Source organism: Zootoca vivipara, chromosome 16, assembly GCF_965207765.1.
Source record: "Zootoca vivipara chromosome 16, rZooViv2.hap1.1, whole genome shotgun sequence".
NCBI classification, from domain to species: Eukaryota; Metazoa; Chordata; class Lepidosauria; order Squamata; family Lacertidae; genus Zootoca; species Zootoca vivipara.
Window position 1 is genome coordinate 17,697,985 of NC_142599.1, and position 126,459 is coordinate 17,824,443.

The following is a 126,459-nucleotide window of genomic DNA, read 5'->3' on the forward strand; positions in this document are numbered from 1 at the left end:
CTCAAGCAAATGAGTCAAGCCACAGCTGGGCTGCTGGCCTTCTCCCACTAGACAGGGGGTTAGATATGGACCACACTGGCTTTGAAACTTGAAGCATTCATTGATCAGGAGGTCTCCAGCTGAACGCATCCTCTAACTATGAAGACTTCAAGCCATGCCCTTCTCTTATCAGCCCTCCATCTGCAAAAATGAGGATACTATACTGGCCAACCTTACAAGGCTGTTGTATTTGAATGACACATACTGCGCGCTTGGAAACTGTTGTATCAAATGCAAAATTTGGAAATCCTTTTAAGTTCCTAAATAAATAGGATGAGCCACCGTGGCTGCTTTCTGGGGAAGCGGAGTTTTGCGGGCGGATTTCCCCTGAATGCTTTGAAACTCGCTGCTGGCCTTTAAATGGAGCAAGCTTGACATCTGGTGGTAGAGCTGAGCAACAGCCACTCCTTTTCCTCAAAAGGCCATGGGCAAAATATTGCTCCCCTTCTTTGTGTCGATCTGGATCTGATCCGGCAGCAGGAGTGTGAGCTCTGCAGACCCATAACAGAATAAGGCAGCCTCATCACAGAGAGGAGAACAGAGGCACAGAGTGGCCACCTATTTGCCTGTGCCTACCCAGGTGGCGCTGTGGGTTAAACCACAGAGTCTAGGGCTTGCTGATCAGAAGGTCGGCAGTTCGAATCCCTACAATGGGGTGAGCTCCCGTTGCTCGGTCCCAGCTCCTGCCAACCTAGCAGTTCGAAAGCACATCAAAGTGCAAGAAGATAAATAGGGACTGCTCTGGCGGGAAGGTAAACAGCGTTTCCATGCGCTGCTCTGGTTCGCCAGAAGCAGCTTTGTCATGCTGGCCACATGACCCGGAAGCTGTCTGCGGACAAACGCTGGCTCCCTCGGCCTATAGAGCGAGATGAGCGCTGCAACCCCAGAGTCGGACACGACTGAACCTGATGGTCAGGGGCCCCTTTACCTTTATCTTACCTCTTAGGGCTGTTGTGTTAAATGGACAGAATCCATTTGCACAAACCCTGAGCTGCTTTGACGATAGGTGGGATAAATAAATAAATATTCATATTTTTAATGCAGGCGAGATAGCTATTACAGTGGTACCTTGGTTCTCAAACGCCTTGGTTCCCAAATGCCAAAAACCCGGAAGTAAGCGTTCCAGTTTTTGAACGTTTTTCGGAAGCCAAACATACGATGTGGCCGTTGGCTATTGTTTCAGGGGCGCCTGCACCAATCAGAAGCTGTGCCTTGGTTTCCAAACATTTCAGAAGTCAAACTTTTGTTTTTGCTATTTATTTTGTTTTTGAGGCTTTTTCGGTTAATTTGTTTTTGTGACTTTGTGGAACCCAGCTCAGCTACTGATTGTGTGACTGCGGAAAGGGACAAAAGCCCCCCATCCAAACAATGACTATCATCAGTGCAGGTAAGAAATAATAATAATATTAATTTTTATAATCTACAATACCGTCTTATTTAATTTATAGTAGAGTACATTGATTATTGCTTTCATTTTATGGATCTATGGTCTCGTTAAGATAGTAAAATTCATGTTAAATTGCTGTTATAGGGGTTGTTTTTAAAAGTCTGGAACAGATTGATCCGTTTTGCATTACTTTGTGGTTCTGTTGGTGTCAGCCGCCCTGAGCCCGGTTTTTGACTGGGGAGGGCGGGGTATAAATAAAAATTTATTATTATTATTATTATTATTACTTTCTATGGGAAAGCCCGCCTTGGTTTTGGAATGCTGTGGTTTTGGAACGGACTTCCGGAATGGATTCAGTTTGAGGACCAAGGTACCATTATAGTTTCCCTAGTTCCATACCAAAGGAAGCAGCGGCTGCTGCCGCTGCTTGTATAAAGATACCATTCCTGACAACCAGGGCTGGGCGATATCCGGTTTCCAACATCATGATACGGTATATCGCCAGCTAAATATTGTGATGTACAGTGGTACCTCGGTTTAAGAACAGTCTGGTTTAAGAATGATTTGGTTTACAAACTCCGCAAAAGCGGAAATAGTGTCTTGGTTTGAGAACTTTACCTTGGTCTAAGAATGGAATCCGAACAGTGGAAGGGCACTGGCGGCGGGAGGCCTCATTAGGGAAAGCGTGCCTCGGTTTAAGAACCGTTTTGGTTTAAGAACGGACTTCTGGAACGGATTAAGTTCATAAAGTCATAAACCGAGGTACCACTATACTGATACGGTATATCACAATGTCTGAAATAAGGATGGAGCTACCGTCTGTAGAGATATTGGCTGGCTTCATGGTTTTTCCCGCATTTTGATTTTTGCTGGGCCCTACTCTCGTGATTTGCTGCCCCCTCTGCAGGAGGAAGGGGAGAGCTAAGCCGGCAAGAGTTAACAGGACTGCAGGAATCAAGAGAAGCGTTGGCTGGTGTCAGGGTTGTTAAGACTACTCCTGAGTAACGACCTTCCACATACTTGCCTTTCAAAAGTCTTTATTGGTGCACATTATTTACAGTGTAGTGAGCTGTCGGTTTCATGTCTTCTCATTCCGTATCAGAATCCGGCACTGCCCCTTTTCGCGACTTTGACCAACATAAAAGCCTCAGGACAGTGAATCTCCTCCCCTTTCTCCTCCTCCTCAATACCGGTGTCGGGAGGAAGGGTCTACGGTCTGCCTTCTCCCTGTCCACCCTTCCCGCCTCCCTCTTTTCCTGTCTGTGGAGCAGGGGCTCTCCAATGCTGCCAGAGCCCTGGCACTCCTTCTCCGTCTCCTGACTCACCCCTTTCAGACCCCGCGCTTTCATGACTGCTTGGAGACGGGCTGCTCCTGATGAGAGGGGGGGTTCTCTATAATCCCTCCCCCTTACAGCTGGCTTCATGGTTTTCCCCACAGTGATTTTTGCATAGCACGCACACACAGAGAAGCCAAAAATTATGAAACTGTTAGCGCAACATGGGCTTCAAACTGGTTTTGGGCGATATATTGATATATCTCCCAGCCCTACTGGCAACCTTGTGGTTATTAGCTGTGAAGATATTGTGACAGTTTTATAAATATTTTTAGATGCTCTCAGTGTTACTCGAACGTTTTGCATTTTTTTTTCACTATTGTAATGTTTTGCTGTATTACATACCAACGTACAAATCAACGGAATGAAGAAACTGACAAGGCCAATTTACAAGAAGCACAGCTTCTGGATATTTTGACTTAATTTTATAAAATGTTGCGTGCCATGGAGAAAGTGGCTGGAGGAAATTGTTCCTGCTTCTCTTCTAACATCTGAAATGCACACACCCCCCACACACACCCCTTTTAGAAGTTTTGCATCTGCCTTCATACTAATAGGGGAACCAGATTCTTGCCATCCCGCCAAGCCCTGACCCCACCACCATCCTGTTGCAGTTTAATGTGAAGCTTCTTTCATTGGCAAAAGTAAGAAGAAAAGAAGCTTGCAGATGAGCAGAATACCAATTGGGTGTTTAATACCAACTGGGTCCAGCCACTGGCTCTCATTCCAAAATGGGATGCAGGGGGAGGACCTTAATTTGTGCCTAGTAGAGGGTTAAATGGCAAGCAGATTTGCAGAAGCAAATCTTCTCTTCTCCATGCTTTGTTGTTGTTTAGTCGTTTAGTTGTGTCTAATTCTTTGTGACCCCATGGAGCAGAGCACGCCAGGCACTCCTGTCTTCCACTGCCTCCCACAGCTTGGTCAAACTCATGTTCGTAGCTTCGAGAACACTGTCCAACCATCTGTCCTCTGTCGTCCCCTTCTCCTTGTGCCCTCCATCTTTCCCAACATCAGGGTCTTTTCCAGGGAGTCTTCTCTTCTCATGAGGTGGCCAAAGTATTGGAGCCTCAGCTTCAGGATCTGTCCTTCCAGTGAGCACTCAAGGCTGATTTCCTTCAGAATAGATAGGTTTGATCTTCTTGCAGTCCATGGGACCCTCAAGAGTCTCCTCCAGCACCCTAACTCAAAAGCATCAATTCTTCGGTGATCAGCTTTCTTTATGGTCCAGCTCTCACTTCCATACATCACTACTGGGAAAACCATAGCTTTAACTATACGGACCTTTGTCGGCAAGGTGATGTCTCTGCTTTTTAAGATGCTGTCTAGGTTTGTCATTGCTTTTCTCCCAAAAAGCAGGCATCTTTTAATTTCACCATCTGCAGCGATCATGGAACCCAAGAAAGTAAAATCTCTCACTGCCTCCATTTCTTCCCCTTCTATTCGCCAGGAGGTGATGGGACCAGTGGCCATGATCTTAGTTTTTTTTATGTTGAGCTTTAGACCATATTTTGCGCTCTCCTCTTTCACCCTCATTAAGAGGTTCTTTAATTCCTCCTCACTTTCTGCCATCAAAGTTGTGTCTTCTGCATATCTGAGGTTGTTGTTAATGGAGCCTAAAAATTGCATTTGCCTTTTCTGCAGCTGCCTCACTTTTCTGGCTCACCTTCAGCTCGCAATAGGGTTGCAATCCTTTTCGCACATCCTTCCCCCCCCCCCTAGCCAGGTATCCCGCCTCTTCAACAAAACCAGTCATTTCCCCCTTTTTTATCGTTTAAGAGATTAATCTTCTCAATTTTATTTCTTTTAGAAACATACACATAAAATGGCTTGTGCTGGTTTTCCCGATTCCAGTACACATTTTTAAACCGTTCCCATTAAAGCACCATTTTTTAAAAAAGAGTTATTGCCTGCTGTCTGTCGCTTCCCCCCGCCCAAGAAAAACTAAACGTTAAGAAATGAGAAACAAAATTAATAAACGTAGTGTACCAGATGTGATTGTTAAAGTGACAGGGCCCAGAAGGACCCAGCTGGAAGATGGCACAGCGCATCCCATTCCCATCCCTGCTTTCCTCAAGGTGCAGAAGAGTCTCGGACAGTAGCTCTGCAACGGCAGGCAGCAAATCAGTTCTCTAAGCACAGTCCCTCGTCCTCTGCTGGCTGCCCTGGCAGGCAACTTTATCAAGCATGGAGGGCAGCTTCCTCTTCAACCGGCAAGCTCCTACAGGGTCACTTCTTCACAGAGGCCAGGTAGGCAAACCAGAAGAGGGCCACCAGGTTCCCAAACAGCACCTGGAACTGTGTTCAGGGGAGGAATTTGGTTAGGATTTAAGTTCTGACCTACCACCTTCACCTCCCTGGAGGTGCTTGTCGGGGACTGAACCCGGGACCTTCTGCATGCAAAACAGAGGCTCTACCCAGGGCGAGCCAAAGGCATTCTGGCACCTGAGGCAAATCACAAAATGGAGCCCTTCCCCAGCAGGGAAGAAAGGATGGGTGAAGATCTACATGGGTTAGAGGGTGGTGATGATAACGGCAAGGTTGCAGGTTCGATCCCTGTGGGGGAACAGCTGCCTATTCCTGTACTGCAGGGGGTTGGACTAGGATCAGTGTTTCCCAAACTTGGGTCTCCGGCTGTTGTTGGACTACAACTCCCATCATCCAGTGGTCCTGCTAGTTAGAGACGATGGGTGTTGGAGTCTGACAGCAGCCAGAGACCCAAGTTTGGGAAACACTGGACTAGATGATCCTCAGGGTCCCTACCCAGCTCTAAAAATTCTGTGGCTCCATGATTCTACATCAGGAACAAGGGGAGAAATAAAGGGATTTGCTGTACAGTGGTGCCTCCCAAGACGAATTTAATTCGTTCCACGAGTCAATTCGTTTTGCGAAAAATTCGTCTTGCGAATCGCGGTTTCCCATAGGAATGCGATTCACAGGATGAATTTTTCGCAAAACGAATTCGTCTTGCGAATCACCATCAAATCTCAAGACACATTCGTCTTGCGAAAAATTCGTCTTGCAGGGCATTCGTCTTGCGAGGTACCACTGTACTTGTGGATTCCGCTGCCCGGGGCAGTCTCCTCCCTTTGCCTCATGGCTGGGCCGGCCCTGGCTCTACCCCTGAGCTACAGCCATTCCCTTAAGAAACGGGAAGCTGACTGTCTGCACTGACTGGCAGCGGCTCTCCAGGGTTCTCAGAAAGGGACCTGTTCCAATTCCACCTCACAATGCTAAGGATTGAAGCTGGCGCAAGGAAGTTGCCCTCTCATTGAGCTACGGCCATTGCTACCTTTCATAACACTAGATGCGCTATAAGTTCAGGGCTGCCTTAATACAGGGGTGGGGTTAACCTGTGGCCTTTCAGATGTCGGTGGACTCCAACTCCCATCATTTCCGGCTGCCCTTCATGCTGGCTGGAGCTGATGGGATTTGGAGTCCAACGTCTGGAAGGTCCTAGTTATCCCAGCCCTAAGAGGACTGATAACTTCATGGATGCACCCCAACCACTTGGGAGACATGCATGTAAGGAATGAATGCCCAGGGGCACGTGGAGGGAATCATGTGGGTCTTCCCCTGCCCCCCCCCCCGGGCTCAGCACCCCACAGAGTGGGAATCGCCCCGCCCCCCGCCCCCGACCAAAAAGCGAGTCTTCTCACCTGCATAGGTACGTAGTTCAGATTGATAAACTGGACCGGCGTCCACACCTTCCAGTTCATCTTGAGGGATGTCCAGTAGCTGGATTTCATCCTCTTGACAAAAGCAGAGGTATCCTTCCCCTGAAAGACACGGAGGGATAAACTGAGCCAGAGGAGCCCTCCAGGGAGGGGGGGATGGACCAGGGGGAAGCTCTGCACCTCTTCTGCTGTGGTTCAAGTCCCAGCCAACCAGGTCCCTGTGTTGGTGCTGACCTTTAAAGCCCTAAACAGCCTCAGCCCAGTATACCTGGAGGAGCATCTCCATCCCCATCCTTCAGACCGGACACTGAGGTCCAGCTCCAAGGGCTTTCTAGCGGTTCCCTCACTGCGAGAAGTGAGGTTACAGGGAACCAGGCAGAAGAGGGCCTTCTCGGTAGTGGCACCCGCCCTGTGGAACGCCCTCCAATCAGATGTCAAGGAGATAAACAACTGACTTTTAGAATACAGTGGTGCCTCGCTTAACGAATGCCCTGCTTAACGAAATTTCCGCTTAAGGAAAGGTTTTTTCTAGCGGAGGTTGCCTCACTAGACGAATTCATTTTACAAAAAATTTGTCTAGCAAATCGGGGTTTCCCATAGGAATGCATTGAAATTCAATTAATGCGTTCCTATGGGCAAAAAAAAATTCAATGCATTCCTATGGGATTCGCTAGACGAATTTTTCGTTATAAGAAAAGACCCGTGGAACGAATTAAATTCGTCTAGAGAGGCACCACTGTACATCTGAAGGTAGCCCTGTTTAGGGAAGTTTTTTTAATGTTTGACGTTTTATTGTTTTTTTAAATATCCTATTGGGAGCTGCCCCGAGTGGCTGGGGAAACCCAGCAAGATGGGTGAGATATTATTATTATTATTATTATTATTATTATTATTATTATTATTATTATTACCACCACCATTCTACCCTCACAACAGCCGTGTGAGGCAGCTCCAGCCAAGAGAGAGAAACAACTGGCCAGGGATTCACGCAGGTTACTTTTACATTTTATTTATGTATTTATTTCTTTAAAAAAGAAGTGTATACTGCTATATCATTAAAAGAAAATCAGAGCAGTAATAAATTAAACTAAAACGGACATCATTGCCTGAAGGATGCGTTCTTAATTGCTCACATAATAAGCCTGAAAGAATAGAAAAGTCTGCAGCAGGTGTTTACAAGAAGATGCCTGCTGAATCTCTACAGGCCTGGACCGAAGATACTCAGCTATTGCTGTTGTTTGTTTGTTTGTTTGTTTGTTTGTTGTCAAATGAGCCTTAGCAACTTGAGGAATGACCAACAGTGTTCCTGCAGATGATCTCGGCGATCTAGTTGGGACATAAGGGCTCAGCCGGTCCCTGAGGTCCCCTGGACCTATGTTGTTCAGGGATTCGCATTTTAGAATCATAGAATCGTAGAGTTGGGAGAGACCCCAACGGTCACCTAGTCCAACCCCCTGCAATGCAGGAATCTCAGCTAAAGCACCCATGACAGGTGACTACCCAGGCCCTGCTTAAAAAACCTCCAGTGAATGAGAATCCACAACCTCCACTGTCAAACGTCTCTTGCTGTCAGAAAGTTCTTCCTGGCATTTAATCGGGATCGCCGTTCTTGTACCGTATCTTGAAGCCCTTGGTTCGGGTCCTACCTGTTATGTATTCAGTGGTCTATGTTTGCCTGAGCTTGAGTCTGGACTAAGGATTCTAAGCCGCTGTGTTCTGATTCAATACATGATGTCCAATCACAGAACATTTCAGGATTTGGGCCTCTGCCATTGGCCCATAAGGTCTGAGTCACAATTCGCAGCTTGGAAGTTTAGACAGCCAATCACGTTGGGAGTGGGAGTGGCCCAGGCCTTTGAAAACATATATAAGCAGTTGCTTTGCTCCTGTTGCCCAGTTCTGTTAGTTCAAGAAAGGTTCCTGCTGCTATCCCTGTGTCTTGCCCCATGGGAACCCACCTACACTTCACTACACCTCCTGAGCAAGAGGAGAAAAGCTTGCTCCACATACGGTCACCGTCACCGCCATCCTGATCAACTGATGGGCACAAGCCTTTCCATCACAGGGCAGACCCAGGGATACACAGTATTTTTCGCTCCATAAGACGCACCTGACCATAAGACACACCTAGTTTTTAGAGGAGGAAAGGGGGAAAGCCCCGTTTTGGGGGGGATCAGCTCAAAGTTGTGCAGCTTCTTTTGCAAAGGGGAAAAGCCACGTTTTTTGGGGGGGGGTCAGCTCACAGTTCTGCAGCTTCTTTTGCAAAGGGGAAAAGCTCTATTTTTGAGGATCAGCTCAAAGTTGTTGAGCTTACTTTCCAAAGAGAAAACATCCTGTTTTTATGGGGTTCAACTCACAGTTCTGCAGCTTCTTTAGGAAAGGAAAGGGAGCCGTTTCTGCAGTTTCCAGACAGATAATCTAATCAGGCAGTCACATGTCACTGGGGAAACAAACAGCCTCCGTCTGCAGAACATTAAACAATGGAGGCCTGGGCAGGGGGGCGGGCGGAAAGCATAGCTGCCAAGTATCCTGTTTCCGCCGGGAAAACCCCTTTTTTCTTACCGTTTCCCGGCGGTCTCCCGTTTAGTGAAAAATCCCGGTATTGTCCCTTAAATCGGCTTTTGCCCGGCGGCCATTTTTCTGGTGCCGCTTTGCCCTTCTATGGGCACCAGAAAATGGTTAGGGTTAGGGTTCCGTGCATGACCAGAAGTCGCGTGACGCGACTTCCGGTGGCGATTTGCCCTTCTATGGGCATCAGAAAATGGCGGCGCCGGCGCCGGAAGTCGCTTTTGCGTGTTTCCGGTCATGCGCGGAAGCGACTTCCGGCGCTGGCGCCGCCATTTTCTGGTGCCCATAGAAGGGTGAAGCGCCACCGGAAGTTGCGTCACGCAACTTCCGGTCATGCGCGCGCTGCCGATCCCGGATCTTTACGTTCCGAACTTGGCAGGTATGGCGGAAAGGGAGCCAGCGATCGACCACACATTCGCTCCATAAGACGCACAGACATTCCCCCTTACTTTTTAGGAGCAAAAAAGTGTCTCTTATGGAGCAAAAAATACGGTACCTCCAGCAGGTTCATGACGAAGTAGTAAAGCACTAAGAAGGCTGGGGCAACCACAAGCCGGTCCAGCAGGAGTCTCTTGGCAATGGAAACGGGCACATCCGATGGGAACCATCGCTCCAAGTAGAGGTAGAAATAGTGGCTCAGTGGCCCAGTGAAGAAAAACCTGGAGGGGCAGGAAGTGAGATTGTACATTGTTCATACAGACATCATTCTGCCTCTTCGAAAAATATCAGCTGAACTGTAAAAACTCGGCTCCAGACAGTTTAAACCCCAGCAATAAAACCCATAACCTTCCCCCATTCGCTGAGCTGCTGTGATATCATGCAACCTCCTGGCTGCTAAGAGGAGAAGGGATTGTTCACTATTTCGCAAGATTGTTTTACTACATCACAACCCTGGTAGTCAGAAAACCTCTGAGCCGATGTTAAAAACGTTTTTGGTTTTTTTTTTAAAAAGGAAATTCAAAAGCATTGAACGGGCGATTAAAATTAATAGTAATTAACAAGGAATAAAACACGTGTCACTTCGACATGTCTGGGTCAGCTGGCCTAAGCAAAAAATGTTTTAAGCGCTCACCAGAAAGAGAGCAGCGAGGGGCATTTGGGGGATGCCAACAACGGGCAGGGGGCTCCAAGGGGCAGCCATTGCCAGATAAATATTTGGCTGCATGGCAATGGTTGCAATGTATATGGGGAAAGGGACATCCTTGTTGCCCCCCCCCCCGCCAAAGGCAAATTCCAATTGTGCAGGTTAAGAATGTCAGAGGAGCCTGACTGCTGGATGTGGCCCATGGTCTATCTAGTCCCCAAACTCGGCCCTCCAGATGTTTTGGGACTACAACTCCCAGCATCCCTAGCTAACAGGACCAGAAGCCAGGGATGATGGGAATTGTAGTCCCAAAACATCTGGAGGGCCGCATTTGGGGATGCCTGATCTAGTCCAACATCCTTTTCTCACAGTGATAATCCTGCAAGCAGGACCCAAGAACAACCAAAGCACAAGGGCACTAGAGCCATCTGCAGTTTCCAGGAAATTGCATTCAGAAGCGTTACTGCCTCCACTGGTGGAGACAGGGCATAGTAACTATGGGTACCATTATTCTCGTTTAAAGCCATGCGAGTTGGTGGCCCTCGCTACCTCCTGTGGCAGCGAGTTCCACAGTTTAACTATCTGGCGTGTGAAATCTGGCTGTGGTCCTGCCAACATCCCTATATTTCCATACGGGCACAGCACGCTTTGCAAACCTGCCCAGATCTGCCCTCGGAAGAATGGGGCCCCATTCTGGCCCCTACACTTACCCATAGATGAAGAACCTCAAAGGGCCGGCCAAATCCAGACCTCTTTTCTTCTGGTTCTTCTCAACGATCTGAGCCAGAAAACTCCCGAGAGCCGAGAGGACAGCACTAGAGGAAGGAAAGGAGAGAATGTCTCAGAGGCCAGCCTGGGTCAAGCAACAAAGCCACTCATGAGAAGAGCCTGCTGGATCAGTATCCTGCTCTCACAGTGGCCAAGCAGATGCCCCAAAGGGAAACCTGCAAGTTGGACCAGCGCACAACAGTACTTTCTCCTCCTGTGGTTTCCAGCAACTGGTATTCAGAAGCATTTACTGCCTTCCAATGATGGAGAGGCCATTGTGGCTAGTGGCGATCAATAGTCCTTTCATTCATGAATTGGTCTCATCCTCTTTCGAAGCCTTCTAGCCATCCCTGCCTGCTGTGGCAGCGAGTTCCACAGTTTGACTATGCGCTAAGCGAATAAGTCATTTCTTTTCTCAGTCCTGAATCTTCCAATGCTCAGCTTTGCAGCATGTTCACGAGTTCTAGCATTAAAATCAAGTTAAAATCACCGGGCCAAAGAAGAGGAATTTGGCAAACTGGCCTCGTAAACACAAGAGGCCTGTATCATAACCTGACACATGGAGGCACCTCTAAGTTCCTCCCTGAGCCCCCGCCTTGCTCGGAATCTCAGGGTGAGTCAATTCATGCAATTGTAGGTTACTTGGGAGATTATTAACACACTTCTACAGCTCGTCCAGGATTTAACAGCAGCCTCTCTGGATCAGACCAAAGGTCCATCTCATTTAGCTGTGCCCAACCTGGTGCAATCTAACAGAACACATTTTTGTACGTTAGTTCCTCTGACGTATGTGTTTCTTCCCACACTTTAACCTAGACAATGAATCTCTGAGCACATTACTTGGTCGGGGAACCAGATTGCAAAATTCAGAGAAGCGCGAATTTCAACGGATGTCTAAGTTTCGGTTCATGCATTGTTCCAGAAAGTGTGATTTCGGTGAGGTTTGCCTTTACCTGGATAGCTCAGTTGGCTACAGCAGGCATAGGCAAACTCGGCCCTCCAGATATCATCCCTGACCACTGGTCTGTTAGCTAGGAATCATGGGAGTTGTAGTCCCAAAACATCTGGAGGGCCAAGTTTGCCTATGCCTAGGCTAGAGTGTGGTTCTGATAATGCCAAGGTTGCAGGTTCGATCCCTGCATATTCCTGCACCGCAGAGAGCTGGACTGGATTATTCTCAGGGTCCCTGCCAGCTCTACAATTCTATGATTCTATGAAATGAGAAAGGAATCCAATTTCTGCCCCACCCCTTTCTCCAGGTGAGCACCTGTGCAAAACACAAAAAGATCAACAGAAACGTGGGTTGCTGGGATTTGGAAATACTCCCAACCCCTTCATCTTGAGGTCTGCAAGAGCTCTCAAGAGATGGGTGGGAAGGGGACCCAAATGAGCCCTTGAGAGCTCAAGCACTTTTGCTCAATACTCTGGCAAGGAAAGGTCATCTAGTCTCAGCCAGAGGATGCATTTAGCTTTGGGGAGCATCGCATTTGCTTTTCTGATTATAAGGCAAGAGCTTCTATCCCATTTTCTAACTTTCCTTTCGCACTGCGGTGCTTGTTCAATCATGGAACTGCAGGTTTTTTTTGTTTTTTATTAAGACTTTACAACAAGTTTTAGCATAATCAAAAATTCAAATTACATTTTACATTTTCAGTTAACATTTTACATTTTCAGTTATAACTTCCCTTTCTGGTTTATAGCATATTTATTTCTTCTACATATAATTCTATATGCCTTATGTACTAAAATTAAAGTTGTACCTTGTCAGTCTGTTCTTAACATTTTAACCTCATTTTTAAATATTATATTTGTCCATTTTAAGTGTATTACTCGAATCCTCCAAGTGAGTTCATTTCAGTGCATTGTTTAAACTCTATTCCAGTTAATTACTTTTTAAAGATTACCTTTTATATGATTTTAGCTATTTGTATTTTATCTGTCTAGCTTTAATTTGTGTAAGATGCCTTGAGTCCTGGTCTGGGGGGTAAAGATGGGATGATGATGATGATGATGATGATGATAGGGACGCGGGTGGCGCTGTGGGTTAAACCACAGAGCCTAGGGCTTGCTGATCAGAAGGTTGGCGGTTCGAATCCCCGCGACGGGATAAGCTCCTGTTGCTCGGTCCCAGCTCCTGCCAACCTAGCAGTTCAAAAGCATGTCAAAGTGCAAGTAGATAAGTAGGTACCGCTACAGCGGGAAGGTAAACGGCGTTTCCCTGTGCTTCTCTGGTTCGCCAGAAACAGCTTTGTCATGCTGGCCACATGACCTGGAAGCTGTACACCGGCTCCCTCGGCCAATAACGCGAGATGAGCGCCGCAACCCCAGAGTCGGTCATGACTTGACCTAATGGTCAGGGGTCCCTTTACCTTTACCTTTTACTGTTTATATACTGTTTACCTAATAATAATAATAGTCCCAGGTTAATAATAATAGTCCCAGGTTAAGGGGGCTACCGATGATTTTTTTTTTCCTGGAATCAAGGAACACGGAAATGAGTGTTGAACATGCTATATATCACATTAGTTTTCCAGAAGTGGCTTTTATGCTGTGTGAAAGCTCAAGCACAATCTGGGAATTAGCAGTTAGGCAAACTCTGGGGAAATGGAATTAACAGCTGCATGAATGAAGCCGGACATGACCCAACTCATCAGAAAGCCTGTTTTCAATGCTCAAGTATAGTTCCCCACAGAACTATACTTCGCACCCCAAAGCTTTGACCCCATTTCTTTGCTAAGAGTGTGGAAACTGAAGCAATGCAGGCAGCAATGCCCGAGAGAGCACCCTTACTCCCACAGAGCAATGAGGCAGAGAAGCTTCAGATCATGCAGGGTCTCGTAGCACCTTAGAGGCTAAAACCTTGTATTAAGAACATGAGGAGGGCCTGGTGGGCCAGTGACCTGACCTAGTCCAGCCTCTTGTTCTCACAGTGGCCGCCTACCTGCCTGGGGGGGGGGGGGAGAGAGACCAACAATCAGGACCTGAGCACAAGAGCAACATTCTCCCCACCTGTGGTTCCCAGCAGCTAGTGTTCAGAAGCATTGCTGCCTCCAACTGTGACTATCATGAATTTGTCCAGCCCTCTTTTAAAGCCATATAAGTTGGCGGCCACCACTGCCTCCTGTGGGAGTGAGTTCCACAGTTTAACTAAGCACTGTGCTTCCTTTTATGTGTCCTGCCAAGGCTTAGGGCAGAATAAGCACGCTGACCATTCACGACAGAAATCATTGACAATAAAAATATAATAATAATAATAATAATCATTTATTATTTACACCCCACCCATCCATAGCTGTCAAGTTTTCCCTTTTCTCGCGAGGAAGCCTATTCAGCATAAGGGAATTTCCCTTTAAAAAAGGGAGAACTTGACAGCTATGCGCCCATCTGGCTGGGTTTCCCCAGCCACACTGGGTGGCTCCCAACAGAATTAAAAGCACAATAAAACATCAGACATTTAAAACTTCCCTAAACAGGGTTGCCTTCACAAAACAACCCTTTGCACCCAGCTAGGAACGCTTTGCAGGCTAAGGCTGTTATCCTTACATAAGCATACTTGGGTGCATAAGCCCATTTCAGCTCAGTTAAGAGCCGTTTCTCGGGCTTAGGATCTGGCTTCCTTAACAATGCAATATGGACGAAACAAAAAAAATAATTCATTCCAGTAGCACCTTAGAGACCAACTAAGTTTGTCATTGGTATGAGCTTTTGTGTGCATGCGCCCTTCTTCAGATACCCAATATGGAGTTGGGCAAATCCTGCTCCATTCAGCCTGGTGGATCAGGTTGCTAAACCAGTCCAGCAAGACGCTGTTGAAGTTTCAAGGAAGGTTCTAATCTGAAGGTTGAGATCTTTAAAAAAGTTCAACTACTAGAGATTATTTCCTAATAAACCTGTTGGTCCTGGGATGGAACCTTTTAATGCAAATTAAAGCTGTCTTGCAGACTTTACATGCCCAACCCAAAAAAAACAGCAGAGGTGACATCTCAACATGCAGAACTACAGTTTCCCACGATTCTTTAATCCCCAGGACTATTAAAAGTGGTACAGTTGAGCTTTATACAGCGCAAATGTGGCCTAGGTCTGGGGGTGAGAACCGACTTCAAATCCCCGCCCAGCCGCTGGGTGACCTCAGGCCAATTGCTTGCTCTCAACCTAACCTTCCTTGCAAGGGTGTCGCAAGGAGGTGATGCACGAAATAAACACACTGACTGTTGGCAACAGCAATAGTTCACCACACAGGGGCAAAGGGCAGCATATAAGTGTTAGAAGATAAAATACCGTGTTTCCCCTTTTTTAATACGTAGTCAGAAAGTAAGCCATGGCAGGGTTTTTAACCATTTGAGAGCTATAAGACATACCCCGAAAATAAGCCATACTTCCGCACCAGCTAGCAGGACCCAGCATGCCGGCCGCGACAGGAGGAGGAAGCCTGCCGGGTCGGGTCAGTGCCCGGAAGCGGCGGTGGCTGCTTTAGTGCCAATAAAGCGTGCAGCAGTGCCGCACGGAGCACCAGCCAGCAGGACCCAGCTCCTGCAATGCCGGCCGCGGCAGGAGGAGGAAGCCTGCGGGGTCGGGTGGGTGCCCAGAAGCGGTGGCGGCTGCAGCGCTGACAAAGCGTGAAGCAGCGCCGCACGAAGCACCAAGGGCACGAGCGGCAGGAGGAAAGAGAGAGAGGCTCGTTACTTGCGGCACTTTAAGAGAAGCAGCCAGAACCGATCTCCATATTCCGAGCCTCCCTTTTGCGCGTGCGGGCATGTTAAAGCCCCGATCACTTCACTCCCCACTTCTTCCTCGCCATCCCTCCCTTTCACGCATTGCCTTGACCCCGCAGCCCCCCTCCCTGGCCATCTTCCCCTAAGTGCAGCGCTGCTTCGTGAGCGCTGCAGCCGCACGCTCTCTGTGTGCGCGTGTCTCTTTCTTTCTCTCCCTGTGCGTCCGTCTCTGTGTGTGTGTGTGTGTGTGTGTGTGTGTGCGCGCGTCTCTCTCTCTCCCCCCCCGTGCGTCTCTCTGTGTGTGTGTTTGTGCGCGTCTCTTTCTTTCTCTCCCCGTGCATCCGTCTCTCTCTGTGTGTGTGTTTGTGCGCGTCTCTTTCTTTCTCTCCCCGTGCATCCGTCTCTCTCTGTGTGTGTGTTTGTGCGCGTCTCTTTCTTTCTCTCCCCGTGCATCCGTCTCTCTCTGTGTGTGTGTTTGTGCGCGTCTCTTTCTTTCTCTCCCCCGTGCGTCCGTCTCTCTCTGTGTGTGTGTTTGTGCGCGTCTCTTTCTTTCTCTCCCCGTGCATCCGTCTCTCTCTGTGTGTGTGTTTGTGCGCGTCTCTTTCTTTCTCTCCCCGTGCATCCGTCTCTCTCTGTGTGTGTGTTTGTGCGCGTCTCTTTCTTTCTCTCCCCCGTGCGTCCGTCTCTCTCTGTGTGTGTGTGCGCGCGTCTCTTTCTCTCTCTCCCCCGTGCGTCTGTGTGTGTGTGTGTGTGTGTGTGTGCGCGCGCGCGTCTCTTTCTTTCTCTCCCTGTGCGTGTCTCTCTCTCAGTGTGTGTGTGTGTGTGTGTGTGTGTGTGTTTGCGCGCGCGCGCGTCTCCCCCCCCCCACAGAGAAAAGGTTCCGCTTCGGCTCGTCATTCAGCCGCGCGCGCGCGCCAGGGGCATGGGCCCAAGCCTCGTCCCCCTCGCGCTTCCCTCACAAGCATCTCAGAGCGGGACGGGTCACGGCCTCCCTCCTCATTCCTCGGCCGGCGTGAGAGAGCCCGGGGAGCAGAAGGATCCCAGGTTTAACCCCCAGGTACCCCCAAGTTTGAAATTCTGGAGAGCTGCTGCCAGCCTGGTTGACAGCAAAACCTGGATAGCACAGTAGGCTAGAGTGTGGTGTTTATAATGTGCGCGGAAGAGAGCACCGAGTGTCCTGAGCCAGTGGGACCCAGTTGTACCAGCACTTAAAAAAAAAGACACCCCCTGAAAATAAGCCACCGTGTGTTTTTTTGAGGAAAAAAAGTTATAAGACGGTGTCTTAAAAAAGGGGAAACACGGTAGTTTGACATGGGAGAGTGACAACCACCCCTAAGTTCTAGGAAGGGCAAAGTCAGGAGATTCCTTGCAAGAAAATGATACTGTGCCCCGGCCCATCTCTGTAAACAGAAGAATTAAGCCACCTTCCTCCAAACAGGTGCTGTTGAAATGCTACAACTCCCTTCACCCTCCACCAGCACTGCCGTGCATTTTAGCAAATAACATGTATTTTAAAAAGCAAAGGAAGATTTTTTTTTTAAAAAAAAAAACGGACACACAGAACTAGTTTAAGCCTGCTTTCTTGGAATGAATTTCCAGCGAGTTCAATAGAACTTGCATGCCTAGGACCCCACAATTAGTGATTCACCATGGCTACTCAGAAGTAAGTCCTGCTGAATTCCATGGGGTCCTGCTCCGTATGAGTTAAGACTGCATGATTCTAACACAGGACTACCCGGATTCTGAAATGCTTTCTCTGGAGCAAGCCCCAACTAAGTTCAATGGGACTTGGTTCCTAAGAAATTAAGTTTAAAGGTAGCAGGAGGCTGTTCCTGGGCAGCCACCTGACTGCATGCTTACTCGGGAGTAAGCCCCACAGACTTAAATAGGTATTCCTCCGCAGCAAATGCAGTTTCCGGGGATTGGATCCAATGTCAGCCCAGCCCTACTCAGAGTGACCTATTTTAGTGAATGGGCATCACTAACTTAGTTTCGTTCATTCCAACGGGTCTCCTCCAAGTATAGCTTAGTTGAAACGCAACACAGTTGGTTCCAGAACACGGTTACTCGGGAGTAAATACCATTGAGTTGAGTGGGGTTCCTACTCCATAGCTGTCAAGTTCTCCCTTTTTTAAAGGGAAATTCCCTTGTGCTGAATAGGCTTCCTCGCGAGAAAAGGGAAAACTTGACAGCTATGTCCTACTCCCGAGTAGAAAGCATGCTCAGGTTCGCAGCCCACGCACCTGGAGACAGCTTTCGTGAGCACCGGGTAGAGGCGCAGCAGGAGCAAGTAGCGCGCCAGCAGCTTCTGGGGCAGCGGCCCCGATTCGGGCTTGGAAAGCGCCGGAGACATCGCGCAGAAGAGCCGGACGGAGGAGCAAAGGAAAAAGCGCTCCGGGAGGTCCACTGCGCATGCGCTTCAGCGGCTGCCTCCGAGAAGCTGGGCTAGCCACCCCCACTCGGCGGTATCTACCCCCGAAATGAGCCAATCAGAGGGGAGAGGGCGGACATTACGGCACAATAAGTGGGCGTGGCGTAGAAAGCAGGCGGAACAGTCACACACCAAGAGTCCTAAACTTTTGCGCCTAGGAGCGGGGCGGAGCCGGACGCGAATATGGGCGGGACGGTTAGCGGAGGAGGAAAAAAATACCCAATGAAAAGTGGGATAAGGGGCCGGGTGGTGCGCGTAGGAGTGGGAATTGCTGCGAGGGGCGGAGCTAGCCTTGCTTGTGAGGAGACGGGCCGCTTCTTTCTTTCTTTTCTCCTCAGGGTGGATTCCTGTTCTCCTACTGGCTGCGGGAGGATAGGGGCGGTCCCACTGGCGGAACCACGATTGGCGGCGGCTCCCGAAGGCGGGATGACAGCGGGTCGCGCGCTTGCGAGAACGGGGAATCTCGCGCGGTTTTCTGCGAGCGCGCGAAACTCAGTCTGGCCGGGATGGCGTATTGGAGAGGCGGAGGGCGGCGTCGCCGGTGGGGAACGGAGGCCCCCGTAGAAGGCGGCGAGGGAGAGGCGCCGCCGAGGTGAGGAAAGAGGGGCAGGGTGCCCCTCTGAGCATATACAGAGTGTCATTTGGCAGGGATTGGAGCTTTTATTGGCGGGTGGGGAACTTGAGCATGTGCAGAGTGTCATTTTTCCTCCATCGCCGGATAGAGCCTTGGCAGGGATTGGCGCTTTTTTGGCGGGTGGGGAGCACTTGAGCATATGCAGAGTGCAGGGTTGCACCTGAACTTGTGCAAAGTACATTTCTCCTGAATCCGTTGGGGAAGGGATAGGCCTTTGCCGGTCTTCTGAACATGTGCAGAGTGCATTCACGGTAACAGGAACCAAAATATACTCATAATGTATTTCTTGGGAAAGGGATTGGCATTTGTTTAATAACATGGAAAATAACCGCCCTGAAATCTCCGGATATAGGGCAGTACTGTATATAAATTATTTTTATTTATTTATTCCCCAGCCACTCTAGGCAGTTTCCAACAGAATATTAAAAACACGATAAAACATCAAACGTTAAAAACTTCACTAAACAGGGCTGCTTGCAGATGTCTTTTAAAAGTCATGTGCCAGTACTGTAGTTGTTTATTTCCTTGACATCTGATGGGAGGAAGGAACTATAGGCCAGTAGCGTTTCCATAGTGCCTCACTCCCATCAATCCCAAAGGGGATCAGACACTAGCTTATTTTGTTTCTTTATATTATTATTAAATTTCTACTGCCCTTCATTCAAGGATCCCAGGGTGGTTTACAATATAAAAACACAAAGATGCATAACATAGTAACAAAACAAAGCAATAAACCTCTGCATACAGTTTTAAAGGCCATATATTGCTTAATTAGCCAAAGGCCTGGGAGAAGAGGAATGTTTTTACCTTAAACAATATTCTTAGTGGGCTTTGGGACTAATTAAAGTCTGCAAGGTGGGTGTTATTTTTAAGCCTTCCCCCCCCCCAATTCTGTAGTATGTTACTGTATATGCCTTGGTTAAAAATGAATATTTTAAATGTTTATTTACTTTTTAAAAAATGGGTTTGTGCTGTATATGGCTGCAAACTGCCTTGGAAGACATTTTTGCAAAAAAAAAAAGTGGTTTTAAAAGTATTAACTAAATAAAATAATGTTAGGGGGCACCAGGTGGCGCTGTGGTTAAATCACAGAGCCTAGGGCTTGCTGATCAGAAGGTCGGCGGTTCGAATCCCTGTGACGGGGTGAGCTCCCGTTGCTTGGTCCCAGCTCCTGCCAACCTAGCAGTTCGAAAGCACGTCAAAATGCAAGTAGATAAATAGGAACCGCTACAGCGGGAAGGTAAACGGCGTTTCCGTGTGCTGCTCTGGTTTGCCAGAAGCGACTTTGTCATGCTGGCCACATGACCTGGAAGCTGTACGCCGGCTCCCTCGGCCAGTAATGCGAGATGAGCGCGCAACCCCAGAGTCGGTCACGACTGGACCTAATGGTCAGGGGTCCCATTACCATTACCTTAGGGGGCACCTGCCATTTTTGTTAACAAATGAAGGCATCTTGGAAGCCTGCAAAGGGTTTCTCCTTCTCCCTATAGGACCTAGAGCTGAAGTAGACACCAGCCTTTATTTTAAACGGTTCACACACCAAGGCATTTGAACATGTACAGATTGAATTTCCCTCACCCTTGAAATTGTTCGGCTCTTGGTTCTACAACCTGTTTTTTGTTGCCGTGGGTGATCAGTTTTTATTTTTCAATAAATGTATTTATTTGAAGCATTTTGTGTCTTCATCTGAAAAAGCTCAGAACAGCTTATGAAAATCAGTAATAAGGTAAATTAAGTAAACATGAGTAATTCCCACCCCAATTTTACATTATAAAATATAGTTATTTCCTTCCATTGGAGAATAAAGAATTCTTATCTCCAACCACTAGTAAATCTATTTGCTTCTAGCTTCTTTAGGACTAGAAGCCCATTTTCCCTTTTTTTATTTGAAAGTTGAGTCATGGGGAACACACTTCCCCATGGAACACACTTATGCCCCTGGCTACAACCACTTTGGTAAGCTGTGTAGCAAAAGTTTTTTTTCTTTTCTTTTCGCTGTTCTCAGTGTTTGCTCCAGCTTCTATTCTCTGTGTTGTTGATGTTTCTTCCCTTCTCTTACCACAGGGATGATAGCTCCTCATTTTCTGCCCTCAAGCGTTTGGAGCGCAGCCAGTGGACCGACAAGATCGATGCACAATTCGGGTTTGAGAGCATGAAAGAGCCAGGCGAAAGGACAGGATGGTTGATCAACATGCACCCTGTGGGTACAGGCACATTTTCCTTTAGCATCTCATGTGTAAAGCTCAGACGTGATTGTTTTGCTAAAGAGCCTGTGTGCAGCAGCAGCAGCAGCAACATCAGCTTGAGTATTGCGCTAGGACCTGAGAGACCAGGGTTCAAATCCCCTCTTGGCTTAACCTATCTCACAGGGCTGTTCTGATAATAAAAGGGGACAGGGAGAGCCATATATGCCACCTTGAGTTCCTTGTAAGAAAGGAAATAACAATAGTTTGCTTAAATTAGTTTATTTCTGTGGTTGCCATGGAGGGGGTTATGAGAAATTGAGCTAAGAGCAGGCCATTTTAAGACGGCGTCATTGGAAGGTTCAGTATGGAGAACGAATGTTGTCTGCAGTTGGCTAAGATAGGGACAGAAAATGACCTTTGGTTTTACTGCCCCAGTTGAAAAATCAACTAATAAGGTTCATTGCTTGACTATGCTTAGCCCCACTCACCTGTCCTGTCAGGGTGACATCACAATAATACACTTTATGAGGCAACAAACCCCACATTGCCTTTAATGTTACTCAAGAGTTTCTCAGTGTCACCATAAACTGCCTGGAGCCTTCATTTCACCACACAGGCAGCTTAGTGCTTCACACTTTTTTTATATTAAAACTTATAGGGCTTATCCATGGTTACCTTTCCTCCACTCTTTCCAGGCGTGGTCCGCAATTTAAAGATTCGTGTCTGAGCACCCTTTTTCCCCATGAAAACTCGCTCTTTAAAGCTCAATCGGAAAACCTGAATTGATGTTTGCTCTGATTCAACTTTAAAGAGTGGGTTTTCGCAGGGAAAGCTCAGGACAAACAAAAACACTTAGACATAGAGTGGGGCAAAAAGTAAATGTGGACAAGCTCAAAATGAGTCCTGTAACGATGTACAGGGACAACAACGTGAAATTAAAATGAAAGTTTCTTTTTCAAGAAACTGTGTGATTCCAGGACACTGAGAATCCTTCTGCTCCAAGGTGAAACATTACTGTACTCTTATTGGTAGTAGGACCCAGGTGGCGCTGTGGTTAAACCACTGAGCCTAGGGCTTGCTGATCAGAAGGTCAGCGGTTCGAATCCCTGTGACGGGGTGAGCTCCCGTTGCTTGGTCCCAGCTCCTGCCAACCTAGCAGTTCGAAAGCACGTCAAAATGCAAGTAGATAAATAGGAACCGCTACAGCGGGAAGGTAAACGGCGTTTCCATGTGCTGCTCTGGTTTGCCAGAAGCGGCTTTGTCATGCTGGCCACATGACCTGGAAGCTATACGCCGGCTCCCTCGGCCAATAATGCGAGATGAGCGCGCAACCCCAGAGTCGGTCACAACTGGACCTAATGGTCAGGGGTCCCTTTACCTTTTTATTGGTAGTAGCAGATTAGTACAACTAAGGAGTCGGACAACAATATTGACGTAAAATGAAGAGTCATATGTTGAGGAAATGGCATCGTCTGTCTCTTTGATTGATCTTGCTGCCCTTGTCTGATTTAGACTGAGATCTTAGATGAAGATAAACGTTTGGTCAGCGCTGTGGATTACTATTTCATTCAGGAGGATGGAAGCAGGTTTAAGGTGAGACCAATTAATGGCAGACCACATTAAGAGCCTACTGGAAATTTGAGGAGGGAGCAGGGTGGGGAGGTGGTGGGATATTTTAACATATGCCAAATCAAGCTTCTCGCCTCCCTTTCTATGTGGGAGTCTGCAGAGGAGTGGTTTTCAAACTTATGTCCTCGTGAGCCCAGAACTCGGAGAGTGATCTAATATGGCCTGTTAATTTAACTTCTATTCGCAAACAAAGCTAAACTGTCAACTGTGCCTGATGTACTTATGGTACAACAATTCATTGTCGCTACTGAACTTACAAAATTGAAAATCTTCCACGGAAAAGTTAAGCATTGGAAAACTTTTCAGTACATTTTCCTCCCTGCCTTCGTAATGTATGATTGCGTGGGGCTCACTATTTTTTTATTTTTTCCTAGGTGGCATTGCCCTATAGGCCATACTTCTACATTGCAACCCAAAAGGTTAGTATAGACATCCCAGAGACTTGGTACCTGAAATTGCAATCCTTGAATGAACCCTTCCACCACTGGAAATGCTTTAGCTGTAAGCATGCCATACAAGGAAGGAGGATGGATGAGGCAGGCTAAAAAGCTCTGATTTCATGGCCACTATGCTTGGTTTGTGGTTTAACACTGAAGGGGTTCCTTCAAAATGAAGGGCTCTCAATGAGGTGCTCAGCTGCTAGTGAGCTTCTGGGCCCAATTCACGGTGTTGATAATCCTATATAATAAAGTCCCTGTGTCTCTGCGTCCAGTATTCCCTGTGTCCCTGGGTTTGCGCGTGTGGGTGGAGAAAAGAAGGGAGGGGGAGAGAGGGGGGAATGGGCGGGGGGGAATTGCATGTTCTAGCACCCGTTAATTTAACGGGCTTCAAGATACTAGTAGCATATAAAGACCTAAATGGGTTAGGACCCAAATACCTAAAAATATCCCAATATCAACCATCTTGTTGGGCAGGGGAGGCCTTGTTGCTGGTCCCATCACCTGGGGCTGCCTAGTTGGCGTTAACACATGACAGGGCCTTCTCGGTGGTAGTTCCCCATTTGAGGAATGCCCTTCCTGCTGAAGTGTGTCTGTCTCCCTTGTTGTTGACGTCCAAGAGGAGATTAAAAACATTCATGTCCCGTCCCGTCCCCCCCGACATTTGATGGCTGAAATGCACTGTTCCTGGCAGCCCTAAGATAACTGGTTGAAAGCATGTTTTTAAACTGTTAAAAAATAATAATATGGATGTGTTTGCTCTTTCAGGAGGACTGCTAGGGTATAATGAAATAAGTAATAATATCTCTGAAGCTTGCCTAGCACTACTGCAATATCCAATTGCAGGAGATTGTTGGGCATGTTTTAGTTGCATTCTCAGATCAACAGGGAGGCCCAACAAGGCAATGCTTGATTTGAGTGGACCCTTTCCATTGGCCTAAATTCCTCTACAGTGTACAAGACCTTTGACACCTGGTAGACAGATATAGGATCCCCTCCAGTCTTCTGGCTGTGAATTGTTTTAACTGATTCTGATGCTGTATTTCTGTGTTGCTGTCACCCACTCGGGGACCTTATGGTGAAGGTTGAGTAAAAAAAATCCAGTTTTAACAGTTAGTTAGACAACTGCATGGCAACTGTTCCCTGAGGATAGAGCACGCGAAAATAATTGTGACTGGGTGGGGTTTGGGCCTGTGGCCTCTCTTCTTAGAGTCTCTGATGCCTGGTTGCCTCTTCAGGGTTGTGACCGAGAAGTGTCGTCCTTCCTTTCCAAGAAGTTCCAGGGCAAAATAGCAAAACTGGACACTGTACCCAAAGAGGACCTGGACCTGGTGAGAAATGCCTTTGCTGATATGGCTGTAAATGTTTTAGTTGCCCAAGTTTTGGACTACAATTCCCATCTTCCCCAACCACTGGTCCTGTTAGCTAGGGATCATGGGAGTTGTAGGCCAAAACATCTGGAGGGCCGCAGTTTGGAGGTGCCTGGAGTATGCGGAGATGGTGAAACTGACGGGGAAGATCCGAAACCAGGAAGATCGAAGCATTTTCTAAAGACTGGAGTAAATACGTAATTTATTGAAAAGACCACTGTAAACAGTTAAAATCTTTGGCAGGGATGTATTGACACTTGTAATGTGGAACTATTTATGATAATTATGGTTATATAACAAACTGATAACGGTAAAAGATGCAGCAAACTTAAACATGGAACCCATGGAGGGAGGGAGGTTCAAAAGAACCTTGTACTGTATTTTAATGTTTGAAACGGTTATGTTTAATATGTATAAAATTATTTAAAACTCAATAAAAAATTATTGGGGGGGAGCAAAGGAGGGGTGAAGGGGTTCAAAAAAGCTGTGGTCTACAGGCTGCCCCTTCCAAAGTGTGACTCCAACATTGTACCGACATCGTTCAGCACCAGGCAAATACTTTTTCGTTTCCCCTTTTTTTTCTTTGCAATTTGTACATCACCTTGAGATTTCGTTTTTGTGTGTAAGGCAATTAATTAATGGTAATCACCCCTCTAGTCTCCAGTTGGTATTATTTTGCTTCATCTTTTCTTCCACCACCACCACCCCCCACTAATCCACACACATCTCTTAAATGAATTCTTCTTTAAAGCTTGCCTTCTTTTAATGCTCTCTCTCTCTCTCTTTTCCTTTTAGCCAAATCACCTGGTCGGCCTGAAGCGGAGCTACCTCAAGCTGTCTTTCAACACAGTGGATGACCTGGTAAAGGTGCGCAAGGAGATCACACCTGCTGTGAAGAAAAACAGAGAACGGGACCAAGCGATGGACACTTACACCGCCATGCTGACCAGGTAGCTGCCTTAGGCCCCACAGGCATTTCCATTTGGACTGAGTCAAAAAGACCCATTTGAGCCGTATTGTGGTGATGGAGAACCTCCATACTGTGGGCCAGATTGTGCCCGCCAGGTCTCCCCATTTGGCCTGCTAAACTGCTTTGGCCAAACTGCAGCCATATGCCGTACATCTGAAGTCCTATATGACATCAGTAATGGAGCGGATAAAGACATGCCTGGTCCAAGAGGGGCTTTGCAGGCACAGCTGATCACTGGGGCTTCCAAGTGCTGTGCCTTTGCTGGCATGGTTTGACTTCAAACCCCCTGAGTAAATGCAGGTTGCCTGACATCATTGTGATAACTTGTGGTAGACAGGTGGGAGAGACGAGGATGTGGCCCACCAGACAGATGCAGTTCCCTACATTTTTTTATTTGATTTTAAGTAATATAAACACAATACAAACAACAATTCAAAGTCCAAATATCAAGATTACTCTGAATCTCCTGACTTCCCCCCATCCCTTCCATGTGTCCTAATGATAATACTTACAACTGCGTATCAATATTTATCCAAATTTTTATCCTCCTAAATTACCCATACTTTCTGTTACTTTACAAGTGTGGTTAAAATCCTGCTAATGTTTTAACCTGCTTACAGTGGTCTCGTATGTAAATTATAAACTTTTCCCATTCCTTATTAAATTTCTTTTTGGTGTAGTGGTTAAGAGCGGCAGACTCGTAATCTGGGGAACCGGGTTCGCGTCTCCGCTCCTCCACCTGCAGCTGCTGGGTGACCTTGGGCTAGTCACACTTCTTTGAAGTCTCTCAGCCCCACCCACCTCACAGGGTGTCTGTTGTGGGGGAGGGGGGGAAAGGAGATTGTTAGCCGCTTTGAGACTCCTTCGGGTAGTGATAAAGAGGGATATCAAATCCAAACTCCTCCTCCTCTTCTTCTTCTTCTTCTTCTTCTTCTTCTTCTTCTTCTTCTTCTTCTTCTTCTTCTTCTTGATTTCTAAGCTTCCCAGTTAATTTTGCCATTTCGGCATAGTCCATCATCTTGGTTTGCCATTCTTCTCTAGTCAGGGTTGTTTCTTCCTTCCATCTCTGGGCTACGGACAGATCCAGTTCCCTACCCCTGCTCTATTGCTTCCTCCTTACGGAGTTTCTGGCTTATTAGAAATGAGGTGTGTGTATTTGGACTTGCAAGGGATTATCCTGGTGCAACCCAGAAAGGTGATGATCTGCCCTAGTTACTAGTCCATGAGCTGGGAGTGTCCCCAGCAAGCCTCAAACATTTCTTCCAGGCTCTGCCCAGACTCGTTGCTGCCAGGCCAATAGGGCTGCTTTCCGCTGATGATCTCTCATCCTTCAGCTCTCCCATCAATCAAGCCACAAAGCTTACAGAGCCCAAGCATCTGGAGGCTCCATAAAGAAGATTTCTGCATCCAAGTGGGAGACTGGAAGAACCAGATCATGGACCTTAAATGTGGTTCATGCACATTTCTGAGTGATGGGGAAAGAAGCCCCAAAGAATCAGCTCCTGCACTGCTGGAACTATCAATAGTAGTAACCATGATCATAATTATACCGCTGATATGCCAAAATGGCTTCTAAGCTGTTTACAACTGCAGAACAATACTTGACTTGCCTGTCAAGGTAGTCCTGATCATCTAAACCAGCTCCTTCTCCCTTGCAGCGCCCTTGCTGGGAACAGCCTGTCCAGCAAGGAGGAGGCTCCCTCCAAGAAGACCGCTGACCAAATGGACAACATAGTGGACATGCGGGAGTACGACGTCCCCTACCACATCCGCCTGTCCATTGATCTGAAGATCCACGTGGTGAGCGGCAACTGGCGGAGACCCGCCTTCTTTCCTACTTCGATTCCCAAACAGCTAGATACAAAAGCATTGTGCCAAAAGTTCTAAAAATGCATTTCCAGATTTTTAATTGTGGCAGGTAGGGGTTGAGCTTTTGCTACTGGCCGCAGACCCTTACCTTGGCGTGACTCTCCCGGTCCCTCTCCTCCCATGGCAGGCTCACTGGTACAATGTCCGCTACCGAGGCAGCAGCTTCCCGCCTGAAATCACCCGTCGAGACGACCTGGTTGAACGGCCGGTGAGTATTCCTGTGGGGCAGAGCTCCTGTCTCAGCACCTGTGTGTGTGTGTTTCCTTCGCTTGCCAGGTTTGTTTTGGTTTTTTTATGCTGCATCTGTCACCAATAGCCAAATGTCTTCAGGATTCCTGGGTGCTGTGTGAGACTACAGCATGGGTGGGGGACCTGAGGCCTAGGGGCAGAATGAGGCCCTCCCTAGTTTATCTGTTTTGCCCCTCGGGACTCTCCACGGGCCACACCTCCGCCTGAGCCTCCTCTGTGCCTTCAGGTGCTTTGACCTGACCAGACTGTGCCCTTGAAAAGTGTGATAATGCCTCTTGCCTGCCTGGATGAGTGTAGAAACCTCTGGCTGTTGCATGGCTGGGATGTAACTTCCTTGGTCACTTCTGTTGCTCCACCTACGTTTTGCCTCTGAACCCACCCTCTGTTGCCATTTGGCCCTCAGAAAGTTACCCACTAAGGCATGTGGCCCTCAAACTGAAAAAGGCTGCCAGTCCCAGGCTCTTCTTCTTTGGCGCTCACTCGTAGCCGAGTAATATTGTCTTCCATGAACACGATCTTAACAGTGAGTCCGTAAGTGACTGTGGAGGCCAATTCTGGATCCATACATCTTTCCACAGTGGGGACATAGATTTCCTGGCAGGAGTTGATAATGGTGAGGGTTTGCCAAATGTGCCTTCCTCTTAGCACAGGGGTTCCCAAACTACGGCCCCCGGGCCGGATGCGGCCCAATTGGCCTCCCAATCCGGCCCGCGACGACCCCCGCCGCCCGCTGCCGCCGCCCGCTCTTACAGCACGCGGCGCGGCGGCGATCTTAAAAATCGGCAAAAAATCGCTGAAAATCCTTTGTGCGCATGCGTATGGGCCTCTCCCGACCCAGAAGAGGTCATTTCCGATGCACTTCCGGGTCGGGGGAGGCCCATACGCATGCGCACAAGCGTTTTTTGGCGTTTTTTTTCCGACCGTGCGTGTGTGCGCATGCGCACGGGCACGCACTCCCCCGCCCTCCGGCCCGCTGCGCGCGCACTCCCCTGCCCTCCGGCCCGCTGCGCGGTAAGTCTGGGGACCCCTGTCTTAGCACATTTCTCCCGTTCGTCCTGAGTTCGAGCATCTTCAAAGTCTATGACACCTTTGGTAAAGGCTGTTCTCCAACTGGAGCACTCGCAGGCCAGTGTTTCCCAATTTCCGGTGTTCATACTACATTTTTTTAGATTTGCCTTGAGTCTTTAAACCTCTTTTGTTGACCACCAGCATTACGCTTTCCATTTTAAAGTTTGGAATAGAGTAGTTGCTTTGGAAGACAATATCAGGCATCCGAACAACATGACCAGTCCAACAAAGTTGAGGAATCATTGCTTCAGCACTGGTGACATTTGCTTCTTCCAGTACACTGGCATTAGTTCGCCTGTCTTCCCAAGTTATGTGTAAAAATTTTCAGAGACACCGTTGATGGAATCTTTCGAGGAGTTGGAGATGACGTTGATAAGTGATCCAGGCTCTACAGCATCCCAAAGCCTGTGGGCCCTAATGTCTCTAGTGCCTCTAGCCTGGGCCAGGTGCACTTGCAGGGAGTGGATTGCAGATCAAGGGTGGAGAAGCTGTGGCCTTCCAGCTGCTTATTGGACTACAACTCCCATTATCCCTCTTGGCCATGCTAGCTAAGGATGATGGAAGCTGGAGTCCAACAAGTTCTGGAGGGCCGGAGGTTCCCGCATCCCTGTTGTCGATGAAGAGGTGTTATTGCAGTATTGCCCAGAGTGGAGCTCAGCATCTGGTAGTGACTTGGAAATTCCAATTCTTCCTAGGATCCTGTCGTCCTGGCCTTTGACATCGAGACCACCAAACTCCCTTTAAAGTTTCCTGATGCAGAAACGGACCAGATCATGATGATCTCCTACATGATTGATGGCCAGGTAAATCGGGGCAGCTGCCTCCATGGCTGGTGAGGTTGCAGAACAAGCCAGAATAAATGCCCCCCCCCCTTGAGCCATAGAAATGGAAGAGTATGGAACGGCAGGCTGCCCTGAACTTCTGGCTCCCAATTGAAGCATAGAACAGGAGGTGTATTGGGAAGGTGTTTGTGGTGGGGTGGAGAGAGAGAGTCTACCCCGGGTTTTGTTTTCATAGTCAGGATTTCCTACTCAGTAACATCTTAGTGTGAACTGAGAAGGTAACATTGGTTTTACTCTTTGTTGCTTCAGTTAACCAAATTCCCCTTTCGCTTCTTTCTTCCCAGGGTTACTTGATCACAAACCGAGAGATCGTTTCGGAGGATATTGAAGATTTTGAGTTTACTCCCAAACCGGAGTATGAGGGGCCTTTCTGTGTCTTTAATGAACCAGATGAGGTAGGTAGGCTTCATTTTGAAGGCCAGTTTCCCCTTAAAACCACAATACAGTGAAATCGCGGAATTCCATTGGAGTTGGAGGGTTTTGGTCACACGTTGCGGGTCCCATTTGCTACCTTTAGCGACATGGATGTGGTCTGCATAGCCGTCGTTTTGCTTGTAAGCCTGAAGGCAAGGACTATCTTGTTTTGTGTGTAAACCACTCGGGGAGACCTTTTCTTCTTCTTTTGGCAGAAGAGCAGGGTACACAAATGCTGTAAATAAATATAGAAAAGAGGGGTTCTATGTGTACTGCTCCCTGGTCTCCCCATCCCATTATTATACCCTCTCCGATTACCAGACTACATAATTTGGAAATTTGAACAAACCACCACTCAGATAAATGCACCTTTTCCCAATGGTTGCAGAATGTGAGAGGTGGTGTTTGGTGGACATACATGGTACCTTTGATTACCTGGCAGAAAAGCTGGTCATAAGAAGAACCTAGCAGGAGAGGCGATAATACTAGGTATTTTGTGATTTTTATATTGTAATTTTATGTTGTGAACTGCCTATGAGCTACGGGTGAAGGGAAGTATGCACATCTAATTAACAGCAACAACAAGCATCTGGACCATTGGCAATAAATGACCTTTTAAATTTGTTTCCCCTCCTCTTGTTTTTAAATCAGGCCCACCTCATCCAGAGGTGGTTTGAACATGTTCAGGAGACCAAGCCTACCATCATGGTGACATACAACGGAGACTTCTTTGACTGGTGAGAATTCAGCAAACTCGGTTCTTGAGCCTTGTGGGTGTCCAGCTTTTTAAATGTTTTAAAAAATTATATTGGGTTATTTTCATTTTAATGGGGAAAAGCATGCTTTACCTTCTGGGGAACCGAGTTGGCCAGCAAACTTTCCTGCTAACCTGGCCCTCCCCCTGCAATGACCAGCTGCGGGAAATTTTTGTTGCAATGCCTAAATAGTGAGATCTGTAGAAGGCCCCCTGGCTTATTTTGCTTTATCTGTCTCCAGGCCCTTTGTGGAAACCAGAGCAGCAGCTCACGGGATGAATATGCAGCAGGAGATCGGATTCCAAAAGGACAGCCAAGGGGAATACAAAGCTCCTTCGTGCATCCACATGGATTGCCTCAGGTACATGATGCTCAGCCCCTCTCGCCAATCTCTTTCTCGGGGCTTAGTCTGGTGGAGGTGGGAAAAGGCCCAGCCTTCATGGCACATCCAGAGAAAGCAATTTGTATTTGGCACCTCGCTGCACCATGCTTTTGACTGTCGCCCTAGCCGCACTCTATATTTAAAGTGATGTCCTGCCACTTCGAAGAAGCTTTGCCTTCTTCGAAGAACCTCCCCCAAAGTATCCTGGGGAAAGCAATTTGCTAAGAGGGCCGCTCTTCTCCTTCCGGGGTCATCCATTTGTCACTCAGAAACGTGACAGAGTCAGGAAGGATGGCAACACTGTACATGCCTTTTTTTCCCGCTGTACGGCAGCTAATATCGCATGGCCGTCCCTCATTTGTGATTAACATGCGCACAAAAGCAAAGGATGCTTCATTGCTACACTTGTACACTTTGTCTAGCGCTGATCTGTCCAGAACAGTACGGATCACATTAAACACAATCCTTTCTATTTCGTGAGTTATCTTCTCCTTTCGTTTTCCTTTGGCTGGGGCGCACCAGGGAGAAAACAGGAACCAAACGCTTCAGTTGTACTTTTTAAAAAATAATAAAACTCTTTGAAAAGAAGCCTGTACCATTTCATTTGACACAATCCCAACTAGGCATCATGTTGTGTTAACAGACAGCTTTAAGCAGCCATGGCTTCACAGACAGACACACAGACACAACCCTGGGAACGGTAGTTTGTTAAGGTAAGGAGATCCTATTCCCCTCAGAGCTGCAGTTCCCAGGGTGGTTTAACAACCAATCCCTCTACGCATGGAACTTTTCACATCAGACAGGGTCATGGTAAGGTGTAACGAACTATCGGCACACCCAAGAAGCACCTACAGCAAACAAAAAAGCATGCAAAGGTTCTTCAGCAGACATTTCAGTTGGAGGGAGGGGGATAGAAGGTTCCCTGGTGGTGGCCCTAGCCTTTGACTTGTATTCCAAAGTAAGCTTAGCTTGACCCTGTCTCATAATACTTCTGCCCTGCTCCTTGTAAACTGGGCTGCCTCTCCCAATTCAGCAACCAATGCTGTGGCTTCTGTTGGCAGGTGGGTGAAGAGAGACAGTTACCTCCCAGTGGGAAGCCATAACTTGAAAGCGGCAGCCAAAGCGAAGCTGGGCTATGACCCCGTGGAGCTGGATCCTGAAGAGATGTGCCGGATGGCTACTGAGGAACCTCAGGTACTTCGATTACCCCTGTGTGATTCTGCCGTGTGTCTTCAATTGGGATCAGCCATGGCAGATTCCCCACAATTAACGGCAGAGGGAAATAGAAGGGGTACTGGAAGGAGTTCTCTTGGCCTGACCTGCCCCTAAGAGGCCCTGGCCAGAATTCACCCTCCAACATCCAGTAGGATTGGATAACATGTATAGGAATTGTGCAGCTGTGTGTTGCAAATGTAACATTTGATGCAGTACACTCTGGCATCCCTGCAGAATCTAGAACAATTTGACTTCCACTGTAAAATAAAATGCTAACAGTTTGACAACCAGAGAGAGAGAGAGAGAGAAATTTCTTCTGTAGACTTAGGAATCGGAGAAGCTCTAAGGGAGGTTTCTGATGTTCAAGGCTTGCTCTCAATTCCAGCCCCCTCTACCTCTGTGAATGTGATACTCCAGAGCAATTTACAGAGGGTTTATGTGCTCCACGCAGAGAATCATGACTTTCTAGGTGCAGAATGCTAGATCTGTACATTTAGGGAGCTATTATTCCTTAAGGGCAATCTTCTTTCCGCAATCAGTTTTCGTTCCATGGGAGAATGTCAAGTGCCTCTAAATAATTAAACCACCAGCGGCCAGCATGCATTGCACAGGCCAGCAAGGGACAGTTGGGCATCTGGACAAGAGCCTAGAGACCTGTAGGCCTGGCTTAGGGCATAGCCATGTATCTTGCCTGCCTCTCTTGACATTCTGCTCCCTGGCTTTCTAGGCTAAAGGCAAGTTCACACCAAGAGCTAGAAAAGCTGTCAGCGGAGTGTAGCAGCTTTATCATAATTTGAACTTGGTTTGTGACTCACAGGCCCAAAAGCTTGATCAGCAGTGGATACAGCTTCTTAAAAGGATAATAATAATTGCGCTATCAAATTGGCTTTCAGCGAAGACCATTTTCCATTGTTGCTGGTTTTTTAATTGTTAACTTTTACATGCAGCCAAGGATCCTCCTTTCAGTCAGCACTGCCCATATAAATCGAGCTGCTTAAATGAATATTTGCATGTCGGCAACATGCAGTCCTTTTCATTGGGTGGGGAGGAGGCTGTGTTGAACTTACGGCGCCTGCTGATCTTCTCCCTGTGCTCAGATGCGCAGGAAGGACAGAGCCGCTCTTGCTGGCAATTTGCAAAATGCTTCCATGCCGCTTCCTTCCTCCAGACTCTGGCCACCTACTCAGTGTCCGACGCTGTTGCTACTTACTACATGTACATGAAATACGTCCACCCTTTCATCTTCGCTTTGTGCACCATCATCCCCATGGAGCCCGATGAAGTGAGTAGAATGGAGCCCAAGGCTCATTTACTTCCTTATGTTGTAAAATTTAAACACCAGTTGATTGTTTAAAAAAACAAACAAACCCCAAAGCAGTTTGCAAAGAGAATAAAACAATAAAATTATCGGCAAAACAGCAGAGGGCCTTCTCAGTAGTGGCGCCCGCCCTGTGGAACACCCTCCCATCAGATGTCAAGGAAATAAACAACTATCTGACTTTTCATTTGAGTGTAATAATGATAATAATTTATTATTTATACCCCGCCCATCTGGCTGGGTTTCCCCAGCCACTCTGGGTGGCTCCCAACAGAATTGAAAGCACACTAAAACACCAGAGATTAAAAACTTCCCTAAACAGGGCTGCCTTCAGATGTCTTCTATCTGAAGGCAGCCCTGTTTAGGGAAGTTTTTAATCTCTGATGTTTTAGTGTGCTTTTAATTCTGTTGGGAGCCACCCAGAGTGGCTGGGGAAACCAAATGGGCGGGGTATAAATAATAAATTATTATTATTATTACAGTAAAAAAAATAGCTCTTTAAAACGCTCGCCAGATAAAATCAGCAATAAGCTATAAACAGATTGAAAGATACACCAACATTCTACATGTCCGAGAAAGGTTGTCTGCACAAAAATGTTTTTTAGTAATCACCAAAGGTGAAGGTCTCAGTACTAATATGTGGCCCCTTGGTTGTTCCAAGATTCCACTGTGAGACAGATGTTTTTTAGTCTTTCAGGTCGGCCTGGGCAATATATCAATATATCACCCAGGACCGGTATGAGGAACAGACTGCTCCCGAGTCCCTCTGCTAGCAGTGTCTGCTAGAGTTCCTTCCTTCCAGCAGCGTAGTGCTAGCAGAGGGGACTCGGGAGTGGGGGCAGTTTCACCCGCAATACACTGCTGAGTGAAACTGCCATCACACTCTGCCCCTCATACGATGCAGAGGGAGAAGCAAGCTGTGTCGCCGAGGCACCAATACAGCTTGTTCCTCCCTCTGCATCTTTGGACTGCTCAACTGAGGAGTGTGCAGCTGCCCTTACCTCAGCTGAACAGTTAAAGGAGCCCCCAGACCAGTGCTGGCTCCCGTGAGCTGGCGGCGGGGTGGGAGCTCTGTGAAACTGCTCAGCTGAGGGGAGCGTGGTTGGCACTCCCTGCAGCGAGCCGTTAAAGGAGCTCTGAGGCTCTGCCCACTCGCCCATGAGTGGCAGGAGTGCCGGGGCTGACTCAGCTGCAGAGCAGGAACCTTCCCAATCCCCAGCTGAGCTGCACAAACGAGCTGCGTTGTCCAAGCCTGTGAGGGCCTAGGTCAGGCATCCCCAAACTGCGGCCCTCCAGATGTTTTGGCCTACAACTCCCATGATCCCTAGCTAACAGGATCAGTGGTCAGGGATGATGGGAATTGTAGTCCAAAACATCTGGAGGGCCGAAGTTTGGGGATGCCTGGCCTAGGTGAAACCGCCTCAGTTCCCGAGGTCGGTGCAGCTTGTATTTTCAACGTTGTGGTCTATCGCCAAACCGATATCTTTGGCTGGCGATACACTGCGATGTTTAAAAGCTGCTATTGCCCAGCCCTACTGGCTTGATTTCCCCCCTCCCCTGCGAGGAGAGATCAAATTGGCTCCCCCTCTCTAAGTTCCCTTTTGCCACCAGCCCACCTCTCTCTCTCTCTCTCTCTCTCCCCCTCCCTCCCTCCCTCCCTCCCTCCCTGCAGGTGCTGCGAAAGGGCTCAGGGACTCTGTGCGAGGCGCTGCTCATGGTCCAGGCCTATCACGCCAACATCATCTTCCCCAACAAGCAAGAGCAGGAGTTCAACAAGCTCACTGAGGATGGGCACGTGCTGGACTCGGAGACCTATGTTGGGGGCCATGTGGAGGCCCTGGAGTCGGGGGTCTTTCGCAGTGACATCCCCTGCCGCTTCAAGATGGTACGAGTCCTGCCCTGGAAGTAGACTTCCTGAAAGCTCATGGGGGACGATGGGGTGCCAGAATAAATCCCCCCCCCGTGCTTGCCAGAATTAAGCAGGTCCAAATTGTCCCAGGTCCAAAAAAAGAGAAGTGCCTGACCCCATGAGGCTGGTGATAGAACATGTTCTCACAGTGGCCAACCATTGGGAAGCCCAAAAGAATCTGAGTGCAAAAGTAACTCCTCTCTGCTGGTGATTCTTCCCGGCAACTGATCTTCTAGAGGGAGGGGAGCACACTTCCCTGTAGCTGGTGGCCAACAAAGGCTGCTGGAGGAAGGCCTACAACCTGATCTTGTGGATTACAAAGAGCATAAGGCCTTCCTTTGCAGATTCGTTTCCGCCTGCCCCATGTTCCCCTGGTGATTTGGGCTCACTGGCTTTGCCTGGAGTGAATCCTTGGTGAAAATTTGTCACACTCATGTCCTCACCCCCCACCCCGGTTGTGTCTCTTAGAACCCTGCTGCCTTCGACTTCCTTTTGCAGCGTGTGGAGAAGACTCTGCGCCACGCCATTGAGGAAGAGGAAGGAATACCCCTTGACCAAGTGACCAACTTCCAGGAGGTAACCTTGTGGGCCACACAGCAGTGTCTGCATAGGAGGAGGCAGCAATAGCAATGGAGTTGTTATTGTCCTGACACAGCTCCTTCACTCTAGTTTCTGTTCATTTTAAGCATCTAGCTCCCCAGTCCCCAGGTTATCTTGGCTGTTGCTTCCATCTTTTCCCCTGCTTCAACCCTTTGCTTCCCCACCCCCTCAACCTTGGCCACCAATCTGCTGCTATTTACTGCATTGAACTGTACTGGGGGCCACTTGTGGCCTACGAAAAGCACAGTCCTGGTATATGTGTGGTGTAGGGATACAGATGGCACTGTGGGCTAAACCACTGAGCCTCTTGGGCTTGCCAATCAGAAGGTTGGCGGTTCAAATCCCCACGACGGTGAGTTTCCGTTGCTCTTTCCCAGCTCCTGCCAACCTTAGCAGTACAAAAGCACACCAGTGCAAGTAGATAAATGGGTATCGCTGCGGTGGGAAAGTAAACAGCGTTTCCATGCATTCTGGTTTCCGTTACGGTGTCCCATTGCACCAGAAGTGATTTAGTCATGCTGACTACATGACCCGGAAAGCTGTCTGCGGACAAACACCGGCTCCCTCGGCCTGAAAGCTAAATGAGCGCCGCAACCCCATGGTCGCCTTTGACTGGACTTAACCATCCAGGGGTCCTTTACCTTACCTTATGTGTAGTGTTCTTTTGCCGGGCTCTCTATTGCATTCCGAAGAGCATGGTAAAGCACTGCTCTCCCTGGCAAAAAACAACAACAACCCCACCTTATCCCCTTGCCTGCTTTCCACTGCTTCCTCTGGACCACAGGTTTGTGATGAAATCAAAGTCAAGCTGAACTCCCTGAAGGAAGTCCCCAACAGGATTGAATGTCCTCTGATATACCACCTGGACGTGGGGGCCATGTACCCGAATATCATCCTAACCAACCGGCTTCAGGTGAGTGAAGAGTTTGTGCTCCTGGGCATTGGATACCAAAGTCTAAATCTCTGCTGTGGCCTCTTAGACATAATCTCTAGATGCTCTTGGGCTCCCAAAGCCCCAGCCTGCACTGCCAAGTGGTCAGAGATTTGATTTGATTTGATATTTCTATTCTGCTTTTCCAACGGCAAATGTTGAGTTCAAAGTGGCTAACAATAAGCACAGTAACATTTAAAAAAACCCAGCAACAAACATTGCAATCACTAAAGTATCAGACACAATAACAAGCTGCATGGTTAAGATTTTGGAGTGCTATTTCAGTTTGAGATTTGCAGGGTGGGTGAGGGGATGTTGTCTTTCTGTTTGGGAGTATCGCAGTGTGATTTATAATTCGTACTACGAAAGCTCAACAACATTGCCTTCTTAATAAGAGACAATACGTATGGAACTTTCCCTGGACCTGTAATGGCTCCAGTTTGGGGTAGGCACTCCAGGCAACCTCTCCTTCGCAAAGAGTTGCTGCCTCTTGAGCAACAAGGATAGAGGGACAGAGGGAAAAGGCCAGTGTTGCAATGTTCTCCCTAGTAAGAGACTGCTGAATGAATAGATGGTTGGTGATCACTCTTTTCTTGCTTGGGAGTATGCAGCACAGGAAGGAAGGGCTGGAATAGAGCTCTCCACCCTCTGCTGCCCATAGTAGCTGTTTGAGTTCAAAACACAGGTGCAGTAGGGCTTTGGCACACACTATATATCAGGGAGGCTCACCTGGCACCTTTCTTACATATCTTTAGGCACCAGGCAAAAACATTCCTCTTCTCACAGGCCTTTGGCTACTTAAGCAATCTAGGGCTGTTTAAACTGAGGGTGTAAGTTTTTGTTAGTTATTATGGTAGGTACGTTTGTTTTTATATTTAAACCGCCCTGTGAACTTCAGCTGAACGATGGTATAGAAATTTAACAATTGAGACTTAACAATCTCGCAAAAGCATCCTGGGTCCACCTGCTGCTTTTCTAGAGGCAGGATCCAGCTTTGCTTGGCCTAAAAACTTTTATTTATTTAAATGTACTTGTGCATTTATTCGCTCCCCCTCTGCTTTGCTTCCCTCCCTTCAGCCCTCGGCGATGGTGAACGAGGCCACATGCGCCGCCTGCGACTTTAACAAACCAGGCGCCAACTGTCAGCGGCGGATGACCTGGCAGTGGAGAGGAGAATTCAGTGAGTCTTTTCCCTTCTGCTGACTTGTATGCAACTTGGCGCGGTTCCTCTGCTGTGTATGAAATCTCCTCTCACAGTCTGGGGTGATTATCAGCTGGGTTGTTTCCTTCCCCACCCCCCTTCTCTTCTCCCCTTGCAGTGCCCGCAAGCCGCAGCGAGTACCATCGCATCCAGCAACAGCTGGAGTCGGAGAAGTTCCCCCCTCTCTTCCCAGATGGACCGCCCCGGGTCTTCCACGAGCTGTCCCGGGAGGAGCAAGCAAAATACGAGAAGAAGCGCTTGGCAGGTGAGGGCAAACCTTTTTCTTCTTTTTTGAAGTCATTTTTATTTGATTTTACAGATATAAAATTATAGCAATCCAAATGTATATCCATATATAGAGATTGCTTGAATCTCATGACTTTCCCCCACCCCCTCCATGGTTCCGATTATTAACATTTACAACTGCATATTATTCAATGCTCTATATTTTCTATCAATCCAAATTATCCATGGTATTTGTTGCATTACAAGTGGGATTAAAATCCTGCTAATGTTTCCATCTGCTTGCAGTGGTCTCCTAAATAAATTATAAATTTTCCCCATTCTTTTTTAAGGTTTTTGTCCTCTTGGTTCCTGTCAGTTTTGCCATTTCAGCATAGTTCAACAACTTGGCTTGCCATTCCTTTCTGTTAGGGACTTTGTCTTCCTTCCATCTCTGAGCTAATAAGAGAGCAAACCTTTTTCTGCACCGCAGTAGAGCTTGTACGTGGTTATGGCTTGATTTGTCTTGAAGCTTTGGTTTTCTTGGATTCAGCCCTTACCTTTCCCCTGAGAAGCTCAAGGTGCCACACTTTTTTCTCCTGCTTACCTCCTTTCCCCTGCTATGCCCTTTAGTGCTAGAGGACTTGGGGTCTGGGATCAGCTGCCAGCCCCAAACCAGAGCTTTTTCTAGCAGTGAGCAGAGGTGGTGTTCCTACAGTGGAACCTTGTTTCCCGAAGTTAATCCATTCCGGGAGGCCGTTCGACTCCCAAAACGGTTCAGGAACCAAGGCGCGGCTTCCGATTGGCTGCAGGAGCTTCCGAAGAATGTTAGAAAACTGGAACAATCACTTCCAGTTTTCGATCATTCGGGAGCCAGAACGTTCAGCTCCCAAGACGTTTGGGAACCGAGGTTCCACTGTATTAGTACATAAAGCCCTTAACAGCTTGGGACCAGTTTGTCACCTTACCCCCATTGCCCACTCAACTGCTTTGATCTACAGAACTGGCACTGTTACAGGTGCCATATAATACTCCTGCATTTGTAAGAAATCAGTCTTTCGGTGTGGAAGCAGCAACACTTCGGAACTCCCTGCCTATTGACGTCAGGCTTAGCTACACTCTTTTTAGCACCTGCTGGGCACATTTCTGCTTAGGCACAGCCCATCCAGACATGTAGAATGTCGACATGGGTTTTAATCTGTTTTCAGTTAATTGATTTTCATTCTTTTTAGCTATTTTTTTTTTACTGAAAATTTAATTTTTAAAATTCTTTTTGCAAACTGAGGTGTGTGTTTTTTTAAACTAGCAAGTGGCATATAAACATTTTCAAATTGGGAAGTGTTAAAACGTTCCAGAATAAATTGCGAGTGAACCGCCTCTGCCACACCTCTTGCCCAGATTACTGCCGCAAAGCGTACAAGAAAATCCACGTGACAAAGGTTGAGGAGCGTGTCACCACCATCTGCCAGCGGGAAAACTCCTTCTATGTGGACACCGTGCGGGCCTTTCGTGACCGCCGCTACGAGTTCAAGGGGCTGCATAAGGTGCCTTTTTATTTTTATTTTGCCAGATTTGCGATAGCGCAGCAAAATGGTGAGTTTCTAAAGGTGTTCATGGTGATCTTTACGTTCATAAAGCGATGAGATGCAGGCAGGCATTGATAGCCAGGCTGATCTCTCCTTGCTGGTGGGTGCTGAAAGGGGATGCTGTGGTTCTTGGGGGCCAGAATGCTTGAATAGAAATTATGAATATTGAGTGGTATAGAAATACTTGAAATGAATTTAAAGTAATAAAAAAGCATTGATTTATATCAAGTTTTCAACTTACTCATAGATTTAACAGACAAATTCTTGTATACAGTGGTACCTCGGGTTAAGAACTTAATTCATTCTGGAGGTCCGTTCTTAACCTGAAACTGCTCTTAACCTGAGAGAGCACTTTAACTCATGGGGCCTCCCACTGCCGCCGCGCCATCACAGCGCGATTTCTATTCCCATCATGAAGCAAAGTTCTTAACCCGAGGTACTATTTCTGGGTTAGCAGAGTCTGTAACCTGAAGCGTCTGTAACCCAAGGTACCACTGTATTAGTTGATTGCTAGATACACATAAGGGACGCGGGTGGCGCTGTGGGTTAAACCACTGTGCCGCTTGGGCTTGCTGATCGAAAAGTTGGCGGTTCGAATCCCTGCAACAGGGTGAGCTCCCATTGTTCGGTCCCAGCTGCTGCTAACCTAGCAGTTCGAAAGCACGTCAAAATGCAAGTAGATAAATAGGTACCACTCTGGCAGGAAGGTAAACGGCGTTTCTGTGTGCTGCTCTGGTTTTGCCAGAAGCGGCTTAGTCATGCTGGCCACATGACCTGGAAAAACTGTCTGCGGAAGCGGACAAATACCGACTCCCTCGGCCTTTAAAGCGAGATGAGCACCACAACCCCAGAGTCGTTGGCGACTGGACTTAATTGTCAGGGGTCCCTTTACCTTTTTAAAAATTCACATAAAATGTTTCTATTTGCAGCTAAGCAGAGCCAAAAAGCTCTGGGCATGCAATCCATATGCCTTCTGTAATATACAGAAGCTTTTGCTAACATGGGTTTACAGGGGGTGGAGGAGACAGACATCCAAGGAAAGGGATGTGGAAGGAAAAGATAGAGCATGCATCCCCAAAGTTTGGCCCTCCAGATGTTTTGGACTACAGTTCCCATCTTCCCTAACCACTGGTCCTGTTAGCTAGGGATCATGGGAGTTGTAGGCCAAAACATCTGCCTGAGACAGAGGATGGAGACCAGCTGGAGCAAAGGTAGACAATAGCCCACAGCTTGCTTGAGTCACAGGCCCTTTTTCCTCTGCCTTTCCCAGGTGTGGAAGAAGAAGCTGGCTGCTGCAATGGAGTCGGGTGACGCCTCGGAAGCAAAGCGCTGCAAGAACATGGAGATCTTGTACGACTCCCTGCAGCTGGCACACAAGTGCATTCTCAACTCCTTTTACGGATACGTCATGCGCAAAGGGTGAGGGGGGAACTCAAGAGTCTGGCTGCTGGTGGGTCTCTAAATGGCCCTTTTAAAATCTGCCCCTGCCTTGGCTCCCAGTTGGTGCAGTTGCTGGGCCTTTAAATGTTCAATATTAAGACAAAGAACTAAATCCTAGTACAATTAAATGAAGCATTTCCTCCTATAAACATAAAAATGTAAGGCTGTCGTCATGCAGCCCCCACTGGAGGATTTGTAGTTTTGCATCACCATCTTGGATTTGCATGAAGCCAGGGAGGGGAGAAAAAGAGAGAAGATGTGTTTTAAGCAACAGCAGACGTTTGAATAAAGCAGGGTTGGAGGGACACTGAGGAGCAGTGAGGAAGTGGGGCACTTGGATGAGGTGTGAAGGGAGGGGGTGGGATTGGCAAGCAATGTGAGCAGGGGAAAGCAGCCCCCCTAGCACATAAATACTGCAGCTCCTTGCCCAGGAGGCCTCTCTGCTCATGCCGTTGGCCGCATCTTTAGCAGATCAGGCCTCAAGCCTTGTTTGCAAAGCAGCTGACCCAGAGCTGCTCTTCCTGTTCTCACTACTCCTCTCCCCTACGCAGAGCTCGGTGGTACTCCATGGAAATGGCTGGCATCGTCTGCTTCACTGGCGCCAACATCATCACACAGGCCAGGGAGCTGATAGAGCAAATTGGGTGAGTAGTTGAATGGTGGCTGCCTGTGGCAGCTGGAGGCGAGGAGATTCTGAGCTTGGATGTTGTGTGCCTGTTGCGCGAAGGTGGCTTGCTCCTTCGTGGATGACGGTGCTTTGTTTTTTTTGCTGTGGTGTGTTGTCCAGGGCTCCTTTAAGAGGAAGGCCGTTACTGTATGTGTAAACACAGTATAAAAAAAAACCCAAAATGGTGCAAAGATGAGTTGTCCAGCTCTGAATCTCTTCTGTCTCTAACCACAAGGAATGACTGGTCTGGATCTGGACTCAAAGGCACACCACCCCATAGTCTGCTCCTTACTGCCTTGGCCCAGAAAAAGAAGCAGGTCTCTTAAGCAACTCAGAGAGCAAGGGATGAAGACCCACTGCGTGTCTCTGCAGACTGTTGCTTTTGTAAACTTCATCAGCTTTCATAAGAACATATGAGCTTGCTAGATCAAGCCAATAGCCCATCTAGTCCAGCATCCTGTTCTCACAATGGTTGATAGATGCCTGTGGGAAACCCTCAGGCTGGACCCAACCAAATAATAATAATAAAAATTTATTATTATTATTAAACCCCACCCATCAGGCTGGGTTTCCCCAGCCACTCTGCACGGCTCCCCACATAATAATAACATAGGTGCCAACTTCCAGACTGAAAAATCCGGGATCGGCAGCAGCACGGAACCGGAAGTCGCGCTGCGGCCATTTTGGAACTGGGCAGAGCGACACCGGAAGTCGCTTCTACGCATGCTCTGCCCATTTCCAAAATGGCTGGAAGTCGCACTGCGGCCATTTTGGAACTGGGCAGAGCGACACCGGAAGTCGCTTCTATGCATGCTCTGCCCATTTCCAAAATGGCCGCAGCGCTAGAAATCGCTTCTGTGCATGTCCAGAGACTCCAGACATCCACAGAAGGAGCCTCCCCGGGCCAGTAAGAATCCGGGGGATTTACGGTTTTTTTTAATCCGGGCTGCCAGCGGGAAACGGCTGGAAAAACGGGGGTTTCCCGGGGAATACGAGAGACTGGGCAGCTAATAATAATAATAAAGCAATAAAACATCAAACATTATAAAACTTCCCTAAACAGGTTTGCCTTCAGATGTCTTCTAAATATCAGGTAGTTGTTTCTTTCCTTGACATATGATGGGAGGGCGTTCCGCAAGATGGGCGCCGCTGCTGAGAAGGCCCTCTGCCTGCTTTCCTGTAACCTCACTTCTCACAGTGAGGGAACTGCTAGAAGACCCTCAGAGCTGGACCTCAGTTATGAGGTCTGAGCGATGGGGGTGGAGACACACTTTTCCCGTCCTGCGGTTCCCCGCAACTGGAATCATTTCCTGTCTCTGACCACGGAGGCAGAGCAAATAGCCATCATGACTAGTAGTTATCCATAGTCCTCCATCGATTTGTCCAAACCTCTTTTAAAGCCATCCAAGTTGATGGCCATAGCTTAACTATGCACTGTGTGGAAAACTCTTTTCTTCTGTCTGTCCCGAACCTTCCAACATTAAGCTTCCTCGGATGACCACGAATTCTAATGTTATGGGAGGGATAAAAGCTTTTCTTTATCCACTTTCTCTCCATGCCGTGCATAAGTTTATAAATCGCTACATCTTTCTCGATTTTTCTCTTAAACTAAAAAGCTCTGATTGCTGCAACCATTCCTCATAAGGTGGTTCCTTTTGCAGAGTGCCCTCTGGCCTCCCATATGGAAACGCTTCTCCCATTTTCCCCCTTTCCCAGGAGGCCGCTGGAGCTGGACACAGACGGGATCTGGTGTGTGCTTCCAAACAGCTTCCCCGAAAACTTTGTCATCAAATCGACTCACGCCAAGAAGCCCAAGGTGACAATCTCCTATCCGGGTGCTATGCTGAACATCATGGTGAAGGTGAGCTTCAAGCCTTTATCAGCAGGAGGTGGGGGCAAGTCAGATTGACAGGATTTTGGGGGGGGGGGTCTTCCATAAAGACAATCTGGAAATGGCATGGAAACCATGGGTATGTTTCTGCTTGACATTTAGCTTCCCCCCCTGCAGGGATTGCATCATATATAGCTTCCTTCCAGCCCTCCTGTTAAATTGTTCGGGTGCAGCATGAGCCTGCAAGGCCGAAACGCCCAGCGTGTGTGTCACTTACTTGCAGGAAGGGTTTACAAACGATCAGTACCAGGAGCTGGTGGACCCGGCCTCGCTCACCTACATTTCCCGCTCGGAAAACAGCATCTTTTTTGAAGTGGATGGCCCGTACTTGGCCATGATTCTCCCCGCCTCCAAGGAAGAGGGCAAGAAGCTGAAGAAAAGGTGAGGCAGAATCCAGGTCTGGGGAGGCAGCTCCTCCTTGGCTCAGGGATACCGGCAGGCAGCAAAGCTGAACCTGGAAGATGGCAGGACTTGAAACATCACTGCTAGATCCTTAATAGATGGGCATTTTCAGAGCTCCCTCCTTTCTAGTTTGTAAGAAGCCGTGGAGGCTGGTCCATTAGGGAAAAGGGGGCACTGCCCCCACCTGGGAACTGTGGCCCAAAATACCTGGAGGGCAACAGATAGTGGAGGCACTGGGACAAAGTGGGCACTGACCCTCACTCAGCCCCCACCTGCCTTTTTTACTTACAACCAGCCCCAGGGCATAGCCTGGCTGTGGCAAGCTTCCTCCTCCTCCCTTTCAGTGTTACCACTTGTAGAACCCAGCAGGGAGGAGGATGGGGACAAAACTCGTCTTAGTTGCCTCTGGCTCTCTTTGGCTTGGATGCTTTCCGCCCTATCGGTCCCAACGGAGAAGACACAGGAGAGGGAAGGTGCCAATCCTGCACAGGCTGACTATTTTGCTCCACGCCAGGTACGCCGTGTTCAACGAGGACGGCTCCCTGGCCGAGCTGAAGGGGTTTGAGGTGAAGCGGCGGGGGGAGCTGCAGCTGGTCAAGATCTTCCAGTCATCCGTCTTCGAGGCCTTCCTGAAGGGCACCACTTTAGAGGAGGTTTATGCCTCCGTTGCCAAAGTGGCCGACTACTGGCTGGATGTGCTCTACAGCAAGGTGGGTTGAGGCTCCAAGGTGAGTCTTCCGGCTTTTCTGGGACTGTATGGTTAAATCTATCCACACCGGGCATTTAGGGATGAAGGTAATGGGGAATTGGTGGCCAGTTAAGGGCAGATCCGCCTATTGGAAAGAAGATGAGGTTTCTGTTGCTGCTGGAAATTCCTCTTCTCCCCTTCTGTAGTCCACACACGGGCATCTCCCGGGCTTCCTGCGGCCTTCAGAAGCTTTTAGTGTGACCAACATGGGATGCTGAGCTGCCCTGCCTCCAAAGTGGTCCAGGAGGGGAATGTGGCTGGCACATGCAAGCGTTCCTGTCTCTCTTTTTTTCCAGGCTGCCAATATGCCTGACTCGGAGTTGTTTGAGCTTATCTCGGAGAACCGGTCCATGTCCCGCAAGCTGGAAGATTATGGGGAACAAAAATCCACCTCCATCAGCACCGCCAAGCGCCTGGCTGAGTTCCTGGGGGATCAGATGGTGAAGGATGCTGGTCTGAGCTGCCGGTTTATCATTTCTAAGAAGCCAGAAGGATCCCCGGTCACAGAGAGGTACCAGTATATATCGATCAGAGGGGCACAAGTAATCCACAATGCCGGGTCGTTGATGCGAAAGGCTTAGTTTCTTGTTGCTATGAAATGAGCCTCGCCAACTCAAGGAATGTTGTGATTTTTATTTGTTAAATTTCTATAACACCCTTCATGCGAGGAGCACAGGGCAGTTTATGAAAACACAAAATGTAACATAGTAAAAAGCAAAAACTATAACAACCCCACTTTCGTTCCAACAAAATGTTACATACCGTTGGCCAGATGCCCCCATCAGCACCCTGGCTGCAGCATTCTGCATCAGCTGGTAATTATACTTTACAGAGTTGTGTGAAAGTTTGACCCTCCACCCCCATCATTCAGCCCGGACACTGAGGTCCAGCTCCGAGGGCCTTCTGGCGGTTCTCTCCCTGCAAGAAGTGTGGTTACAGGGAACCAGGTGGAGGGCCTTCTTGATCGTGGTGCCTGTTCTGTGGAACACCCTCCCATCAGATGTCAAGGAGATAAAGAACTATCTGACTTTTAGAAGACATCTGAAGGCAACCCTGTTTAGGGAAGTTTTTAATGTTTGATGTTTTATCGTGTTTTTAATATTCTGTTGGGGCCGCCCAGAGTGGCTGCGGAAACCCAGCTAGATGGGCGAGGTATAAATAATAAATTATTATTCTTATTACAATTTTAAATAGTTCTCTTTTTCCCCCCAGGAAAAACCAAGCAACACTTCTAAAGTTTTTAAATAGCATAAGGGCTTTGACTAGCTGTACTTGTTCTTGTCAAATTGAATGTACAAGAGAGGTAGATAATACTTACATTGCTGAAACATATTTACATGAATTTGTATCTTGAGACTGACTGATGTTTACAGACTGGCTCTGAGGCAGGCGCCAGCATAACACAACACACTTGCTGCTCTCACAGTTAAAACTCACACATAGTTGATAACGGAACTTGGGGGTGGGGTGCCTCATTATGACATCACAGGATTCTATGCTACAGCATTAACCCTTTGCATAGTATTATGGATGCACCATTCCCACACTTCCGAAACAGGACCAAGGACAGCTCCACATAAAGCGCATTGCCATCATCCAGTGTGGTGTAGTGGTTAAGAGCGGTAGACTCGTAATCTGGTGAACCGGGTTCGCGTCCCCGTTCCTCCACATGCAGCTGCTGGGTGACCTTGGGCTAGTCACACTTCTTTGAAGTCTCTCAGCCCCACTCACCTCACAGAGTGTTTGTGTTACCTCTCTCGCCCTGATTTGGCCACAGTGATCCATGTGGTGGTTGCCTCCAGGCTTGATTATTGTAACTCGCTCTTTGCGGGGCTGCCCTTGAAGCTGACCCAGAAACTCCTGCGGGTGCAGAATGCCACGGCGAGGCTCCTTACGTGGTCCCAGCCGCGGGATCACATTGATCCAGTGCTTTACCAGCTGCACTGGCTCCTGGTGGAGTACAGGATCAGGTTTAAGGTGCTGGTTTTGACCTTTAAAGCCCTATGTGGCTTGGGACCCTCGTACCTACGGGACAGCCTCTCCTGGTATGCCCCGCGGAGGACCTTAAGGTCCACAAACAACAATATACTGGAGATCCCGAGCCATAAGGTGGCTAGATTGGCCTCAACTAGGGCCAGGGCCTTTTCAGTATTGGCCCCAACTTGGTGGAACGCTCTTTCACAGGAGACCAGGGCCCTGCGGGATTTGTCATCTTTCCGCAGGGCCTGCAAGACAGAGCTGTTCTGCCTGGCCTTTGGGTTGGATTCAGTCTGACCCACCCCTGTGTTTCCCTCCCTCATGGTTTGGATTTATGGACTACTTAAAATGAGGCTGCATTTTAAATTTTAATATTGTATTTTAATCTGTATTTTAATTAATTGTTTTCTTTTTTTATGTCTTACTGTAATTTTATTGGTGTTGGCCACCCTGAGCCCGGTTTTGACTGGGGAAGGCGGGGTTGTGGGGGAGGAAGGGAAAGGAGAATGTTAGCCGCTTTGAGACTCCTTCAGGTAGTGACAAAACGGGATATCAAATCCAAACTCTTCTTCCAGCCTTAAATGCCCATGGACTGCAGTGGCCAGGCTATCCCTGCCCAGGAACAGCCATAACTGGCAAACCAGACAAAGCTGGTAAAAGTTCATTGTACTCAGAATAGACTGATTTAAAGTACAGTCGTACCTTGGATCCTGAACGCCTTGGTACTCGGACGTTTTTGCTCCCGAACGCCGCAAACCCAGAAGTGAGCTTTCCGGTTTGCGAATGTTCTTTGGAACCTGAATGTCCTCTGCGGCTTCCGATTAGCTGAAGGAGCTCCTGCAGCCAATCAAACACTGCACTTTGGTTTCTGAACGTTCTCGAAGTTGAACGGACTTATGGAATGGATTCCATTCAACTTCCGAGGTATGATTGTAATTGTCGTGACTAACTTCCGTTTGGTCAGCTGAATGGGTTTATTCTGAGGAGAATGAACATCGGATACAAACCATATCGTCTTTAAGATGCAACAGACTGACGAGGCTGCTCCTCTTCTGGAAATAGAAGTGATGCGTTTTGATTTATTTTTCCCAGGGCCATTCCGCTGGCCATTTTCCAGGCTGAGCTCTCGGTCCGCAGGCACTATCTCCGGAAATGGCTCAAGAGCCCCTCCCTGCAGGATTTTGACATCCGGACGGTAAGCTGTGTGGGGCTGTCCTCCAGCCGTTTGTGACTCAAGGCTGACTGTGGCACACCTCTTTATCTAGACAATCCCTCCCCAGCCTTGGACTTGACCAAAATCCTCTTGTCTCTCTGCTTGTAGATCCTGGATTGGGACTATTATATCGAGAGACTGGGCAGCACAATTCAGAAAATCATCACCATCCCAGCAGCCCTACAGCAGGTAACTGTCGGGTTGGTGGCTAAAGGGCTGTGGGCTCCCCCAGGATGTTACAAGGTGCAGGAGGTGGCCGCAGAACTCTCACACTTAGTTGCTCCGGCCCAATAGCTAACTAAAAACTCAAAGCTCCAAAATTGAGCTAGCTCCCTGAGTGTTCCCATTCATTTCAGAAAGGTAGAACCATAATAATAATAATAATAATAATAATAATAATAATAATTTATTATTTATACCCCGCCCATCTGGCCAGGTTCCCCCAGCCACTCTGGGCGGCTTCCAACAAAATATTAAAATACAGAAATCCATCAAACATTAAAAGCTTCCCTAAACAGGGATGCCTTGAGATGCCTTCTAAAGGTCTGGTAATTGTTGTTCTCTTTGACCTCTGGTTGGAGGGCATTCATTCCACAGGGTGGGTGCCACTACCGAGAAGGCCCTCTGCCTGGTTCCCTGTAGCTTTGCTTCTCGCAGTGAGAGAACCGCCAGAAGGCCCTCGGTGCTGGACCTCAGTGTCCTGGCAGAACGACGGGGGAGGAGACGCTCCTTCAGGTATACCTTTCCTGCATAGAACTGACCCCGGTCTTTTCCGAATGCACGAGAGCTCTGTGCGTTCCTGAGAGCACACCTGGGACTGCAGAGCTATTTATTTAAAATATTTCTACTCTGTGATTGGTTGTACAAACGAAAGTTGAGAAGCTGGGGGTTTCTGCGCTATGGGTCTCTGATTTGGATGTCAGCACTGCCAGTGCAAGCGTCTTGTGTTCTAGCATAGCTAGTTTCCTTCTGCTTCTGGTCAAAAACAGTAGTATCCTCGCAGGATCAGGCAGAATGAAACTCAGAGGGAACCTCCCGAATAAATAACAAATGGTGTGTCCCGTCAGGTAAAAAACCCCGTTCCTCGCGTCCGACACCCCGACTGGCTCCACAAGAAGCTCTTGGAAAAGAACGACATGTACAAGCAGAAGAAAATCAGTGAGCTGTTCACAAGTGAGGGCAAGAGACAGGTAAGAGGGGCAGGGCTCTCCCTACATAGGGTGGATTTAGAAAAACGAATCCAGTTTTTTTAATTAAAATGCATTTACACACGCACGCACACACACACAAAATCAGTTGTAGTCAATGTGTGCCTCATCATGTTTACTTGGAAGTAATTCCTACTTTGTTCACTAGGACTTATTTCCCAAATGAATGTGCATAAATTATAGTCCTGGCTTCTAATTGCTTTGTACAGTAGTACCTTGGTTCTGGAACTGAATCTGTTCCGGAAGTCCATTCCAAAACCAAAGCGTTCCAAAACCAAGGCGCGCTTTCCCCTAGAAAGTAATGCAAAATGGATTAGTCCATTCCAGACTTTTAAAAACAACCCCTAGAACAGCAATTTAACATGAATTTTACTATCTAACGAGACCATTGATCCATAAAATGAAAGCGATAAACAATGTACTGCAGTCACACAATTAGTAGCTGAACTGGGTTCCACAAAAACAGAAAGCTGCAGAAACAAAAACGTAAAATAAATAGCAAAAACAGACAAACCTCAGCGTAACACTCAAAACGGAAGTGTGGCACTCAAATAGGAAGCATGGCACTCAAAACGGAGCGTGTTCGGCTTCTAAAAAAAGTTCGCAAACCGGAACACTTCTAGGTTTGCAGTGTTTGGGTTCCAAGTTGTTTGAGTACCGAGGCGTTTGAGAACCAAGGTACTACTGTATATAGGTTTCCAAATGGACAGTTTGATTTTATAATAATAATAATAATAAATTTTTATTTATACCCCGCCCTCCCCAGTCAAAAACCGGGCTCAGGGCGGCTGACACCAACAGAACCACAATAAAACATAAAAACAATTAATTAAAATACAGATTAAAATACAGTATTAAAATTTAAAGTGCAGCCTCATTTCAAGTAGGCCATAAGTGGCTGACACCAACAGAACCACAATAAAACATAAAAACAATTAGTTAAAATACAGATTAAAATACAGTATTAAAATTTAAAGTGCAGCCTCATTTCAAGTAGGCCATAAATCCAAGCCATGAGGGAGAAAAACACAGGGGTCAGGCTGAGTCTAACCCAAAGGCCAGGCGGAACAGTTCTGTCTTGCAGGCCCTGCGGAAAGATGACAAATCCCGCAGGGCCCTGGTCTCCTGGGAAAGAGCGTTCCACCAGGTTGGGGCCAGTACTGAAAAGGCCCTGGCTCTAGTAGAGGCCAATCTAGCCATCTTATGACTCGGGATCTCCAGAATATTATTGTTTGTGGACCTTAAGGTCCTCCGCGGGGCATACCAGGAGAGGCGGTCCCGTAGGTACGAGGGTCCCAAGTCGCATAGGGCTTTAAAGGTCAAAACCAGCACCTTAAACCTGATCCTGTACTCCACCGGGAGCCAGTGCAGCTGGTAAAGCACTGGATGAATGTGATCCCGCGGCCGGGACCCTGTAAGGAGCCTCGCCGCGGCATTCTGCACCCGCTGGAGTTTCTGGGTCAGCTTTAAGGGCAACCCTTTTTACATCTTGTCTGTTCTTTGTTTAAGATGGCAGCCCCTTTAGGTTGCTTTGCATTTTTGTAATAAAAATAAACCAGTGCTTTCTGAGATGGGCATCTGCAGGTAAAACATACTTTTATCCCAGAGCTGAGAAGAAGGTGGAGGCCAAGGGCAGTTTTTGTGGGTCGCTCAGTCAAGGAGGATTCCATCATTGCACTCTCCGCTGTTTCCTCGCAGGTCTCTGCCAACGTAATCCAGGAGGGCACGCCCTCCACACAGGTAGCTGACATGGAAGATTTTGGGGTCGCCAAGGCTCTGCAGCCTGGGGTCCCCGTGTCGAATAAACGTAAACGCGTCCCTACAGCGGAGGAGAGCCAGCAGCAGTCCCAGAATCCGGAACTAACACAATCCTGGAGGGAGATCTTGGGCCCGCCACCTCCCACTGGAACCACCAAGGTAAGGCAACAGAAGGAGAGAACTTCATTGAGGAACAAAGGGACTGGACGATGGGGGAGCAGCAACATCCTACCGTATATGAACCTTTTAAAAAGCCAGCTGGATCAGGCCAGCGGCTCAACTGGTAGAGCATCCTGGTCAACCAGGGGCCAACTAGATGTCTCTGGGATCCACAAGCAGGACCTGAGCACAGCTGACACTCCCCTACTGCGGCTTCCATTAGCTGGTATTCAGAAGCATATTGCCGTCAACACTGGAGGTAGAATGCAGCCGTCGGGGTTAAAACCCATTGATAGCTTTACCTGTCTAAGGCTTAGCCATGTGACTTGATGAGAATTCCATAGTTGCAGCTATGCAATAGGGCTTCCTTTCCTGATTCAGCTTCATTGGATGTGCCCATGTTGTGAGAGAGGGGGGAAAGCTTTTCTCTTATCTGTTCTCTCCACGCCATGTGGAATTTTATTGGCTTCTGTTACGCCACAACGTGCACATCTTTTCTCTAAACAAAAGCCCCGAACGCTGTCACACCATAGATCTGTATTATTATTTTTCGATCACTTGTAGCTGAGTAAGATTGTCTTCCATGAACACGGTCTTAACAGTGAGTCCATAAGTGACTGTGGAGGCCAATTCTGGATCCACATGTCCTTCCACAGTGGGGACATAGATTTCCTGGCAGGAGTTGATCATGGTGAGGGTTTGCCAAACGTGCCTTCCTCTTAGCACTTTCCTCCCTTTCGTTCTGAGTTCGAGCGTCTTCAAAGCCTATGACACCTTTGGTAAAGGCTGTTCTCCAATTGGAGCACTCACAGGCCAGTGTTTCCTAATTTTTGGTGTTTATACTACATTTTTTAAAGATTTGCCTTGAGAGAGTCTTTAAGCCTCTCTTGTGGACCACCACTATTATGCTTTCATTTTTAAGTTCAAAATAGAGTAGTTGCTTTGGAAGACGATAATCAGGCATCCCAACAACATGACCAATCCAACAAAGTTGATGTTGAAGAATCATTGCTTCAACACTGGTGATCTTTGCTTCTTCCTGGCATTAGTTCGCCTGTCTTCCCAAATGATGTGTAAAAAATTTTTGGAGACACCATTGATGGAATCTTTCAAGGAGTTGGAGATGGCGTTTATAAGTGGTCTGTGTTTCACAAGTGTGTATGGTATAGATATGTGTAATGGTATCATGTTGGCGTAACGCTGACTGTGTCAGAAATTACAGATTGCACAACGTTTTCAGGATTCCTGCTGTTCATTCCCACCATTTCTGATTTGAAGAATTTGACTTTCTACCAAAGTCGAAGAAAGTTAGGATTTGGTTTGCCCGGTGGTCATTTCCTGTTTCCTACTCTTTCCCGCAGGAGGAGCGCCTGGTCTGGCTGTGCTACCACAAGAAGAAGTGGGAGGTTCAGGCTCGCCAGCGCCAGGAGCGCCGCAAGAGGCGGCGGCTGGCAGATGGCGAGTCGGTCCTGGGCGGGGGGCTGATCCGGGCAAGGACCTCCATGGGGCTCGGCAGCTACCTGAGCAAAACGGCCCGCAGCATCCTGGACATGCCCTGGCAGATCGTGCAGGTGAGGAGCATCGTGCGGCATGCAAGCCCTTTCCTGGGGGAGATGGGATTTAGGACTGCTATCCGCGGCGCATGCTATAAAGTCAGATGCATGGAGGCATAGGCGGTGGATAACAGAGAGCCAGTGCAGCATAGTGGTTGGAGTGTCAGACTAGGATCTGGGAGGGACTAGGGTTCAAATTCCCCACTTGGCCATGAAGCTCGCTAGGCGATTTGGGGCCAATCGCTGTCTCAGCCTGACCTACCTCACAGGGTTGTTGTTTTTGAATCAGGAGGCATAGAACCAAGTATGCTGCCTTTGAGTCCCCAGAGGAGAAAGATGGGACATAAGTGCAATGAAATAAATAATAAAAATGCTGGGTTGTGTTCAACATAGTGCTATCCGCACAATTGAACCTGCTCACTCTCTCTCTCTCACACACACACACACACACCTCAAAATATGTTTTGGAGGTTTCCCCAACCCTCTCGAGCAAATTAAGGGACTGTGCGGGACACATGCAAGAGAAGGGGACCCCGTTGTGTTAGTGGTAATCATACTCATTTAAGCATCCTTAAAATAATGAATGACTTCCCCCCTTCTCTTTCCATGGTTCATTTTGATATCATAAATCCCTGCATATTTTACATAAACTAAACCATTCAGTATTCCATTATTACACCCATCAAACTTATTTACACCGTTGAATTTATCTTAATGCTGCCGTTTTCAAGTGTACGCAATTTCCCCCATATATTCAATAAACATTTTTCAATCTTCTCTAAATGTATGTTCTTGTTCTCTTATTCTATATGTTAAATCCGCAAGCTGCATATCCCATCAGCTTAAGTTGCCGTTCTTCTTTGGTTGGGACCTTGCTCGTTTTCCATTTGGGGGCTAACGAAACACAGGCTGCAGTAGTAGCATACATAAATAACCTTTTTTGACACCCGGGAATTTCCATCTGGGTTATCGAAAGGACTCTTCCCCATAAAATATTTCAGGGAGCCCCCCCACAATGTTGAGAAGAATCAGGGCAGAAGAGGCCAGTTGTGAAGCCGAGCACAGTGCGGTTTCAGTGGCTGGCAGCTCCTCTTCACAGTGGTGGCAGCGGCAGGAGGAGGAGGAACCAGCCATTGAAGCCGCACTGCTACAGTGTTCGGCTCCACTTCCTGGCGTTGGGCGCATATCACACACACACAAACCTGCTTGAGGTGGCACCTCTGGTGTTAATCCTTGTGCTAGCCCAATTACTTGGTTGAGTGCCTTCCCTATTGTCCAAGGGCTAAGGAGGAGGAGAAAGCCAGTCCCTGGACTGCTTGCAAGAAAGAGGCAGGGAGGAAGTTGCCCCATTTGCCCTAATGAGCTTTTGAAAGGGCAGCAAATGCCACAGCCTCTGTGCCTTTTCCTCACCTCTTTTCAGCTTCCAAGCCTTCCCCCCATGCCAGATAAGATCAAGGGCTGCCCCTGGGTTGTGCTTCCAGGCTCCGCATAGTCCAGGCAGCTTCCTTGCCTCCCTATGCCTTTGCAAGCCCAGCTTGACGTGATCTCTCTTTCCCCAGATCGCGGAGACCAGCCAGCCAGGCCTCTTCAAGCTGTGGGCCGTCATTGGAAGCGACCTGCATTGCCTCAAGCTGAATGTCCCCCGCGTTTTCTACGTCAACCAACGCGTCCCTAAACCTGAAGAGAGCACTGCATATCGTAAGGTGTGTAGAACCAGTCCCTTGGGGGAGCAGTAAATGTATTGCAGTAACCTGTTTTCCGCAAGTGATTTGGTCCAAGAAAAGTAGGGTATTCATGTCAGTTTGCATTGCATTTCTTAATGCATGAAAGTATTGATCTGATGTGTAGAGATCGTTCCTATTCTGCTGAATTCAAGAGGCTTCTGAAAGCTTCTCTGTGTGAAAGAAACAAGCAGAAGGTTCATGATGTTTGGGTTATACCTTCAGAGAAGCTGAGTACCGCTGGTTTAAACTGTACTCTTATCATTTCTGTCCAAGTCATGCTGACTATAAAAATAAGGCCAGAAGGAGCCTGGGTTTCACTTTCTATCTCTTTTCCTTCTGGTGTGGTGTTCTGTACATAGTATGCTTAGTGCTAAGGTTTAGACTTCTTATAAATTATTGTAAGTTTAAGTTAAGTCTGCTGCCACTGGATTTCTTATGGACAGTGCCAATCCGGAATGTATTGGATTTCTGACCATTACGCTCATTTGCCTTCAGTAGCAGTAAAGCTCTGTGGGATGAAATACAATTGTCTCCGGTCTATTTGGGAATCCTGCAACATGTTTCAGTTTTTACTCTGCTATAACTATACAATGGAATCTGCTCTGGATCAATATTCATCTTGTAACTTTTTCCTTTTACACTGAAAACTTCGTTTTTCCAGGTGGGGGGAAATGTGGAACATGAGAAGGCAAGGAGAACTCCTGTGAAATATTTTCCCCTCCCTTTTAGAACGAGCGAAATGCTTCTTAAAACCAGGTTTTACCCACTCAAAATGCTCTGTATGAAGATTTGTATGTCGGACAAAATGAGGGCCTGTATGGTGTCGGGGTTAGAGTGTCAGACTAGTTGCTTGGGAGACCAGGGTTTAATAATAATAATTTTATTATTTGTACCCTGCCCATCTGACTGGGTTCTCCAAAGCCACTCCCTGAAGCTCACTGGGTGACTGTGAGCCAGTCACTGCCTCTCAGGCTAGCCTACCTCACAGGACTGTTTTGCGGATGAAACGGGGAGGGGAAGAATCATGCACGTCACCTTTTGCTCACTGGAGGAAAGGCAATATATAGATGTATTAAATAAACAATGTGGAAGTTATAGTGCCTTTGTATGCTGTAATTGACTGCACATGACTTTTTTGGCAGCTCAGAGCCAGATTAGACCAAAAGCGAAAGGTTTTTCATTTGAAGACAGTGAGAGATGTCTACAATTCTGGGGCAGAGTTGCCAGATGACCCAGAACTACTATGACAAGGAAAGGAGAATGCGGTTGGGCCCACCCATCTGCGCCCCCTTTGGTAAAAACAGGTGCAGATAGATTTGAGGGGGGATCTCACCTGAGTCCTTGTTATCATCTTGGCAGGTAAACAGGATCCTTCCTCGCTCCAACTTGGTTTACAACCTCTATGAGTACTCTGTGCCCGAGGAAATGTACCAGGAGCACATCAACGAAATCAACGCCAGCCTCTCTGCCCCAGATATCGAGGGGGTGTACGAGACCCAGGTAACTAACTCCCTTTGGCTGGTCTGATGCAGGGAAGAGGGGAGATCTAGATCTGGAGATGAAACATACAATTGCACCCCATGCTAGTCCAACTCCGAGTAGATTCAATGGACACAATTAATTGACACGTGAGGTGTATATTTTAAGACCCGCCTAATTGTTTTTAATGATTTTTGTGTTTTAATGTGACCTGCGCTGGGACCTTAGGGTGAAGGGCAGGTAATATAGTAATTTCGGAGGGTATATTCAGAGTAGAATTGGCTAGAACCCCTTTTTCTTTCTTTTGAAACTTGAAGTTGATTTGAAAATACTATCATCCAATTCTTTTATGCTTTCCCTTCACTTGCCTTCCGTAAATGGGTCTTTTCAAGCTTCTCGTTTCAAAATCCTCTACCTGGGCAGAGGCCACAGGTGAAAACCTGCTGCATTCAGCAGCATCCTTGGCTTTCCTTTAGAAACCTCTGAGGCAGCAGCACGGAGCATCTTGCTCTGGGTAGTTCACTATGGCAGGCTCCCTCCTGCCCTGACGTGTCCAGTCTCTTGCTCAAAACACATCAGGCAAAGTTGAAGGTGGAGCCCAGAGCTCTTTTTATGAGCTTCGTTGCTGCAGAACAACTATTCTGCTGTACTTTATTGGAAGGAGAGAGAAAAAATCATTTGCTTAATAACAATTTAAACAATTTAATTAAAACAGCAACATTATAGCATGTGTATCAATGTTCGTTAACTGATGTGGTTAAACAGTTTTTAAAAAAACTTGGACTGAGTTTTAGCACACATGAAAAAATTAAATAAATCCTTTGGACAATAATGTAGCTTAAATAGAAAACTGTCTTTAGAAAGGTTTTTCCTCCAAAAGCATTTCATTTTTAAAATCCAATTTAAATTTAAATAAATCCAATTTAAATTTTTCAAAAATGATTTTCTGGGTTAAAAAAACACACACACATTGATTTTTATCCACCCTGGTTTCCTGTAACTTCAGTTCTCGCCAATGCAGGTTTTTAAAAACCAAAGGGAGCCAGCACTTTTTTCTAGAAGAGGGGGGGGAGGTGCCAGTACTGTATACCCTTGAGTGCCTCCAGAAAAAAAGCTCTGGGGCCAGATACCCTTGCCGGTCGACTTCAGATCATACCCGGAGATCTAGAAGTAGATCCTACTCTGCCAGAAGATCATACCAGTTCTTCCCACCCCTGGTATAACCTCTGGTTCCTCTTCTCCCTGCCCAGATTCCATTACTTCTGCGGGCCCTGATCCACCTGGGCTGTGTGTGCATGGTCAACAGGAACTTGGTGAGGCATCTCACCGGCCGGGAGGCTGAAACCTTCAACCTGGAGCACCTCGAGATGCGCTCCCTGGCCCAGTTCAGCTACCTGGAGCCAGGTAAGGAGACTCTCTCCCGATACTTGGGTGGCTGGCAAGAACTGGGAAGGCAGTTCCTGCTCTCTTCTAACGTGAGGCTCTGTTTCATGTCTGTTTAGGTAGCATCCGGCACATCTACCTGTACCACAACTCCCAAGGCAACAAGGCACTCTTTGGCCTCTTCATCCCATCTCAGCGGAAGGCATCTGTTTTTGTGCTTGACACGGTAAGGTCAGAGACCAGGGGGGTGGGGTGGGGCTTGTTGAAACATTGTCCTTTCATTTATTATATTTCTATGCCGCTTTTTCACTCACGTGAGTCACAAAGCAACTTACGTACAGTAAATATCAGCATAGCAGAACATCACAATTGCAACTTAAGTTATATACAGTGGTGCCTCGCTTAATGAATGCCCTGCTTAATGAAATTTCCACTTAACGAAAGGTTTTTTCTAGTGGAGGTTGCCTCGCTAGACGAATTCGTTTTACGAAAAATTTGTCTAGCGAATCACGGTTTCCCATAGGAATGCATTGAAACTCAATTAATGCGTTCTTATGGGCAAATAAAAAATAAAATAAATTCAATGCATTCCTATGGGATTCGCTAGACGAATTTTTCGTTATAAGAAAAGACCCGTGGAATGAATTAAATTCGTCTAGCGAGGCACCACTGTACAGTGATACCTCAGTCTTCGAACGTCTCTGTTGACGAACGTTTCAGAACCCGGACGCCGAAAACCCGGAAGTAGATGCTTCCGTTTTCGAACGTGCCTCGGAAGTCGAAACGGCTTCCGCTGCGTGTTTTTCAATTTTCTCAATTGAATTTGCAAACAGCCCTTTGCGCCTCAGTTTTCAAATGTTTCGGCGCGCGAATGGTTTTTCGGAATGGAGTACGTTTGAGAACCGAGGTACCACTGTATATAAAAAAAACCAAATCCTCAGTAAAAACGACTCCCTTCTATAAAGCACTATTAAACCACAACCGCAAGAAAAGTCACATTGTAAAATTACAATTACAGCACTCGTAATCCACAAAATGATATGAACGACATTAACAAGCCAACAACCAAAAACAAACTGCTGGATCCACACACTTTCTCACCACCCGCAGGTCTCATAGTCTTCCATTCAGTTCATGAAAAAACCCACATTCACATAATGATCCGTGCTCAGCTCTAATGGGCTGTTCAAGCTGGGTGGAAATCAAGGTTCTGATAATAAATTTAATAAAGAGGGGGGATTTATAAGTTACTTAAAAGGACACTGTAAATCAGGGGTAGGCAACCTAAGGCCCAGGGGCCGGATCCGGCCCAATTGCCTTCTCAATCCGGCCTGCGGACAGTCCGGGAATCAGCATGTTTTTACATGAGTTGAATGTGTCCTTTTTTAAAAAATGCATCTCTGGGTTATTTGTGGGGCCTGCCTGGTGTTTTTACATGAGTAGAATGTGTGCTTTTATTTTAAATGCATCTCTGGGTTATTTGTGGGGCATAGGAATTCATTCGTTGTTGTTTTTTCAAAATATAGTCTGGCCCACCACATGGTCTGAGGGACGGTGGACCGGCCCATGGCTGAAAAAGGTTGCTGACCCCTTCTGTAAATAATTAAAAACATTTGCAGGATTTTAGAAAACCCTTGCAATGTAGCGAGAACTATGGCGAGAATGGAGTACAGTCAAACCTTGTCTCCCGAACGCCGAAAACCCGGAAAATAAATGCTCTGGTTTCCGAACCTTTTTCGGAAGCCAATCGTCCAGCGCAGCTTCCGCTTGAGTACAGCAAGCTCCTGCAGCCAATCAGAAGCCGCTCCTCGGTTGTCGAACATTTCGGAAGCCGAACAGGCTTCCAGAATGGATTACGTTCGACAACCAAGGTTTTGACTGTATTAAGAAAATATAGAAAACATTATAAGATGCAGTTGGAAACGAATAACGATGGAGGGAAGTCCAGGGATTCAGAGAATCCTATGTGTATATGATTTAACTGCGATGATAATTGTTAAAGGCAAAAATGAGTAAAAAAATATTTATTTTTTTAAAAGGGGAAATCAGGGTTCTATGGGTATCGGGTTCTGCGGTTTTAGAAGCCCGGTTGGCAATTGCAGATTCCTTGGCTTCCCTGCCTGAGGGTCCTTTCATCCAGATGGTTTCACGGAGCCAAGTCTTTACCTGCAGCTGCGTCTCTAGCCTCCTTCTCTCCCCTCGGCTCCAGGTGCGGAGCAACCAGATGCCCAACCTCAACAACATGTACTCGGCGGAGCACAGCGCCATGGTGGCGAAGGTGGGCGAGGAGCTCCTTCCGCCCAACAAGCACGCCTTCGAGGTGCGAGCGGAGACAGACCTCAAGACCGTCTGCAGGGCCATCCAGCGCCTCCTGCTGGGCTACAAGGTAACAGCAGGGAAATCCAGCGCTCGCGCCCATTCCTTGGCCAACCCTGAGCCTCCCAGCAGTGGCAGACTTTGGACTCTCTCCAATTGCAGCGGCACTAAAATTCAGTGCCCGCTTCTTGCGCTCCATCCTCCAGCACTGTTGTGGTGCTCCCTGCAGCGTGGCACCCTAAAGCCAGCCCTGCTCGCTGCCAGCCAGGGTGGATTTGATTGAAATCAAATCGATTTAAATCACGATTTAAAACACTAGTCAGTAAGACTTGATTTCAATCATTTTTTTTACACTAAGACTCATTCTTCCTGGTTATAATCTTAATATTTACAACCAGATGAAGGTTGCATTTTGGAAATAATAAATTTTCAGAGTAGCTTTTACAGTTATATAAAAACCACTGATTTGGTTATACTATTAGAAATACATAGACCGATAATTATGAAATTATTGTGAGGTTTTAATAAGTTAACTGTTTATATTTGGACAACTTTTCTGCTGCATTTTATTGGAAAGAGAAAAATAGCCACTTCCTTAATAACAATTTAAACCATTTATTTAACTAAAACGATAACACGATACCATATTTTTCCATGTTTGTTAACTGATATGTTTTAAAACAAAAATCTTAGACTGAGTTTTAGCCCACGTGAAAAACTTAAAACAAATCCTCATTTCCTGATGAATAGCCTTTGGACTATAATGTAACTTAAACAGAAAACTATCTTTAGATTTTTCCTCCAAAAGCATTTTATATTAAAAATCTGATTTAAATTTTTAAAAAATCCAATTTTCTTGATTATAATTTTTTTAAAATCATTGGTTTTTATCCACCCTGCTGCCTGCTCTTGGAGAAGTCCCTGCCCGCATCCCTTGAGGGCACCATCCTACTTTATGCCACCGTCCTTTGCGTTCATCCGCTGTCTCCCTATTATCTCAGGACGAGCGCCGGGGCCCCACCCTCATTGCCGTGCAGTCCAATTGGGACTTGAAGAGGCTGGTCGGAGGGATGCCCGTCTTCGAGGAGTTCCCGCTGGTTCCTGTCCAGGTGACCGACGACGTCAACTACAGCATCCTGGACTGGCAGCGCCATGCTGCGCGGCACATGATCCGGCGCTACCTCAGCTCGGACACCTGCCTTTCTCAGGCCTTTGAGATGAGCAGGTAGGGCAGGCAGTGACACAGACACACAGCTTCTGGGAAACGGCAAGGGTCTTGTTTTTATTTTATATTTTATTTCCAAATTCCAAAAGTTTACAAAATGGTGCAAACCTCCAAATACAGTGGAACCTCGGTTTATGAACACCTCGGTTTATGAATTTTCGGTTTATGAACACCGCGGACCCATCTGGAACGGATTAATTCATTTTCCATTACTTTCAATGGGAAAGTTCACTTCAGTTTATGAAGGCTTCAGTTTATGAACAGACTTCCGGAACCAATTACACCCATGCTTCAGTTTATGAACGCTTCAGTTTAAGTACTGCGCGGACCCATCTGGAACGGATTAATCCACTTTCCATTACTTTCAATGGGAAAGTTCGCTTCAGTTTATGAACGCTTCAGTTTAAGTACCCCGCGGACCGTCTGGAACAGATTAATCCACTTTCCATTACTTTCAATGGGAAAGTGCGCTTCAGTTTATGAACGCTTCAGTTTAAGTACTCCGCGGACCGCCTGGAACAGATTAATCCACTTTCCATTACTTTCAATGGGAAAGTTCGCTTCAGTTTATGAACGCTTCAGTTTATGAACAGACTTCCGGAACCAATTGTGTTCATAAACCGAGGTACCACTGTACACATTTCTCGTTCGACTTCCCCTCCATGGTTCCCCCCGCAATTTCTAAATTTGCTGCATATTGTAGATATTCTGTGCCTTGCCTTTTCCACATTATAGACAACTGCTGTTCTTCATTCAAATCCTACGTGCAAATAATAATAATAATAATAATAATAAATATTCATTTATATATTTCTTTTATATATAAGAAATCAAGATAACAAACTTTTTTTTATAAATGAATAGAAACGGTTTATTGAATATTTACAGATAAATTGCAAACAGATAAAAACATTGGCAGGATTGTTATAATAGCCTGCTGTTTCATAAGAGCTTCTGTTTAAAGTAGATAATTAAATTGGCAAATTAAATGAATTTGGATATGTAGAAGATATTAAAAAAATAAATTTAAGGAAAAGCAGAAAGAGAGGGAAGGGAGTCAAACTTTGAAATGTTAACATGATCGTGAAATTAATGAAATGTATAAATTTGAAAAGTATAAATAAAAACTTTTTAAAAACTGAAAACAAATCCTAGGTACATTCTAACATGTGTACAGTACTGTAGTTCTTTGAATATTCAACAAAAGGTTTCCACTCCTGTATTAAATCTACCTTTTCTTGATCTCTAACTTTCATAGTTAAGTTCAGTGCTTGTTTTCAGGGGGTACTCAAGGGCACACAGTACAGCACCTCTCCTTTATTTTGTTAAAGAAAAGTGTGGCATTTACTGTAACAACTTCATGGTGAGGACTGGCACCTATTTTTCCAGGGGGAAAGCACTGGTTAAGTTAGGAGGGGCACGGCAAATTCTTTTTTAAAAGCCCAGGTTAAGGCACTTAGTCTGTTTCTGTAGTTCCAATCCTGCATCTGGCTGATGTCCTGAAGGTCGTTCCACCCCTCTCTTTTGCCCAGGTACTACCACATCCCCATCGGGAACCTCCCTGACGACATCTCCACCTTCGGCACGGACCTCTTCTTCTCCCGCCACCTCCACCGCCACAACCACCTCCTGTGGCTCTCTCCCACCTCCCGCCCAGACCTGGGGGGCAAGGAGGCAGACGACAGCCGCCTGGTCATGGAGTTCGACGAGAGGGTCTCCGTCGAGATCAATAACCCGGGCTGCTATTCCACAGGTGAGCAATGCAAAATACAAGTCTGCAGTTCTCTGCTCCATGGGTATTCAAATATTCAAACAGAATATTAGAAGATGACCTGACGAGTCTCTGAAGGTTGCTAATACCAGCATTAAGGAAGACGTTACCATAACCACATATATTCAGGGAATCGGCAGGTCCCATTTGTCCTGCAGAGTCATTGTTCATATGTTGAGTACATGGCAACCAGTCCACCATAAAAGTCTCTGCTTTCTTTTTCTTCGACTCTGGTCGCTTGAAGTTTTCGCGTTGGGTTTCTCAGTAAGCGCCGTCTCCCAAATGGATATTATGCCATTTCAGTGCCTTCGAACCCTTAGCTTCCTTTCTAGTTTCTAGTAGTCAGAGGTCTTCATTCATAGCCAGCCTTTCCCCTTGGGATGGTGAGAGAGATGTTCCTTTTGGCCAGGGTTTGTGATACAGCGCTGGGGTTTCCTGCCCTTGAACCCAGGACCCTGTTTCACTCTTTTCACTGCAGTCTGCGTGGAGCTCGACATCCAAAGCCTGGCGGTGAACACCGTCCTGCAGTCGCATCATGTCAACGACATGGAGGGGGCCTCCAGCATGTGTATCAGCTTTGACGTGATCCAGCAGGCATCGCTGGAGGACATGGTCACGGGGAACCAAGCAGCCAGCACCCTGGCCAGCTACGACGAAACGGCCCTCTGCTCCAACACATTCAGGTCTGGCCTGTGACTAGGCTTTGCAGGGGATCCCACCCCACTGGCCCTCCAGACTGCCCATGGGCTTGGAAGATTATAGATTTTTTTTAAAAAAATGGGGGGGGAATCCAGTTCTTCAGCTGTAAAAGCCTCCCAGAACTGCTTACAAATACAGTCGTACCTTGGTTCTCAAACGACTTGGTACTCATATGTTTTGGCTGCTAAACACCGCAAACCTGGGAGTAAGTGTTTCAGTTTGTGAACATTTTTTGGAAGCCGAACACCCAGCACAGCTTCCGCATGTCTTCAGGAAGCCCCTGGAGCCAATTGGAAGCTGCACCTTGGTTTTTGGTTTCAGGAGTCAAATGGACTCCCGGGAACGGATTAAGTTCGAGAACCAAGGTACGACTGTAGCTTAAAAGGAAAGGTTTTGTTTTTTTTAAGGACCCTCAGACTTATAATTTGATAAGATGCAGCACAAAATGGGAAATGGTTTGGGAGGGGGGAGGAAATAACCAACCACCTTTTTGGCTTTGGATACTTCCCATCGGGGGTGGGAAATAGAAGAACGGGCAGACAGTGCAGTGAAAAGCAGCCATGGCGCCAGAAGAGAAATTGCTTGGGTTTGTGGGATTTCTAGTTGCAGCTCTGTAGATCTAGTGGGCCAGCTTCCACCTTTCTGCTCGCTTGCAGGGTCTTGAAGAGCGTGGTGGTCGGCTGGGTGAAGGAGATCACGCAGTACCACAACATCTACGCCGACAACCAGGTGATCCATTTCTACCGCTGGCTGCGCTCCCCGACTTCGCTGCTCTACGATCCTGCCTTGCATCGCATGTTGCACAGCATGATGAAGAAGCTCTTTCTCCAGTGAGTCTGTCTCTCCATCTCTCCCTCCCTCTTTCTTTCTTTCTTGTGTGTGTGTGTGTGTGTGTGTGTGTGTGTTTATAAAAAATATTTATAGACAGCCAACATGCCTATTGTACATTTTGGAGAATGGTTTGTTCCTCTTTTCTCTTCGCATTCAGACGCCTCTTGAGACACCATTGACAAATTTGGGACAAATTTGGAGGAGATGGTTTTTGGGGGCTACGGTTGGACACCCATCAGGTGCCATTTTGGATCAAGGTGGTGGACCCAAACCATTCTGAGTTGCAGTGATTTAGACACCTCTGAAGATATTCGCCACCCAATTTGGTGCAATCTCTTCCTGGGATTGAAGAGAGTTTTGATGTATGGATGAGTTGCTTCAGGTGCCATTCTGAATCAAGATGGCAGACTGAAATGTTCCATTATTTTTGTTGTTGTTGTTGTTCCTAGGAATTCCCAAGCAATGCTGGTTGATTTCTGATGGCGTGAAAAATATCTAGAAACTTACTCACTTCTGTAATCCTAGACTAGTCCACTAGGTGGTGCCTCTCTGCCATGCTCAGCAATCCCTTTTTATCATTACGAACCTTCTTATGTGCAAATTTCTTTTCTTTAAAAACATATTTTATGTATCATACAATTATGTGCAAATTTAACAAAGGAGGGAAGGGAAAATAAAAGGACCAGAAATACATTTTTTAAGAATGGAAAAAGATATAATAATAAGTGAAAACCACCATCAACTCTCATGAAATATATAATAACCATCAGTACATCTTTCGTAAGTTAAACATACAGGTTAATATCAGCATGTTTGGGTGGACCTCAACCTGATGGATTTTTTTATTTAATTTTTTGACAACCTTCCACCCCTTCCAGCTGAGCAAGCCCACAAGAGCCCACTTTCCTATGGAAGGCTGGAACCCTGCATCGGATCCACATTCCTTTTGGGGAGTCGGAGAAGCGCATGTCACATTTTTGTCCCAGGTCACCACTTGTACATAGCATGGATCCAGCCACAACCGCAACGTCAGCTACCCCTTTCCTCTTTTCTTTTCACCTTCCACTCTCTCTTTCCCCCCAGGTTGGTGGCAGAGTTCAAGCGCCTCGGCTCCTCGGTGGTTTACGCCAATTTCAACCGCATCATCCTATGCACCAAGAAGCGGCGCATCGAGGATGCCCTGGCCTATGTGGAGTACATCACCAACAGGTGCTTCTAGAACCCCTTCAAGTGTCCACCTGGCCCCCCTCCCTTTTGACGTTCAAATGTCTGGTGAAGGACCCTGTGTTCAGACGTGCCTTTTGGCTTTGCACCTAGTCTAAATCTCCCCTTTGTCTCCTTTGCCCCATTAAGTTCCTTATTGGTTTCCGCTTGTTGGCCATCATGAAAGGAAACCGACCTTTTATTATTATTATTTCTGTTTCGTGGTATTTTACCCCGCCTTTCCTCCAAGAAGCTCAAGGTGGTATACATCATCAGCATCATAATAATTTTACTCTTTATATCCCGTCCATCTGGCTGGGTTTCCCCAGCCACTCTGGGCAGCTTACAGCACATAAAAAAATGGTAGTAGTTCTGTTCCTCCCCCTACTTTGCCCTCACAACACCCCTTTGAGGTAGGTTAGGCTGAGACAGGTCACACCCAGGGAGCTTCATGGGGATTTGAACCTGGGTCTCCCAGCTCCTAGTCCTACTCTCTAACCCAGGCATGTCCAAAGTCCGTTTTGGGGTCCTAATCCGGCCTGCCGGTCAATTTAATCTGGCCCCCGTGGCAGTATATGACCAAAATCTGATAAAAGCTCAGCAACTTCAATCCTAAAAAAAGCCCAACAACTTTGGTCCGCCCTCACACATGTTCACTTCATCAAATCTGTCCCTCTTTGAAAAAGGTTTGGGCACCCCTGCTCTAACCACTGCACCACGCCAGTTCTCTTTTAATATGGAGAGGCTGAAAGAGGCACCCGGGACTTGCCAGCCCGTGCTCTTTGTAGCCTCGTGTCCCTTCAGGGCCATGGGTGCTACACGACGGACTTGCTTCCAGTCAAGGGAGTTGGCGGCTGGGCTTTTCTCATAATCACATTGTGACTGTTCTCCTGACGGCTCCATCTGGGGCTGCGGAAGGAGCGCTCTCTCTGCCTCCCTGAGAGATTCTGCATGGCTCACCCTCCTTCCTCTTCCAGCATCCATTCGAGAGAAATCTTCCACTCTTTGACCATTTCTTTCTCGCGCTGCTGGGAGTTCTTGCTGTGGATGGACCCAGCTAATTACGGCGGGATCAAGGGCAAAGTGCCGTCCCAGATCCACTACGGGGAGGTAAGAAAACCAGCAAAGAAGGTGCATTTGGGGGGTACAGTGGTACCTCGGTTGCCAAGCGTAATCCATTCCGGAAGACCATCTGACTTCCAAAACGTTCGACAACTGAAGCGCAAAGGGAGAATTTCAATTTCAGTGGTGAAAACCATTCAACTTCCAAGGCACATTCAGAAATGGAAGCAATTCTGGATTTTTGGCATTCGAAAACCAAAACCTTCGGCTTCCGAGACACTCAAAAACTGAGTTACCACTGTATTTGATCCCCTGGGATCTCCTGGCTGCAGGTGGGGGGTGCAGACTTCTCTGTCTGCCTGCAGGGAGAGGAGTTCTTCTCTCTCTCCCTAGGTCCCCCTCCCTAGGTAGGGAACCCCTGGCCCAAGGACCCAATATGGCCCTCCAAGCCTCTCTACCTGGCCCTTGGGGCTCGTCCCCAGCCACACACCCCTCTCCAATTCCCCCCCCCCCCCGGCTGGAATATGTCCTTGAACTCTAACATTGCCGTTCCTTTTCTGGATGGAGGATAGCGAGTTGTATTTGCAGCAAGTAGCCTACTATACAAAGATTTTTTTAAAAAAAATATTGCTCCGCCCACTTATGCCGATGGCCCCACCCACCACTGCCATGTGGCCCCTGGCAGGCCCTCAGCCTGAGAAAGGGTTCCCTGCCCCAGGTCTAGAAACCGAGTGGGAAGGGGGCATTTGCCAGGCTGTCGGCATCTTTGCTTCCGTTGCCTCCTTGCAGGGGGTCAGCGATAAACGGGCAGTCTCCGTCGAAGGCAGTGAAGGGGAGGAGGAGGAGGAGGAAGAAGAAGAAGAGGAGAAGGAAGAAGGGACTGAAGAGGACAATGGCGTGGAAGAACTGCTGGAGAATAATTGGAACATCATGCAGTACCTGCCCCAAGCAGCCTCCTGCCAGAATTACTTCCTCATGATCGTGTCTGGTGAGGAGGAGCTCCTAGTTTTGCCCCTCTGATTGAAGCTGAATCCTTCCTGGGGGGGAGGACAAAGGGTTTCGCTTCTAGCGCTGAGAGCCCCTCTCCTCCCTCAGTTCTGCAACCATCCCAGTGCGCACAGAGTCTGCTCAGGTCCCATTTACTGCCTGTTTTCCCTATGGCTTGCATGCTTGCTTTCTTGCTTATTTATTGAATTATTCTTCACCTTTCCATCCAAAGAACTCAAGGTAACATATATGGTTCTCCCCCACAACAACCCTGTGAGGTCGTGGTGATGCTGAGAGGCAGTAACTGGATCACCCAGTGACCTGGGTTGTTTTTCCCCCAGGTCCTCTTCCGACACTAACCACTATGACAGGGTTTCCCAATCTTGGGTCTCCAGCTGTGGTTTGTTAGTTTCTTTGGACTACAACTCCCATCATCCTTAGCTTGCAGGACCCAGTGGTCAGGGATGATGGGAATTGTAGTCCAAAAACAACTGGAGGCTCATGCCTTGGGTCCCAAGAAGGCCCTGCTTAGGGGAAAGCAGTTGCTTGCGGGCGGGGGGGGGGGGGGTATGCTTGACCCTTCAGGTGCCCGCCATTTTTTTCCACAAACAGAGGTGAAACGGGTGGGGCTGGGAGACGCCAGAGAGGTCCCTACAAGCAGAGTTGTTTGAGGCAAACGCGTCTCTGCTTGTCCTCTCATGACTCCATTGCCATTTCCCCAGCATACATCGTTGCTGTCTACCACAGCATGAAGGAAGAGATGCGCCGGAGCGCTCCTGGGAACACCCCCGTCAAGAGGCGAGCAAGCAGCCAGGTCTCCCAGGAGGCTGTGGGAGAGGCAGGTGTCATGCCTGGTGAGTACCCAGCCACGTCCCTAGGGCCCTGGACTTGCACCCTTGGGTGAGATAGCCCAGTCCTGGGGAGAGTCTCTGGCTCAAATCTTGCCTCCACCGTGAATTAACCGAGATGGCCAGTTCCCATTTCCCTCTGTTGCCCAACCAAACCCTTATAGGTAGGGCTTTGAGCAATGCTCTATAAATGTTGGAAGTATTTTTTAATTGTGACTGCTAGACAAGTCGCTTCTTCCTGTTCCGTGCATGCAGGTAAGTTTGACATTTAAAAAAACCCGCATGCACAATTTAAAACAAAGGGACAATTTCCTGAAGGGGTAGGCAGATCCCTATGGCCAGGTCTCGGGTTTCCCCACCTGTGAAATAGGGATCTTGTTATTTACCATATCTTTCCGTGTATAAGACAGTGCTTTTTGCTTTAAAAAATTAGGCAAAAATTGAGTTGTCTTATACATCAGGGGTGGCCAACTCCCAAGAGACTGTGATCTACTCACAGAGTTAAAAACTGGGAGTGATCTACCCCCTTTTGGGGGGGTTCAGGTCAAAGCTGTTGAGTTTTTTTAAGGAAGGGAAGCCCTGTTTTGGGGGGTTAGGTCAAACTTGTTGAGCTTCTTTTAGGAGGGAGGAAGCCCCATTTTTGTTTAGGACTTTTGTTTTGTCACAGTTGTTCAGCTTTTTTTAGGGGGGAGGAAAATTTTGGGTGAGCTTTTTTTGGGGTGCCAGTGATCTAGCAGTGATCTACCACAGACATCCAGTGATCTACCTGTTGGACGTGCCTATTATACATGGATAGTGAATGCAGATTAATGGCAGCAGCCCAGCCCCCCCCCCCCCGGAAATTGTTTAATTTGGACTGTATAATTGGTTTTGTTGTTTATGTTTTAATGTGGCAAGATTTGATTTGATTTATTATTAACTGGAATGTCTTTAATTGAAAATTAATAAAAAATATTTGCAAGAAGAAAGGATTAATGGAGCAGCAAGCAGGAGATTAATGGCAGCACTGATTGGGCGGGTGATTGGTGGCTGCGGCAAAGCCTGCTGACAATTGGCTGTGGCTGCGGCAACTGGGCAGGCGAAGGGCAGGTGGGCTGTTGGTGGCAGCAAGCGGGTAGCCAATTGGCGGCGATGGCGATGTGTGCCATCGGTAGTGGTGGGCAGGCAGGTGAGCGATTGGCAGAAGTGACCCTCACCCCCCAATAAAAGCTAAACAACTTAATTTCGGGTAAAAAAAAAATAAGAGTCGCCTTATACATGGAAAAATATGGTATTTTCTTTGCTGGCTGAGCCGCATCCCGTTTTCAGGGACATCTTCCTCCCTCCCGCCCCCTCAGGCATGATCACCTTCTCTCAGGAGTACGTCACCAACGAGCTCACCCAGAGCTTCTTCACCATCACCCAGAAGGTGCAGAAGAAGGTGACCGGTTCCCGACGGACCACAGAGCCCTCCGAGATGTTCCCTGCTCTGCCTGGTTCCCACCTGATGCTCAACAATCCAGCGCTGGAGTTTGTGAAGTACGTCTGCAAGGTGAGCTTCTCTGCAGGCAAAGGGGAGAGACAGCTGTGACCATGTCAGCGGCGGGCGAACTGTGATCTCACAATGGGGCCTTGTTCTCTCTCCTGCCCTCTCCCACCTCACTCTGTAAGAGCCCGGTTGGCTCATCTCCTGTTTCTCTTCTGCCCTCCCACCTCCAAAGGTACTGTCTCTGGACACGAACATCGCCAACCAGGTGAGCAAGCTGAAACGGGACCTGCTCCGCCTGATTGAAGTGGGGGAGTTCTCAGAAGAGGCCCAGTTCCAGGACCCCTGTCGCTCTTACGTCCTCCCAGAGATGATCTGCAGGAACTGCAACTTCTGCCGAGACCTGGACCTCTGCAAGGACCCGGCCCTCTCTCAGGTACCAGCTAAGTCGTGGTCGCTGATTGACTCCAAAGCAGTTGTTTTTAGTTTAGAGAACAGGCGATGGAAGAACATGCAGCCTCCCCTCTCTGCTTTTGTTCATGCTGTTTATCCTTGCAGCCCCATACTGTCTACTGTGGGTGGGAGTGGCTATTTGAGGTTGAATCCTGACAAGACAGAAGTACTGTTTTGGGGAAACAGGGGGCGTGCGGGTGGGTGTGGAGGACTCCCTGGTCCTGAATGGGGTAACTGTGCCCCTGAAGGACCAGGTGCACAGCCTGGGAATCACTTTGGACTCACAGCTGCCCATGGAGGCACAGGTCAATTCTGTGTCCAGGGCAGCTGTCTACTAGCTCCATCTGGTACGCAGGATGAGACCCTACCTGCCCGTGGACTATCTTGCCAGAGTGGTGCATGCTCTGGTTATCTCCCGCTTGGACTACTGCAATGCGCTCTATGTGGGGCTACCTTTGAAGGTGACCCAGAAACTACAACTTATCCATAATGCAGCAGCTAGACTGGTGACTGGGACTCGCTGCTGAGACCACATAACACTGGTCCTGAAAGACCTACATTGGCTCTGAGTATGTTTCCGAGCACAATTCAAGGTGTTGGTGTTGACCTTTAAAACCCTAAATGGCCTCGGCCCAGTATACCTGAAGGAGTGTCTCCACCCCCAACGTTCAGCCCAGACACTCAGGTCCAGCTCTGAGGGCCTTCACGGTGGTGGCGCCCGCCCTGTGTAATGCCCTCCCATCAGATGTCAAGAAAATAAAGAACTATCTGGCCTTTAGAAGACATCTGAGGGCAGCCCTGTTTAGGGAAGTTTTTAATGTTTGATGTTTTATTCTGTTTTTAATCTGTTGGGAGCTGCCCAGAGTGGCTGGGGAAACCCAGCCAGATGGGCAGGGTATAAATAATAAATTATTATTATTAAATTATTATATCTCAAACAGCCTTGCGTCCCAGCTGTTACCTGGATTTTGGGGTGGCTGGTTGAACCCAGAACCTTCTTGTAGGAATGTTGAGGATAGTAGGAAAGGGGTATATTGAATAAGTATTATCCTTCCTTCACTCATGCTAGTGAGTGATGTAGCAGAGCAGATCCCCCTCAATACAGCAGGAAGCTAGTTTGCAGATCGTTTGAATCTCTTTGGTTAAGTAATCCAATCTGGCTTGCCCAGACGGATTATTCCTGATGTCCCCTTTTGATCCCTCTTAAAAGAATAAAGACACAAGAGTCTTTCCTTAAAAATAACAATCTGTTTACTCACATTTCAGTTCATCCCTGAAAGGCAGGCTTTACTTAGTAGTTACATAACAAACTGTGAGTTCATCTCATATGGAGATTGAGCTCACGTGCTGCTGGCTGAGAGCCAGCAGACAGAAAAATCACATTAATACAACAAAATGGCTGCAGGAAAGCAGCATGGCAGCAAAAGGGCAACAAGACAAGACAAGTGATCAGAAGTCTAGACGAACTGAGAAATTGGCTGCATGACAGCTCTTTTACGGAGTCAGCCAGAGCCATGCCCATCTCCCAGGTCACATGCAGGGGGGAGGATACTCCAGACCAGTGGAACAGGAAGTTACACTGACTGGATGTCCCCCTGCCTGTGCCCACTCTAGGGAAACAAGGAATGTTGCATTTGACTGCACCAATGGATTACATCCCACACTTCTTGCATGCAGCTTCCTGCTCAGCCTGTCCAACTTGGAGCCCTCTCACCGTCATCACTCTCTCTCTCTCCCCCTTCCCTCCCAGGATGGCTCTGTGCTTCCTACCTGGGCCTGCTCCAACTGCCAGGCCCAGTACGACTCGGATGCCATCGAGATGGCCCTGGTGGAAGCCCTGCAGAAGAAGCTGATGGCCTTCACCCTTCAAGATCTGGTAAGGAGAGACAAGAGGCAATTCCCAGCTTGCCTGTGGAGCCCCACTCGGCTCCTCAACCACAGTGGGAGCTCCTGCAACCTCCCCGTGACCCCCCTTGATTCCTGACCCCGGATAACTGAAGCACAGGCTGGTCCAGGGACGAGACTGGTCTGCTGAAGCTTGATGGATGCTGGAGAACTTTTCTCTGTGCAATTTCCATATTCAGAACTAGCCTATCTTAAAGAATGGAGTGTGTCTACCAGCCTTCCCCAACCTGGCGCTCTCCAAATGCTTTGGTCTACAAATTCCACTGGAGGTTGCCATGGTCCAAAACATGGACATCTGTCAGGAATTCTTTAGCCATGATTCCGGCATTGCAGGGTGTTTATGACCCTTGGGGGGGGGTACCTTCAATCTTGCAATTCTACGATCTAGAGGACACGAAGCTGGGAGAGGCTGACCTAGACAGGCAAGGCATGTACGCACACCTCTCTATTGTACGGGGGAAGCGTTCAGTCATGTAGTTTCACATCTGCAGGTTTGCAATCACTTCCTGTGCGCCCCTTATCTCATCCCGCCCTTTGCAACATCCTGCGCATTTCAGGGAGTTAAACTAGAAGGCCCTGTGGGTCCCTTCCAACTCTGTGATTCCATGTTCTAGACCCACCAAGCCGGGGGGGGGTTGCTGTTTCTGCTTTCTGGCACTCTGTGTGCAGACAAGGGGCCTCCTGGTCCTTTTTGGCTTTGTGTTTCTGCGCTGGAGGAGAGGTTGAGGCTGCTCCCAGCACGGAGGGCTCAAGCACTGCAAGGTGCGGCAGGGGCAGCGTGTGGACCAGGCAGGCAGACGGGGCCTTATCCCAAGCACCCCCTTGTGTTTCAGGTGTGCCTCAAGTGCAAAGGCATCAAAGACACCCACATGCCTGTGTACTGCAGCTGTGCTGGAGATTTCGACCTGCTGCTGCCCACCAAGGTACGTGTTGGTTGACCCTGCCAACCTCCCCTTTCCCACCCTGTTCCTCAAACCATCACAGTCCCCTTCCCAGAAACATAGGAAGCTGTCATATACAGCATCGGTTTATTGGCCCATCTAGCTCAAGATTGTCTGCACTGGCTGGTAGCAGCCCTCCAGGGTTTCAGAAAGAGGGGATATTCCCGGCCCTGCATGGAGATGCTGGGGGTTGAACCAGCGACCTTCTGCATGCAAGGCAGGTGCCCACCCACTAAGCTATGCCCCTTCCTCTACCGTGACGCTGTGGTCTAAACCACTGAGCTTCTTGGGCTTGCCGATCAGAAGGTCGGCGGTTCGAATCCCCGCGACGGGGTGAGCTCCCGTTGCTCGGTCCCAGCTCCTGCCAACCTAGCAGTTCGAAAGCAGAGCAGTGCAAGTAGATAAATAGGTACCGCTGCTGCGGCATGATAAACGGTGTTTCTGTGCGCTCTGGTTTCTGTCACAGTGTTCCGTTGCACCAGAAGCGGTTTAGTCATGCTAGCCACATGACCCAAAAAGCTGTCTGTGGACAAACGCCAGCTCCCTCGGCCTGAAAGCGAGATGAGCACCGCAACCCCATAGTTGCCTTTGACTGAACTTAACCGTCCAGGGTTTACCTTTCACCTTACCTCAAGGCAGATCCATCCTATAGAAACTTCCCCTCATTGCCTCTTGTTCTCTTTACTTTCACAGGCCTTCTTGGAACAGCTGAAGGTCTTTCAAAGCATCGCCCGGCACTACAACATGGGCTACCTGCTGGAGAATATTAAATGGCTGCTGCAGATGAACCCTCAGCTTCTCTTGTAAAATGAGGGTACTACCGCTGTGGACAGGCTGGCGCACACCTGCACCCCAGCATCAGTGCCCCCACACACCTGCCATGGGGTCCTGGGACCTAGACTACTTTTCTGGCCAGGCTGCAGGTTCAGCTTCGCCCTGGAACAAAAATATTCAGAGGCTTGACGTTTGTTGCATGCTGCGGGCAAGTAGGCAACGACTTCTGGTGAGCGAATTGGGGGGGGGGCGCCTTCTGAAACCGAGCCCAGGAGCAAGTGAAGAGGTCTCCACAAATAGGCTAGCTAACTTGCTGCTTCTTTGATCCCCTTTTGCTGGGATTTGGGAGCGCAAGATACGGAAAAAAGCCTTCAATCACGGAGCTCTCTTTTTTTGCCCCAATTTTATTCTGTGTTTGTGTGTGCGTGCGTTTTTAATGCTGTAAATAAACCCTTTTTCCACGTTGTTAATTGCTCATATGCTAGATGCCTAGTCCTACAGACACACACTCTCAACCCTGTGGATGGGAAGGCAGCAGCTGTCCCTATTGTCGTTCTGCAGTGAGTAAAAGTGAAGCTTTGGCATTTAGTTGCAAGCAGACAAAAGAGCACCATGGAGCCGCTACTTGTCAATCAAGGTTATTAAAGGAGTCCTTTAACGAACACAGGATTCTAGGCAGACCTAGTCGTCCAGTGGGCATTGAAGCACCTAAGGAGAGCCTGGCTACTGGATCTGTCCAAAGGCCCATCTAGTCCACATCCTGGGGGGCAATTCTGACCTGGAAGTAGTGTGGGCAAGACGTTTAAGCATCTCCCAGCCTTCTGGTTCTAATCAAGTATGGAGCCGCCCACATGCCTCTCGTTTGCACCTGAGAGCCTGCCTGCAGGATCAGGCCAATGGCTCATCTGTTCAGCATCCTGTTCTCACAGTGGCCAACCAGATGCCTGTAGGAAACCCACAAGCAGTATTTGAGCAAAAGAGCGATTCTCCCCTCCTGCAGTTTCCAGCACCATCTACAAGTGCACCTCTGCCTTCAACCACAGAGGCAGAGCGTAACAGAGCAGTCCATGGCCCTCTTCCCCATGAATTTGTCTAATCATTTATGTAAGCCATTTAGGTTCGTCGCCATCACTGCCTCCTGTGGGAGTGAGTTCCATAGTTTAACTGTGGACTGCATGAAGAAGTACTTTTATCTCTCCTGGAAAAACATGGATGTGCTCGAGCTCTAGCATCGTGAGAGAGGAAGAAAAGTTCCTGCCGTGCATTATTTTATAAACTGCTACCATGTCACCTCTTACCTTTTCTGTAAACCCATGGTTCCCAATGTGCAGCACACGCCCCACAGGGGGGCAATTTGATTTTTAAGAGGGGCAATTCGAGAATGAGTTATTAACAGTTAATGGCCATGGAGCCTAGGGCTTACTGATCAGAAGGTCGGCCGTTCGAATCCCCATGACGGGGTGAGCTCCCGTTGTTCAGACCCAGCTCCTGCCAACCTAGCAGTTCGAAAGCATGTCAAAGTGCAAGTAGATAAATAGGTACCGCTCTGGCGGGAAGGTAAACGGTGTTTCCAGGTAAACGGCATTTTCGTGCGCTGCTCTGGTTCGCCAGAAGCGGCTTTGTCATGCTGGCCACATGACCCGGAAGCTGTACGCCGGTTCCCTCGGCCAATAAAGCGAGATGAGTGCCGCAACCCCAGAGTCGTCCGCGACTGGACCTAATGGTCAGGGGTACCTTTACCTTTACATGTATAGGAGTTCACTTTTTGAAATATAAGAATTATATGTCGCAGGTGGAGGGGGGGGATAATCAGGATTTTAGAGATGCTTAGGTGGGGCATGGCCAGAAAAATGGTTGGGAGCCACTGCTCTAAACTAAAAATGCAGCTGAAGGCCATCATCCCTGGGCTTCAACCGTGCTAACCAGAGCTGATGGGAAATGTAATTCGGCATCTGGAGGGCCAAAGCTTGATTTAATTTAATTTCATCAAATAAAACAATAATACTCAATCCTCCACTGCTGCCATGCCCTGTGGCTTTGATCTCTCAATGAAGCCTCTCTTTCCCCATACCTGTGATATGCAGCAGTGGGCGTGACCATTACAGGAAACTCAGGAACACACCTGGGAGTGGCTCTGAAGGGGCCTCACCTCTGACCTTTTTTATTTTATTTTTTATAAAAAAAAACCAGCTGAATCTGTAAACATTCCCTTCAAAAAGTCTGAGCAACCTGAGAATTCCCCAAAGAGGCCTTGCCACTGGAAACTAATTAGACTGCAAAAGCCGACTGATTCAATTAGTGCCAGTCTTTTTATCTGCCTTACTCTCTCTGTTTTTCTTTCCCCCTGTCCTTGGGAAGGAGATGGAAGGATGCCAAAAATGCTGTGCTGGTTACAGTTTACTCGCTATGGAGGGAGAAATCTTTTGCAGTCTCCTTTTGGTTACCTGTGGAGAGAGGATGCCAAGGGACTTCTTCCTCAGGGGGAAGAGTCTGTCAAGTATGTTTTCGTCGCCTTCAGGACATAAGGAGAGCTCTGCTGGATCAGGCCAGTGGTCCATCTAGTCCCGCACCGCATTCTCACAATGGCCAACCAGGTGCCCATTATGGCAAGAAAAGTTATATTGAGCTGGCTGAGTGACAAAAGTGAATTTCTGGAGGCCTAGGATGAAAAATTTGAGGAAATGCCATTTAGCAGAATAGGAGAAAAGGGAAAACAAGGCAACAAGGAACTACCCTGGAGTGTATGGGCTAAATAATTTGAGTAATTGTGATATACAGTATATAATTGGAAGATAGAGAGGAGGAAGTATCTCTCTCTCCCTCTCTTTCTTTTTCCTTTCTCTCTCTTTCCTTTCTCCCTCTCTCTCTTCTGTATCTTTTATTTCTCTTTCTGCATTGTTTCTTTTTTATCTTTTAATTTTTAGAAGTCCTTTGTTTTGGATTGATGAGGACATGCAAAGAAAGCTCAGACAGGTGGACTCTGTTTGAGCAACAGGATAGAAACTCCCAGGTGAGATCTGAGAAAGTCTACTTTTCCGTAGTCAGTTGTATCTTGGTTCTCGAACAGAATGCGTTCCAGGAGTCTGTTCAACTCCCAGAACCGTTTGAAAACCAAGGCGCAGCTTCCAATTGGCTGCAGGGGCGTCCTTCAGCCAATCGGAAGCCATGCCGGATGTTCGGCTTCCGAAAATCATTCAAAAACTGGAACACTCGCTTCTGTGTTTCGATCGTTCAGGAGCCTAGGCATTTGAGATCCCAGGTACGACTATGGATAAAGGATATACAGTTGAGAGAGGGGTTTTTTATATTCCTTTTCTTTTTTATAGTTGCTTGGTTTTTATTGTCTCTCATATGTTGAAAACTTTCGATAAAAATAATTTTAAAAAGGAAACTCCCAAGCAGGATCCCAAGCCCAAAAGGACTCTCCCCCTCTGGCTTCCAGCAAGAGTAGTTTTTTTTCTTATGAAATTTGTTCCCAGAGAGCCTGCCTGCTACTACTTTTCCAGGGGTCTTGCAATGCCCACTTGCTGCCTCTGGAATAACATCACTCTCCCCCACCCCCACCCCATAAAGATACTGAATTTTTTATATTTGCCGGGGAGAGCGGAGGGAACCGGAGTATTATTGTCGGCTGCTGTCCTCTCCTTAATGGGGTTGAGGGGGAGCCTGTAATGTGTTGGGATTTGCTCTGGGAACAGAAGAGGTGGGCAATCTGATTAGGGGGAGAAATATCTTCCCCTGAGCTGGCTCAATTACCTCTGAATGCTTTTCTAATTGACTTAGCGCTTCTCCATGAGCACTTAGCTAGGTCAAACGCCTGCCGTCGAGCAAAGCGGCTGGTGGGCTTGGTATGACGTATTCATTCCCAGTTCCCAAATGGAACAGAGGAAGTGAGTTTTGCTGCAGAAGCGGGGGCATTTGTAGAGGAGGGGGTGATGCAAAAACAAGAGAAGGAAGACTCCACTTAGCTGGTTTTGAACCCCGTTTTAAAACAAAGGGTTTTTCCAGACTTCAGCTATTATCAGGTGGGATTCAATCATACAAGAACAGGCTGCGTCAGACTAGCAGTCTAAACAAAATAAATTCCTTCCAGTAGCACCTTAGAGACCAACTAAGTTTGTTATTAGTATGAGCTTTCGTGTGCATGCAAAACTTCTTCAGATATCTGAAGAATATCAGGTATCTAAAGAAGTGTGCATGCACACGAAAGCTCATGCCAATGACAAACTTAGTTGGTCTCTAAGGTGCTACTGGAAGGAATTTATTTATTTTGTTTCGACTATGGCAGACCAACACGGCTACCTACCTGTAACTAGACTAGTGGTCTATCTAACTTAATATTGTCTACACTGGCTAGCAGAAGCTCTTTAGCATTCCAGGCAGGAAAGATCATGCTATGTTGGCCAACTCGCCTGTCGCAGGCAGTGGGCCTTTGGGTACCAATTGCTGAAAATGACAGGTGAGGAGAGCCCTGTTGCACTCAGGCACTGCTTGTGGGCTTCCCAAAAGAGGCTTTGGTTGGCCACTGCTGTGAACAGGATGCTGGATGGGATGATCCAGCAACGCTGTCCATCCTTTGCCGGGATAAAGCCAGGTCTGGCAGGTTGTAGGTCTGCAAAGGCTCAGTTCCTCCCTGCTCCTCCCATTCGCCTCTCAGGAATTTCGTAGGGCTGTTTTTGTACCCTGGGAAGAACGAATTCCACCGGTCTTGTGGTCAAAATGAGACTCCTCTCCCAACACCTTCAAGACCGACTCGTTTTATTGTACCGGGGGCCACAGGAGGATGAAGTTGCCTTTTATCAGATGCAGAGAAGACCATCCTGAGAAAATGGGACAGGAAAGGAGCTCCTGAGTCCTCAGAGATGGATGGGCGCTTTGGAGTCTGCGGGCGAGGAGGCCTGAGTGCAGGAATCGGTGAAGCTGCAGTCCGTCGTCGGAGTTCCCTCTTGGAGCTTGGGCATCTGGCCAGATGTGGGAGAAAGGACAAGTCATGAGTAGCCTTATAAGGATCCTAACGTCTCAAATATAAATTAAATGTTCATAAATGTACAAGGCGAACACATATAAACCGGTAAGTATATAAACCACATGTCTGAAATAGTACAGGAGAGCAATCCTGAAGCCATGTTGACTCTCCCAGTGACCTCAAATATTCCTCTTACAAATCGTTTTGCTTACAAATCCTGCCTTAAGGGCGTATTTGTGTATGAATACGGAGAGCCTGTCACCTGGAACTCAGGAACTAAAGTATCAACCATCACAAAAGAATGGTCAGACTGCCCAGGTAATGCAATCAGTGACCATTATCAGGTATCCTGGCAGACAGGATTTCTGCTGGAGACCGCCTCCTTCTGTGATGTATGTATGATTTTTTTGGGCGGGGGTGGTCTTGGGCTACAGGGTGGGCAATTTCAAAAGTATATATAAGGGCTTGCACACCATTGTTCAGGGTTCTCCCTCCTGCGTGTGGTGAGTGGGGACCCTGTTGCAACAGTTCCTTTAATAAAGATCAGGCTTACTAGCCGCTTTTGCTTCTCAATATTCTCTGGTTGGCCTCTGTTATTTTCTCCTACCGATAGGGAACCCACTTAAGGACTCTGTACGGGCTCTTGCTCCTTTTCCCTTATGGGGTATCCAAGTTGCAAGACTGATCAGAGTCCCAACCCAGCCAGAGGCCACCTGGAGGCTGGAGGCTGGTTGGCAGGGAGGTGAATAAAGCATCTGCTTTGCCCACCCCATCCCCTCAATGTTTCAGCCTGACCTATACTTGCAGGAAAATGAGATGATGGAACGGACTTCCATTTTAGACTGAAGGTGCGTGGAGGACTCTTAGCACATACGATGAAAAAGGCTTTGGGGCAGGGAGGGATGCAGTATAAATAGGTGGGTTTTTTCATCAGAATTGTAGCGTTGGAAGGGACCCCAAGTGTCATTTCATCCAACCCCTTGTGTGAGGGGCAAGGGATATCGCGAAGCCCCTCCCCTCCTGAGTTCCAGCCCAGACCCGAGCGAGGCTGAAAAGAAGGAAAGCTCCAGCTCAAGTGGGGAAACAGGAAGTGGGTTCCAAGGCTCTGGCAGGGAAAGAGAGCCATCGTCCCAGGTGGGACAGGAAGGGGAAAGGAAGGGGGGCAGGCCAGTCCCCCCAACTCCGGAACTTCGCAAAAGGCGTCGGGGGAAGAGGATGGGTCTCCCCAAGTTATTATGTTGGCGCAAAACGCGCCAAAAGCCACTGGGAGGTTCTGATTCAAGCTGAACAGATGGGTCTTTGTAAATAGCACTGCCATTAGCACTGTAAATACTCAGCACCAATAAAACCATAAAATGCAGAGCTGTGTAGAGTCGTTACTCTGAAGTAGCCTTCTCCAGCCACCGTGACACCTTGCAATACAGGAAGTGGAAGCAATGACAGGCAGAGAGACCAGACTGGTTGTAAGAAAGAAGGCAGGCAGGTCGGGGGGAGGCCAGACTGAGGTTGGTTGCCTTCTAATGGACCAGCCTCCAGGGCTCTTTCCAAGGTGGGAGGGGTGCTCTTTGAGATCTCCTGCCCCTCTCGGCTGGCTCAGGGTTGGCAGTGGATTTGCCATGGAGCACGGGCATTTTGGGTCTAGGGTCACAGATTGTTCAAGCCCCATCTGCTCCGTCCATTCAGGGGCACCCTCCCCACTACCTGGTCAAACTTCCGGGCACTGTAGATGTCGTTCTTGTTCATGAAGGTCAGCAAGATCCAGTCACAGAGGAAGGAGCCCTGCCGGAGGAGGAGGAGGAGAGTGATCAATCGAAGTCCTTTTTTGAATTCAATGAAGCAAGAGAGAGGAGGCCACGGTCCGCCATACTCACCACTCCCACTGACGTCAGTGCCGTGGCCAGATTAATGATTGTGGGGATAAGGCTGAACTTCCCTGCCTAAGGGGAGAAAGGGACAGAATCACTATTAGCCCTGCTTGCAGTAACCTTGAAGAATTTAACTGATGTGAAAGTATGTCTGGTTTTGATGACTATTTTGAATGCGTGATGCATTTTATTTTGCATCTACAGTACTCTGCTTCATGCATTTTGTCTTTTGTAGTGGCTTTGGCTAGTCAAAGTAAATAAATAAATAAATGATAACAATAATAGTAACCTCAAGTGCTTTTGACATGTCTGGAACATGTCCTTGAACCAGGGCCATGCTGCTTGCTTACCTGGATGGCAGGTGGGGGGACAGGTGTGCATGGAGGAATGCCCACAAACCTCCTGTTGGATTTTTTGAATAGTCAAGTTACTTTAGAGCCGGTCTAATGTAAATACTGTCTGTTTAAGAGAAACAGGTGCCGGTGTTTCTGTTAATTGCTCACAGGCGTGGGCTCTGCTTCTTGTATATAAGGCTCTGCCAGAAAGCCTTCTGTATCTCTTAGTTAGATCTTTCAGTTTGATTCATCTGTTAGTAGATCACTCTCTCAGATCACCTTAGTTGAAGAATACTTAGTTGATTCTCAGTTATTCTCAGTTTAAGAGATTCCCAGTTGAATCTTAATAAGAGAGATTCTCAGTTTAAGAGATCCCTTAGTTGAATCTTAGTATGAGAGTTGCTTAGTTATAATGCTAGTTTGCTGTTAATTCTTGGGTAGCTTAATGGGAGTTATGTGGGAGTTTGTGGGAGGTTTCGAATGGGTTGAAGGTTGGAATGTGGGTAGATAACGTTGCTAAGAGAGAAAGCATTTATCTTTAGTTTAAAGTCTCTTTAGAGTCAGTTTGTTTTTCAGTTAAAGAAACCCAACAGTTTGTGTTTTCATCTGTATGCTTTTACAAGCGTACAGCTAGTAAGGGGTTTCATATAAGGGAGATAATTCCCTATGCTCTTGGTGGTGTTTTCTTAACCAGGTCGACTTCTGACTGCATATACTCTGCGTGAAGCAAACTTTAAAGGGCCGCTGGAAAATGGGATATATGATTTAGGTTAAGCAAGTTTCAATACCCAGTTTTTTCCAATATTATTCTTAACATATTTTTTTCTCCAATACCTCCTGCAAAATGTAGCCTACTGTAAAGGTAAAGGTACCTCTGGACAGTTAAGTCCAGTCAAAGGAGACTATGGGGTTGTAGCGCTCATCTCGCTTTCAGGCCGAGGGAGCCAGTGTTTGTCCACAGACAGCTTTCTGGGTCATGTGGCCAGCAGGACTAAACCGCTTCTGGCGCAATGGAACACCGTGACGAAAAAAAGAGTGCATGGAAACACCGTTTACCTTCCTGCTAGGTTGGCAGGAGCTGGGACAGAGCAAGGGGAGCTCACCCCGTCGCAGGGATTCAAACCGCTGACCTTCTGATCGGCAAGCCCAAGAGGCCCAGTGGTTTAGACCACAGCCACCCCTAGAGGAGATGTAAGAGAGAGATCTACCTCTTGCATCTCTCTTGTACCTGTCGACTTCACCTTTCACCCCGACCTCTACTGGCATGTGATTCCTGAAACTTGCCCATAAGGGAAGGCCGCCCTTAGCCTGAAAGCGGTTCCTCCAGCCCTTCCACGAAGCCCTGCTTCAAATGCTACTTTTGCAATGCGATACCTACATCCCAGTAGCCCAGCCCCATGTCCCTCCTATAGCAAGCATCTCTGTCCCTTACCTGCCCATGCACAATCACATCGATGCGGATGCCATAAGCCTTGATCAAGGTGCGGGTGCTCTTGCCCCTGTGCTTGTAGTACTTGGCAAACCTGGGGGTCAAAAGCAAGGGGTGTGAACAAGGCTGGCTGCTGCCATAAAATGCCCAGAACTTTGGCACAGAGAAACCTGGCCCTCCTGCATGGCTGCATTGGCCGCAAGCAAGGCTGTCGAGAAAATGCTTATTTCCCCCACCTAAACATACACCGCTTGGTAGAAAATGTTGGCGCTTAAAAGGTCACTATTATAATGGCGAGTGCTGCTCCACTCACTCATTGGCTGAACGCCTGTGATGTCACAGAATGCCCGTGTACTCTTCCCTTCCACCGGCAGGTCAAACCTGCGGCCCTCGAGATGTTTTGGCCTACAACTCCCATGATCCCTAGCTAGCAGGACCAGTGGTTGGGGAAGATGGGAATTGTAGTCCAAAACATCTGGAGGGCCGCAGGTTTGACATGCCTGCCCTGGCATGTTCCCCCCACCCACCCAGAAGCGAATGTGACCCTCAAGCTGAAAAAGGTCCCCCACTCTCTGGAGCTATGTGTCTTAATGTCAGCAGATCGGGGCTGGGAAGAGGGGCTCCAGGCCTTGGATGATGTGGAAACTGCAACACCCTTTGCAAAAGAAAGACCCTCCCTTGCAGGCAGGTCAGCTCAAGTAAGCAGTCGAAGGAAGAGGGGCTCGCATAACATCATAGCTCTGGCTGCCATGAGATGTGGGGATGGCTGCTATTGAGGGGGGGGGGCTTTGAAAGGGGATCAGACAAATTTGGAGGAGGAATAGGGAGGTCCATCTGTTTAGCGCAGGGGTAGGCAAACTAAGGCCTGGGGGCCAGATCCGGCCCAATCGCCGCCTCCACCATTGTCCGGGGTTCCTCCTCCCTCCTGCATGTGGTGAGTGGGAATCCTGTTGCAACAGTTCCTTGAATAAAGATCAGGCTTACTAGCCGCTTTGCTTCTCGATGTACTCTGGTTGGCCTCTGTTATTTTCTCCTACCGACAGGGAACCCACTTAAGGACTCTGTACGGGCTCTTGGATACCCCAGAAGGGAAAAGGAACAGCTTTTTCTTATAACACAAGGAAGGGATCCTCCTTTGCCAAAGGTAGCAAAACAGCTCGAGCTTTTCCTTCCAGAACAAGGATGTGCTATTACCTGTAATTGTATCCAGAGGAGGCCTGGGCCCACTTGGGGTCGAGCCTGCGGAAGGAATAGCGGGGACTGCACTCCGTATCCGGCAGGTCCAGGTTGCAATTCCAGTTAATGATCACCCCAATCACGCCGCCCTGCCGAGGGAAAGCGGGATCAGCGAAAGGAGAGGACCTCTTTCCCAACACCACAAGCCCACCCTGGCCAGTGTCTCCGTGGTGCCCACATCATCGCCACTGCCACTTGAAAGGGGAGGTGCATTGGTTGGAGAGGCAGAGAGGGGACAAAGATTCACATGTGGTGGAATTGTAAGATAATGAGGGAATTTTGGGATATACAATGAACTTAACAAGATGTTTTTTAAAAAAAACCCAAAGCCTGGGTATAATAGGTATAGATATTCCAGAAAATGTGAGGGAGATCTTCTTGTACACAACAGTAGCAGCAAGAATCTATAGAAGATCTCAAAGCAGCTGTTTTATTACAGAAAAATTTCAGGAACAGACTGGGAAGAGAAGTTGCTGAATTGGAACTCATTACCAAGCTTAAAACCATGGAGCCACCTGGGATGAATAAAGACATAAAGAATAAAGACATTGGATTCTTATCTCATTATGCATGATCAAGCTTTCTTTAGCACCTCAGCCCTTGCTCTCCCCCCCCCCCGGACCAATTGCAGTCATCAGCAGTCGTTAACAGCCATCTACAGGTTCACCACTCCCATCAGCCCATCACCCATTCCCATCACCCCCACCCTCTGAATATACATAAGGGTTTGGTGGATTCTGTTTCAGTGTATCTGACGAAGTGTGCATGCACACGAAAGCTCATACCAAAATAAAAACTTAGTTGGTCTTTAAGGTGCTACTGAAGGAATTTTTTTATTTTGCTTCGACTCAGACCAACACGGCTACCTACCTGTAGCAAGAATTTTAACAGCCAAAAAATGGAAAGGAGATTCCACCCTGACCAAAGTGGATTGGCAGACAAAATTATTAGAATACACAGAATTAGCAAGGATGACAGGAAGGATGAGAGATAATACAGATCAAAATCTCACTGCAGAGTGGGATATTTACAGAAAATATCTTTAAAAGCATTGTAAGAATGTGAATTCTCTGGCAGGCTTAGAATGACCCCTGTATAAACATAGAAATCCTCATTAAAATAAAAATTTGGGAGAAGTTTGAAGTGATAATGAAAAATGCGCTATTCAACAGAAACCTGGGACTCTCGATGGGGTGACTGGAAGTCATAATAGAAGTTGTGTTGTAAGAAATTAATTTATTTTTTGGTAATTTTTATCATCCTTTGGGGTTTTTCTTTGTTGACTGTTTTTTTTCTTTCTTTACAATCAATAAAGCAATTCAAACAAAGAAAAGAAAATGGAGGTGCAAGTTTGCATAAAGGGGTCATAAAATGCAATTTGATGATAGTACCCTTGAATCATGCCAACGACCTGCCTTTTTTCCATCATCCTGCTCTTCTCCCATGGGCCAAACAGAAGCCCATTTGGGGAGCCCACGTGCAGGACCCGAATTGAACAGCATCCTCCTACTTTGCAGTTCACAGCAACTGGTATTTAAACGCATGATGCCTCTGCCAGTGGAAAGTAGTGCACAACCAGGGTAGCTGGGAGCCTTTTATCCTCCACGAATATGTCCAATCCTCTTTTAAAGCCATCCAAGTAGGTGACCATCGCTGCCTCCTGTGGCAGTGAGTTCCATAGTTTAACTCAGCGCTGCACAACGAAGTTCTTTTCTTTAATGTGTCCTGCTTTTCCAACATTCAGCTTCATCGGATGTCCATCAGTTCTGGTGTTATGTGAGAAACCTTTCTCTCTCTGCTCTCTCCAAGTCATGTGTCGGTTTATCAGATTCCATCGTGTCGCTTCTTACCTTTTCTTTAAACTTAAAAAGTCCCAAACGCTGCAGACTTTCCTTGCCCAGGAGTTGCTCCAAGCTCTTGATCGTTTTGGTTGAAACTTCTCCAACTCAGATCAAATTAAATAAACAAGGAATATTTGGTGTTATGCTGGAGGGGATTCCAGGAAACAGGGAATTATGTTCACATGTGGTGGAGGTGTAAATATGTACAATTTTTTGGCAAAGGGTGTTTAAGGAGATAACAGAAATCACTGGGTTAAAGCTGACCGAAAGTCCAGAGGTAGGATTATTATCAATTTACGATGGGGTGGACAGATCACAGATTACGAAGGACTTGCTCACAGGTTTATTGACAGCTGCACAAATTATTATAGCTAGGAAGTAGAAAGGGCAAGCAGAATATATTATTATTATTATTGTTGTTGTTATTATTATTATTATTATTATTATTATTATTATTATTATTATCATCATCATCATTATTATCCCACCCATCTGGCTGGCAGCCACTCTGGGCAGCTCTCAACAGAATAAAACATCACACATTAAAAACTTCCTTAAACAAGACTGCCTTTCACATGTCTTCTAAAAGTCAGATCGTTGTTTATTTCTTTGGCATCTGGTGAGGGGGCATTCCACAGGGCAGGCGCCACTACTGAGAAGGCCCTTCTTCCTCTAAAATGGAAAGGTGGTGTAAAGAGGTGTGGGATATAGCCATTAATGATAAATTAACATGTGCCATTAAGGTAAGATGGGGAATATGCAGGAGAAATTATTTTGAAGAGATACGGAGGGTGTTTATAGAATTTGTACTCTTAAACCGGAAAAGGGCCAAACCATCGCAAGAGGTGTTGAAATTTTGGGAGATTGGACGGTTGCAATGGAATAGGGTGGGGTGCACATTTTTAGTTTTATTTATTTATTCATTTATTTATTATATTGTCAAAAAAGAAAAAGAAAGAAACTTCTCCAACTCTACAGTATCCTTCTTGAGGGGAGGTGACCAAAACAGCACACTATATTCCAAGCACAGCTGATCCATAGATTTGCATGGTGGCATTAGGACAGAGGTAGGGAACCTCCGGCCCTTGGGCCGGGTGTGGCCCACGGAGGCCATTTAACCGGCCCACGAGCCGCCCGGTCACTGAGCTGCCCGCTCAGGAAATCCCCTGTGCACTGCACTAAAGTGGCGCAGCGCGGGGACTCGCCAAGTGGTGCTGGAAATGGCTTCTGCACATGCGCAGATGCCAAAATCCACGTCTGCGCATGCCCAGACGCCCAAAATTGCTTCTGCGCAGGCGTGATTTTCGGCGCCGGGGACATGCGCAGACGCGATTTCTGGCATCGTGCTGCGCATGTCCGGCCCACATACGAGCTCTGTGGAATGGATCCGGCCCATGGCCAGATAACCTTGCCGACGCCTGCAAGGATATCAATGTAGACAATATGGAGCTAGATGGACGAAAGGTCTAGCTCACTATAAGGCAGCTTCTCATGTGCCTACAGCTGGCCCAAGGACGTGCCTAGAGAGCTTCACAGCCAGGTGGGGATTTGAACCCTGCTCTCCCAGGCGATAGTCCAGCACTCTAACCACTAGGCCACACTGACTCTCTGACCTACTTCATTACTCCCCTGGTCAATGAAATCCTTGCTGGGGTAAGTAAGAGCGTGGAGTCCATCTAGCCGAAGAACTAATCCCACGGGGTGAGGAGCAGCCGGGATGGCTGAGAGATGAGCTTCACTGAAGCAACCGATAATATACCCTCCATCCCAGGAGAGCAATGAGAGTCGATTGGGGCTGATTGATATGAAGAGAAAGGCAATTAGAGGGCGGCCAACCTGAGGGAGGTTGTGGGCATCCCACAAGTTGGCGGGCGGGGGTTGTGGAGCAGGAAGCACCAGGCTGGAGCTTCCGAAACGGGCAAGGGGAAAGTCTGCCCACCTCCACCCACCAAAGCAAACTTGCCCAGTTGCCGGAAGATACAACGATGGGCAAATCCATCAATTTCTGTTTCTCTCAGTGTGAGAATTTTCCCAAACTTAAGTTCAGTTCTCCATGTTTCCAAACGAGTTTGTGATTTATGAAAATCCATCAGCGTTTTAATGTCATCCCCCCCCCTCCTAATATATATACATTTTGCATCCTGTGCTTTATTTAAGCTAAAATTTGCCATTTTTTGCACCCGTTATTTGGCTGGAGAACTGCACGGGGCAGGAAATCTGCAGGTATGCAAATTTCAAAGGACGGCTGTTTTGGTTTGAGAATTGTTTTGGGAAGTGTGAATTAGGCAGGTGCTCCTTAAATTTGATTTGAATTGAATTTCTCTCCCCTGCCCCCAGACAGAGGTTCTAAGCCAGCCTTTCAAACCTTCTGCCCTCCAGAGGTCATTGGAGTTCCATTAGCCTCACCCAGCATGACCAACATTCAGGGACCATGTTTTCTGATGGTTTTCAACACTTGCAATGGGGCTTGCCTTTAGCAATGTTTAAATTTGCTGCTCAATGCAAGCCCAGTTAAGAACGCTTCCACTGAGGCACTCCTGATCTGAGCCAATCTCTGACAAAAGCAACACAACTTGCTTTCGGTACTGAGTTTGTTCCCGGTCATTTCTTCGATTGCATTTGGCACTGTTGAAGTCCAGCTTTTTTTTTTTACGATTTTACCCCAAAGTTGTTGAGATTTTTTTTTTAGGATTGAACTTGTTGAGCTTTGACCCCAATAAATAAACTGCTGCAGGGGCCAGGTTTGCCCCCCAAAAAACGGACTTTGGACATTCCTGCAATAGTGGAAGGATAGCTCAGTGGCAGAGCATCTGCTTGGCATGTAGAACAGACATCCCCAAACTTTGGCCCTCCAGATGTTTTGGACTACAGTTCCCATCATCCCTGACCACTGGTCCTGTTAGCTAGGGATTATGGGAGTTGTAGGCCAAAACATCTGGAGGGCCGCAGTTTGGGGATGCCTGATGTAGAAGGTCTCAGGTTCAATCTCTGCCAGCATCTCCTGGTAGGAAAGATTCCTGAAGCCCTGGAGTCTTTTAATGTATTTTTAATCTTTGTGGAAGCCACCCAGAGTGGCTGGGGAAACCCAGCCAGATGGGTGGGGTACAATTATTATTATTGTTGTTATTATTATTATTAAGAACCACTAGAAGGACCTGGGGTCTGGCTGAATAGTAGGCATCTACATGTTTAGTTCAGCGCTATTTTTCTTACAATCATAAGGACTAGAAACCTAACTTCTCTTTCAGGGTCCAGCATGTTCTTTGCATGCAGAAGATCCAGCGTTCCATCTCCGGCAGCATCTCCAGGTAGAGTTGGGAGATACTCCCTGCCTGAAACCCTGGAAAGAGACGGCTGCTGGCCAGTTCTGAACCAGATGGACCTGACTTTGTACAAAGCAGCTTCCTACATCCCTACACGATCATTACCTTCTCAGCCAGCTGGGTGAAGTTCTCTCCCGCCTTCTCCACAATGAAGCCCAGCTTGAAGATGGGGCAGTAGAGGCCTGTTGTTTCGTTGAAGGTGCAGCTCTTCAGGTAGCTGTCATCGTTGTCCTTGACGTTCCCTCTGGAGAGAAGACGGAACAAGGATCAGGAGCCAAAACTCTCCTTCCTGTGTGTGCTGCTGGACTTTTTCTGGCACAGCAAAAGTGCATCAGAAAAAAGCCAAGTTGACAACACAAGGGCAAATCTGCCATCGGACATCATTCTGCATGCATCGCAGTCACCGGTCAAGATTTGGGAACCCAGTTTGGGAACTTCCCTCCAAGGGCCTAGGACAGGCATCCCCAAACTTCGGCCCTCCAGATGTTTTGGACTACAATTCCCATCTTCCCCGACCACTAGTCTTGTTAGCTATGGATCATGGGAGTTGTAGGCCAAAACATCTGGAGGGCCACAGTTTGGGGATGCCTGGCCTAGGACTTGGGTCAGGCGACCAACCCTACCTGGACGTGCTGGTGCTCTTACTTGGTAAACCGGAAGCGAGGGAAATGGATGTTGTTCTTGATGAGGATGGTGAACTCTGGGGCCATCTTTGACAAGTTCTCACTAGGAAGCAAAGATGTCTGCTGTTAAAGTCAGGGGAGAAAAGATCTCACACACAAACACATACACAAGCATACACATATAACACTGTTCTGTTCCTGAAAGACCTACGTTGGCTCCCAGCACGTTTCTGAGCACAATTCAAAGTGTTGGTGCTGACCTTTAAAGCCCTAGTTACAGGTAGGTAGCTGTGTTGGTCTGATGCAGTCAAAACAAAATAAAAAAAATCCTTCCAGTAGCACCTTAGAGACCAACTAAGTTTGTCATAGGTATGAGCTTTCATGTGCATGCACATATCTGAAGAAGTGTGCATGCACACGAAAGCTCATACCTATGTCAAACTTAGTTGGTCTCTAAGGTGCTACTGGAAGGATTTTTTTAATTTTCTTTAAAGCCCTAAACGGCCTCGGTCCAGTGTACCTGAAGGAGCGCCTCCACCCCCATCGTTCAGCCCAGACACTGAGGTCCAGCTCCGAGGGCCTTCTGGCTGTTCCCTCACTACAAGAAGTGAAGTTACAGGGCCTTATTGGTAGTGGCGCCCACCCTCCCCTCAGATGTCAAGGAAATAAACAACTTTGACTTTCAGGAAACATCTGAAGGCCAGCAGGGGAGGAAGCCGCTCAGGCACCTGGGGCGACACGCCCAGGGCAGGGCGAGCCGCCCATAGGGGCAGGACGCACCCTGGGGCCTCTGGAGTCTACCTGCCTCCTCCCACTCAGCTGCCCTACAGCTGGTGGGGGGAGGCAGCGGGCGGACCATGTGGGCAGCATGGAGCCTGCGCACACCTAAGCCACCACGTCTCTCCCAGGAGAGAGGCATGGCTCGGGCGCACTGCAGGCCCTGCAGTGAGTGCCGCCTGGCATTTTGTCACCCCCCCTCAGTGGTGACACCCGGGGCGGCCTGCACCTGCCTCACCCCCGTTCCTCCACCCCTGCTGAAGGCAGCCCTCTTTAGGGAAGTTTTAAATGTTTAATGTTTGATGCTTTATTGCGCTTTTAATTTTGTTAGGAGCTGCCAGAGTGGCTGGGGAAACCCAGCCAGATGGGCGGAGTATGAATAATAAATTATTACTATTACAGTGGTGCCTCGCTAGACGAATTTAATTCGTTCCACAGGTCTTTTCTTCTAACGAAAAATTCGTCTAGCGAATCCCATAGGAATGCATTGAATTTTTTTGATTTTTTTTTTTTGCCCATAGGAACGCATTAATTGAATTTCAATGCATTCCTATGGGAAACCGCGATTTGCTAGACGAATTTTTCGTAAAATGCATTCGTCTAGCAAGGCAACCTCCGCTAGAAAAAAACCTTTCGTTAAGCAGAAATTTTGTTAAGCAGGGCATTCGTTAAGCGAGGCACCACTGTATTATTATTATTATTATTATTATTATTATTATTATTATTATTATTATTATCATCATCATCATCTCTGTTTATTTCCTTGTCCCTCCTTACCTGACAGATGCTGCGTCCTCCACTGGGCACCAAGCTCTAATCTCACAGGTTTTCTTGCTGTAGTTATAGGAGATGCAACGCCCTGTCTTCTCTCCTATAACGAATGAAAGAACAGGGGCACAGGTGAAAGCTGGTCACCCCAAAACCCCATTTTTTGAGCCTGGTGGGGTGTTGTCACTTCAATATTGCCAGGAGGAATGGCGTCTGGGAGAATGGCGTCTGCACTAAGAAGCCTTCCCCAACCTGGTAACCGCTGGATGTTTTGAACTACAACTCCCAGCAGCCCCAGCCAGGGCAGCTGTGCTCCCATCAGCCATAGTGTGATGCAGCTGCGGAGGCTGGAGCTGATGGGAGTTGTAGTCCAAAATGTCAGTGTGCTGACTGGCGCTGATGGGAGTTGTAGTCACAAATGATGTTGCTGGCTAGGGTTAGTAGGAGTTGTAGTTCAAGAACATCTGGAAGGCAGAAGATTGGGAGGTTTATAGCTGTGGGCATGGTCTGGAGAGGCACCACCTTGCTGAATGCCTAAACCTGCTCAGTGCCTGGATGGGTGGCCACCTGGGAATTGCATGCACACCTGGGAACAACGGCCAAGGTTCCACAACAGGTGAAAAGCGGAATACAGATGCAAGAAAAGAAATAAATGGCTAAAAATCCAGAAGAAAGCCAAGCCAGGGATTTCACAACTTGCTCGCTTCGAGCCTGAGTCACACCGGTTCCTGTTACGAGACAACCCCATTGCTCACCATTCCCCAGCATATCCATCTCTCCTGCATTGCAGTTCCTGTCGGAGCGGCACAGAGCCCTCATGTTCTGCAAAAGGTGGACAAGAGAGAGTAGTTAATGTGGGATGTGATACATAAGTAGCTGTCAAGTACAACATTCCTTTTTTTCCTAGAGTGGACATGCGGGGGAATGTTTGGTCCAGCCAGTCGAAAACTTCCTGTTTCCTCCTGGCTGGGACATACTTCCTTTGCATGTGACTAGAGGTGGGCGTGACCTTACCTGTCCAGGTAACAAAAGGGCAGGGCATGCTGCCACACACACTCTCTTTCACTTCCTCCGTCATCGGAGCAGCTTTTTAGCTAGAGATGCTCTGTTGCCTTCCAGCCAACAGAGGACACTGGGATTGTCCCCATATGGGATAGATCCACATGTATATGCTATGTAACTACGTCTGCCCTCAGGGATCAACTGTGAACTGATGTGAGTAAACAACTTTTATATACTTTACACAAGATTGTGGCGTGTTTATTCTTTTAAGAGGGATATAAAGGAACTTACCAGGAACCTAACAGTGAGAGGCTTACACAAGCCTGCAACCAGTTATCCGCTGTGCATTTAAAATGGGGGTGTGAAACTCTGCTAAGTAAAGGAACTTGCTAGCGCAAGTTAGGAAGGATATTAATGAACAATATATCCTCTCCTGCCTCCCTGAACATTCCCCACATTCTTGCACAGCAAGATCCATAGTTCCCGGGGCACAACATCCGCCTCGACAGGATGGTTCGTAGTGCCTCTTTTGATGAACGGGCAAACTTTTGAGATAAAGGAATCGCGAAGCGGATAGCAAATCAGGGGTGTGAAATATTTGGCACAGCCAATTCCTACCTCAGGGCAGGTGTCCTGAGTCTGTGAGGGGGTGACTTGGACGCGGGTGATGATGCTGAAGACGCTGCCTCCCTGCAGACGAGACAGAGAGTTAGAGGTGTTACAGGAATTTTTATAATGATGGGGGGATTGCACCTCCAGCAAGCAGTGTGCACCCCCCCCCTTTGTTCACACACACAGTGTCTTCTCGAAGCACCACATAATGCACGACACCACACTATTTCAACTTCATTTTACTCAGGGAAAGGAATGGCTACCAAGGGGAAACTTGGGAAATGAGTAAAGACAGCCATAATCCCTGAAACCTGGGACCATGGTACGCAGCAGCCCCTAGCACAGTGATGGGCAACCTTTTGAGCTTGGTGTGTCAAAATTCGCCAAAAAAACCAAGCATAACTCGGGTGGTGTGTCACTTCGAGAAAAAAACACTATAATTTCGCGATATTTATAGTTTAAATAACAAAAATGTATAATTGTAATATATACCTGTATTTAATAAACCAAAAACTAATTATTTAACCAAACCAAACCAAAAAACCCTTATTTATCACAAAGTGCCCAGAGTTGTTGAGCTTCTTGGGGGGAGCTGCTGACCAAAGTTTTGGAGGATTTTTTTGGGAGTGTAAAAGTTGCTTTGTTTTTTTGGGGGGGTGCCCCAAAGCTGCTGCGCTTTGGGGGGGGGGAGAGAACAGAAATAAATGACAAATAATACATTCGCTGGAACTAACACGCAGCACCGACATAGTCTGCCAAAGCGCCAAAAAACCCCAGCACAGAACGGGTTAAAAAATGAACGCTGTTGCACCCAATCATCGTCTGCCAAAGCGCCAGAAAAAAACAGCACAGAAAGGGTTAAAAAACCAATCTCTGGCTACCGGCAGCAACAACAACAACAAAGGATCGGAGACAAGCTGTAGTGTGAGGAGGAGCGGGAGAACAAATGGGGGGGTACAACAGTGCGAATGGGGCGGTGGGGCGCGTGCCAGCAGTGAGGGCTCTGCATGTCACGTCTGACACGCGTGTCATAGGTTCGCCATCACTGCCCTAGCACAAGGGAGAATTACTGGCATCCTGGCAAATGGGAACCAGACAGGTAGTCGTCCCATGGACAATAGCAAACCATCCAGGGATGGATTAGCTCTCACTCTGGGCAAAGAAGTGCAATTACCTGGCCTGGAAAACCAGGAATTTGTAAATATTTCCATTGTATCACTTGATGGGTGTAAGGTGGAGAGCAAGGAAGGGTGGGTTGGGGGCAAACCTGATGAACCAGTTTCTGCCAGAAGACCCTTCCCTGTTTGTGACATATGTATGGTGTATGCATGATGTATGCATGATGCTTCACCAAAGGTGTTTGTGAGCAAAGCATCCAACCAACCAACCAACCAACCAGCCTTGTGAGAATCCTGGGCACTTGTAGAACATGAGAAGAGAACCTGGCTGCGAAAGGGGGAGGGGTCCCTCTAGCCCATCACCCAGTTCTCACACTGACCAGCCAGATACCTCAGTGTTGGGCTGGCTCTAGACATTTTCGAACCTGAGGCAAACCACAAAATGGGTGTCCTAGGTAAGAAGAGGTGAGTGACGATCTACATCGGGAACAAAAGGGGAATAACGATCTAGTCAGGATTTGCTGCCCCTGTTGATTCTGCCACCTGAGGTAATCACCTCAACTTGCCTCATGGTTGGGCCGGCCCTGCCTCAGTGGAAAGCCTGCAAGCAGGACCCGAGTACACAGCACTCTCCCTATTTGAGTTACCCAATAAATATAATTGAGTCTCCCCCCCCCCCAAAAAAAAGGATTCTGGAGGCAGAGCATTTGCCCCACCCCACCCCAAAGGCTGTACATGATGTTCCACACAGGTTTTTATCAAGTGGCATCGTTGGAGACCTTATCATCAGGGAGAACGATTGTGGTGCCCTGCAGAGGTTGGGTTTCCCAGCCTGCATCAGTCCCAGCCAGCATGGCCTGTGGCCACATCAGGAATCATGGGAGTTGTAGTCCAGAACCACCTGGAGGCATAAGAGCCAACTCCTAGGGTTCCCTTCACCCCCAACCCCACCCCAATAGTGGGGGTGTCGTGCCACCCCAAGTTAATGGGCATTGCCATTCAAATGGTGTGCGTGTGTCATGTCATGTGATTGATTATGCAAGCCCCCCAAAATATTCTATTCAAGATGGCACCCCTGTCAGAAGGGCACCCATTTGTCTCCTTTTGCCTCCCGTAATCCAGGGGCGACATCCCTGTGCTTCTTCCGCCACTGAGTTCAGGTGCGCGTTCCTCACTCTGTCTGCGGAGGGCGCTCTCGCGTGCTCACCTCCGGGGGCTTCACATATTCCTCCACGTCCCAGACCTTGTGCTGAGAGCGACTGACACCCTTCACTTTAGTGATGACGGAGCTTTCTGGGCCTGACTCGCTCTCCTGGTAGCCCTTCTGGATGATAAACACGTACCTGTTGAGAAACCAGCAGAGTCTTGTAGCACCTTTGTTATAAAAATTCTATGGTCCCAAATATATAAAATCAACGTTCATAAATGTACAAGGCAAACACCTACATCAATATATAAACCACGTGTCTGAAATAGGACAGGAGAGCAATCCTGAAGCCAGTTGGACTCTCCCAAATTGAACTCAAATATTTCTCTGCAATGAGTGCTCATTGGAAGGACAGATCGTGAAGCTGAGGCTCCAATACTTTGGCCACCTCATGAGAAGAGAAGAATCCTTGGAAAAGACCCTGATGTTGGGAAAGATGGAGGGCACAAGGAGAAGGGGACGGCAGAGGACGAGATGGTTGGACAGTGTTCTCGAAGCTACGAACATGAGTTTGACCAAACTGCGGGAGGCAGTGCAAGACAGGAGTGCCTGGCGTGCTCTGGTCCATGGGGTCACGAAGAGTCGGACACGACTAAACGACTAAACAACAACAATTTCTCTGCAAGGAGGAAGGAAATGGGAAAGCCTCTCCGCTGTCTTTTGCTTACCTGTTTTAAGGGTGTATTTGTGTATGAATACGGTGAGCCTGTGACATGGATTCAGGGACTAAAGTATTTACCATCACACAAGAATGGCCAGGCTGCCCAAGTAAAGCAATCAGGGACCATTGTCAGGTATCCTGGCAGACAGGATTTCTGCTGTAGACCATCTCCTGTGATGTATTTCTGCTGTAGACCGCCTCCTTCTGTGATGTATGTATGAAGTTTTTTGGGGATGGTCTTGGGCTACAGGGTGGGCAGGGCCGGTAGGTCCATTTAGGCGAACTAGGCAGTTGCCTAGAGCGCGTAAATGGAGGGGGCGCTAAACCCCGCAAAAATCCCGCGCCACCGCCGCCCTCCCACGGCGTGCGCTCGCGCTTCTCCCGCCTATGGAGGTCCTATGGAGCGCGAGCCAAAAGGAGAGCTGAGCGCCCTCCCGCCTATGGAGGGGACGCTGTGAGCTCCTCAGCGGCTGCAACGAGCGAGCGGTGGCATTAGCAGCGGCAGCCCCCGTAGCTGAAGCCTTCAGCTATGGGCGCTGCTGCTGCTGCCGCCGCCGCTGGGAAGCTCACAGCATGCCCTCCATATGCGGGAGGGCGCGGAGCTCTCCTTTTGGCTTGCGCTCCTCCCGCCTATGGAGGGGACGCATGGGCGCCAGGAGGTGATTTTGCCTAGGGCGCAAAAAGCCCTAGCACCGGCCCTGAGGGTGGGCAGTTCAAAAGTCCATACAGTATAAGGGCTTGCGCACCATTGTTCAGGGTTCTCTCCTCCCTCCTGCGTGTGGTGAGTAGGGACCCTGTTGCAACAGTTTAATAAAGATCAGGCTCACTAGCCGCTTTGCTTCTCAATATTCTCTGGTTGGCCTCTGTTATTTTCTCCTACCGATAGGGAACCCACTTAAGGACTCTATGCAGACTCTTGGATAAACCCATAAGGGAAAAGGAGCAGTTTTTTCCTATAACACCGTAAAGACTAAAACCTTGCATTAAGAACTGCCTGGCCCCCTAGTCCAGCCTCCCGTTCTCACAGTGGCCACCTAGATGCCTGTGGGGGACCCCACAAGCAGGACCTGAGCACAGGAGCAACATTCTCCCCACCTGTGGTTCCCAGCAACTGCGATTCAGAAGCATCGCTCCCTCCAACTGTGGAGACAGAGCATAGACATCATGGCTAGCAGCCATCAATAGCCCTCTCCTTCCTGTATTTGTCCAGTCATCTTTCAAAGCCATTCCAGTTGGTAGCCATCGCTGCCTCCTGTGGCAGTAAGTTCCAAAGTTGAACTATGCATTGTGTGAAGCAATCTCCCCAGAATCTTCCAACAAAGGGGAGGTATACTAGTTCTAGTGTTCCGAGAGAAGGAGGAAAGATTCTCTCTATCCAACCTCTCCATTAGATGTCAAGGAAATAAACAACTATCTGACTTTTAGAAGACATCTGAAGGCAGCCAAGTTTAGGGAAGTTTTTAATGTGTGATGTTTTATCGTGTTTTTAATATGCTGTTGGGAGGCACCCAGAGTGCTTGGGGAAACCCAGACATGGCAGGGGAAGAAGAAGAAGAAGAAGAAGAAGAAGAAGAAGAAGAAGAAGAAGAAGAAGAAGAAGAAGAAGAAGAAGAAGAAGAAGAAGAAGAAGAAGAAGAGCAGCAGCAGCAGCAACAACAACAACAACAACAACAACAACAACAACAACAACAACAACAACATGTTGGTATTATTATGCCAAGCATAATTTTTTAAAAACTTCTACTGTGTGGCCACTTACTCACCTGCTCTCTAAACTAAAAATTCCCAAACGCTACAATCTCTCCTCATTGGGAGTCGGTCCATCATCGCCTTGATCTCCTTGATTCCCCTTTTCCAGTTGTACAATATCCTTTCCGAGGTGGGGTGACCAGAACTTTACTCTAAATGTGGTCACACACCATCCATTTGTATCAACAGGGCTTTTAAAAAATCCCATTACAGCTCCTCTCAGGAGGGCGCCGTTGCCATTGTAAGCGAACAAGGCACCTCTATTTCTAGAAAAATAGCACTGATTATGATACTGACAGTTTTATTTTCAATTCCTTTCCAAATTATCTGTAGCCTGGACTTTGCCCTTTTCACAGCAAAACCACACACTAGGTTGACAAATTCGCCAAGATATCTGGTACATCCCAAACTCTCGTCCCTGGTCCATCGCTGCTCAGATCAGATCCTATGAGTGTCTATATGAAATTAAGATGATAATTTTTTGCCCTGACTTTACACTTGCTGACACTGAATTGTATTTGCCATTTTACTGCCCATCTGCCCAGTTTGGAGAGAGGTCCTTTCAGAACTCTCAACAAACTCTCTTTCGTCTAACAACTTCACCGCTCGCAGCCTAATTCTAGATAATTGATGAACAAGTTAAAAAGCACATATAGGAGCCCACTAAGCAAGACAAGCAAAAGTCACCGCCCCGCCCCTCCCCAAAAATGCAGCAGGGCTCACTTCCCACATTTATAAGAAAGTTAATGGAAAATATATTTTCCCATCACTGGCCACCCCAGAATTGAAAAGGACCCTGAGAATCTTCTGGCCAAACCATCTGCAATGCAATAATATGTAGCTGGGATCAAACCTGCAACCTTTGTGTTATGGCACCCAGTGCTTTTTGGGGGGAGGGGGGACTACGCAGGGGTATGCATACCCCTAAACATTTTGTGAATCTTTGTACTTTTGTCCATTTACTGTATTTATTCCCCCCCCATTTGAACTATAAAACGATGATTTTCAAAATGAGGGTACCCCTAAACATTATTTTTAGGGGGGAACGCACTGCTGGCACCAACTGAGCTCTATCCAAATGCTCAGTTCTGAGTCTCAAAAAATCACTGGATTGCACCACTTCCCATAGACAGCCCAGACTTACCAGATGAAATAGACCAGGATGAGGAGCTGAACAAGTCTATAGATGACCCCAAGGTTCCTGTTCTTCACCACAATCACTTTGGGAGTCTCGTAGTTCCAGAACTCCCAGAAGTAATCCAGGCACCCCATCATGTATTTTCCCCCAGGGTTGGAAGCGTCGGGGGGGGGATGGGGGCGGACTCCAGGCAAACAGCAGCACACAAACCCCCTGAGGTCTTCTTCTGGAGAGGTGCGATGATGATGATGATGATGATGATGATGATGATGATGATGATGATGATGATGATATGGATCTAGCTCTCCCTGCTGCAACCGTATAGTGTTTCACTCTGGCAGACTCTGCTCACGGTGTCCCAGCAAGAACCACCCCATCCTCAATTTCCACATTCTGGTCCATTCCATGCCAGGGAGACCTTCTCCTCCCTGCTTGCTCCTTTTGCAAGGACCAAATCACATCTGCCTGGAGGCTCCCTTGGAACAAGACAATAGACGCTCATCCCTGTGGACGTGGCGCCCTCTGTGGCCAGAGAGCAACAGTGCGCCTCTGAGCAACCACCTGAGCTGCCTTCATCTCTCAAAGGTAGTGCATACACCAGAGGAGTCTCAACAAAAAATAATTTTTAGAATATACTGGACCCCACTACGTTTGTTTTAAAAAGGGCTATCTAAGATATTTAACTGTTGGAGATGCAATAGGAATAATGCTTCTCTAAAACATATGTTTTTTCTTTGTCCTATACTGAAAGATTTTTGGCAGAGGGTAACTGAAACTATCAACAGAACTGTAAGGAACAACCTTATGTTTACAGAGCAAAATGTCCGCTGGAATTATATACCCAGTGGGATGCAAAGAGGCAAGGGGGCAGCAGGGGACCCCGGAAGTGGGTCCCTCTGAGCACATTGATCACATATTTATAGGAACCTTACAAAAGGACAACATGAGTGGACTCTCCATGTCCTTACCAGAGCAAAAGGACCGATACTGATGAATTGGAAAAATAAAAATGCGGCTCTCTTCTACGATTGGATCGAAGATTTATACCAGGCATGTCCAACAGGTAGATCGCAGGATGCCTATGGTAGATTGAGGTTGATTGTGTGACACTTAGCGATCACGCGCGCGCACACACGCACACACACACACACACACACACACACACACACACACAAAAGCTCAACAACTTTGCCTGTCAATAACAATGGGTAGATCACAGCCAGTATTTTTACAATGTGAGTAGATCACAGTCTCTTGGGAGTTGAACGTCCCTGATTATACAAACTCGCAACATATGAACAATTTGCATATAAATGCAAAGTTGCTATGGACAAATTCCATGATATTTGGAATCCATTCTTACAAATACTGTAATAGGTTAAGATCTGGTGAAATACAATAACAACCTTGTAAAATATACAGGATTTTTCCTCTCCTCACCCTTTGTTTTCCCTTTCGCATGGGATCTGTTTCTCTTTTTCTTTTTTGTTTGCATCTCACCATGTTTGGTGCATGTATGGTTATGTATTTTTTTTAATTTTCAAGAAATATGTTAAAAAAGAAAGAAAGGAGAAGTCGCTCCCAAATTTTTGGGGCCACCGCACCATTGGTTCCACCCTGCCCTATTAAAAAAAATCATTAAGATATTTCTGCTCTTAGTTCATCTGCCTTATTTGAAGAATTGGTACCAACCTAATTTACTCACACCCTGTTTTAATGTGATACTTCCCTGAACAGTTTTATTGTTATCTTTCTTGACATATCAACCTTGTAATTTTATATGGAAAATAAACATATATACCCCAAAATTATACAGAATAGCAGTTCACACAACTCACAAAGGAGGATAACAGCGCAATAAAAATTCAGCAAAGCGTAGGACCAAAAATTTTTTTACAAAAAATTCTACACGTTCTTACTAATGAACAGATAATGGTGAAGGAAATTTATGGCCTAAAATATTTCTGTTTTATGTTACCTAACATGCACAACCCTTCACCCACCGCAGATGTATGGTAACTAATTTATAAGAAAATGATTAGCGGTTACCAATACAGTAGTTGGCTATCTTGTGGCTTGCGATGATTCAGAATAGTAAATATAAACAGATGTGAGCAAAGCAAATTGCTTTGAAAGCAATGAGAGCAGGAAAACTTTAAATATGAAGCAAGGGAGGTGTTTCGCCATAATAATAATAATAATAATAATAATAATAATAATAATTTATTATTTCTACCCTCTGGCTGGGTTTCCCCAGCCACTCTGGGTGGCTCCCAACAGAATATTTAAAACACGCTAAAACATCACACATTAAAAACTCCCTAAACAGGGCTGCCTTCAGATGTCTTCTAAAAGTCAGATAGTTGTTTATTTCCTTGACATCTGATGGTGAGGTTGGATAGAGAGAATCTTTCCTCCTTCTCTCGGAACACTAGAACTAGTAGACCTCCCCTTTGTTGGAAGATTCTGGAGAGATTGCTTCACACAATGCATAGTTCAACTTTGGAACTCACTGCCACAGGAGGCAGCGATGACCACCAACTGGAATGGCTTTGGAATTCGTCTGTCTCTAGAGCCAATGGAGTGTGCTTCCAGGGGTGAAGTCAAACCGTGGTTTTAGCAAAACCAAAGGGCTCAAGCCTGGGCAGTGTGTATGGAGGTCCTGAGCTGCCCAGATGACAAGGACCTCCCCCCCCCCCTCAGCAGTGGGAATGTTCAGGGAGGCAGGAGAGGATATATTGTTTAATATTCTTCCTAACTTGCGTTAGCAAGTTCATTTACTTAGCAGAGTTTACATTCCCCTTTTAACACACAACGGATAACTGGTTGCAGGCTTGTGTAAGCCTCTCCTTATTAGATTCCTGGGAAGTTCCCTTATATCCCTCTTAAAATAATAAAGACACGTCAATCTTATTTAAAGTCAACAAAAGAAGTTTACTCACATTCAGTTCACAGTTGGATCCTTGAAAGCAGACTTAGTTACAAAGTATATACATGTGGATCTATCCCAGGCATACCCAAACTTCGGCCCTCCAGATGGTTTAGACTACAATTCCCATCTCCCCCAACTACTGGTCCTGTTAGCTATGGATTATGGGAGTTATAGGCCAAAACATCTGGAGGGCCGCAGTTTGGGAGTGTCTGATCTATCCCATATGGGGATAATCCTAGTGTCCTCTGTTGGCTGGAAGCCAACAGAGCATCTCTAGCTAAAAAGCTGCTCCAACGATGGAGGAAGTGAAAAAGAGAGTGTGTTGCAACACACTCTCTTTTTGACTTCCTTCGTCGTTGGAGCATGCCCTGCCCTTTTGTTACCTGGACAGGTAAGGTCACACCCACCTCTAGTCACATGCAAAGGAAGTATGTCCCAGCCAGGAGGAAACAGGAAGTTTTCAACTGGCTAGACCAAACATTCCCCCGCATGTCCACTCTAGGAAAACAAGGAATGTTGTACTTGACTGCTACTTATTTATCATATACCACATCAGCCTCACTGACGTGGGCCAAAGGATAGCAAAGCAATATGCTGGGCACCAGCTTGGCTGCAGGAGTTGCCTGGAGGAGGAATACAAACCTTGTCAACCATAAATATGTGATCAATGTGCTCAGAGGGACCTACTTTCCTGGGTCCCCTGCTGCCCATTTGCCTCTTTGCACCCCACTATGTAACACCACTGCACCCCAGGGGGTGGTACCTGCACTTCGGGAACCCCTACTCTAGAGGCTGTGTACACACTATACCTTCAAAACACATCAGAAAGGCCTTTTCACCCCACAGAATTCTGGGAACTGTAGTTTGCCCCTTCATGGAGTTGCAGCTAACAGCAACCCTTAACAAACTACACTCCCCATCAGTCTTTAAGGGGGTAGGGAAAATGTGTTTCTAATGTGCTTTAAAGGTATAGCACGCACATAGCCTCTCTTTCACTCACGGGGCTTCTCCCAGCCAGGTGCTTATTATGGTCTGCATCAAGATCCCAGCCAAAATTTTTGCTACCCTTGTAATCTGAAGTTTCCCCCTCTGATTCATTTTTTAAAAAAATCCATTGCCAGCAACTGGTTCGTGATATTTCAATACTGTTAACCTGTTTGCAGTAATAAGCCTGGAAGTATCCCAGCTTTAAGTGACAATTGTGTGTGTGTGTGTGTGTGTGTGTGGAGGTGTGTGTGGAGGTGTGAACTCTAATAGTTACTTTCAACTAGTATTTGTAAAAACTAGGGTGTAAGAAGGTGTCCTCTTCCTGTCTGGTTCTCAGAAAACAGCAGCTGAGCTGCTAACCGCAGATAACCACAGTGCTCTTGACTCTTGCTAATCCAGAGTCCTTTTTTCAGTCACCAAGGTGGCAAAATCGTTGAGAGATCTGTCCCGCTCCCTTCTCCATCTTAGAATCATAGAATTGTAGAGTTGGAAGGGACCACCAGGGTCACCTAGTCCAACCCCCTGCAATGCAAGAACATTTTGCCTAATACGGTGCTCAAGCCCAGTAAGCTTTGTGGTTGAATGAGGATTCGAACCCAGGTCTCCCTAGCAGAAGTACAACTAACAGTCTTTGCCAACCTGGTGACCTCCAGTTGTGACTCACTGGGACCAATGACGTTGCCAGATTTGACAGCTGTAAAAACCACAAAAAAAATATCTTTCTCAACAGGAAGAGCATCAATCACACAAGTCATTTTTGTGTTTTCTTGTATTTATTTTTGAAAGCAGTGTGTTTAAAAGCAAGTACGAGAAAGCTCTTGAGTACAATGCGGAAGCAAAACCAAGGAGGGACAAAATAATAATTAAAAAGCAACATCTGCTATTTATTTTAAGCATTTTCGCCCCACTCTTCCCACCCACCCACCCAAAAGGCTCCCAGAGCAGCTCACATAAAACAACAAAAGGAAAAAGGGATGGTGAGGGAAGAGGAAAACAAAGAAGCCCAGTTGTTGGAAGTTATAATTTCTGACAATAGCCAGCCTGAATGGAAAGGCAAAGAGTAGCCTAACGGGGGCAGAGCAGAATGGCTGCAGCCAGGTGGAATACCTGCTGCAACATTTCTATAATACTGAGGTCTATTGGCAATGCTCTCTTTTAAACCTGTGCTAGCTGGATTTTAATGTTGAGCAATGGACGAATTCATCTCAGCAGCTGCACTGGCGGAAGCTCCTTGCGCAACAGGTGGCTCAACAAAGTTTCCAAAAATGCTCAGTACTGCTGCAAATACATAGACCATAAGGCTGGTGGCACACTGAGGATGGGGGAAGAGAGTGGTCTAACTTAGAAGCGAGTCAGAGAGGAAACAGCCTTGGGGGTCCCGAGGTCTGCTAAGCTGGCCCACCCCCCAAATTGCAGCCCCCTCGGAGGCGGAGGTTCAAGTAGACGGTGCCATGGGGAGCGATGTTGTAGTGAGACAGCTTGTTGCCATCATCCAGGGGTTTCCCTTCATATGTCAGCCAGAACTGACCCGCCTGGATGTTCTCCTGCTGCCGAATACGAGCTTTGAAGTGGTCCACCAAATCCGAAGGCATGACGAGGTAGCTTTTGGTTTGGCCCCTGGCATTATGCAGGAAGACGGGGATGGACTCCTCGCTCTTGACCACCAACAGCATGGTGTCCCCGGATTTCAGCCCGAATTTGGAGAGCTGGTCGCTGTCCTGAAGGTTGATGTTGCCATTAGACTGGCAGGCCAGCTTCTGCTGATATGGGGACAAGCCTGTCTTCTGGGCTACTTGGATTTTGAAATCCCAGACAGTTTTGCTGGCAAATGTGTCCAGGGAGTATTGCTCTCCCGACAGGAGTTTTACATTCAACCGCAGGGCCTGGGAAGGAAGCAGAGAGTGTGGTGTAGTGGTTAATGTCGGACTGCGGCCCAGGAGATCAGGGTTATCTGTTGCCCGAAGGAGCATGTGAACCTGCTCTCAGGTGTTTCTCTTAGCCTAAACCAGCGTTTCTAACCTAAAGCATTAACCCTTTTGGGTTACTGCAATGCGCTCTATGTGGGCCACCGAGACCACATAACACCGGTCCTGAAAGCATCTTGACCCCCATCATTCAGCCCCAGACACTGAGGTCCACCTCTGTGGGCCTTCTGCCGCCTCCCTCACTGCGAGAGGTAAGGTTGCAGGGAACCAGGCAGAGGGCCTTCTCGGTAGTGGCACCTGCCCTGTGGAACGCCCTCCCATCAAATGTCAAGGAAATAAACAACTATCTGACTTTTAGAAGACATCTGAAGGCAGCCCAGTATAGGGAAGTGTTTAACCTTTGATGTTTTACCATGTTTTTAATATCTTGTTAGTAGCTGCCCAGAGTTGCTGGGGGAACTCAGCCAGATGGGCGGGGTATAAATAATAAATTATTGTTATTTCCCAAACCAGAGTATCCAGCTTTTTTGGACTACAACTCCCATCATCCCTAGCTAGCAGGACCAGTGGTCAGGTATGATGGGGATTGTAGTTCAAAAACAGCTGGAGACCCCAGTTTTGGAAACACTGGCCTAAACAATATCTTTGTTCATAAGTGATGTCAGTATCAATAAAATCAGAGAGCACTGCAAGGCAGCATAACGTAAAATTCAAATCACACACACACACACACACACACACACACACACACAGTTTATGTATTGTAACACACACTATTTCGCTCACCATTCCACACAAAGAACCATTGGACTAGGAGCTGGGAGAACAGTGTTCCAATCTCCACTCAGCCGTGGGGGGGGGGCAGTCACTGCCTTCTCTCAGCCTTACCTACCTCAGAGGATTGTTGTGGGAATTAAATATGGAGGGGGGGAGAACTGTGACTGCCACTCTTTAGAGAAAAAAGGTGTGATAGAAATGCAATAAAATAAAAATTAGGCTCCATTATTGTCAGTGGGTCTACTCAGAGCAATAGAAATAAATCAAACTAATTCTTTCTCGGGATGAAGATCTAAAAGTTAAACTTACAGGTAGCTGATGAAGTGTGCATGCACACGAAAGCTCATACCAAAATAAAAACTTAGTTGGTCTTTAAGGTGCTACTGAAGGAATTTTTTATATTATTATTATATTATTAAAAGTTAAGCTGTTCTTAAAAGTCACAAGAGCAGTACAATCCCATTTTTCCCCGGGCCAGTTGGCAGCCCCATTTCCTCCTCTTCCTCACACACACCTAAGGATGTTGGGGGGGGGGGGTTAGGGTTAGGAGACATCTGAAGGCAACCCTGTTTAGGGAAGTTTTTAATGTTTGATGTTTTATTGCAGATGGGCAGGGTATAAATTATTATTATTATTATTATTATTATTATTATTATTATTATTATTATTATTATTATTATTCTAGCGAAGATTTTGAGATTTTCCTGAGCACTTGGGGTCAAAAGAAAGTAATTTAAAACAACTGTTGTTGAGATAGTTCATTCCGAATCTGTTAGACTGAACCAGAAAGAGGGTGATGACAGACGGGTCTTCTGCCCCCCCCCAAAAAAACCCCACAAATCCTGGCTACACCCATACAGGCACCCACACTCCGCTAGCGGACCTTTTCCTTACCATCGTGCCCTTTTGCCGCCTCGGTCGTAGCAACGCCTGAAGTCAGCGATCCAGACACCGAAACCAACAGCTGCCGTCGGATGCTCAGCTGGCGCGGTCTGGCAGCAGCGCCGCCTCGACTGGCCTTTTATAGCCGCCTCTTCTTTCGCGATGTCACCGGCAGGGGGAAAAGCAAAACAGAGCGGAGCGTCTCCGGGAAGATTTCACTTTCCTTTTCCTGGGCGAGCAAAGGAGAAAACGAAACCGATTAGAGACCTTGGCGATCTGGCCGTTGTTTTGATCTTGCAACAAAGGGCAAGAGAGAGAGAGCCACCGGAAGGGACGGAGCGGCCGGGTCCCGCAAGAAGAAAGATTTCTACACCTGGGACTTTTTAAGCTTAGAGGAAAAGGCTCGAGTAAATAGGGACACGATGGTGGGAATCGCTATTCAGGGAGATAAAATTGCATTTTAAAAAATGATGCGTGGCTTGGAGAAAATGAAGTTTTTCTCACGCTCTCACAACACTATAACTCGCGGGCTTCCCATGAAAGTGAATGTTGGGAGCGTCAGGGCTGATATTTGCAGGCAGCACGTAGTTAAACTATGGAACTCGCTGCCACGGGAGGCAGCGACGGCCGCGCACTGAGATGGCTTTACAAGGGGATTAGACAAATACACGGAACAAAAAGCTATCCATAGCAGGCTATGCTCTGCCTTCACAATTGGAGGTGGCATTTGTTTGTTGGTTTGTATTCTGCTCTATACCCACAGGTCTCAAGGGCAGTTCACAACATAAAATCCCAATATATAACCACAAAATACATAATCAAAACAAAACGCAACTCAATTATGCCCCCTACGTACACATTTTAAAAGGGCACTGGATGTCAATCAGCCAAAGGCCTGGTTCGAGAGGAATGTTCTTGCCCGGTGCTAAACTGGGTGCCACTGCAGAAAAGGCCCTTTCTCGTGTTGCCACCATCGGGTCCTCTGGTGGAGGAGGGTCTCAAGGAGATGGGTTTTGAGGAGGTGCTTAAAACCACCTTCTGCCACAGGTTCACCATCCCTGGTTTAAAAGACAAAAACTGGCATCAGGATTTGGGGGGACAGGGATGGGACGATGACAGTTCTCTCATCCTCTGTGGAGCAGCCCCTGGACGTGAAAGAATGGGCATGAGTTTTCTGTGGTTGCCATCGAGGATGATGACACAGTCTTGTAATTTGACCTAGGTCAAAAGCACTTGCTTCATTCGGATCTACTTTATCTTTCTGTTTCTATTTCCCCATTCCATTTCCCCCAATTGACTGGCACAAAAGAGCAGCTAACAGTCAACCATTCTAAAACCAAAGTGGTGATTTTGGGGAAGAAGAGAAAACCTCACAGGTGGGAGTTTGGACAATAAACCTATTGAACAACCATGCTATTATAAATACCTGGGCTTGGGTTTTAATTCAAAACTGTTCTGGAAGTCACAAGTACTTGCAGCTAAATTGAAATCCTCTCACTCTATTCACTCTTTACTGCGGTTTTCCAGCGTTCGGGGGGGGGGGGAGAGAGTTTAGTTGCCACCACAGTTGAGGTATTTCAAAAGAAGATTGTGCCACAATTATTGTACGGTGCAGAGATTTGGGGATAAAACAATGTCTTCCCATTAGAAGTGGTTCAGAACTCTTTCCTGAAATCACTGTTGATTGTCCCCCAAAGGTACACCCGTCCCCTTTTTTAAGAGCTGAAATAGGGCTAATCTCCTTACAAATCAGTGTACACGTAGCGCTAGCCCTATGCTGGCTGAGGTTGTCTAGCATGAGATTGTGTGACTGCGGAAAGGGTTAAAAGCCCCCATCCAAACAACGACTATTGTCAGTGCAGGTAAGAAAAATAAATAAATTTTAATTTTTATCATCTACAATACTCTCTTATTTATTTTATAGTAAGTACATTGATTATTGCTTTCATTCTATGGGTCAATGGTAATTATTATTATTATTATTATTATTATTATTATTATTATTATTATCATTATTTATTATTTGTACCCCCGCCCATCCGGCTGGGTTTCCCCAGCCACTCTGGGCGGCTTCCAACAAAGATTAAAATACATTAAAATGTCACACATTAAAAACTTCCCTAAACAGGACTGCCTTCAGATGTTTTCTAAATGTCAGGTAGTTGTTTATCTCTAACATCTGATGGGAGGGCATTCCATAGCACGGGTGCCACTACCAAGAAGGCCCTCTGCCTGGTTCCCTGTAGCTTTGCTTCTCGCAGTGAGGGAACCGGCAGAAGGCCCTCGGAGCTGGACCTCAGTGTTTCAGCAGCGATATCACAAAAGCCAATTTTTGTGAGGTCGCAAATTTAAGCCGCACTTCATTCACGGTCAGAATTTGGAGGTGGGGAGGGAGTAAGGCTTATATTCAAGCCAGTATGGTATGTGCAATGTCTCTTTTGTCAAGTTGCGCTTTCTACAGATCAGTTTCATTTGTTGTGAGACATTGTTGTGTTACATTAGGAAGAAAAGGGGGAAAGAGGTGGAGGGGGGAATGGTGAGTGGGGTGGGGTGGGGTGGGGAGGCAGGGCTTCTGTTCTTCTACTTTAGTGTATGTGTGGGGTTTTGTGTCAGCGTCACTCGTGTGGGTTCTCTTTACTATTCGCTTTCATTCCTTTGGTGTGAGATGTTGGGGTTGGTCTAGGGCAGGGGTAGGCAACCTAAGGCCCGGGGGCCGGATGCGGCCCTATCGCCTTCTCAATCCAGACTGCAGACGGTCCAGGAATCAGCGTGTTTTTACATGAGTAGAATGTGTGCTTTTATTTAAAATGCATCTCTGGGTTATTTGTGGGGCATAGGAATTCGTTCATTTCCCCTCCCCCCCCCAAAAAATACAGTCTAGCCCACCACATGGTCTGAGGGACGGTGGACCAGCCCACGGCTGAAAAAAGGTTGCTGACCCCTGGTCTAGGGCAGGGGTAGTCAGCCTTTATATACCTACTGCTCACTAATGCATCTTTCATTATGGAAAATTTCCTTACCACCCACCAGTGCTCGATGGAAGGATTCAGCCTGTGCCATAGAACCCCCTAACACCCACCTAGAATCCTGAAACACCCACTAGTGGGCAGTAGGGACCAGGTTGGCAACCCTTGGTCTAGACCAGGCATCCCCAAACTGCGGCCCTCCACATGTTCTGGCCTACAACTCCCACGATCCCTAGCTAACAGGACCAGTGGTCAGGGATTATGGGAATTGTAGTCCAAAACATCTGGGGGTCCGAAGTTTGGGGGTGCCTGGTCTAGGGTGTGGTTGTTTGCTTGTGATTGGCTATGGTGAACTTTGTTTTCATGTGTGAGTGGGGTGTGTGTGTGTGTGTGTGTGTGTGTGTGTGGATCAGATTAGCCAGATGGATTCGAATGCTGTTGGTAGGTTCCTGTTGCCTTGTTGGGTTGTGTATGTGATAAAGGGGAACCATACCCGGGTGGAGGCGTCTTCTTCTATTTGTCCCCGTGTCAGTTTCAGTTTGTTGGTTAGTTTTTTCTAATCCAGCTGTTCCCCATACTATTTGATACCATTGGTCCATGCTTCCTCCTGGCAGGTCTCTCCAGGGTCTGGCTACGGTGCTTCTGGCTGCTGAGAGTAGGTGGGCTATGAGCTCTTTGTGATGTCAGTGGGCATCTACTTCTATCCAGAATGTTCATGGCTTTGGACCTAGAGACCTCGGGCAACTATTAGCATTCAGAAACCCTCTTTCCCCCTTTTCTTCCCAATGTCTCAACAAACGAAACCGATTTGTAAAAATGTTATGAGAGACATCGCATATATTTCTGTAAACCAAGAAAATTAAAAAAGGGGGGGGAGAAAAGAAACCCAGCTCCCAAGATGCATTCCTTTTTTTAAAGTTATTTTTATTAAGATTTTCCAACATATAAACAAGAAAAAAGAGAAAAAAAACAATATTCTCCTATAACATACATCATCTTTGACCATCCAACTTTAAGAATAGAGAAAAAAAGAAAAAAAAAAAAGAATAGTTAACAATAAAAATAAGAATAAAAATCAACATTCCAATGTCCTAATTTCATAGTTCAATAATAGACCTCCACGAGAATTCCTTTTAACGGTTCATTACATCTCTAACTTAGCAGATTCTAATCAAATTTTCATCTTCTTAATTAATTTTTTAAAAAAATCATAGTTACATTTTCCCCTTAAATTCAATTGTCTAACCTATATAATTTTACACTCTTAATTCCTAACCTACAACCTACACAATTGCTTATAATCCGATTCAAATATCAATTCTACAATATTTTTTAGAATAAATTCTAAATTTCTTCCACTCCTCTTCCGTCTTCTCCTCTCTCCGGTCGTGAAGCCTTCCGGTCAGGTCAGCAAGTTCCATGTAGTCCAACATCTTCATCTGCCATTCCTCCACTGTAGGTATCTTCGGTGTCTTCCAGTACTTTGCTAATAATACTCTCGCCGCAGTTGTGGCATACAAAAACAAATTCACATCTATACTAGGCAATTCTTTTCCTACTATGCCCAATAGGAAGGATTCTGGTTTCTTAAGAAAGGTGTTCTTCAACACTCTTTTCAATTCATTATAAATCTTTTCCCAGAAATCCTTAACTAATGGGCACGTCCAACACATATGATAGAATGTTCCTTCCACCTTTTTGCATTTCCAACATTTATTATCCTGGTTATGGTATATCTTAGCAAGTTTCACTGGCGTCAAATACCATCTATACATCATTTTCATCGTACTTTCTCTTAAAACAGTGCATGCAGTAAATTTCATGTTCTTCTTCCATAACCTTTCCTACTCATCCAACTCCCAAGATGCATTCCCCCCTCTTTTTATAAAAAAATAGCTTGGAAAGCAATATAAGATGCCCCCTCTTCAAACACCCATGGAGTGCTTCATCTTATGACGAGGCTGGAAGGGGTCTCCTCAGAGTATGGCGCAAGAGTACGGCTCTTCCCAGGGCACTTGCAGCTGGAAGGAAAATGAACAAAAATGTAGAGTTTGCAACTTGCCCACATTTCGTGTATTTTACATCCCGCTTAATACTGGAACAATCTCAGTGTTTTATTAAGTGATACTTCCAGAAGAGCTTTGGAAATCTACACCTCGCGGACAGAGATCTTTCTGTAATCGCCATGGAAAGTGATTCCTGGCGAATCCACATATTGGAATTATAAACATCCCTAACACAGGCAACTGTCACTGAAGGGCCAATACTTTTATTTTAAGACACACCTAATTGATATGAAAATAGTTGCATAGTATTTAGGGGACACACACACACAGCACATTGTATAGAGGGGCTTGAAGTGTGACAAAAGCAGGGGGCCATAAGCACGTAGCTTGCAAACTGTTATCAAATGCCCACACCCAGTAAAGGAAGGAGGGGAGTACAAGCTGGGCTCACAGGACCAGATAAGAAGGGAGAAGAGCGTATGGCAGTTTGGAATACATGTGCTTTTTTGTAGTTAAGGAAATCAGGTGTTGCCTGTTTGTGACTGTATGAAAGAATTGTGCATCCACCAGTCGGTGTGCAGGTTGCAAGCTGATTGCACTGCACCTTTGCTTAGAACAAATAAATCTTGTTGTATCCTGCCTGGCATGTTGCCTCTTTTGTGTTGGTTCCATTGCTCCGATTACCCGGGTGGGACTTGGGTCCTACATCACAGCATCCATTTAGAGCAGGGGTCAGCAAACTTTTTCATCAGGGGGTTCTCAGACCTTGTGGGGGGCAGACTGTTTTTTTCGTGGGGGGGGGGGTTGGAGGAACGAACTCCTATGCCCCACAAATAACCCAGAAATGCATTTTAAATAAAAGGACACATTCTACTCATGTAAAAACGCACTGATTCCTGGACCATCTGCAGGCCGGATTTAGCCGTTTTGCTTCTCAATATACAGTACTCTGGTTGGCCTCTGAGATTTCCTCCTACCGATAGGGATAAGGGAAATGAAGCAGTTTTTTCTTACAACACTACAATTCTATGATTCTACTGCTGCCCTCACCGGCACATCCCAGGGTTGAACCACGGAGCCATCGGGTTTCACGAAGCATGCCTGCCCAGCACACTCAGCGGCCTTTTCTGCGAGCAGATCCCAGCGTTTCCCTTCTCCTACGATCCCGGTTGGATCTGCTGGGTCAAGGATAACGGGCCTAAAATACAGGAACAGGGAAGAGTCATTAGCCTCAGGGAGGAGCAAAAGAGTCCTGTCCTAGAAGCCAGGTCTACCGCCCACCAAGCAATTTTGGGGGGGTGTATAGGCTCCCCCTCCAAACCCACTCATGGTGGTTGTGGGAAGCCAGAAGTATCAGGAGATGAGGAATCACCAGCCCTGAATAAAGATACGGTACCTCTCCTCATCTCTCACCACTGCTATGGTCTGTATTTGAAAAGAATCCCACATTGAAGATCTGCTGAATATATGCCGGTTTGTTGGTTTGCTTGTGATGCGCCTGTGTGTTCATGGGTTTGAGGGTGTGGGAAAGCAAGGCTCACTTTCACCATTTTCTGGATCTACTTGTTCTGAGCTCTGGCGCCACCTACTGTTGGCCTCCCTGCCTTTTGCCCTACGAGTCCCAATGGGTCACACCCACTGCAGCATGTAGACCCCCACAAATCATGTGACCCCACCAACAGAAAAAGATTAGCAACCTCAGCCTAGGGGCAGTGATGGCGAACCTATGACACGCGTGTCAGCACTGACACGCACAGCCATTTTCGGTGACACGCGGCTGCATGCCGAGACCTCACTGCTGGCCGGCGGCGGAATGCCACAGGTGACGCGTCTCTGTGGGGCCTTGTGGACTTCCAACACTGCCAGGTGTTTATTAATGCAGCCGCCGGGAGGTGAGGCCTAGTCTGTTGACCTTGGCTTGGGCCAGTATTTAAATACGAGCCGAGGCCTCCGCCCTGTATCTCCATTCCTTGGCCCTGGCCTGACTCTGTGGGTTGTCTGGTAATGGCCGCCTTGGTGTATTCACATGCGAGCTGAGGCCTCCGCCGTGCATCTCCATTCCTTGGCCCCACAAGCTGCACCTTGCAAAACCCAGATCTTACCCACTGAATCGGTGCGCAGAAAATTCAAAGAGATATTTGGCTTACAGGGCATCTGATTCAGTGGGTAAGATCAGGTTTTCCTAAGGCACAGCTGCAGAACGAAGAGAAAATATCTCAGACCTAGGGGAATTAATTGGTACACAATATGCTCAAAATACAGAGTGGGCTAAAGCATGAGTGACCCCTAAGGCAGGTCATCCAGGTGTTTTTCGACTTCCATCAGCCCCAGCCAGCACAGCCATTTTGGACTCCGACTCCCATCAGCCAGCTCTGTTTGATCTGGAGGGCGCCAGGTTGGCAAAGCCTGCCCTGAATGGACACCCATTTTGCTTCCATAGTGGGATCAGCCTTGTGTTTGAGATTGGGTTGCCATATGTCCTCTTTTTCCAGGACATGTCCTCCTTTTCATGGGTAGAGCCTTCACAGCAATCCATAGTTAAAAGTAGGGCAAATGTGTCCCCTTTTTTGCTCTTCAAAATACGGCAGCCCTAGAGATCTCCTGCATCTCTTCAGAGAACCACCGTTCTCAGGATTTCAACTCTCACTTTAAACCTACAACAGATTTGCCCGAAAAACTCTATGTAGGAAAACGTTGGGGAAAGATGAAAAGTTGGGGAATATAGAGGGAGGACTTGCTATTCATTTGATCCATGGTGCGGGAGTGGGGGGGGGGGAGGAGGTTACTAGTCCATAAGAGGTTCCCTATTTTCACCTGCAAAATGGCAGCGCATAAGAGGGAGGCCCAGAGGACACTGACCTGGGTTTCCGGAGCTGAGTATGCAGGTATTGTTTGAGAGTCTCATTCTGAAAGTCATAGTACTTTGTCCAAAAGATGCAGAGGTCTCCGTGCTGTTGGATGAGCCAAAGGACCGTCCGGAAACCTTCCGCCATGTTGAAATCAGTCTTCTCACCATCTTGTTCCCAGGCGTAGACAGCCAGAAGCTCAAGCGCATACTTTGGGGGCTTTGATTCCCAATCTGGCAGCTAAAGTTACATGGGAGAACATACTAAGTACAGTATAACCCACAGCAATGTGATAGGATTGGACCAATGGAAGAATATGAAAGGATCAGGCAGCGGAATGGGATATACAGGCTGGCAGAACTTAATTCGTTCTGGAGGTCCGTTCTTAACCTGAAATTGTTCTTAATCTGAGGTACCACTTTAGCTAATGGGGCCCCCGGTTGCCGCCGCCGTGTGATTTCTGTTCTCATCCTGAAGCAAAGTTCTTAACCCAAGGTACTAGTTCTGGGTTAGCAGAGTCTGTAACCTGAAGCGTCTGTAACCTGAAGCATCTGTAACCCGAGGTACCACTGTACCTGACAACTTAAGACCAGAATTCACAGCCATGCCCCCTTCTAAGATTATGCAACCATTTTGTAATATAATAATAATAATAATAATAATAATAATAATAATAAGGGATGCATCAAAGTTATCAGTGCAGATCTCCACGTGTTGCCTTTTGGCCAGATTTACTATTTTCTCTACACATAGATGGGCAAATGATTTGGAGTGCTCCAATATCCCCTTTTGAAAAGACTTAAATTGTGTTTGATGTGAAGTTCCATTCATAACAGAACTTGCACCCTATTCTCTTGAAACTGAAGAACCTGTTTTTTTCAGTGTTCCAGACTGAATAGGATTCCCCAAATTTAGGTCTCCAGCTGTTTGGGGACTATAATTCCTATCATCCCTGATTGCTGGTCCTGCCACTTCACTGAAGACCTTTTCTTTACAGCAAGGGCCGTCTTAAGCACCTTTGGCACCCTGGCGCCATGGTGCAGCGGATCCCTCCGCTGCCCCCTGCTGCCCTGTTTTCCAGCGCGACAGGCGTGCGGGCGTCCAGGCTCAGCGCACAGCGCCACCCAGCCTGACCGTAGAGCCGGCCCTGTTTACAGCAGGTTTTAAAACTGAATTCTGATTTTTAGAGTGTGTACTCATTTTTAGTCTTGGATTGTGTCCATTCTCCCATTTACTGTGCACTCACTGGGTTTCCAGTGCTAGGCTTTTAATTTGAATTCGCACGTGATCCGAAATTCATATGTTTTGTGTGTGTGTGTGTGTGTGTGTGTGTGTGTGTGTGTGTACCTGTTTGTACCAGTATTTCACCAAACGGATGAGACTTTTCAGTTTGGCAGGGCGCTCCCTGATGAAGTCTTTCTGCAACTCGGTGAAGCAGGGAGAGAACTGACCCCCACGGCCGTCGCTGCTGTGGATCAGTCTGATGTACACCTGGGGGTCAGGCATGCCACCCCTGTAGTGACCTGTTTTGCAAAACAAAAATGGAGTCACAGGTACAAGGAGAAGGAACAGCCGTGGCTTCCCTTCCTGGGAACTGTAGTTTGTTAAGGGTGCTGTGGTCCCATCTCTCCTTGCAGAACTACAATTCCCACCATTCTCTGTGATGAGGAATTGACTGCTAAACTGCTCTGGGAATGGTAGACCATTAGAGGGACTGCTGGCAACTCTCGGTGCCCTTAATGAACTACAGTTCCCAGGATTCCTTGGGGGAAGCCATGACTGCTCAAAGTACTATCAATAGTGTTTTAAATCATAGGTGGTGTAAATGGGGCTTCCAACCCTAGGCAAGTGGAGACTTACCGAGAGCATCAAAGGCCGGCAGGACATCAAATTCAATGTACTCTGTGAAATCATCAGAACGAAGCTTGAAGCTGAGCACACGTGGGTTGTCCCACTTTGATCTTTCAATCTGTATTTCTATATCGCTCGGTATTATTTCCCGGCATTCCTGGGAATTGAGCCTCTTCATAATCTCCTGGATGATAGACCTCATGTTTGTTTCCTGGTCTTTGTAGCCATTGAAGATGTCAAGGAACAGCACGAGGTCAGCATCTGAGTCCCTTTTCAGAGCTGTGCCTTTGCCAGATGAGCCACCCTGGAGAGGGAAATATGATGTTGCTTCAAATAATAGCCTTGCTTCCTTGCACTCTGATGAATGAGTTGATTCCAGGCAGGGGGTGGGCAGACTGGTCAATTTCTAGCTTGTGTCAATTTCACATGTATCAATAGAATCATAGAATTCTAGAGTTGGAAGGGAGTCAAAGGGTCATCTCCTCCAACCCCATGTGACGCATAGATATTGGAATCAGGCCTTTAGCGTGGTGGCAACGACACTTCGAAATCCTCCATCCCATTGCTAGGGCTGTACGCCTGAGTCATCCAAGGCCTGGATCCTGATCCAAATTGGGACTATTCAGAGGGATTCAGACTTCAGCTGAGCCAGGTTCAGACAACCACAGATGTTATGAGAGAGGGATAAATACTTTTCTCTCTCCACGCCATAGATAATTTGTGGGAATGTTTAGGGATGCAGGAGAGGATATATTGTTTAATATGTCCTAACCGCTCTTAAGACAGCATCTTAAAAAGCAGAGACATCACCTTGCCGACAAAGGTCCGTATAGTTAAAGCTATGGTTTTCCCAGTAGTGATGTATGGAAGTGAGAGTTGGACCATAAAGAAGGCTGATCGCCGAAGAATTGATGCTTTTGAATTATGGTGCTGGAGGAGACTCTTGAGAGTCCCATGGACTGCAAGAAGATCAAACCTATCCATTCTTAAGGAAATCAGCCCTGAGTGCTCCCTGGAAGGACGGATCGTGAAGCTGAGGCTCCAATACTTTGGCCACCTCATGAGAAGAGAAGAATCCTTGGAAAAGACCCTGATGTTGGGAAAGATTGAGGGCACTAGGAGAAGGGGACGACAGAGGACAAGATGGTTGGACAGTGTTCTCGAAGCTACGAACATGAGTTTGACCAAACTGCGGGAGGCAGTGCAAGACAGGAGTGTCTGGCGTGCTATGGTCCATGGGGTCACGAAGAGTCGGACACGACTAAACGACTAAACAACAACAACAACAACAACCGCTCTTAAAATTACCCCCCTGTGTTAGTAACTCTTCCATACGCCTAGAACTTAAGATCCCTTCCTTAGAATCTTCCTTATGGAGGCGAGTCTTTAATTATTGGCTGACCCTCTGGCATAGACTATCTTGCCATTATCTGGTGCAGTGCCTATGGCGAGATGAGTTTGACAGTCCATGGCCAAGTAAAATCCATGCTAAACTCCTGTTTTATTGAATTTCTCCGTCAGACGTATTAAATCTAGACCTCGCCTCAGCCAAAAGACTCATTAAACAAAAACTAGATGACAATGAGTTACAACACAAACTTATGACTGGTAGTGGGGCTTGTTCTCCTTTGAATCATGGTATTACCCCAATGTATCAGGTTCCATCATATCTATCCGCCCTCTCCCCGGCGTCTCATAGATTTGTGTTCATCAAAGCAAGGTTTAATGTTTTCCCATCAAATATACTGAACCATAAAAGGGACCCAGGTGGTGCTGTAGGTTAAACCACAGAGTCTAGGGCTTGCTGATCAGAAGGTCGGCGGTTCAAATCCCTGCAACGGGGTGAGCTCCCATTGCTCAGTCCCAGCTCCTGCCCACCTAGCAGTTCGAAAGCACATCAAAGTGCAAGTAAATAAATAGGGACCACTCTGACGGGAAGGTAAACGGCGTTTCCGTGTGCTGCTCTGGTTCACCAGAAGCAGCTTTGTCATGCTGGCCACATGACCCAGAAGCTGTCTGCGGACAAACGCCAGCTCCCTTGGCCTATAGAGTGAGATGAGCGCCGCAACCCCAGAGTCGGACACGACTGGACCTGATGGTCAGGGGCCCCTTTAACTTTTATACTGAACCATAGATTTTCCAAAGGCCTAATTTCTGTTCTATGTGCTTGCGACAACAGATCAACAGAATCTCTTTATCATATGATGTTTAATTGTACATTGCAGCCCAGTCCAATATTCTGAAGCCGTTAATCCTGGAGATCGCCGATAAACCATCCGAGTCTCACCTAGCATGTGCGTTACAAGACAATGATCCATACAGGACCCTATTGGTTGCAAGGTTTTGGGTCTCAGTCCTCGCGTACAAGAAACAAGCCAGAATGCTCCACAATTATTGATACCCTAATATAGTTTCCTATATGTCTTATGTAAATACAAAATGATTCATCCAAGGTTCTTCCCCCCAAATACTGTAGTGTAATCCCACAGATCTACTCTATTTATATGTTGGAAATTTGTATCTCTGTTTTTTACGTCTGATTTATTTTTGTGGTGTGGGCTTATAGCCGAATAAAGAGTTTATCTATCTATGTCCTAACCCAACTTGTGTTAAACAAGTTTATAAATCAGCAGAGTTACATTCCCCTTTAAAACACACAGCGGATGTGGCACTCAGGTTCGCTAGAACCTCTATAAGAATAATAAACGACCTGGTATATTCCCCTTTATTCCCTCTTAAAAGATAAGACACGACACAGTCTTGTATAAAAGTATAAAGAGTTTACTCACAGTATCAACCTGTTCACAATTGGTTCCCAGGAAGGCAGACTAGCTTATAAAGGTAAAAACATGTGTGGAGTCTACTCATAATGAATGAGCCGAGAGAGGATTTGTGGCTAAGATGTTGCTTGCTTGAAAGTGTGATTTTTAAAAAAGGAGGAAGATGGTGGCCAGTCCTAGTGTTTATATTTACATGTGCATAGGTGAAGCCACACCCATCTCATTGTCCTCAGCTCAGGAGGAAACAGGAAATTCCGACTAGCTGGGCAGACACACACACACCTCTTTTCTAGGTCCACTCTAGGGATATTGTACTTGACTGCTCCCGTGTTTCACATCCCACATAATTTTAGTATAAACTTTTATCATGTCGCCTCTTACCCGCCTATTCTCTAAACTGAAAAGACCCAAATGCTGGGAAAAGGGAGCCATGGGGCAGATGTGGGGGGGGGGTGCAGAGAAGCTATGCAAAGTCCTACTCATTGCACACCTTCCATTCTGGGCCACCTTCCAGGGACTGGCAAGACAGTAGTGGGCAGGGCCAGAGGCAAAAGTGGGTGGGGCAGCCCGATGCAGGTGGTACCTTTGCAAAAATAGGTGCCCCTGATTAATAGACTGGCATATCTTACTTGTTTGTGCAGATGTATATGTAAATGGAAAATGTTTAAGTAGCTATTTAAAAAAAACCTGCCGTTATCAAACACGATCTTTAAAAAGGTGCTCTGGCTCATGAGAACTTCTTTAGCTTTTAAGGCACCACAAAACATTGCCACTAATTATTATTATGATTATGGTACTATTGATTTTTACTATTACATTATCATTACTATTACACTACTGCTACTACAAATGTGTTGTTATTAGGTTGTATCCAATGAAGTCCTATTCAGGGTAGATGCATAGAAATCAACTGGCTTAAGCTGGTCATGTCCATTACTTTCAATTGGTCTACTCTGAGTTGGAGTGCGACAGTTTAAGAAATTGGTTTTCTTGCCTGATACCATAGTAAGGTCCCAGGGCAGGCTGCAGCTATGTAAAAATGTGAAAATAAAGAGAATAGGATGGGGTTCTAATATATATAGTCGTACCTTGGATCCTGAACACCTTGGTACTCAGACGTTTTGGCTCCTGAACACTGCAAACCCAGAAGTGATTGTTCCAGCTTGCGAATGTTCTTTGGAACTCAATCGTCCGCCTTGGTTTCTGAATGTTTTGGAAGTCGAACGGACTTCCGGAACAGATTCCATTTGATTTCCAAGGTACGACTATATATTTCAGGTGTCAAAGACCAGGGTGAAGATGCATGTCATCAGCACATGGCCGAAGTTACAGGTATGCTTGATAAGGAATATATGCTTGATAAGGAATTTAAAATGGTTTTACTGCACCCTACCTCCCCTGCCCAAGGTGGAATGGACTGCAACTGAAAGGATTTGTGGACCAGGTCTGTAGAGAGGGAGAAAGGTGTCGAAGTGGATTATCTGGGGAAAGACTCTGTGTCAAGAAAAGAAGAGAGACCCAATATCCCTCCGCAACAGGACTGAGAACATTGATTTGAATGACTACACATGTGAAAGGAAAATATGGAAAATAAAGAGTATTGTTTGTAAAGTTGATATATTGACAGCTGTGAGAACGGTTTTCATCCAGCAAAGATTTCAAGACAACAGGAAGTGGCGACAACAAAAGAGATGACATAGGTTGGCAACAGGAGCGGGAAACCTGATTTTTAAAAATTGCATTAAATTAAATAAATTTGGTTTGATTTGTATTAATTTGGAAAACTAATAAAAAAATTTTTTAAAAAAGCTATAGGGCAATTGTGCAAAGGGCACTTCTTTGGGGAGGGAATTCCCCAGCTCAGGGAATGTCCTTTCCTGGGCTCCCTTCTGAGGACAGTAGAGCTACCATGAGGGACCCCTGCCCACCTTAATACTCAAGAGAGTCACTTAGAGGCTCTGCGTACAACTGCAAATCCTCGGAACTGTAGCTTACCTGTCACAGAGCTACAAGCTACACTCTACAAGCTTAACAATCTACACTCTCGTTCTCTTCCCCACTTCCATTGCTCTCCCTTTGAACCTGCCCACACCGTTCTTTCTTAGCACCCAGACTCTGGCACTGACCTTGACAATCTTCAGCACCTTGGGTCGAGGAGGGGGCGCATCCCTGAAGCAAGTGCGTTTCAGGAATTCACAGATGATGTCGATGGCTCTGCACACCTGCTGATTAAATTCCCTATTGGGCTGGAGATTCTGAAAGATGAAATTGTCCAGTTCTCTTGGTCCACAGCTGTAGAGGCGGTCCATGGTAGAGGTGTTGGGGCAGGAGAGAGGATCTAGCAGCTTCTGGTTCTGCTTTCACCTCCACTGGCAATAAAGAAGGAAATACCTGCTTTTTGCCCCTGTCTTCGGTCTTGTCAGTATTTGCTCTGCCCTGTTCAGTTTCGTTTCCTTAAGTTTCGTTTTGCTCAGAATAGCGGCTTTAATCTTAGCATAAACAGGGTCAAAACAGGAAGCAGGAGAGTCATTTCCGGCTCCTACAAGGGATAAGGCAGAAATTAGATTTGGTTCATGTTAAAGGCAAACTCTGATAGATAGATAGATAGATAGATAGATAGATAGATAGATAGATAGATAGATAGATACGCAGGCAGGGGTGGCCAACTCCCAAGACACTGCGGTCTACTCACAGAGTTAAAAACTGGCAGTGATCTACCCTCCTTTTTGGGGTTCAGGTCAAAGTTGTTGAACTTTTTTTAGGAAGGAGGAAGACTGATTTTTTGGGGGGGGTTAAGGTCAAAGTTGTTGAGTTTTTTTCAGGGAGGAGGTAAAATGTTGAGCTTTTCTTAGGGGAGCCACAGTTGTTCAGCTTCTTTGGGGGGAGCCAATGATCTACCAGTGATCTACCGCAGACATCCAGTGATCTACCAGTAGATCACGATCTACCTGTTGGACATGCCTGATAGAGAGATAGAGAGATAGAGAGATATAGAAATATATAGATATATGCATTGAAACATGAAAATTCAAAGTTTTCTGTGCTTGGCAATGCTCTGGCCAAGTAAGGTGATGTACTATGATGTACTAAGACAGAGGATCCCAAATGTTTTAGGTCCACTGCCCCCTTGCTACCACAAATTCATCTCCAGTGCCTGCTACCTTACCCTCAGGGCTGGATCTACTATGAAACTCAAACATATAAACAGTGGTACCTTGGTTCTCAAACGGCTTGGTTCCCAAACACCAAAACCCTGGAATTAAGTGTTCCGGTTTTTGAACTTTTTTCGGAAGCCGAATGTCTGATGTGGCTGTTTGCTATTGTTTCTGGGGCGCCTGCACCAATCAGAAACTGCACCTTGGTTTCCAAACATTTCGGAAGTCAAACGGACTTCCGGAATGGATTAAGTTTGGCGCTTTTGTTTTTGCTATTTATTTGGTGTTTTTGTTTCTGAGGCTTTTTCGGTTAATTTGTTTTTGTGACTGCGTGGAATCCAGTTCAGCTACTGATTGATTGATTGATTGATTGATTGTGTCCGAAAACCAAGGCACAGCTTCTGATTGGTTAAAAAACTGGAACACTTACTTCCGGGTTTTCAGTGTTTGGGAACCAAGGCATTTGAGTACCAAGGCGTTTGAGAACCAAGGTACCATTGTATAATGCACAGGAGCAGGGGCTGGTAGAAAAGTTGGCAACGCCATCAAATTCCCTATAGCGTTCATGCTTTCAGACTTAGTCAGGAACAGTTAGTTCCTTTCCTCCTCTTTCCCTGAATGTAGTAGAACAAGATTCTCCAAGGTGGCCTTTCCATCCCATTGTTCTTCTTTGTTACCCCTCCTTTCAACTAAGAAAACACATCCGTGCCTTGTCTCAAGACAGGCCCTGCCTGTCCCCTGGAGTGTCAGTCAGAGCCAGATAACTAAAGCCCAGCTGGAGAGGATGCAATTAACAGCTGAAGTTGGGGGGGGAGAGAAAGGGTGACTTTTCTGTTCCCACCCAGAGTTTGTTGGGCAGGTGCAATACAACACAAGCCATGATTATACAGTTTGGGGGCTGTGTCTGTAACAAGGGGGGAAAGGGGGGTATTTCAGGGCAAGCACTCAAAGGAGGAGACTGTTAACTTGTTTGCTCCAGGCTTTGGGGGAAAGTCTAGGGGGGTGGGAACATATTTTAGCTGATCTCCAGATGAGTTTCCCATCTGAGAATAAAAGTTGAGACTTTTCCCCTTTGCTCTGCTCCAGTTTCTTTAACAGCAGCCTGGTGCACACAAAATTAAGCCAGGAAGGACAGATAAGAAATTCAGTAAGTAATTTTTAAAAATTCAAAAAGAATCAACATTACCATGTCATGTGAGCAACTGAGCCAATTTGGGTAAGCACATTTGGTACGGGAATCTGGGTCCACTGGGGCTGACCCCAGAGGTGTCTGGCACAGCATGTATTTGGTTACAGATGCTCATTTTATTATTTTCACTTTTAGAATACAGTACATAACCTTTTCTGCAACAGGTAGGTAGCCATCTTGGTCTGCCATAGTCGAAACAAAATAAAAAAAATTCCTTCCAGTAGCTCACCTTAGAGACCAACTAAGTATGTCATCGGTATGAGCTTTCGTGCATGCACACGAAAGCTCATACCGATGACAAACTTAGTTGGTCTCTAAGGTGCTACTGAGGGACCCAGGTGGCGCTGTGGGTTAAACCACTGAGCCTAGGGCTTGCTGATCAGAAGGTCGGCGGTTCGAATCCCTGTGACAGGGTGAGCTCCCGTTGCTTGGTCCCAGCTCCTGCCAACTTACTAGTTCGAAAGCACGTCAAAATGCAAGTAGATAAATAGGAACCGCTACAGCGGGAAGGTAAACGGCGTTTCCATGTGCTGCTCTGGTTTGCCAGAAGCAGCTTTGTCATGCTGGCCACATGACCTGGAAGCTATACGCCGGCTCCCTTGGCCAATAATGCGAGATGAGCGCACAACCCCAGAGTTGGTCACGACTGGACCTAATGGTCAGGGGTCCCTTTACCTTACCTAAGGTGCTACTGGAAGGAACTTTTCTGCAACGTAAGGGTACTTCATCTGCAGTGTTCAGCCAGGAGAGGGCAGCAGAGGAGAATTCCTTTTTATTCTTGTAAGAAGTCACGATTTTGCTATGACTTATTGCATCCAGATGACCTGTTTATTGAGCGTTCATACTGATTTGTTTAACAATCATCTTAAGATTTGAATAAGCATGCTGTAAATCTGAAGGGTGGTTGGATTGAAGTATAACATTTCCAATATGTTTAATTAGACTCCCCTTCATTAAAACAGCACTTACCTTGTAAGTATGACCAATGATATGTCTGTGTATTCACTGTATCTTAAAAATAAACCTCACGAGATTTGCTCACCCCAAATTGCTCCATTCCTTGGGAACTGTACATGTTTGTACAGGTTAGAAACATCAAGCAATTATAACGTAAATGAATCATAGAATGAGATTCCTGCATTGCAGGGGTTGGGCTAGATGACCCACAGGAACCCTTTTCAACAATACAATTTACCTTATAAATACTAGCCGTTTCAAATGTGCTACCTTCCGATTTGCCTTTTAACACACAAGCTTGCACATCCAGACAGTTCCCAAGGAATAGAGCAGGATGGAACAAGTAAAGAATTTATAGAAACCACACAACTTGCAACAAATATATCAACCGAGTAGCCCCACAAAGAATCTGGCAACTGGGGGGCGGGGGCGGAATTATATCATTCTCACTCCAGTGTTCTAGCTCAACCCTCCAACCCTCTCAATTGAGGGGGGGGTGCCACCCTTTTTGGTTCACCTCAGGCAGCAAAACATCTTGGGCCAATTGTCATGAAAGCGCTTGGACTAGAATTGACAACCAAAAGCTTTACTTTTCTCATTAACAATGAGCTTCAGTGAAGCAAATCATCTGGTTAAACAGCGCCTATATGATATTGAGCGGCAGAATATTTCGGCCACGATAAGGACATTTTGTCCATGGTATAATTATTTCCCACCCAGTCATTTTGGCATGTTGGCACCCTGTTTGCAAATTTTAACAGTTCCGAAATACAGACGCGCTTTCACTTACGCAGGATTAAATATGCTGCCTTCAGCTGTACCTGAGGGCCGATTTAAAAAAAAATCCCGCTGGAGAAACAGTTATGTCAATAATAATAATAATAATAATAATAATAATAATAATAATAATATATTATTTATACCCTGCCCATCTGGCCAGGTTTCCCCAGCCACTCTGGGCGGCTTCCAACAGAAGAATAAAACACAAGAATCTATTAAACATTAAAAGCCTCCCTGAACAGGGCTGCCTTCAGATGTCTTCTAAAAATCTGGTAGCTGTTTTTCTCTTTGACATCTGATGGGAGGGCATTCCACAGGGCAGGCACCACCACCGAGAAGGCCCTCTGCCTAGTTCCCTGCAACTTGGCTTCTCACAACGAGGGAACCATCAGAAGGCCCTCGGTACTAGACCTCAGTGTCCGGGCAGAATGATGGAGGTGGAGATGCTCCTTCAGGTATGCTGGACCGAGGCCATTTAGGGCTTTAAAGGTCAGCACCAACACTTTGAATTGTGCTCGGAAACGTACTGGGAGCCAATGCAGATCTTTCAAGACCGGTGTTATGTGGTCTCGGCGGCTGCTCCATGTCCATGTGGAGATAACCATTTTTCCGGTGGGATTTTTTGAAATCAACTGCCATGTCCCTGTGGAGATGGCAGTATTGAATCAATAGGTCATGCACTTCTGGCTTGCACTCTTTATAAAGATTTGAGGAGTGAGTTATTACCCCTCTGTTGTTGTTGTTGTTGTTGTTGTTGTTGTTGTTGTTGTTGTTGTTGTTTAGTCGTTTAGTCGTGTCCAACTCTTTGTGACCCCATGGACCAGAGCACGCCAGGCACTCCTGTCTTCCACTGCCTCCCGCAGTTTGGTCAAACTCATGTTCGTAGCTTCAAGAACACTGTCCAGCCATCTCGTCCTCTATTACCCCTCTATTATTGTGAGTTATTACCCCTCTATTATTGTCCATGCTGGGTTGCTCAACAACCATTGCTACTGTGTCCTTCTAGCCGATCAAGATAATCAGGTGACAGCAAAAACTGCAAAAAAATAAAAAAAAAATAGCAGGGGCAATTAGAATAAGATCCATCATTTGATTATTGATGTAAACCTCCAGAATATATTTTGTATAGTTAAGTTTTTAACCTCTATCTTCAGTGCACTTTATTTTATTGCTATGGCTAGTGGCTGATGCAAATAAAGATTCTCCTGGACATCTTGGGCCATGCCTGCCTATTCAGCAAAGCAGGTGGTCTTCCTAGTTACATAAAAGCTGCCTTCAACCTTTCAGCTGCTGGACCAAAGGAACTGGCCGAGAGGACACTGCCCCTGCCATACGGGAAGGCAGAGTCCGTTTTCCTTTCTGAACCACAGGCCAAAATCTCTCTAGCTCTACATACATACAAACCCACCCCCTGCCGCCGCTCGGTCTTGCCCCATCTCAATTCCTCTGCTGTTCGATGCTGTGTTTACCTGCCGGGAAAGTTCAAAAGCGAGAAAGAGATAGCCGCCTCCTTTCTGCGGTGAGCCAAGTCACACAAGGTGAAGTGACTCCCCTTTCAGCAAAGGCTACAGCTTTTGCAACTTTTTTAATTTAGAGGAAAGACAAGTTAGAGGCAACATCATAGAAGTTTAAAACAAACACACCATGCATGGCGTGGAGAAATACGTTTAGAAAAGATTGGAAAACGTTTATTGAATATATGGGAAATAACTCTGAAGAAGTGTGCATGCACACGAAAGCTCATACCAAAATAAAAACTTAGTTGGTCTTTAAGGTGCTACTGAAGGAATTTTTTTATTTTGCTTCGACTCAGACCAACACGGCTACCTACCTGTAACTGGAAATAACTCTGTACAGCTGAAAATGCTGCCAGCATTAAGATCAATTCAACAGTGCGAAAACTGTGTTCA

At 47.1% G+C, this 126,459-nt stretch overlaps 5 protein-coding genes across 6 annotated transcripts; 1 reads left to right on the forward strand and 4 right to left on the reverse strand.

Annotated features, from left to right (window-relative positions):
• Nucleotides 1-4,519: 4,519 nt before the first annotated feature.
• On the reverse strand, nucleotides 4,520-17,955 carry PXMP2 (peroxisomal membrane protein 2). Its single transcript, XM_035099306.3, has 5 exons — nucleotides 17,810-17,955; nucleotides 10,797-10,901; nucleotides 9,499-9,661; nucleotides 6,417-6,536; nucleotides 4,520-5,055 (listed from the first exon to the last, which is right to left on the reverse strand). The coding sequence occupies exons 1-5, from the start codon at nucleotides 17,917-17,919 to the stop codon at nucleotides 4,987-4,989; spliced, it is 567 nt and encodes a 188-aa protein (XP_034955197.1). The 5' UTR covers nucleotides 17,920-17,955; the 3' UTR covers nucleotides 4,520-4,986.
• Nucleotides 17,956-18,111: 156 nt separating this feature from the next.
• POLE (DNA polymerase epsilon, catalytic subunit) lies at nucleotides 18,112-74,336 on the forward strand. Its single transcript, XM_060269359.2, has 49 exons — nucleotides 18,112-18,589; nucleotides 20,696-20,831; nucleotides 22,330-22,410; nucleotides 22,821-22,865; nucleotides 24,122-24,214; nucleotides 25,049-25,203; nucleotides 26,882-27,023; nucleotides 27,220-27,300; nucleotides 29,105-29,212; nucleotides 29,536-29,646; nucleotides 30,317-30,402; nucleotides 30,662-30,781; nucleotides 31,864-31,996; nucleotides 33,186-33,299; nucleotides 35,008-35,220; nucleotides 35,713-35,820; nucleotides 36,629-36,757; nucleotides 37,853-37,955; nucleotides 38,095-38,241; nucleotides 39,597-39,742; nucleotides 41,055-41,203; nucleotides 41,776-41,868; nucleotides 43,608-43,752; nucleotides 44,006-44,163; nucleotides 44,699-44,894; nucleotides 45,229-45,443; nucleotides 48,002-48,104; nucleotides 48,231-48,311; nucleotides 49,190-49,312; nucleotides 51,029-51,247; nucleotides 52,609-52,818; nucleotides 54,360-54,503; nucleotides 55,884-56,024; nucleotides 57,254-57,407; nucleotides 57,506-57,612; nucleotides 59,596-59,772; nucleotides 60,704-60,927; nucleotides 62,460-62,680; nucleotides 63,177-63,381; nucleotides 64,054-64,227; nucleotides 65,312-65,437; nucleotides 66,409-66,541; nucleotides 67,283-67,481; nucleotides 68,203-68,334; nucleotides 69,666-69,859; nucleotides 70,029-70,229; nucleotides 71,997-72,122; nucleotides 72,985-73,074; nucleotides 73,786-74,336. Exons 1-49 carry the CDS (start codon nucleotides 18,504-18,506, stop codon nucleotides 73,897-73,899), a joined length of 6,891 nt encoding a protein of 2,296 aa, XP_060125342.2. The 5' UTR covers nucleotides 18,112-18,503; the 3' UTR covers nucleotides 73,900-74,336.
• Nucleotides 74,337-78,591: 4,255 nt separating this feature from the next.
• Nucleotides 78,592-98,653, reverse strand: P2RX2 (purinergic receptor P2X 2). The gene is made up of 12 exons (XM_088660046.1): nucleotides 98,523-98,653; nucleotides 94,969-95,104; nucleotides 92,650-92,721; nucleotides 91,785-91,851; nucleotides 91,039-91,132; nucleotides 89,507-89,587; nucleotides 88,967-89,105; nucleotides 83,656-83,786; nucleotides 82,465-82,555; nucleotides 80,704-80,769; nucleotides 80,534-80,611; nucleotides 78,592-78,827 (listed from the first exon to the last, which is right to left on the reverse strand). The coding sequence occupies exons 1-12, from the start codon at nucleotides 98,651-98,653 to the stop codon at nucleotides 78,723-78,725; spliced, it is 1,191 nt and encodes a 396-aa protein (XP_088516172.1). The 3' UTR covers nucleotides 78,592-78,722.
• A 4,536-nt stretch (nucleotides 98,654-103,189) lies between these two features.
• ISG15 (ISG15 ubiquitin like modifier) lies at nucleotides 103,190-106,131 on the reverse strand. The gene is made up of 2 exons (XM_035098497.3): nucleotides 106,032-106,131; nucleotides 103,190-104,318 (listed from the first exon to the last, which is right to left on the reverse strand). The coding sequence occupies exons 1-2, from the start codon at nucleotides 106,032-106,034 to the stop codon at nucleotides 103,824-103,826; spliced, it is 498 nt and encodes a 165-aa protein (XP_034954388.2). The 5' UTR covers nucleotides 106,035-106,131; the 3' UTR covers nucleotides 103,190-103,823.
• Nucleotides 106,132-110,189: 4,058 nt separating this feature from the next.
• LOC118076011 (2'-5'-oligoadenylate synthase 1-like) lies at nucleotides 110,190-120,845 on the reverse strand. 2 transcript variants are annotated; one of them, XM_088660048.1, is made up of 6 exons: nucleotides 120,691-120,845; nucleotides 115,698-115,992; nucleotides 115,185-115,360; nucleotides 113,851-114,077; nucleotides 112,042-112,189; nucleotides 110,190-111,006 (listed from the first exon to the last, which is right to left on the reverse strand). In XM_088660048.1, the coding sequence occupies exons 1-6, from the start codon at nucleotides 120,775-120,777 to the stop codon at nucleotides 110,962-110,964; spliced, it is 978 nt and encodes a 325-aa protein (XP_088516174.1). In that variant the 5' UTR covers nucleotides 120,778-120,845; the 3' UTR covers nucleotides 110,190-110,961. The 2 variants fall into 2 exon arrangements, with proteins under 2 accessions (XP_088516174.1, XP_088516173.1); XM_088660047.1 differs by having other exon boundaries at nucleotides 120,595-120,845.
• Between the last annotated feature and the right edge of the window lie 5,614 nt (nucleotides 120,846-126,459).

Bases quoted from the DNA above. Each gene is read 5' to 3' on its own strand.
- P2RX2 (XM_088660046.1), bottom strand. From the start codon at position 98,653: ATGATGGGGTGCCTGGATTACTTCTGGGAGTTCTGGAACTACGAGACT. The intron at 80,770-82,464 runs GTAAGGGACAGA...TTCTCCCCTTAG, and splicing joins ATGTGATTGTGCATGGGCAG to GCAGGGAAGTTCAGCCTTAT. The intron at 80,612-80,703 runs GTGAGTATGGCG...CTCCTCCGGCAG, and splicing joins CACTGACGTCAGTGGGAGTG to GGCTCCTTCCTCTGTGACTG.
- POLE (XM_060269359.2), top strand. From the start codon at position 18,504: ATGGCGTATTGGAGAGGCGGAGGGCGGCGTCGCCGGTGGGGAACGGAG. The intron at 48,312-49,189 runs GTAACTGTCGGG...GTGTCCCGTCAG, and splicing joins TCCCAGCAGCCCTACAGCAG to GTAAAAAACCCCGTTCCTCG. The intron at 49,313-51,028 runs GTAAGAGGGGCA...GTTTCCTCGCAG, and splicing joins CAAGTGAGGGCAAGAGACAG to GTCTCTGCCAACGTAATCCA.
- PXMP2 (XM_035099306.3), bottom strand. From the start codon at position 17,919: ATGTCTCCGGCGCTTTCCAAGCCCGAATCGGGGCCGCTGCCCCAGAAG. The intron at 10,902-17,809 runs GTGCGTGGGCTG...TCCTTCCTCTAG, and splicing joins CTCACGAAAGCTGTCTCCAG to TGCTGTCCTCTCGGCTCTCG. The intron at 9,662-10,796 runs GTAAGTGTAGGG...CTGCCCCTCCAG, and splicing joins TTGAGGTTCTTCATCTATGG to GTTTTTCTTCACTGGGCCAC.
- LOC118076011 (XM_088660047.1), bottom strand. From the start codon at position 120,777: ATGGACCGCCTCTACAGCTGTGGACCAAGAGAACTGGACAATTTCATC. The intron at 115,993-120,594 runs GTCAGTGCCAGA...TTCCCTCTCCAG, and splicing joins AGGTGCTGAAGATTGTCAAG to GGTGGCTCATCTGGCAAAGG. The intron at 115,361-115,697 runs GTAAGTCTCCAC...TTTGCAAAACAG, and splicing joins GCCGGCCTTTGATGCTCTCG to GTCACTACAGGGGTGGCATG.